The 144,179-nt window shown below is 38.9% G+C and overlaps 1 protein-coding gene across 2 annotated transcripts; it reads left to right on the top strand.

Moving 5' to 3' along the window:
* The first annotated feature begins 43,171 nt into the window (after nt 1-43,171).
* On the top strand, nt 43,172-101,263 carry NECTIN3 (nectin cell adhesion molecule 3). Of its 2 annotated transcripts, XM_058800134.1 has the most exons (10): nt 43,172-43,387; nt 66,635-66,973; nt 73,752-74,048; nt 75,734-75,851; nt 77,937-78,088; nt 86,198-86,335; nt 91,922-92,060; nt 93,397-93,478; nt 97,767-97,829; nt 98,327-101,263. In XM_058800134.1, exons 1-10 carry the CDS (start codon nt 43,186-43,188, stop codon nt 98,501-98,503), a joined length of 1,707 nt encoding a protein of 568 aa, XP_058656117.1. In that variant the 5' UTR covers nt 43,172-43,185; the 3' UTR covers nt 98,504-101,263. The 2 variants fall into 2 exon arrangements, with proteins under 2 accessions (XP_058656117.1, XP_058656118.1); XM_058800135.1 differs by lacking the exon at nt 86,198-86,335.
* The last annotated feature ends 42,916 nt before the right edge of the window (nt 101,264-144,179 follow it).

Consider the following 144,179-nt stretch of genomic DNA (forward strand, 5'->3'; position numbering starts at 1 on the left):
ACAGGTTTCTTGCCAGGCTGTGCTGCTGTCCAAGCCAGAGGGGAGAGGCTGGGAGGAGCCTGGATCCATGCCACAGCACAGGGATTCTGCCCTAACAGCTCAAAAGTGACATGCAACTACAGTTGGGATACTGGAGCTGCACAAAGGTTTTCCCACTATGCTCAAAGCATGAAGATAAGCAATGTGGAGAGCTCTCTGAGCTCCTTTGCCTCTGGATCCTGGCAGTCCTGTTTTTCCAGAAGCCTGGGCTAGTGCTTAAATGGGAGAATCCACAATTTAAATACTGTCATCTCTTCCATTTCAGTGCTTCTAGATATTGATGTTCCCAAAGATTATCAGCTATCTACTCCCATTAGCAGTCAGTCTTCATTATTTTTCCTTATAGATTTCTTACCACCCTCTGAGCCATGTTAAAGAAGTCGCTATTAATATGCAACAATGTTTATATACTGAAGGATTTTGTTTTAGTTTTGCTAATGGCATAAAATCTAGGACGACTTTTTTTCCCCTGTACAGCTTTTAGTGCTGTTAGCAGCTTTCAAGTGCTCCAGGTACACCATTTTCAAGAGTTAAAATTTGGCAATTTAACTTTGACAAAAATTCCTCTTTTGTATCTTGAAGTTTAAAGTGTTTGCCCACTCCTCAATCCTGCTCTTTAGTACATGGTCAATTTGTTTTGCTTTTATGTTACTTACATGCACAAAGCTCAATTCTTATCCTTTCCCAGAATTTGCCTGCACAAACAGTCACATTTAAATTTCATAGCTCCATGGTATGGGAGGGCAATGAATGCTAAACTTCCAGTTTAACCTTTTTTACAGCATTATGTCATATTTTTTGTGACATTTTGTTGGGCATTAAAGTGTACAATTTTCTCCTCTCACTGCAGCAGCAGCAGTCATATTTTAACTCTCATTTAGTAACAGAAAAGCCAAACCATATGGTTCTTCTATTACTTTTAGAGATGCAACAAGACAGGAAAAAGAATTTGGTTTTTCATGCCCTTCAGGGAAGGGAAATACTAATTGTTTCTGATATTTATTTTGTGGTGAAACTGTGGCATATTGGAATATTCTCTCAAAGTATACTGGGAATATTAAGTTGCAAAAGTCTTCAAGTCAAAAAAATCCATAATGAACATGGTAAATCCAAGTTTCAGTTAGTTCAGGTTTGACAATTTGAATACTGCTCATTCATTAGCAGTATTGCTGCTCATTCATGCACAGCCCCAGAATTTTCAACAAAATTTGAATATTGGCTGACACTTTCAGTTAATCTTTAATACAGTGCTGTGCAAACTAGATCAAAATATGTCTAACATGTCTTGATCATTTCATAGGCTCTATCTCTGAAAAGAATTTTTTTGGTCATGCGCATGCCCATTCTGCTGATACTTTTGCACCATTTCTAAGTCCTACAATAATGACATCTCTTTGTCTAATAGCCAAAGGCATCAATACCTCCTCCTCCACCCCCTACCATTGTTTCTCCATTTCTTTAAAGATCAAAATCACTCAAAACCAGCAAACCATACATTTAGTATCTTGGCATTCAGTATTGCTCCATCTTTGGTAGCCTCATAATGACACACTGTATTCATCACTACAACAATGCAAGCTCAGGGTGTTTCTTTCAGAAATCTACTTTTTGCATGTGAAATAGAGCTAATTAGCTGTAGTATTTGGGGGCTTTAAACTCATTATTGCACAAGTTTTCCCCAAGATCTTCCTCTCTGTTCTAGCAAACTTCTGGAAACCTTCTGGAGTTCAGGAAATAGCTCTACCATGATCCATCTAAGTCACTACGATAGGCACACCAGAGCATTCTTAGTTACAGGCTTGCCGCTTGCCATGCTTACACACTAAGAATACTTGCATGACCTTTCTGCAACATTTCAGGTCAGAGTTACTTAGAGAGTGTTTCCACATTTTAGCTTTGCTAGAGGCAAGTCAGGTTCAATGGCTGCAATGACACCGTCATTTTGTTGCCTTTTTTGCTGCTATGCTGGGAATTCAGAAGTTATCTTCTGTGCCCTGTCACCATTTGTCCTGGTTTAGGACAAATCTGGGAGAAAGCCGCACCAGGACAAAATCCCCATCCCATAAACTGCTTTGCTTTTCTGTAGTGATTTTTCACATGTGGAGACTGAGTGTCGCACAATACTTGAAGATAGTATATGCAGACCACTAACTTCTGGCTCTTCGCTCGTGTCCCAAGGTTGCTTCCTAGACATCTTGGATGTTGGGTCCAAACTTTTCTAATGAGTGTTTTTCAGGCTTACAGTGCAAAGTGAATGCAGAGCTTGGCATCCTCCTTGGCTCTAAGGGTGGAACCAAACCCTCACAGGAAACAGACATCACATACTGTGTGAATGCAATGACTTCACAAAGTCACCACCTAGATGCCATGCCCCCAAAACTGGAGACAACCCCTTCCAAATACGGGATTAAAAGCCCAATAAGAATACCACACATGATGCAGACAAGTAGAAAGCATCAAGGGGAAGAGCACAATAAAAGGCAGGTTTAAAACCACTATCCTGATAGTCTTAGTGTGCAAACTAGACTTTGACACCTATTGGACAGAAAAATATTCTCAAAAGGAAGACCATATAATGATCTATTTTCTCAATAAAAAGCAATAGTTACACTGGAAAAAACAAACATAAAAACCCCTCAAATTACCAAATTTTATGTTTGGCTTCTCAAAGAATAAAAGTTGTAACAAATGTTGCTGAGCTGACTTATGAAGATGAACTAATGGACTTATTAACATTAGCTTTTCCTCACAGAGGTAATATTTGTTTGTAGTTGGATATTTTTCATTTGTCAAAGTTGCTGGTATGACAGTTATCAAAATGAAAAGATATACTTATCTCTTGCAGCCACCCATTCTGATTTTCACTGGCTTAGGTACTTGCCCACACAATGCATTCCTTGTTTTTAACTGGCTTAACTACCAGTAAATGATAGTGCTCTATTTCTGAGTTTTCAGCTCTCAAGGACAAGCTGCTGTTTGAGGGCTGGTGACTCCTTTTTATGCTGCTTTGTGCCAGTCCTAAAAAGGCCTGTGAGCAAAGGAAAGCCAAGCTGCTCCCTAACCAATGATCCTTTAACTTATAGCAAAAGTGACTTTCACTACATGCAAGAAGAGAGTTGTAACTTGTCAAAATTTAGCAGGGCTTGCATTTTAATCTGCATGTATGAAAATAATTTGAATCTCTGTTTTATGTTAAGATGCAGTGCCACATATGATTTTCTACTCTTGTTTTATTGTGTGGATTTGAACAGATCTTAGGCAGACTCTATCCCTGTTCCCTTTGTGCCTCAGGGCTTTATTAATTGTGAACAATAGGTCACTGTCCCTGAGAATGAAGAGAGGCTAATGCTTCCTAAGTACATTATTGCCTATTCATTTGCCCTTAAAATCATTTGGCTGAATTTCATCTGTTCTTCCATCTGTGAAATCATCATTTAGCTGAATGGTGATTATGCAGAGTTCCTTTCCAGTTCTTCATTACTGTTTAATAGCTGTGCTGTCTTTAAAAGATTGTCTTATTTTTACTATAGCTCAAATGCTTCAAACAACTGTGTCTTCACATATGATGAACCCTCTCCTTTTCCCATCACTGAGTTCACTGGTGGGAATGCTAGGGTAGCTCAAATACTAGGAAGGACTGCGGGGTTTTTTTGTCTTCTCTATTCACAGTGGAAGTTTAAGGTTGTTTCTCTACATTGAAGCCACCACTGTAGACATTGAACTATTAGTGAATGAGCAGGGTTGTAAGTAACAACAATTTTACATAATTTTAATGTATTTTACCCATCATTCTATTTCTTCTTTAATCACAGAGACCTTCTCTGGCCCTAGAAAGCCTTAGATTAGAGAAAATCAACCTCTATCTAGCATGATATTTTAATGCTTGCAGGGAGTACTATGACCAAGCTATGAAGTTTATTTTTTCACTGCCTGTTTTAAAACCTTGTCTGTAGAGAATATTTTATTATATATGTATTTGCAATGTATCCTCACATTACCATGCTTTTGTCATCCATTGAAGCTTGTTTAAATTTGGGGGTTTTTTTCCTAGTTAGCAAAGATTTACATTCCTCTATTAATACAACTAATCTATCTTACAGGTGATTTCCTAGGAAGGGAAAAATGTAAAAAGCAAGTGAAGGCTGTATTGCCCTGTTTGTCCTAGAGCAGGCAGTTTCAGGTTATTAAGCTGTTAGCCACAAGCAGCCTGTGACAGGTACATTGCACTCCAAAGACACAGCTCAACCCGAGCCAACAGTCCCTCCTCCCATGTCTGACTATCACTTGACTCATGGCTCAGTTCCATCAGCATCTTCAGGGTATCTTTTCTACACAGACAAACACGAATACTGTCTTCTAAAGCTCTTTTGCCACTGGCAAGCAGATTTCTATTTTCTAGATGTATTTATTAATAATTAAAAAACAGGTCAGAAAACTTCTATTTCAAGGTGTATAGATTCTACATTCTACCTTGTTACAACTTTCTCTCATATTTGAGAAGAATGATAAGAAGCCAAGTGCTTTCAATGTCTTTCAAACAAATAAGCCACAGTCCTCAGACCAAGAAAAAAGTCTCCATTTGGGGAGGAAGAAAGAGCCACTTTGTTCCCTGCCTCAGTCTTTCCTACCCAAATGGAATTTATGTCTACACAGCAAAATCAAATGCGATTGCAGGAAAATAAGGCACATCTTATGCAGCATCAGTATATGTCTCATGTCAGGATTAAAACTCACTGATAATCCTGGGGACTTGCTCTGGGAGCAGGCTCTGGTACCTGCATTTCACAGTGAAATTACATAGGGCAGGTAAAGGCAATTATCAATAACCACAGTCCCTCTTTCTGCTCTTTAGGGGGATCATTTGGGGTTTTTCAAGGAGGAATAAATACAGGCATTAACTTAACTGGGGTTTTGTTCAGTGATTATAATATTAGAATATATGTGTATTTGCATAAATTATTCCAAACTTCATAAATTGAAGATTATTTAGCTTTTTTGGTCGAGAAAAATGAAATCTACTTTAGGTCACTAGTAAAGTATCTCAAAATAATTTTGTTACGTTAGTGTAGATATTCATAAACCAACTTAGAGTTAAGCTATATTTTGAAATTTGTCTTGAATTTCAGACAGTCACGTCATTGGTCAATTACATTCAAAATTATGTGCATATATCTCACATGACAAACTAGAAAAGGGAAATAAGCTTTGTCTTTTTCCATAATACATTGCACAGGTGGGCCTGAGCAAATTTTTTTCTTTTTTAAAGGCAAACATCCATATTGGTGGGCCGGATCCCTGACTGTTTATATACAAAACAATTAAATTTAGGAAGATTATTATGGCATAATAATGGAAGTTCATTTGTATTGCTTGCTGATCACACCCCTAGGATGCACAGAGATAAATGCAATATGCCCTGTACTTACATCAGTATGAGCTTATACTTTCATATGCACAGACATTCTGAGGCTGACCCCCATTTGGCTCTGACCAAATCAGGTCTCTCAGCAATCTGTCTTGACAACTCAACAGCAAGAGGCTAAACAGGTTAAGTATACATTTTATCTTTATTGGCTGCTAGGAAAATTAACATCAAGTTTTCCTTTATGGGAACAAAAACTTCTGCCCATAAAGAGTGTAAGGAAAAACTGAAAGTGGTAAAGGTGCATATCTACTAATCAGTCAGCAAACTTCTTTGAGATCACAGGAGTCCTCTTTGTATTTCCAGTGCTAAATGGATGATGTAATCAGAGTCTAATCCTAACTGGTTTACTCCATAACACATCCTTCCCTTCCCCTACCTCCAACAAGTGTAATGATAAGGCTTCTCTTGATGATATAACTTTGTATTTACAGAGGTAAACTTATACATTGAAGTTAAAAGTGCCACTATGAGCAATTCTATTGGCTCAGTATTGTATTTTCATTCATTTTGACTTCATCTTCATAACTTAACCATTCAGCTGTTTCTGCTAACTATATTTTATTCAAACCTAGCTATCAACATTATGTATGTCCTAGCTGAACAGTGTGAACTGAAATGCCCATTAAAAGCATCCATGTCAATGTAATTATTTTTGCATCAAATATCATTGATAGTTATGCTTACTGCATGTCTGCAATCTTGTGAAAAAATGTAAGTATTGATAGTTCAGCTCTCACCACTGACAAACAAGTCTCTCACTCTACTTCAAAAGAAGAAATGGAGACTTTAAGTAGCCTAACAGCAAGGGGTGTTTATTAAGAGTGAAATATCTTTTGTAGTGGGCTACAAGATTGTTATATAGTGTATCAATTATTCCATTTGTGCCAGAGTACAACTCAGCAGAAATTCAGTGGTTGGTAAACTAATTATTTAGCAAGCTCTTTCTTCCAGCCACCAACAATCAGCCTCTCTCCACTCAAACAAGTTTATCCTTTTTAAATAGACATAAATTTTTATTTTGTCCTTGGGACATCTTCCTTAAGACTAAATCAGGCTGGAAACATCTGGAACCCTTGTTGAAGGGGTGTGGCAGGCTGTAGCTAAATGCTCTCTGCAGGTGTTTTTTTATCAGTTGTTTTCAGTTTACCTGCAATGCTGCGGTCTGCTATCCATGGAGGAACCAGCAGGATGCACCCCCTAACACAGACATGGCTTCAACAATCTTCCAGGTAAGCAGTGCAAATTGGTATATCCTACCTGACAGCTGTACCTCTTGATTTTGACTCTTTTGGGGCTTACCTATTATCTGGTCTCGTATCACATGTTAGGAAGAACTCCAAAGTGTTCAATTCTCAGTCTTCAGACAAAAGCACTCTTAAAGAAGAGCACTATGTTATTTACAGCTACCAAGATAACCAATGACTGAAAAATACCTGAGTTTGTAAAAGTCATGACTGTAATGTGTGTGACACTGTGGAGTATCGTGGAACAGACTAGAGAATTTAAAAGAATTGGTGTTAGGAAAAAACACAGTAGGGAATCTATGACTAAGAACTTTTTTCTCTAGGATTTTTTAACCTGATCATTTGAAGAAGTTTGCTCATTGCTCACACTTCTCATCAATAACCAAGTAACAACGTCTCCTATTGGATATTTATATATTATCATGAATCTCTAGTGTATTTTACTTATAGGAGGCACTTGAAACTTGGGAAACTTTCAAGCAAAAATCTGTAATTAAAATCTTCAGTTAACAGTCAGCCATTATACCATGCATGATACTAAATTTTCAAATAAGAGTAGCATTTTATCAAGAACACTCTTGCGATATTTATTTCCAGTCATTTCATGAAAAGTCTTGAAGTTTAAGGTATTATGTCAGCACTTTTAAAAAATGACTGTCAATTAAATGGCAATAAATAATTCTCTGTTAAAGACAGAAAAACCCCATACACTGAATCCCTCACCCCCAAAAGAACTACTGAATGGGTTTATATTTTATTAGCATTTGCTTACATGAAGCAGCAAAAATTAACAGATAACAATTTCTTCTTTTTCTAATAGAAATATTTCACTTCGTTCTTTGCATTACAATGTTGGTATGCAACTCTTTGGCTTGCACATCACCCCAGAAAAAGAGAAAATGAAAGAGAAACCTTTGGCAGGAGAGGAAAAGAATCTGCCAAGAAAGGCCAGTCAAACCCTCCCAGAAATAAAGTAATCCCATCACAAGTCTGTGCACTGGAGCTTTAATTTTAACATTGAGGCTTTGAAAATTCTAGCAATGGGAAATGAAGAAATTTATTATTTTTAAGGAAAAGAACAAGAATTCATCAGTGTTTTTCTCCTTGCTACATCCAAACATAATTTTTGCACCTGTTCTCTCTGAAAAGGAGTTGTTCTTTTTGTGTCTTATTTTCAGTGATACAGGCACAGTTTTGCAGAAGGCATGCTGGTATAAACATTTTCATTCTAATGTCAGCTGACTTCTAATGAGAATTAGGCAATATTTTTCAGAATGAAGTATGCACACATGTTTTTCCTTTCTAACTCTAGAGGAAGAAAATTCTTTTTTCTTTTTTTTAAATAAACTTTTTTGTTTGAGCAAGCAGCTATCTCACTAAAATCTTTGTTCTTATAGTAAAATTTACAGTGCACAATAAAATACTTTAAGCATATTAGAAGGAAATTAATTATAATGTCCTTGTGACAGTCTTTGAAATATACACACACACATGCCCAAACACATGCTTAAGTTGAGACTAAAATCAGCACATGTTTCTGATTCTGGTAACATTTCTGTCTATTTGAAGGACGTATTTCCCTCAAATTAGAGCATACCTTCTGACAGAGAGCATAGATTCTCATCACAAAATTTCAAAATGTTTACATCTGAGAACCCAGACTATGGAGCCAACTGATTCACCTCAAGTTTATATTACATGACTGTACAATTACTAAGTCAGAAAACTACATTGAATTCCTGATTAATGCAGCAATTAGAAATTATTCTGCAAATATAGCATCACTGAATTTTCTCACAGTCAGTTACATTTTAGCTGATCTGGTTTTCTAGAGAAAACAGTGATTTCATGCTGTCTCCATCAGCTACCTCAAATGTGTCACTCATCTGTGAATGTCAGCTATCTACCACAGCCCCAAGTTCCAGGGATGTCAATGGTACGAGAAGTACCTCATTATTCTGTTAGCCTAATTTTTTTCTTTGCTTAGAAATGTTGACTTTAATTAATTGAAATAAACTTTAAAGGCATTTTTAATAAAGAAAATAGAAATTTATCTAACATTTTTATAAGCAAATATTTTTGTTATGTAATTTGGTTTGGTTTGGTTCATTTTTTTATACAAATGTCTCAGTGATTCCCAGGAGAAAACAGAGCTTCTTTATCCACTGTTATATCCACAGCATCTGTATATGCATGTGTATATATATATACACGCGCGTGTGTGTGTATATATATATTTAAGTGAGAGAACTGTATAACAAACAAACATTGGATTCTGTTTTTCACAAAGTAAGCCAGTAGCACTATACCAGTGATTTTCAAGTGTGGAAGAAAACATCATACACAGCTACCTCTCAAAAGCCAGTATACCAAATATCTATCCATAAGTAAAACACTTCACCTGTTGAATGTTCTGTCCCTCTAATTTTGCTAGAGTTAAACAAGTGTAACTGGAGGAGAATGTCACCTGAGCACAAGTATAATTGGCAGCATGCTCTTTCCTAGGAGAGAAGTACTATCAGCCAGTGCACACTACATTAATTGACAGGACTGAAGAAAAATATGAAGAAATTAAAAGAAGACTCTTTCACCACAAAATAATTCAGAATGGGAAGAGAATACCTCATTCAAACAAAACTAGAAGATTCTTGAAGAATACATTCTTTTTAAGGTAGTTTTCTGGCTCCCTTTGTAATAAGAGGAGCACAGCAATGTTGTATTTTGCTTGTAGAAAGGACCTTGCCCAGACCTTATGCAAAGCACACATAAGTTTGTTTTCTCATGCAGTGTGATGTGGAAAGTCCATATTTCACTACTGAGCCCTGTCATATTGTTTTAATGTCCTGGATTAGCAATGTGATAAACAAATATCATACAAATGTCCTTCCCAAAGTAGCAGGAGCAGAGCTCCCCAAATGTGCAAGACTTACACAGACTAAGTAACTCAAATCAGAAAAGAAGTTTTAATGTCATTTATGCTGCCAGCAATGTCCAAGTCCATTTTAAAAGGATTTTGACATAATAAATGGGTCTATCAGAATACACTGACAAGTGAAAATCTCACATAATTGACTATCTCCATTTGGACTTGAACTGTTAGCTCTTATCCGGGCTGATTTATCAGTTCACATCAGAGAAGTCTCCAGGATCCTGGAATAATGTGTTGTCTCAAATTATCTGTGTGAGCACATATGGTATCTCATGAAACACAAGATGAGAAAAATATTTTGCTACTGTACATCACAAGCAATCCATCTGTTTTCAGCATGGCTGCAGCAGAGACACTGCTACTCAAAGCCCCCAGCTCTTCTAAGAAGACTTCATTTGAAATATTGTTTAGTGTAAACCATAACCAAGCAACTGGAAGAGACCAGGAAAATGCCTAATACAGTGGTCAGCACCATCTGCCACTCAGTGATGAAGTGTATGACAGAGCATGATATTTTTCACTAAAAGGGATAAAATAAGAACTGCTTGCAGGATTACTCACAAGGTCTAGGAAGACAGTTTTGTTCTGGGAGAACATGGAAAGAAAATGTTAATGGCTGACAGAACCTCCATTATTCTTTGCTTCCTTCCTTAGGTCTTCCCAGAGACAGGGTGAAAATTTGTGATCTTTCAGACTTTTCCTATCTTCCTGCTTTTTACTATTTAGAGTAATTTTTTTACTAGTGACTATGAGAACTTTGGAAAACTTAGCATCACCAGCCTGAGAATTCTTCAGGTAGGCACAGGTTGAAACTTCAAACCCATGACTAAAACTCCTATATAAGACTATAGATTGACTTGTGAGTCAATTGTAATAGTACAGTTATACATGCATGGATTTTAACTTCATTTGTTATTACAGTGAAAAAAAAAAAAAACATGGTTGATTATATGCAGTCTTGTAATTCATCTTCAGTAGAACTACAGCTTCATTTTTGCACATGAAAGAGTGCCAGGTACTGGCATTTTAACATAATCATTTCTATTTAGCTGTGATTCTAGAAAGACTGGTAAATGTGTACACATTTTACCCATAAGCAAAGAAACACTGTTGAGAGCTTATGAACACAGGGATGAATTTGTAATCTAAAGCCAAGCCATGGTGTGCTAGTGCAACAAGAGTTCATAATTCTTTATGCAGGCTGAGGAACATCAATAAGCTGCTTCATAAAATAATGAATGTTTGTAGTAATAATTTCATGGATTGACTTCAATTTAATAGCCTTTATTTCAATATAAGTTCATGAAGGATATAATTGGAAAATAGGTTCTTATGAAATACATTCAGTGAGAATTACCATTAAGCTCATTTTGGTGTATTTGGTGAAGATTTACGTGCTGTCACTGTTTATGTGATGATTCTGTTTCATAAAATTTTATGTGTCAATTAAAAGCTGGACATTTGCAATGGCTTTACTGAATATTCTTATTGATTAGCTAGGAGCTGGTGTGACTCTGTGTTGCATCAGTTTTATCTTTGTCCAATACAAATTACTCCTGAGTGTCTTTTGATTTACACAGCACGAATCCATAGACACTTTGCTTCCTTTCCCTCCATCTGCCTGAATTTGTGGTGTCAGACAGTGTCACATTCACTACCCAAGGGATTAATTTTCTCATTATTCAAGAGGGACAAAGCAAGAAGCAGACCTGCCAATGTGCTCAGCCTTGACCTGCCTCTAGGGCAGAGCAGGTAATGCATTCTCTCTGCTCTTGCCTCTTTAATAAGAGAACTAAGAGCAAAAATCAGTGCTATTAGCAGTCCTCTGCGAAGAAATGGGCCTCAGATCTTTTACTTGTGATTTGAACTAGTGACCTGAAGATAAAGACTTTGCATCTTTTTCATTGAACCTTTGCAATATCTGGGTTACACGTTTAAAATATATACTTGATTTATATTCAGCATGTCCAGGACACAGCTAATTCATTGAAATATTCATGTATTTTTTATGACTAGCAAAGCTGGATAGCGCAGTTCTCACTATCCATTCCCATTCCCTCCCAACATACCACCCTCTCTGTTGTGAATCAACAACTGTTTGTGCAGTGAATCAGATTTTAAAATGGAGACCCATGAAAAAGTTATACAAGAGAACAAAGTGAGCACTATGTAAGCCAGTTCTGATGTCAAAACAAAATATGTGCTACCAAGTTCTTTGTTCATCCTTTACTAATTATTTGTAAATTACAAAGAATAGCGCAGAAATTATTTTTACATTTCAAAGCTTGCAGAAAAAAATCTATATAATGAAATAGCAAATCATTCTACAACTGCTGTAAACTAATCTTTTGTATGCAAACAGCAAAGAAACCCAAACAATAAACTATTAAATTGGTAGTGAAGAGAATACAGCAACATATGACAATGAGAGCAAGAGACTGACCAGAGTTATGACTCAACTCTGTGCAAGTCATTTCCAAGTGCTTAATTTTTTCCTTTAAAATGTAAGTAAATAAAAACTCACCTTTCAGTGTTAAGAAGCTCTGAGCTCTGGAGTACATGAAAAGAGTTATATAAGTGCAAATTGCTGTGCTTATTCATATATATTAGGAAAACATCAGTTTTTCATTAAATGCTTTTCTTTGTTCAGAAGTCCATGTCTTGATCTAGCAAACCTTACTCAGCCCACTCAAATGACCAGAATCTGTGATTCATTCACTCTGTACAGCAACACTAAAGCTTTGCAACAGCTTTGTATATGCCCCATGATGAGATAGGCTGTGATGTCAAAGTCTGGCAGCCTAGGGCATGATGTGAATTTAGATGGGAGATCTTCGAGAATCCAAATGATACTTTTTAACATTTACTATGTCCTTTGACAGGTGTAATTTTTCCTTGAGTCCATACTGAATTAAGAACTCACTTTGCAGTGTGCTTTTGGAGGTGGTGTTAACTCAATAATAAAACAATGACAGAAACCCAGCTGGACAGGCGGGGTTCATTTTTTGTGGTGCTGTAATGACAGGGACACTAGAACCCTTATTAGCTGCTAAGAGACATCACATACTTGTTTTCTTTTAGAGAAACACCGACTATTATGACACCTTATCTTAACTGCTTTATCTTATCTTAATCCCCGTGTGAAAAACAGGGTTTCTACACCTCTGGCTAATTCTTACACAGTGTGCACACCCGACCTGTTGCTCAGCAGTTCAGAGGTTGATATTCATTCTTTTCTGATCTAATCCATTTTTATTACTGTTTCTCATCTCTATTCTATCAGCAACCTTGGATTTGTTCCTCTTTAATCCACTTTGATGTAAGACCAGCCACTAACTGACTCACCAGTTAACAACCACCATCAGATAAGGTCCTGTTTTCAGGGCAGCTGTTTCCAGCTCTCTGCAGTAGGATTATCCATAGTGCTAGTCCAGAACCATTTATGAACTGCGCCTTCCAAATATTCACACATTACCTACACGTGCATGTTTTATTTTTTAAATCACATTTTATTTTGGCTACTACATGTCTTAATAATCAGCATCCTCTAATGTAATGTATAGTAATATTGCCAACAGTAAAAATGAGCTGTGCTTACTAGAATGGGCTCAAAAGGTTGAAATACTGAGCTAAGAACTCCTTCAAAGCAGTTACAAAGAACAGCAGGAAGGGGAGAATAGTCTCAGCTTGCTTGAAGTGAGTTTGAGCCTACCCTGTGACCTGACCCATCACGGGTTTATCTCAACCCTTCTGCATCAGAATAGCCTCAGAGGGCCATGCCAACATGGGCTGCTCATAGCTGAGCAGAGTGAATCTAGACTAAATGGAGATATCCTGCTATTTTATGATGTGTCCACTGGGCTGGCAACAGAAAAACAACCTAGAAGGAGGGTGGTAGCTCTGGATAACCTGGGAATTCAGCAGAGGAGGGAGAGGTTCTAAGGGGACAGACACATCACACAGCAGAGTTTAGAAGCAGAAGGTTGTAAAGCAGCTTTTTATGTATTTCACTTACAAATCTCTAACACAATAGTATTCCAGAAAAAAAGTTGCAAAAATGCAATGTATTGTCAGGTTTCATTTAGTGTTACTTAATCTCTCATTTTTCTGATGTTTATGATGTAAAATGAAGTAGATATGCTAAGACTAATTAATGCCTACTTATCATTACCAGAGACTTGCTCTTGGTATCCAAAAGCATATCCTGTTCCATGAGTTCTAGCAAGTGTATGGAGTACTAAAGACTTCCATATAGAAAGCTTGTTTATCCAAGCAAATAACGCTTAGCTGCTTAACACTTGCTGTGTAAATTGTTGAGCTTGGTAGTTCTTTCATCAGGCTCAAGAGAGACCTAAAATCCAGCCTAACAAAGGTCAAACACATGCAAAATGATCAGTGTCTCTTAAACCAGTGGAATTGATGCCGTTTCCTATGGATCTATTGGTGAGACTTCTGCAAAGATATCAGAAAGATGGCACTCCACACTTTTCCTTCCTTAGGACTGCAAAGTATGTATATGCTTACAGCTGATGGCTTCCTTGAGATGCTTAGATAAAAATTAACAAAACCAACCATGAGAGGATTTTCTACACATTGTGTAGAAAATCCGTACTCCCACATGCAAGACACGTCTCATTTCTGAAGGTGAAGACGGGGTTTATACTTGAGCTTTGAACCCAAGTATGAGTGTGTCAGTGATGGTGTGTGTCATCACAAAGAATTTTGAACATAATTACATTGGTGGCAAATGTAACCAAATCTTTCAAAATGGTGAATGGAGATTATTATACAAAGAAATATTTCCATGCAACTTAGATGAATAGAAATCCAAGTCTAGAGTTATAAATAAAGTTCTGTATCAGTGGCAATCTGAAGCAGATTTTGAACTGAATCCGAATCCGAAAGTTTCATCTTGCCCTTCCCCACAACTGCTTTTGTATCTGAAATTCTGAAAGTTGACAACAGCATTGTTGAATCCAAGACTATTTCCTCTACAGGCTTCAGAGTTGGCCTCCATGCCCCAGAACATTAGAAGTATAAATGCTGACTCTGTGTGCAGAAAAACCAGCAAGGATGGGAATAAATGGCATTGCTTCTATCAGCCAGAGGGCTCATTTAAATCGAACATGACATTACAGAAATTTCCCAAATTTAGTCTTTAGAGGCTGTAAAGTGAAGTAATCATATGGCATGAATCAGGCAAATGGTTTGGTAATGATTTAAAAGCTGAGCTTTAGGCCTATACAATAAGTTTTTGTTAAGAAGTTAACAAGTTTCAGCTCAGCAAAGCAAAATGGGTATGAGTGAAAACACACTAATTAGACCCTTAAACAACCTTGTGATGGGGCAGGACCTGTAAGTCTTCACAGGCCAAGCTGATGCCTTGAGAGGCTACCTAAAACAGAGGATAGAGAGTGTTAAAAGAATTAAGTAGGTATTTATTAAAAGGCCTTCGAAGAATACACCTTGGGCAGTAAAAGAGCCTGGCTAAGGCCACACCCAAAATGGACAACAGGTCACACATTTTCACACTTTTGTAAGTTTTGATCGATTTGCATATTAGGGTTAATTGTCTGCTTACAGCTTCAAGTTATGAAGTCCCATCCTCCCAGATTGCTCTCCTCAATTTGCTGTTTATACTTTTTGGGCCTGAAGCTGCAATGGTGTCCTTGGTTCTTGGGGTGGAAAAGGATTTTTTTGTCTACCTAAACTCTGAGGAGAACTTGCTAACACTTTATATGAAGTTCAGAGTTATACACTAATGTAGAACAGAATCTGGATAATATGAAAGCTAAAACTTAAAGCATCAAAGTGACCCAGCAAGCAAATGTCAGAGGATCTCCTATCTATGCCAGATATTGCTAAAGATGTTGTCAGTTCTTAAGTTGCAAGTTGTGAAGTTAAGCTGATCCCCTCTGCCAAACATTTTGGGCACATTTTGAATTAAAAAAAAATCATCCTTAAAAGACTAGCCTAAGGCCATCTGATACAGTTAAGAAATTATTTGTAAGCATATGCACGACCCTTTGTTGACTTCTCCTTCATTCTTACTGCCGGCAGGAACTTGTCAAACCAATGTGATCCAAATGTATCAGGCCATATACTTGTGGTGTTTATATTTTTATTAGGAATACACATGTACGCTATTTTGTCCTCTCCTTCATTCATTTTTTCCACAGCAGGGCATCTCAGCATATTTGGCATGCAGGCACATCAGCACACTACCATCTCCAGTGAGCACCAAGAGGCTTTCCAACAGGAAGCTGATGAATCCACAAGACTGGAAAAAAGAAAGTAAGAGGGAAAGTTTGGTTCAGTTTCATCCCACTGCTCACTTGGAAGATCATCCCCAGGCTCTTTCCCTGTCTCCCTGATGCTGGAGCTCCTGTGCCAAACTGGCTCTGTAGCTCCCACTGCACCAGTCCCCGGTCAGGGCATCACAGGGATGTTACAGCAGGCAGGGACAGTCAAGGGGGACAGGGATAATTACACACTAGCAGTAAGGGAAATGCCCACAGACAGCGCATTTTGTAGCAGTTCTTTGCCTTGCAGATGTTCTGTAGCTGTCACTGCACTGGAGGCCTAATTTATTGCAGCCCTTAGGATAAGAACATCTACTTTATTATTAAAGTATTTCTACTTGTTCTAGTGGTGTTTGCTCTCCTCAGGTCCCAAGAGAAAACAGAAAAGTGAGACACTGGCTTCATCTTTTTAGTGCCTTCATGTGTCACCATGTTCAATATTTCTGTGCTGGAAGAGTCCTTGGGCACTTCTGACCATTTCAGTCAGTCACTTCCCGGTGTTTGCTGGGTGTCTCTGTTTGCACTCAGGTATTGCTGCCTCATTCTTTGCATTGTTTTCTGCAGCGAGTGGAAAAGGCACATTACCCTGCAAGCTAAAGGTGGTGCAGACTCTTCTCAACAACATCACTTACAGAAACCTGTACAGGTAGAGATTTTGGTATTTTGTTTAGACCTGCACAGAAATTTCCCTTTTTGCTGCTGCTGTTACAAAGTGTACAGCTCTCTGAAATTGCTGTTTGCCTGCTAAAGGCTTGCTTTCAGGAGGCAGGAACTAGTATTTACCATTCATTTCAGCACAAGGCTGTAAAGGAAAAGGTGCTTTTTGACTCATTTTGACATGTAGCTTTTGATATTTTTCTTCCAGACTGAAGAAAATGTTAAAATAAGACAATTGCAAAACAAACATGACACTTCACTTTCACAAATGTTGTACTTAAACCCGATCTTTTTCTGCTAACCGTGTCACATTAAGACCTACTACAAAATAAATTATTTGATGAAAATGTTTGAGGGTTTTTTCTTCATTGAGGTTTTTTTCTTCATTGTTCATGCTTTTATCTTATTAGAGAAAGGAAGATATAAAGAAGGAAATAAAATTGAGTCAGAAAATTATTAATGACTTCTAAATGAGTTGCATGGGAAAGTGAGAAAGTTCCAAAAACAAGGCACTGGATAAGGATCACATGTATTAAGAAGAAAATGTAATAGAATTACAGCCAGATGTAGAAGTTCACATTTCTGGGATATAACACAAAGGAAATGATAAGTGAAACAAATGTTTGAGGAGGCATCAGTGCATGTTAAAGTTAATATGGTTTGAAGAGAGAGAAAATTAACAGCTAGGATGAAGTTTTTTTGATGGGGTAAAGAAAGAAAGAAAGTGGTTTCTGATTGTGGTATGCCTTCCACAGAAATGAGAAAATTAAAGATCTGAAAAAACTGCAACATTGATGACAAGACAGGAGGATTAAAAAGAAAATTACTGCATTCTATTTGCCTGTCTTTGCCACTTAGTGCATAAGATCTGGCTGATTCCTTGATGGCACAGCTTCAATGCGGCTGTGTAAGGGGCAGAAGGAGAATGAGCCTGGGCTCTGAAAACACATGAACTGTTCAGGGGGCGCATGCCAAACAAGGAATCAGATCTTTTTAAATGAGATCTTAAGAGAAAAAGCAACTTTCGTCAGGGCAGGGAATGGATATAATTTATTTTATTGAAGCTGACAGTTCTAGGTAATTTATGGCTAATGTAAACTATTAAGACAATATTTTCAGTTTTAGGTGGTTAAATGAAGGCATTTAAGTTGATTTTCAGCACAGACAGTAAGGAAGCTTGGTTTTCAAAAGCCACAACTTCAGATGGGCTTATTGGTGCTCTGTCAGTTCCTAGCTAGCTGTCAAAATATGGACTTAGGAGCCTGGTCATAGTCAGCCAAGACAAAAAGTCTAGTCACAAAATATACTGCTGAGCTCTCTGTGAGAGCCTTAAAAGCTCAGAGCAAAGCTTTGGAGATAAACACTATATATACAACAAATTTTATTTCTTGTTCAAATATCTGGGCTGATTTACGTGATCATTTTACTTGTTAGACTACTTCATCAGTATGTGGATGTTGTCCTTTCAAACAGGTGGATTTTCTCTTACCCTCACTGAGTCACCTTGAAACTTTGGCTTGTTAAAATGACAGTGCATCTTTAGCAAGCACTACCATGGCCTGGTCTGACCCCATCAGCTGGACTTGGGCAGGGGGACCATTGTGGGTTCCTGAGCAATGCCAGGTGGAGATGGCAAGCCTTGGACCATTGTTTCCTAGTGCAGGGCTCCATCCCCAGCCCAATCTGCCCCTCACACAGATTCTCTCATTTCCCTCTCCTCATGTGAAGCCTGTTGAGTTGTGTCAGCAGCACAGGGAGAGACTTGCCCATAGAATGCACAGCATCTTCTCCCCTGAGAGGGTCACAGTGACTCCCTCAGGGCCCCTGCTCTGTGTGCCCAGCACAAACAGACCAGAGGTGGGGATGGGGAGTGGATAGGAGAAGGAAAAGGGGCAAAACAAAGCCATAGGTGAAGTTGTTACCTGTTTGGAGTCTGTGTTCCTGGGAACAAAATACGTGACAAATCCTAGAATTGCTTGTCTCACATTTTTCCTAATGTATTCCCTTAAATATTCTTATGTTTCTCTGTACACAGGCAAGGAACAAACAGCTCAGGAAAGACATTCATTGGCTATTATTTTAACCTGAATTTCATTTACACTGTTCTGTGGAGAATTAAAGTTCCTGTATGCTTCTCCTCTAATCAAAAGGCAAAAGTCTTTTACAATATGGAATGATTAACAAATTAAGTTAAAGTATTAAAAAGATGGAAATAGTATCATTTAGTTTACCTGAAACAACCATAATTGATTTATTCTACCCCATTAAATTTTGAGTAGTTAAAAACCTAGGCTTCAGCTATTTGTGAGAAACATTAGATTAGAAACATTAGATCACTCCTTGCTGACTCATGAGTTTTCCCCATCATTAGAACAAGCCCCCAGTTTAAAAAACAAAAATGAAGCTTTTGTTTAAAGGAATCTCTAAGGTTTATTCTGAAAGTAGTGTCCAGCTCAACACTTTTTAATATTGATCTATCTGAAAATCACTGAGGAACACTCAGATACCTAAAGTCAATAATAGGTAAACTGAGGGACCAAAAAAAATACTGGTCCATGCTAGACAAGGAGCACTGAACACATTTGTTTTGTCAAATTAGGAGAAGATACACAACTTACAGGCTTCTAGCAATGCTGTAAAGGAGCTCAGGGAAGTTATGAAGCTGCAGGAGTGCCTTGCTGAGCATGATAGTTTTCATCAATGAAAAGCTGGCAGCATTCACACGGCAGATTATACTGGTGGTTCTGCATCTGGACATATTTTCTGCCATGCTTTAAAGGTCCAGGTTAACATGTTTCTTCTACATATCAGCATTTGAACATCTCTTTGTGAAAGTGGCTGGAGAAAATGAAGGGCACCAGAAGTGAACAAAGCAGTCTGAAGTGCATATATAACTGCCCTGTAAATAGCTGATAGAGGTTTTTGATAGAGACACTATCTGCACAAGTGCATTAAAAGCCACACTGAATATCCTTCAGTGTAACTAGCTGCAAGATGAATTTAAGCAACAGTTGAATAGACAGTCAGGACATGATACCCACATTCAAATCCCTGGATTAGCCCCACAGTTTACATAATGCAGTCCCCGAGGTCCACTTTGTAACTGTTTCTCATCATCCAAGATTTTCCTTTGGATTCATGAAAAGATTAATGTCTGGAAATCCTTTTAATTTCCTTTCAGCAGCATGAGGAAGCAGTGAAGTTATTTACCCAATTAAACATCTCTGACTTCCCACCCTTATTTTAAAAGTGGTGATTTGGCAACATAGATAAATGAATATTAATGACAATTGTCTGCCCTTCCTTGGCTTATCTGTGCTTCATCGTCAGCTGTTGCTAAAACAATTTGCAATTGTATTTGTATTTAAATGTATGTAAATAGCGGTGCAAATTGGAGTTGCAGTTTCTGACAGAGGTCTAGAAAAACATCATTCCAGAGATGCTTATTCTTAAATGCAGAAATGTGAACAACTTTCTTTTCACAAAGTCCTCCCTAGACTGTGAAATGCTGCTCTCCCTCACAGATTTCTATCAGAGGATCTTTCAAACAGCTGACCACTTTCAAATCGGGCTATTGTCCCTACCTGCTACAAATAGCTTAGCCAACTTTGAACCAAAACCAGTCTTTTCACTGGATTATGCATTGCAAAAGGCTTTGGATTATTTTGTGTGACTGGAGCCCTTATTTACAACAAGAAGATTATGGTTTTAAACAATAAAGAAATTTTGGACTCATGAAGATTCAGATATTTTAATTAATTTGCTAAACATTTCAGGATTGAAGGCTCTTGGTAATCTTCTAGTGCAATTGATACCATAGCAATTCCTATGTTTATGAACACTTTAAAAAATAGTATGTGCAGCCCCTCTGGTACCCTGGGTGACAAAACAAGTCCCGCTCGCTTATGCTATGCAGATACTGACTGAAGCACCCAGGCTTGTTAACTTGGCTACTAGTTTTTAAAAAAAACAACACTGGAGACCTCATAAATTCTGGCATTAGTTATTACTCTGTTGCTATAACATTCAGCTGTCTCACAATCTTTCCATTTATTCATGGTTATTTACCCATGGGATTTGTAAATGAGATGAAACTCCCAGTGGTAGAAGGTCCCCAGCAAAAAGTCCATTGCACAGGAGGTTCCACAAGCACCAGACTGATGAGGCTTCATTTCCTGTGAAGTGTTATCTCATGGTTCACTGTCTTTGATGTTTTCATTCTGAGACCAAAATGAAACTTCTGCCATGGTCAGACATTTATTACACCCTTTATGTGTGCATTTTCATGTCTGTATTAAGACTGGATCTTAAATGGCAGCATTTACCATAAAAAAATGCAAAAAGGGTCTTGTTCACCCCTGTGACCCCTTATTTTCATTACATTTGTTGAAATTGAACTACCTTTTCAGCTGGTATCTCTATTCAAGATTATTGGAGTTGGCCAGCTTGCTCCCAGTGGCAGGAAAGGTGGAACAAGAGTAAATGCCCACTAAGAATGCCAACTACTTTATTTACACCACAATTGAAATCAGCCCATGACCCTCTGCCCTGTAGGAGTTTTGGTCCAGCCTTTGCTTTAATGAATGTAGCCCCACAGGGCAGTAACCCAGAGAAATGTTTTGCTGCTGCACCATGCAAACTGCACTGCCTCACAATCTCTTCTCTTACTATAATAAGCAGTAACTTTGAAATTATTCAAACTGTAAATAACTTCTGGGGCTTATCAGAAAAGGAACAGTGTGGAGACTGATAAAATTATTACTGCAAATAATAGTCGGAGAACTCCAGGTCATCCTCACCTACAGTGAGGCAACTACCTACCTTCTCATGGAAAACAACAGCAGCTCCCTTCCCTGAGACAAGGATCCATGCTTTGAGAACAGATGGCGTTACTTCTGATGCCAAGCACTCTGCACTTCACTGTTTATTAAATTGGCCAGAGAAGACTAGAAGATCAACTCTCAAAAAACACACGTTAGCCATGATGTTTGCACAGTGCACACTGAACCAGTGCTCACTGAGGACCTTTTACACTGTAAAGACATGCAATATGCACAGGTGGAAATCAGGCCCTCTGGGACTTTTACTCCAGATGATTTTTTTTAACTCTGTTTCTATTTTGTTCATAGAATTTTCTTTTCATTTAAATAATTTCTGGAAGATCACAGCAACTGCCTTATAATGCCCCCAGTACAGATGGTGTCTGTGTCTAAAGCTGGTGGAGAAGAAACACTATTGCTTTGACTTCACATCTTTCTGGCTCTCCTTTGAATCCCTCCTGTGACTTAGGTACAGAGTTCTTCATGACTGCTCTACTTCTCCCTAAAACAAGTGCCAGAACTCCCAAGTGCCAGAATTCCCAGTCTTCAGCATTAGCATGCCCATAGTTTTCAGCAGAGCAGAAAGCAAACCTCCTAGCTTTCCCTCTGCTCATCTCCTCAGCAGTGACCCAGTGTCTGGGTCACTGGCTGAAGTCTGGAACACTCAACAGGTTACAGGTATTTGCTGTTGTAGAGGTAGTACTTGAGACATTTACACAACTGGCATTTCTCAGGATTCAGCTTGGTTATCATATTTATCTTCTCAATTTCAATTGTCTTTACAGCACTGTAGTATACCACAGTTTTATGATCTAAAAAACAAAAAAAGAGACATGAAACAGTTAATTTCTGTGAAGGAGCAGTTTCTGGAAAGAATAATTCCTGTTATTAATTTTGACTATTTGGTATTTATGGGATTTTAGAGATTGCTCTGAAAAGAAAGTATGACCCTGATGTAGAAGTTTGTAGCACTTCACCACAGCCTCAAGTACTTGACAAATGCAGTTATACATTACCTGTAATCATCATCTACAGGGGTGTCTACATTGCTCTCAGCAGTGAAAAATCACACATTGCTCTGTTAGGAATGCCTGGCAGTGGTAAAGCTCCTGGGAGAAGCTCTGGACTTTCAGCTTGCGTGGGTTGACTGCTGAAAGATGAAAGTTGTTTAACAGGGCCTATGCCCTCTGACCACTCCTGCATTCACTGCTTTGGCTTCCCTTCCTTTTCCTTTTTTTTTTAAATTTAATTTAAAAGAAACCCCCAAGTCTGCCTTGTGATGCATTAAATACCATGTTTTTGTTCTCAGTTTGAGGATTGAAAATTGATCTCATTACAAATAGACATACATTGGACAACCTATCTCTTCAGGTAAAGGTTTTCCAAGTCTATGGAAATCAAAGTGGCTCTGAAAATATTAAGTTGGAGAAGCTTCTTAGTGGTCAAACTTCAGGTTTACAAGCCAGTGGATCCTGCATAATCAAATCAGGTCTCAGAGTTGGTTCCAAAGTCACATCAGTGGGCAAGGTGGAGAAGCTGCAGGATGGGTCTATTGAAACCCAGAAGCCTCTGGAAACAGCAAGCAGCAATGAGAGGGCAGGGAGAAGGGAGCCAGACGAGTCAGCAGGGAAGCAGCAGAGGAACTCTGACCTAAGACCACACACTTTGTTCCATGTGGCTGGAAGCCATTCTTATTTCAGGTTCATTATTCTTCACCAGCCAGAGGACTTCAGGAAATCAGCTTTTTTCTTCTTTAGTCGATTCCTGGCTAATGCACAAGCAGAGCTTTGCTTGCTAAAAAGAAACATTATTTACCGGGATTTTGACATAAAGTTGGGTTTGCACGGGAAATCAAATCTACCGAGCATTACAATCAGCCACTGGCCAGCAGCAGTGGGGGTACCTGTTGTAAGAGCCCTTGCAGTGTCAGCTTTCCCTGGATAAGGATAGACCCCTAAAGCCGCAGTTTTGCTCAGTTTTTAACTTCCAGCAGGCCAGGGCCCTACATGACCAGCACAATATGTACATAAATTGTTGTAAATCCCACACCTCACATAGAAAAAATTTCTTAAATATCATAGCTACAGACATAAGATGTTCCACAGTGGCCATTTCTGGAGGAATGGTTTCTATTGTCTATTTACAAATGTTTTATGTATGTACAATCCAATCACTTCAGCAACAGGGACGTGTTGGTACACTCCAGCCAAGATGTCAACAAACACATTTAGGCATAGAAATTACTTTTATCAGGGGCAATTTCTAGATCAGTCTACAGTTCCCACTGGGTGGGCTCTGATAACAATCAGTCAACTACTGCATTATGAAGGTCCAGTTAATCACTTAGTTTCAGTTTAGTCCATTGTCTCAAGCTTGTCCATTATCTCATCCATGAGGAGACAGCTGGGATATTCCTGAACCCCTCAAGAAATTAATGATTTGGTGTGCACATAGGCACCGTGTTACCAAGCAGCACCAAAATTATAACTAAAGAACAAGCTTGCTTTCACTATTTATAACTCACAAATTAAGTCCCACAGTTCTTGTCACACCTAGCTGTCCTGGATGGAAGGGAAAAGATGTGGAATAGTTTTCCTGCTCTTGATGATAAACAATTGTCCGCATTAGAATGTCTCACTTGCAAATAATTTAATCAGCCAAAGCAGAGGATGACCACTCAGATATTTGCCTGCCCTCCTTCAGGGTAGCTGTGGGGAACTGAACTTTCAGCTGTAAGTTGGAATGTCTGACTTGTGTAGTTCAAAGGGAAGATAGCAGTTCTAGCATACCTGTTATTTCCTCTGCTCTGAGAAAAGAAAGAATTGAGAGCATGATCTGGACTTTGATTAGGCTGCTTTAATTAAAATATACTGAATTTTTCAACTCTCAGCCAGGCTGAAAGAAAACTCAGATTCAGTCTTCATTCTTCTACTGGATATACAATTTATTAGTATGAAGTTAGCTTCTTCATATTTGAGAGTTACAATATCCTATAAAGTCTACTACTCTTGATGCTCATATTTCATAAATAATACATTTCTAAAGTCATACAGAAAGGAAGGGAAGGGAAAAGGAACAGAAGCTTAAGGGAGGGAAGAGGAACCAAGGGATGGAGGGAGAAGAGATGGCAGATGAGAGGAAGGGAGGGGAGAAGGCATTTTCTATATATTTCAATGTAGTATCACTTATTCTAGCAAAATTGCCATGCTTTATACTAAATGAGAATCTAAATTGAAGTAACTAAATTGGTATATATGCCTGACTCAACTAAAAACAAATTAAAAAAAACCAAACAACCTGAGCATCTACTGAACCTGACACTTTCCCTTTTGATATGCATTTATGTAAAACAATTATTAAAGGCTTTTATGGGAGTTCATTTACTTCTGTCTCTCCAAATAATGACATTCCCATGGTAATCTTTCTTATCTTCAAAGCTTTTATCCTAGCTTTACAGGATTTTTGTTTGCAACAGCAATGCTGACTGAAAGGTATCAGCAATGATATAATTCATCAGTAGATATTCCAGTAAATATTCTTTGGGACAGTCATCTTCTAATATGAAAGGAAAGATGTAGTCAAAGGGAAAATAATATGAAACTCTCTCCTTAGATCCACATTCTGCAAACACTTGAATATTCTCAATATTAACTGATCGACACATGAATGTACAATAGTCCCTCAGTGGAAATAATCTGGAGCTCACAGAATCAAATATCTTGTTTTAATGTTAAAGCAGCTCATGTAAATCACATGTAGCCAAAAACACTCCCTATTCAAAATTGTATGATTGATTTGTATCCAAACAACCAAGTTTTAACCATAGGTATTCAGACAGCTGTCTGAATGTCATACATGTCTTTTTACATGTATGTAAATGGTCATTAGAATGTCCAATAGCTTCCCTGGAAGATTAGTGAGATTTTACTCTGGGGTTAGCAGCTAATAAAATTAAATTGTTGAAAACAAACAAACCAAAAAAAAAAAAGAGCAAGAATAATTGTCACAGGAATTAGATAAAATAATCCTGATACAGTTCTTGGGGAACAACTCCATTCCTTCCTTCGGCAGCAATCACTTCCTGAATAGTACATTAAGCTGTGTACAATGTTATGTGTGATTTCACAGAGCCTGACATCAGCATCTTGTTTCTAATTGCCTTATGATGGGATGCATTAACTTAAAATACAAACCTATTGGAAGTGATTCTTATCTCAACCTCACTATCAACAACATAGTACCAAAAGAGTCACTTGAATTGTCAATATTTTACTTTCTACATCTGCATTTGTCCAGCTATAAAGAAATTATATTCATCACTTATTAAATCACCTCAAATAAATAGATGAAATTTGCTGGAATTAACAAATATAATATCAGGAAAACACAGACTAATTCAATATGTATCTGAAAATATGCTTTTATTATTTTAGTGGTATTCTATGAACAAATGTGTTTTCTTATTATATGTTTTATATTCAAAATTGCTATAAGTTAAGGTGATCAGAGTTCTAGCTAGCTAGCTAGTTGTTTGAACTAAAATTCTTTCACTAAGCTTTTGGTTTCTGCTTTTCTGTCCTCGTTACAACAAAGATCTTCAGATTTGAAGTAATAAAATGCCGTGCATTCCCATGGATAAAACCAGAGCTTAAAAAAAGCTCAGCAAAGATTTTGCACAGTTCACATGTCAGACAAACTTGTGCGGGCTCACATTGCAGCAGAATACAAAGAACAGAAATTCCTAGCAGTCTGTACGTATGCATTCACTGAAGTTGTCTGTAATTTTCAGGTGATATTGGCACAATATTGCACAGCAGAAACACAAGCATTTACAAAAATCTCCTCTACTAAGAGTCTGAGAAGACAAAAGCAAGCAAAGACAATAAGAAGCCTGGGTGCAGATTCTAAAGCTATTTTAGTCATGGGAATGCAAACATGGGCCAGTCGTGTTTTTCAGTAAGACGAAATGAAGCGAGTCAGAGATCAGCATGGTATTACAATGGCATGGATACTGAAAATGTAAGAATTACATACAAATATTACAAGGTGAAAGAGAAATCTCAAGTTACATCATTATTTGCAAAAATAAATGTGAGTGTGTACACCATATGCAGACTCCCTCCCCCTGACTTCTAGTACAGAAAAACGTAAAGAGAAGATTTTCTTATACTCTTTTACTTATATTTTTTCTAATGTTGGACGACTTTGTCCTCCTTTCAGTCCTGTTTCCCACAGAAAGGTGTGGGAAGGAAAGGAGGTTCCATTAAGAAAATCCAGTCACTGTAGGCTGAATGGTGAATCTAAGGAACTTTCGTCTAGCAGATAATTTACCTAAGAGGTTTTCTTTCTTTGGGTACCAGTCCTGCAACAAAGATCATTCAGATGATAATCAGAAGGGGTGGGGGACACTGGCTTTTCTATGACTATGTGGCTTCAGAATTGTATCAGTATGGTTTCAGAGGTCTGATAAATATCAAGAGTAACTTTAACACTGAAAGTCTAATGGCTGCTTTTTTGCACAAGAATTACAGAAAGGAACATAAATTGCATTCTTGAAGTGCACTTCTTTCTCTAATACATATGAGCATTAAGCAGGACTAGATACTGCATTTCATTTTTCGAACCGGTCATTTTTTAACTTTGCCACACATTTCTTCATCCTGAGAAACACAAATTAGACTCACAGTTTTTACAGGGGTATTCACCATAACATTTATGATTAGAGCACTTTCCTATTTTCACTTAGCATCCCTGTGTGGAAGATTGTAGTTCTGTACCATCATTACCCTGAACAGTAAGAAACATTTAAAAAAATATTTTTAATTTAAGTGACTACCACTTAGACAATAAAGAGTTTTACCTACTATACATGAGAAGTAATGACCCAAGTGAAAAAATTGAAAATAAACATCTTAGGTGATGAACATAACATTTTAATGCACCTTGTCAAGATACTGATTTGGCTTGAACTCTGGAGTGACTCCGGCATCTTTTTATATATCAGTATTCTCTATATATTTTATTGGCCTACCTTTTAGGTTTCTGAGTAAGCAGTGACCATAAATAGTAACAGGATAGAATATGTTAGAGCATATTTAAGTAAGGATAAGATGGTCAACCAAGACATCATTCTGAGACAGTATTTAATTAATTCTATCATGACAACAGGAGATATCTCTGCTTAACTTGCCCTATTTTCCAGACAAGCTTATCCAAAGGACTCAGGCTTCTGGTCATTAATGATTGTAAAAGTGCCTAATGAATTAGTTACACTCACAAATTTCAATATTCTGGTCAAACTATATTTTAGAAGTGTATGTTTCCATTAAGTCCTCTCAAATTTTCCATTGAGGTTTTAATTTTTACTTCTTTAAAATATCTCAGCAATGGTATCCCTTCCAAACACCCATGCCTTCACTTGGTTGTGTTGATGTCATAAATTTGAAGTCTTGTGAGCACCTGTGAAACATCACCATGTCTGATCGTAGTTTGTTAAGATTTTTTAATTTCGCTTCCTGTTACTGTTTTTGGTAGGTAGTTTTTTCTTCAACAGAAAGTGTCTGCACTCTATCAAAATATCAAGAAACATCACTGGCTGTCTCAATATTAATCTTATTTGTGGTAAAATGATAAAAATGTTCCCTCTGAAAAGTGCAGAAGAGATGTTACAACAGCCATAGGAGTTAGTTGATATTGAATCTATTTGATACGGGTAAGAAATTTTCATAATAACTTGACAAATGTTACATGCCTCAGGTTCAGAAGCTACTCAGTGTCATGACTGAAGTTTTAGTGTACGGCACTAAGCTGGAAAAGCAATCAGTAGGAGGTCCATAAAAAATTACTTTGATTGCATGTCACTGTGCGTAGGTCTCCAAAATGTTAAGCTCTCCCAAACTATATCCTTCAGTGGAACTAAAGGCTTTGTCATGTGAATTAAAAATGTAAGGGTATGTTCTGCAAATTACTTCTCTTATGGGATGCCAGAAAACAGAGAAAACACCATCCAGATTTCACATTTGAGATGGATGCCTCTGAAAGGAGAAGATTTAGAGTGGAAAATGGGTTTTTATAATTATAAAAAATTATAATTTTTTATAATTAGTCAAGGGTAAATCTCAGAAAAGAGTGCTTTTACACATGAACTCACACATACGTGTACACTTATGTCCTCATACATATGGAGAGAAGAGTAACAGCACAAAACCTTTTACCAACATCCAAACAGGCCTCTGTGCCCTTCAGAGCCTGACACCCCTGTACGTGTGTCTCATTAAAAGGTGCATATACAAGAGCAGCATATGCACAGTTATGCTTGTGATTCAAGTCAGACAAAACCTCCATTTGGAAAGAAGACTGACGGTATTAGTGCCTCCAAGGTTTCAACAGAGGCTGTTCCTTACTTGTGTATTCCATGAAATTGTTGCTCTCAGTATCTTCCCTGTATGCTGATAGTGTTTATGTTCTTATGGGACAGTAGAAATTTTTAAAAAAAAACCTGACAGGAATATAAAACTTCAGATAAGTAGAAATAAGTAAGGAAATTCAGAACTTCCAAAAGTTAGAGCTACTGTATTTCTTGTGCATGTGAGAAAACAAGAGTCACTTCTGGCAATTAGTGGAGCTCCACTACAGAGCTGCTCAAAGATTCAGCGCTGGGACACAAATGGAAAGAAATGCTGCACCTTCCCTTCTGCAGCAGCTCTGAGTCTGGGTTAGTTACAGCGTGGTGCCAACAACTGGCATTACAGCACAGCAGACAATGCACACAGCCAGCAGTGACCACAGAGGGCTGTAGTCAGAAAGGGTGCAGCATCTTTTCCCTTTGCTTTGTAAACTATAGCCCATTTTCACTTTCACACACTTCTCAATTTCCTTTTCATGACTATACAGAGGACACTGAGGTTGTCTCCAGTCACATAAAGTCTGTTCAGGTGCAATGTTCATACATAAAAGACTCGCAAAAATTGTGATGAATCTCGGCCCACAATATATTCCTAAAACTTCCCTTTCCCTAATTTACATGTCTATAATGCCAATGCCTGCACCTGAGCTAGTTAGTTCAGCTTTTCGAATTGCCCAAAGTTAGAAGCAAGCACTTTCAAAGGTATGTTCATCTACTTTATTTTGATTGTCCATTTAGAATGAGATGCACTGCACCACAAAGATGCTTTTTCCTCTACACTGTCTTTGAAGAAAATCCAGAATGGAAATAATAAATACATTTTTCATCAGATTAATCTCTCTATATTTTTCAAATCAAAGAACACCTTATAAAAGACACTTCCTCTAGCTGTCCATAGGTTCATCCTGAGCCTCAGTCTTTATGTACAATCCATGTGATAGTTTAATAACCTTAGCTAAGTTTTTCCTATCCTGCTGTGAAATTTTTATTCTGGTTGGTTATGATGGGAGAAGGGGGGCACTCCTTGTTAAATTACTAAACTTTTTAAGAAGCTATCAACTGTTACAAAGCTTCCACAAAGCCATGTAATATACCTTCAAGGGAGGTTGCCATAACCATCTGAACAGGCAATTAGCCATAAACTGTGGCTGCACCGCCAAACACCTTTACAAGGTTTCCTAGTGGCAACTGGATGTGCTACAGAGATGCAGTCCATGGATGGGTAAGTGCAGTTTCCCTAGCTCTGTGCTGTGTTTCTCTCCAGGAAGTAAAATCTGTCTCAGCCATTCAGACGCTGAAACTGGATCTGTTGTGTTGCTGGGGTTCCATCCATTAATTACCCTGAGGATTAAGTTTAAGGCCTTCGACTGACTTTGGGAATAGTCTGGAACCAAAAGAAGGAGAGTGGTAAGAACCTCTCTTTTGCAAATGTCTGAAGCTAGACAGCAGAAGGTGCTACACTTTGCAACACATGAATTTGTCATCTTCGCCTACACCTGCAAATTCTGTGAATTATAGTTACTTTGCATGGAGGCAAACAATGTAGGAACCGTTCTATTTTGTTAATTAGTCCCATGAATTTTTACTCATATAAAATATCAGAAAGTTGCACATTTGCACCTACATGGATATATTAATGTCATTAGTTGTCTATTCTGAATGAATTGAATGAACTTTAAGCTGAATTTTGCATAGAGAGCAACAAAGTTCTTTTTGTTAGAGAAAAGAGCTGGTTTTGAATGTTCATATTCCTGTTTGGAGGGATCTATGGGTAGTCTGGAATCCTAACACAGGGAGTATTTTGTAAAAAATAGCTGGCTGCCTGATTGAGTCAAAAAGTAACTGCTGCTGCACTAAATCTCTGCCAGAGTTTAGCATGAAGGTATATCTGAATGGGGAAAGAGAGCCTTGCATTTTAGAAGCATATATGAGAAATGAAAGTGTCACAGGTGACAAAAATGGCTATTTCACCTGGGAAGGAATATATATAAAATCAAAACACACCATGAAATTGGAATCTGTGATACATTTCAAAATGAGGGTAAACCCAGCAGATTAATGTTGTTTGTACATTTTCAGCAATCCTGCAGTCACCTTGTACTTAGCATTAGCCATGAAATGACAGCAGAATCAAACCCAGTAAATATTTATTTAGCCCTAAGGTATTAAGACTAATCCCTTCTGTTGTCCCCTCTGTTGTTCTTTCACACAAATGTGAAAGAAAAAGTTGGCACATGCAAACTTTAATTCATTAATGATAACCAATGGGGATATAGAGCTATTTTAACTTACAGAGGTACTTACATAAGCAGTTACAAAATCATTATACTGTTCCTGCAATGTAGGAGAAAAGGTTAAACTTTGTAGTGTGGTGGCTCTTAACTGACTGGTGGATCAGAGGTTTTCTGTACAAAGGCCTGAACCCCATCATCTCATGAGGAGAATTTTATGCTGAGTATTTTTGTGCTGCAACCAGGAGCTGACAAATGCTTGGTGGGGTTTTACTGGATCAGCTTTACATTAGTTCAGAAAAAAATAAGTGAAAGAACATGGTCCAAATCCTTTTTGTCTTTTGCATCAGCACAGCTTTTTTAATAGTTAACACTTGTGCACCCTGGAATTGTGCCACATATCCTAACTCTTCTCTGCCCATTTTATGGGCTCTGTGTGTTCCACTTCCATGCCAATTCTCTGAAGCTGGGGCCTGGTGTGCTCCAAACACATCTTCTAGATACTCACTTCTGAGTGCCATGAGCTTTCTGCTTGTGTAGCTATTTCATTCTGCTTCTTCAGCAGATCTCCACAAATTCAGGAAATACAGCAAGCTTACACCTCCCCCAGTATCTGTCTATGCAGAATGGCCTTAAGACAGTTTTTCAATGAACTCTGTGGGCTCCAGATGAGCTTCTTATCATGGCAGGTTTTTTCTGCAAAGCTGCCTGGTCATACCCTGTACATCTTTCAAAGGACAGTTTGAATTAAGCCAGGCCTATTTGAAATCCTGACCTCATTCCTTGCTCTAACATACTTCAGCTCTGAGGAATTTTGCTGGTCATCCATTCACACATGGTCTAGATACCTTTAGCCCATTGTGTTACCTGTGAATATTGAAAAAACAAATTAATTTCATTGTCACACACTTATGAGATGGGCTTTTTTCATTCAAAATGTAATTGGGTCTAAACTAATAGCCATTATTGATGCCTACAATTATTATTAATACAGCAGAGCAAATTATGATTCTATTTAGTTCAATAATTGCAATAAAAATATAGAAAAATCTTCTACATTGAATTAGAAATTGATTTGTTCTGTGTTTTTTCATTGTAATGCTGCATTTTGTTCCCAGATTATGTGCCTCTAATTATTTTGTCTTTGAAAAATATAGACCACTTGCCAATGAAAAAATGTTGTTTGAAAGAAGAAACCCAAAATGATTCATTAAAATATGTCAAAATAAGCAGTTGGTGATTTTAAAATGAAACATTTCTGATCTTTTTACACTGCTTCCATATTTTTTCAGCTGCAATTATTTGCCAAATTACATTCATTGATGTGAACAATTTTGGTCACTTTAAAACTGTACTTTCGGTGACTTTCACAGTAACTGAAAAAAAAAATACCTCTCCCTGCTGTTATAACAATAAAGGATGTAAAAATATTCTCTGCAAAATGGAGCAGGAACAGTCATAACAGCTGAATAAGAAAGAATATTTCTGTTTCGTGAAAGTATTCCAGTAGGCATTTTCCATCCTGTGTGCATTTAACAGTTGTGAGTGCTCTACAGCTGTGATCTAAAAGCTTTCTAGCACCTCACGTAAAACATTTTTTCATCTCCCAGGCTGAGGTTCCTCTCTTGCCTGAGTTAGAGTCTGCATTTGAGTCTCAGATACATACCCCTGAATCAGTAATTTAGTGTCTTCTTTCTTTATCAGGGCCCACACTGTCTTCTCTGTCTACTGAATATGTTTAATGTAATAAACATAATTTAGTAAATAGGGGTTTACATATTTCAGATAACTTTTAGTCTTGGAGATTCTCACTCACCAGAAATTCCAGCTTTTTTGAAAATGGTGTATACTCCCTTGTGAGAAAATCTGGTTTGAATTCACCTACATTTTCTTATTATAACAGAAGATTTTGGTGTAATTTCCCAACTCACTGTAATCAAGTCAGATCAGCGCTTCTGTACTGCTAAGATTAACACATAGGCTGAATTCTACATGCACCAGAGACACTATTTTTGTCATACCAAGCATATAAAATAAATCATGTGCATAAGTCTTTGCAGGATCAGGTTACTTTTAAGAAAAGTTGCATCTAACACACCTATTTATATAAATACATTCATACACAGGTAGAAAGATGAGAGATAGAGAAGATATGAGAATGATGACTGGGTTGCCGCTAGAATTCTATTTTGTGTAGAACACAAGAATTGTTCCTCTGGTAGTGTATAACTAGGAAGCCATAAATTTCTCTCTGTCTTCTACCTCTGAGACCTTAAATTTTAAAAGATGTACTTATGTATTACTGGTCAGGGACATATAAATATTTAATGGCATAGAGCTCTGCTTATAATACACCAAGATTAAGGACTATAGTATTTTTCCTTCTGGAAAGGAGTTGTGCAGTACATAATTTATCCTATTCTCCACACATATAGTGGAGGGCACAATGTCTTCTGTTTATTGACTGAACAGAGCACCAAAATCACATTTTGGCCAAAGTTCTAACACCCCAGCTCTCATGCAGGGTTCACATCCTTACAAATGAAGTTATTTACTAGTGCCTCACTTGAGTTATTTGCTTCCCTCATGGGTTCCTTATGGGTACAAATTACTCCTGTGGACATTCTAATTAGACACAAGATGAAAATTTTTCAGAAAGAGAATAATCAGCCTCTGGAATCCTGCCAGGGACTCCCCAACACTGGACACTTTTAAGATTCAGCTGGGCCATCTTTTCCACACCATGCTTTTGCCAGAAAAGATTGGACCATATGATCCTTGATGTCCCTTCCAAGCCAGAGTTCTATGATTCTATGACTGTCATTTCTGAGATTATTAATAATATTATTAATAAGAATATATCAATCAAGTCAGTCTGACTTTGGAGAAGCTTTTTTATTAATTCACCTTTGTGAGAACTTAAGACCTTGATGAAGGTGCTTCATGGAAAATGGAAGTGATACAACCAACAAATGGTGCAGTTAAAAATGGCTGTCAGGGTTTAGAATGAGTATTTTAGATCAGTCACCCACAAATCCTTGGAAGTTTGATAACAATTGGCTACACATTTTGCGTTATCACAATGTGAAATTTTTCTGTCCTGGCAAAAATGTGCTTGGTTTCTCATTGAATATATGGTTTTGGGGGCTGTTGGCATTTATGCCTGAACACCGCCTCTCCCCAACAAGATCTGTTAGAATCACTCCGTTACTGATATAACCACAAGTATTTATGCAGTTTATTTAAACCTCATGCTAAAAAGGCATTGCACCATTATACATCTCATGACAAACCATTCATTTCTGATATGTTTAAAAGAGTCAGATTTGGGGTGCCAGGGATTCAGGATGACCAGGACTATCTGCTACTTCTCTGTATTTCCCATTTTACTTACTGTGAGTTTCATTTAATTGATTGCCAACAGAGAAGAACACAACTGATTAAAAATAAAGAATAGAAATAACATAAAACAATATTTGCAGTTTAAAATGTGTAAGTTAAATATCCAGCCTACTCAAGGCAGTGGTCTATAGTGGAACATGTAATCTTCTCTCGAGATGCAGTTCATTAACTGGATGATGCTCTTCCTGAACCACATGAAATCATTTACACAACAGAACTGCAAATATTAACAAGTTTTTTGTGATCATATTATCATAAACAGGTAAGAAATAAAGAAACTATGAGAAAAAAAACTCCATGAAGTTCCATGCCCTGCAAAGTCATGAGGTAATGACTTTTCTAAGATTTGTCATTCTGGGTGTCTCTGCCCATGGCAGAGGGATTGGAACTAGATGATCTGTAAGATTTTTTACAGCCCCAACCTTTCTATGATCCTATGATTCTACGATTCTATGATTCTACGATTCTATGATTCTATTGCAAAAAAGACCCCAACTTATTTTTGCCATTCTGCCCATTATACCTAGGATTACAGCAGAAAACAAAGAAAAAATGGCGTTGTTCCTTTCAAGTGCAAAGTGTGACTGCATTTCATTCTGCTCCACCCCTTCTGCAGATTAAAGCCCAAGAGTGACTACTATGTTTTTACACCAAAATATAGATACATAAATAAATCACTAAACAAAACTGATCATCTGCTGCAGGACAGATGTTAACAAAGCACTTGTGGCACAGAAGTGAAATTGATATTAAAAACATTTGCAAACAACCCTATGACTGGGAAGCATCAAAAACCAAGAGATTCATATTTAATGTTGTTACTTTTCTCTAATTCAGATGTATTAAAAAAAGAGACACCATATGCTCAGGGGTGGGAACAGGGTGGATATACTAAAGTGACATTATATAGAAACTATAATAAAATCACTGTTGAAAAATTATTCCCATATGACATGCCGTTGAATGTGCTTGAATGTAAAGGAACTGACAAAACATAAATAATTACATATATAATTAGATCTTAAAACTTCCTGTTGAAGGATAGTATTGAGGATGCAGCTAATTTTATGAGGCATTAGCAGGTATGAGTTTGTGGCTAGGAGAAATATGTTTTACAGCCTGTGTTTCTCAAGGTATTTCCATCTACATGTCACTTAGAGTGAGTTTTCTTTTAAGTGGGTTCCTCTCATTCTTAAAGTCACACAGGAGCGTGTTCTACCAACCAAGCCTCCATTCCTCCTGGACTGTGTCTGATAAAGGATGACATCAGAAGAATGTCAGGTGTTTCAGTTACTGCACACCTCATGTAGCATATTCCTTTATACTGATATATTTCATGTCAGTTGAAAAGAGGACTTTTGTATTTCTGTTACAGGATAGGCTGATTTGGATTACTTAATCCTTTCTGAGTGGATTGCTATAAATTAGGGACAAAAACCTCAGGCCTCATGAACACTTAAATAAGGTGGTGTAGGTGTACCCTTATTCCAGCCCCACTAGTTAAATATAACAAATCCAAACCTCATTTTTGCGGAATCTGAAAACATTTGTGAATTTGGGACAGCTTCCAGAAACTTGCAGAATGTCTCATTCTGGAGGACTGCAACAAGGAAACAGTAAATATTTCTGAAATGAAACATTGAGACTTCGCATTTAAATTATGCTTTTGTTGAAAAACTGACCTAATTTGAAGGGGTCAGAAATGCGTATAAAAGCCAAAAAGCCAAAAAATTGAGCTTTTTTTTTTTTTTTTTGGCACAACTGAAATTACATTTTTCCCTGGATGACCAAATAAAAAAATCCACTGTTATGTGCTCTTAATCTACTCAGATTTTGAGCTTGTTACATAACGATTTTGATCAGGAGGTGATTTCTTCATAAAACAGTTATATAATTGCAATTTAGGTGCAGTTATTATTAATAAAGGAATTTTTTTCCTTGCAGGTATAAGGCTTTTTGCTTCCTCATAAATGCAGCTTTCTCTTGTATATGGGAATAATAAAAGGGGTGCAAGATATTTGCATAGATGAAGACTCCAGCCTCAGCAATGCCCTTGCGTGTACCAGTGTCTCTTTTCTTGGTGTGAAGACACACCTTGGGATGGATCTGAGGTTAAAAGAGCATTTTTGAGGCTTTTCACCTGCCTGTAACAGTGTCTATTAAAAAAGACATGTCGAAATGAAGCACTTTTGTGCACAGAGATCTGTTTTTAAAGCTTCATAAGGTTCCTTCAGGTTTTTTGGGAGTTTTTTCTGAAAGGATCAAAAAGCGTGTAGGTGCATTCTGGGCTACCCTTTTCAGGCTGAAAGTAGAAGGGGAAATTCAGAATTCAATTACATATGTAAAATCATAAAAGTAAAGTGTAAAAGCCATCTAAAATTATTATGCACTCCTCTTTGCCACTCAAAGTTTTAAAATACTTGATCCATGAGATAAAATGTGCTCAAAATCATTCAAAGACTGAAACCTTCACTTAGTTTCAGGCCAAATCAATTTTTGTTGATACTCAAAAAAGGCAGAACAGAAGATGCAATGTACGCAGGCTTCATAAAGTAGAAACCTACAGGTATAACAATGTGACCTTTTATTACTGAACCATGCTATGCTTCAATCCTATGCTGGTTTTTGAATTCACAGAAGTTAAGATGGTTTCAAGAATCAAACATGGATGTAAGCAGCAGGAATACAGCATGTTACTGCAGTCATCTTGTGACTTTACCTTGATGCATCTTTCATACACTACATCTCCAAGCTGTATCCCTAAGGCATAGGCAGGCATAACCTTTTGGTTCATGCACTTCACTCATCACACAGTGGAAAACCTGCTGCATTTAACTATCAATCCACAGAGGAAAAGATAAGGAAAAAGAAAAGAACCCAAAGTTTACACCATTTTTAGTACTTAAATCCTTGCCAGGATGTGCTCATTTCTAAGGGTAAGAAAAAGCATTCTCAAGGAAAATGAAAAGATAAGGGAGGAGCAGTTGAGAAGATGAAGAGAGTAAGTCTAAAAAGAAAAAAGAGCAAGCTCCTCCAGGGAATTCTAAACCTGCTTCTACTTTCATAATTAAGTGAAGCTAGTGTAACAGCGCAGATACTAAAAATGAATAAATGTTCACATTAAAATGGATGTTAAAAATCTCTTTTCCTTTTCCTTGAATCGGGAACCAACTTCCTGTTGGGGCTGAGATCATGTCAGTGAATTGGCATAATGAACATATCACTGCAAAATGTAGGTATGCACTATAAAATTGTGACCTCATTGAGATATATATTTCTTTTTTGGGAGTCATCTTTCTTCTTTTTGGCACTGTAGACAAGAGGGCTGATGGTTATCTCCAGTTGTGGGAGAGCTCGGTGAAGATACCAATAATCCTCCTACAGAGCTGGACTATCCCTCCATAATCATCCCTCCTCCACCACTATATGAGGTCAGGGTCTCTCTCTGGTGCAAGGAAGTCAGCCAGAGGTGTGAGGTGTGCCTGGAGGCGTGTTTGACCACTGGAGAGACCAGTGCCAAGGGCAGGGAACTGCCCTATAGGGATGTCCACCTGGCACCAAGCACACTGGCAACATCCTCAGCTTCTGGCTAATAGTTTTAGCCAGGGAACAGCCCCAGGGTGAGTGAATCACTTAGCATTCTCCCTCTGCTGCACCAGCTAATCCCCAGCTACAGAGCAGGGCATGGTCCTTTGGTTTTCTTCCCCTCTTTCTACCTTCTAACCACATACCTGCTTTTAAAATGTCATAGTACCATAACAAGCCCTCACTCACTTATTCTCTTTTTCCTCTCTTCTCTACCTATTCCCTTCACTTTTCTCCTTCTTGCCTTCCTGTGGTCCTTCTACTCATCTTAGGTATATAATGCTTGTGCCTAGAATAGTTGTAATTTTAGAAGAAAAGTATGGAAATTGTGCATCTGTCCAAACAGACATGTATGAATCAAGTAAGTTTTGTATTTATTAGTATAAAATATCATACTTCAATAAAAATGCAAATAAATGAAGAAGAAAAAAAGGCAAGAAAACAAGCATGCAGAAGGAGAGCAAGAGACTACAGTAAAGGGAAGCAGAGCAGAAAGAAAACAGGGAAGCATTGCCTTGCAAATATGCTTCTGAGAGGAACCCTGAAGTTTTCTGTTCTCTTTGTCAATGAGGTAAGTGGAGACAGATCTAACTGGGATGTCTACCATTTCCTCACCTATTATTTTTTGTCTGCTAGAAATGTATGAGGAATTTACTTAGATGGCTGTGGGTTTTAAATCTCTTGGCTGAGACAACAGGAATCACAGTTGCACTGCAGATTGGATGATATGTACTCCTGATCACGATGTGAAACGCAATGCTGGAGAGTGATTATTGTCAGTAACTGCATTACTCTTTTGTGATAAAAAGCCTGAGGTCTGGAACTTTTCTGAGATACATCGAGAACTTGACCACTCTGTGAGCAAGAGAACCAATTTCCTAGTGGTACTTTGCAATGCAGAAGGAGTCAGACACTCATATTTATCCTTGAATGGATAGTCCTTGATTGAAACAAGATTTAACTACGTCACCTTTAATAGGATTGGCAAATAGATTTTAAAAATATCATATACCATGCAACTATATGTATATTATTCTTGGCTGAGCTTGTTCATTATTTAAATCAAAATATTATGATAGATATTTTATGAGGTGACAACACAGATTGGTTTTCATTATACTGTATGCAAAGAGTGGGAAACATAAGAATAATCCATCTTTATAATATATTCCTAATTTTAATCATTTATGCATAACAGACATGATTATTGAGCATCCTTCCCTCAAAAATTTCTCAGTGTATCCAACAGTATTAAAAACACACTCTACTAGTGGTAAGGCAAACTGTGTGCTGTGGGGTGTTGTCTGAGCCCTTCCCAAACACATCCATGGATGATCAGAGCAAGGAGTCCATCACTGGGTCAGGAAATGCATACACATAAATATGCAGACCATGTCCTTTGGTCTGGCTGGCACTGCTGTCAGTCACGCCTGCTGCACAGCCTACAGAGATGTTTTTCCATCGCTTTCTAGACATGGAATTGGACAGGCACCTTTCTCCATACAGCACAGAAAACAGCCCCTCAGGCAGCAGTTTTGCTGAGGCACACCCAGAGACAATTAGTCTGACTTCAGCTGGAGGGACGATGCAGAAGCACAACCACCTGTTAGCAAATCACAGAAACTCCCTGCAATAACAGGCTAAATGCCTCACCCAGCTGGAAGCACATGAAAAAAAGAGGCAGGTTTTGTTTGGTGTTGGTTTGGTGCGGTTTTATTTTAAAGGGTCATAATGGGTGGTGGTGTGCAAGCATACATTGCCAGGGAGGCGCTGGTCCCATCCATTGGAATGGAGGCAAGAGTGTTGAGAAAAGCACATTGTTCTGCAACAAATCTATTTGCCCATTCTCACTGAAATGAATAGCCCTTCATTCCAGTGGGAATTTGTGCCGTCACTTCAAATGTTATGCATATAAATTAATTTCACACTGCTTCAGGACTCTGTTTTCAAACTACCAAAAGGGTTAAGAACTGAGAAGGAAACACTTGCCAAACTCCCCGGTCTAAACTAAGCGTAAGAGATTTTTTTTTTTTTTTTTTCTTGGGGGGAAGGGCTGGTGGGTGAACAATGGCCAGAAAGAGAGGAAAATGGGGACTGGAAATAAAGTACAGTCTTTTGTATTTCTACAGCTCAAAGATGCTTTTGAACAGGACAGCTGCCAACTGTGGAAAAGCATCTTTTATGGAAAAAATATGCCAGTGACAATGGATTTACAAGAACTGAGCCAGTGTGTCCTATATGCATTTATTCCATATTATGCAAGATTAATTGTTTGGAGCATCATGCCTTCAGGAGTGTTCTAAGCATCGAGAAGCCAAATTTAGACTTGGTATCATGGAGTCAAATTTCCTTTTGTATCACAAACTCCCCAGGATGCCTGATTACAACAGTGCTGAATCTGGCACTGGAAGATGTTACCTACAGACTGGGCACAGTTCTGCTTAAATATGACAAATTGCATTTGCTTCCTTAGCCTGCATGAATTGATGTACATAATTTGGTGCTAGACCTTCAAAACATTTTATTTTAAACAGACTTAATGCTTTTTGTTGTTTTGGAATGAGAAGGAATAAAAATATAGCAGATGGCAATTTGAATATACTTGTCACAAACAGGATTTTAAGGTTGCACTCTCAATTACACTGTGGCCTCATTATATTCCCTACCCATCCTAGGAATGCCTTAAACTTGGTATAAATGTAATTATGAAATGTAATTTGTTTTGACTGCTAACTATAAAATGGGATTAATCTGTATAGGACTCATCTATACAGGGAAATGGAATAATTACACCCAATTAAAACATCTACCTGGGATGTTACATCAGCAAAGCCACAGCAGTATAAATTATTCTGCTACAATTATGCTCATTAGTTTTCCCAGGTAAAAAGGCTCTTATCATAAATAAAAATGGGTCTCTAATGATTAATTCAATATTATATTTATCCAGGTTTATTGGCATGGGGGAATACATTGGTTACCATGGAATCAAAAGGCAGAGTCTAACAGCAGAATAAAGGACCAGGCATCAAAAGTATCAGCAGAGTGAGAAATGGTCTTTTAAACAAAAAGGTTTGCCATACGAACATATCTGTGAACCTTTGGACAGCATTCTGTGTACCACCTGAGCGACTCCATGTCCCTACTGCAAACTGGGACAAGTACAGTTCTGCACTAGCTGAGGATTAGACTGGCAAAATTACACTGATTTCATAAAACTTTAAGTCCTTTCAGTTATGTTGGTTTTCACAGCAAAATGTTGAGGAATGTCCAACATCCATCATAGCCAGCAATTTGCTTGTAGTAACTCTTCGCCTGAATTGTGTTTTGTTTCACAGTTACAAATAAATGAGGCCAGTTAATTGGCAAGCAGTGCGGCTGAAGAATGAATGAACATGCTATTGTGAGCATCTGATAAACTTAGTCAAACATATCTTTGAGAGAAACCACTCTTTATGTCCACTATTGAAAGAAATCAGCAAATATTTTGGGGAATATGTGGTACTTATGTGAAACCCACTCGCCACAGATGTTTCAACAGCAAGTATGGTATTTATAGCAATTCAGTTTTTTCCTTGACATTTTGCAAGGACAGTGCATCTGAAATGAAAAAGAACACCTAGACTGTAAAGAGGCAAGACTCTCAAGCCACTTCTTTTAAGGTTCAGTATTTTGCTGTTGAAAAATCTCAGCTGGGGATACATCCGTTGACACCATACCCACAAAACGATCAGCGCCGAGATGCAGTAAAGAAACTGCATTTCTCATAAAAGTCACCTTTAATTTTGTGACCTGGTTACAGAATGCTCTAATTCTCAGACAGCCCTTAGCTGGACTCCAGGGACCTCGGGCAGAGGCACAAATTTCCTCTTCACCTCGAGCAGTCACTTAGCCCTAACAATGCTCGGAGCATTGGTCTCCGCCCGTGGCTGGGGCACCATCGCTCCCTGCGGGGCAGCTCTGCCCAAGTCGGTGGCAGCGTTTCTCAGAGCAAAGCTATGTGCTGTGCTACAGCCAAGAATCCCTAAAGGCATTAGCGTGACAGAAACGCTGCCTGCTGCCCCCGGACCCCTGCCCGCCCCTCTGCGCGGGCTTCACAGGGCTGTATTTGGTATTCCTCGGTGAACTCTGCACAGGGCTCGCTCTGGTCCCAGATGGTTTCAAACCTTCGGATCCTGCCGTCTCTGACGGGCTCGGTACCGCCTCGGAGCCGTGCGCTCCACGCTCCCCGAGTGCCGCCCAGACGTCGGCCCAAGCCCCGTCGGGAAGAGCTGCGGCAACGGAGCCCCTGCCCGGCCCCTCGCTGACCCGCACGGGGCTCTGCCAAGGGCAGCGTAAGCGACGCGAGGACAACGCCGGGAAAGTTTATTGTTGGCAAAACCAGTGGGCACGTGCTGCACGCCAGCGGCCCCAGTGCGGGGTTCCAGCCCAGCGGCCAGCCGCCTCCGCCAAGGAGGAACCGGCCCTCCACGACCATCCGGGAGCGGCCCCGGCCGGATGTCCCGGCTCTCGGGAATGCCCTCGCCCGGCATCTGGCAGAGAGAGTGCTGCGGCCGGTCCCCCGCCGCTCCCCGCCCAGGGCGAGCGCTACTAGCCGATCCCCAGCTCGTGGGGCAGTGGCCGCCCAGGCCACCCCGGCCCGGCGACGGGGACGGCAGGAGCCTAAGGGGCGGCGCGAGAGCTGGTCGCGAGCGCAGAGTCCGGCCGGCCGGGCGCCCCCGACCGCGCTCGGGCGGTGGCGGAATGTACCAAAAGCCCCCCGGGGGAGGACGCCGTTACGCCCCCTCCCACCAGCCTCTCGCGGCACTCATGATACCGACGTGAAACCCCCTCCCCGATGCGCGGGGCGCCTCTGCGAGTCCCACAGTGCGGGGCGGGAAAGGTGGGGGCGAGGCGACTCGCCCCGGGGCGGGGGAGGGGTCGTGGGGGTCGCGGTAGAAGCGCCTGGCACACGCGTCCTGCTTTCCCCTTCTCCCCCCTCCCTGCGGTGGGTGGTGCGGTCCGCTCGGAGAGGGCGGGAGCGCCGCGCCCCGCCTCGCTCAGTGACACAGGCTCCGTGTGGGGAGGCGCCGGTGGCTCGGGCAGCGGGACCGGGTGGGACTGGCCGTGCGTCGTAGCGGCGGCGACTGCGAGCCGAGCCCGGAGAATGGCAGGGGCTGGAGTCGCTGCGGAGGCTGCTGCTGGTTTCTCTCCTTCGCCGCCTCCTCGCGCCCGCCCGGAACTTTTCCTAGCGGCTGGTGGCGGTGCCTCCCCCCGGTGGTGGCGGCGGCGGCGGCTGCTGCGTTTGGCGGTGCCTCCCGGGCCGGGGCTGGGGCTCCTGGGGCTGGTTTTCTCTCGTTTCTGCTGCAGTAAGTGGAACTTTTCCCCTTGGCGGACGGGCGAGGGGGCGGGTGGAGGAAGAGGAGGAGAGAAACCCGAGCCCCGGCAGCGCCGGGGGACGCGGCCGAGTTGAGGGAAACTTTGTCTGGCGCCCGACGGCGGGGGCCGCCGGCCGCCCTGCGCCGGGGGAACCGGGCAGGACGTGGCTGGGATGGTGAAGGAGGGAGGTATGCGAGGCAGGTCCGAACCGGAGCCCGCACCGCCGAGACCTATGGACTCTTTCCTCCGGGAACATCCGCTGCGACCGCAGTCGAGAGAGCGGGTGTCCCGGGAGGCCAAGTATCCCTGGCGGTTGGGCTGAGGTGGCAGCGGCCCGGGTGGGGCAATAGGGGAAGTTTATTCTCCTGCTGGGGCTTCCCCCGGCGGACGGCAGGTTATCCGCTGTAATTCCCGTCCTGAGCGGCGGGATTTCGCTCATTTGCGGGAATTCACGGGTGCCCACCCCCCCACCCCCCCTTATTTCCCATCCTGTAGGAAGGACAGAAGGGTCTTGGTGTTTTATCCGGGTGTGCCTGCGGGGAGGAATAGAAGGCGCTTTGCCTCAGGAGGCGTGGGCCGGTGTCGTTGTTCCCTCTCAATGAGGGTGAAAACCGTGCTGGTTTCGGTGTGGGGTCGCCCGCCGCTGCCGCTGAGGTGGGACCGTGTGCTTGCTCTACATCACCCGCATCCTGAGCAGCTGCTGCCGGGGACACTGCGGTGCGGGCCCCGCCGGGCTTGGCGTGACCGCCCGCAGGAAAATGCCATCACCTACCCCCCCCTCCAGTTCATCTTCCTGTGGGGAACAAACAAGCAACGTAGCAGTTGGAAACTGAACAGGAATTTATTTATTTATTTCTAATGTACTGCATGTGGTGTAGTGTTATTTTTTTTACAGCAGTGGAAGATGAGAGGGGATAAAAGTAGACTTGGACAAGAGCAAATCGAAAACCCTCATCCTGCCGTTGTATTTATTCCCAATGCAAGGGAATAGTTGGCAAGGATATTTTATTATAGGAAACGCTGTGTCCCTTCTCTCTTTAATGAAGGAGGAAGAAGTTAGAGTCTCTGGAGATTCATGTGATAAAAATACCCAGGAACGAGCAAGCCACGCCGCCGTAAAACACTTGTGTAGTATCTGAGAAATGCTTTCTCAGGGAGGGAGTTGAGGCGCTGTAGGATTGTGCTGGTGCATGTAGTAGTCTCCCCCCTCTGGCAATGATGTAGCTTTCAAAAAAGGTGATTGTTACTAAGTTTGTAAATATCGAGAAGGCAAACTTTTTGCACTAGCGCTTTTCTCCCCTCCCTTTGTTCAGTGTTATTTCTGCTTTTTTGCAATTAAAAAAGTGAAGTTACAGACTTGACATGACCTTGACAAGCTATTTTTACATCTAAATGTGAAGTTAATAGTAACAATGAAGCTAATAGCATCCGTGCCTAGTGTCATACAGCGACTCAACCATTTTAGTCTTGATAAGTGTAATTCGGGTTGTCAGTCTTCCCAGATTCTTTTTTTTTGCATAAGTGATAACTTTTCAGAACTTCAGCCAGAAGTGGCAATGTTGTGTTGAAATAATTCTGTTCTTTGAGCACAAAGTTTTGAAGGTAAAAGGGAAAACTTGAAAAACTGTTACAGACTTTTAGACTTGGAGGTAAGCAGCAGGGAAAGAGGGTTTTTTTGTCAATATCTTAGGTTTTAGTTTTCTTTTCACCTTTAAATTTCCCACAGTTGTTTTCATTGTATTTGTAACTGTAACGTGACTATGAAGGAAAAATATTAATACTGTGCTCTTAAAAGTGCTCTTAAATATGTTTTGAGCATGTTTACATGTTGATGGCACCCCAAACTACTTATTGCTTTTGGTTGCCTTTTGTCCTGCTACTCAGCTAATTCTGATAATGGTAGCAAAAGAAAGATTTGAAAACGCTGCCATAAATTATCCCAATCCTAGTAGAATAAAGTCGCTACAAAACCAAATAAATTTTTATCCAGTCATTTTGATTGACAGTTAGAAATTATTTATTTGAGCTATAATTCCTCAGAGAAATATTGCCAAAAACATCTCAACACTGACACCACAAAACTGAAGGGGGAAAGAGAAAATATATCAGGAATCTGAAATAGCAGCTTTTCTGTTTTTGAGTAAATATAGACCTGCTTTAATAAATGCTGTTTTTTTTACAAAAGTAAGACTACTGGCTTCAGGTTGTGCATACAAGTACTCCTTCCACTTCCCTGTCAAACAGGGCTCGATGCCACAAAGTGCATACTGAACTTACGTGGTCAAAGTAGTGTAACCTTGAACTAGGGGACTTGTGTGGCATCTATAGGAGCATCATCACAGCCTTTAATCTATAAAGTAACTTATTTTGCATTGCAGCAAATGCTTTTCAGCTGTGCTTATTGGAGTTATGTCCTGCAACATATACTGTAAATGAGGACTTGTGTGCTACTAAATAACAAATTCCTCATAATTCCTATGTCTCATTTGTTTGCACACAGTGAAAACTTTTTTGCAAAATTTTTTTTTAAATGTAAGCTTGAATTAAAAATAAGCAGAACTGTAAAGTGAGGTGAATAGAAGGATGTTCAAGATGCATTTTTCAGATATTTTGTTGAAGAAATAATTTTTTTTTTCAATTTAAATTGCTGGTTATGTTAAGCTTCTCAGTAAGGTTAGACAAAGAAGTATACATATGTCATCTAAGATCCCAATGAATTTTTTTTCTTACAGGAGCGTGGAATGCAGATCTCCAGACTGGCAGTAGAGCTGGAAGGATTGGGTTGTAAAGGTGTAGATAATATAAGAGTGCAGTGTACCATATACAAAAATAATTTAAGAAAAATAAAATCCCGAAGTAATTATTGATGAAAACAATCTGGCTAGAAACATTTTTACTATTTTTTCAGGTGAAGTCATGGCAAATTTGAATGTCAAGCAAAGCAGGTTGCCAACTTGGAAATGGGAAGGTGTAGTAGAGTTATCATCAAGACAACAGAATGTGTTTTTTCCTCATTTTATGTTAATAGTTAAGAAATCTGCGTATAAATATGCATTTATGTTTTGAAAATGGTATGGAAGTGAATGCTTGTTTGAACAGGTGTTTGGTGAAGGAGTACAACAGCAGTGAAAGAAGGAATAGGAATGCTGTGGAAGGTATTTGACAAGTTGGAATGAAATAGTGGTGAACCATGTAGTAGGTTGGGCAGTGTATGAAGCTGCTGTGTGAAGAAACAGAGCAGCTGCACTGGTAAGAACAACAGATAGGAGAGTTTAAATCTGGATTGTTTGATAATTAACAAAAATTTTTTTTAATGTTGCCAGAAGTTTGTCCAGACTGTACTTGAGGATAACTCATTGGAATATGAGGTGTGTTTTTTTTGAAAGAATTCTTTGCTGTTTCATTGTGGTACGTCTGCAATTTTTCCATATTACTGTTACACTGTGATGCTTTTGGTGTGCAAGAACTCCCATTTACATATAGAAATGAAGTACAATGTTATTTGAGTTAGGATCTGAACACCTGGAGTACTATAAAAGAATTGTGATGGTTATTTAGCCACTTATGCTACATAACTGTTGACCAGTTACTTGATTTAAACAGTGTTTCTCTCTTGCCTTCTTAAGCAACTTAATTTTATGTCATGGGATATGCATTCTCTTTGATAGTGGAAACAAAAGAAGCTCTAGCAGGATTTACTTTTTGTGAGATAGAGTGTCAAGTATCCTGTTTAAAAATGTGGTCAAATCTAGCTTGTTTTCTTTGTGATCTCTTATGTAGTATTGCTGACAGGGTGATATTGAGAAACAAAGGACTGTTCTGTAGGAGGAAAAGCAAAAATATGTAAACTTTATAGACTACTTGTACCAGCTGATTACCCTTCAGGTCCTGGTAGTAGAGCTTTTAAGGTAGGCACAATGTGATGTAGATTGCATCTGATGTGAGAAGGGAGTTGAGAGTGTGTTGCTTCAGAAAGCAGTGTCTGGGGCTAGTGAGTGGAGCATTTGTGAAGCTCAAAGAAAAAATAAGTTAGAAACTCTAGAATCAAAAGTCTGAATTTTAATTTGTAGAAAACAAATCCAGAGTGGATGAAATTAAGATAAGAGATGAGTAAAACTTGGTACACAGAAGATAATCTTGCTAAGTGCCAGCTGCCTGCAATGCTATTGGTAAAAGTCATTTTTTAGTGTTGGTTATCTGTTAAAGAGCAATAAACTTTGCATCTGCTGTTACACCAACCTGTGTAGGTGGCTGCTGTGTGGCTGAATTCAGCTTTGTCCAAGCAGCTTTTATCAGAAGGTATGGTTGCAGACTGCTTGGGTGTGTGTGCCAGCAAGGGAGAGTGCTGAGATTGTGGGTGTTCTCTGCTTGCTCTGGAGCCCCTGTGCACTGCCACTTAAAGGTGGCTCTGTGATGACGGATTACTTTGCTGTTTTGTTTGCACCTTAAGCTTGTTTCCAGCTTGGAATGAATGTGATGTATTGGATGAGAATTATTGGAACTTTGCTTGGTTGGTTTTTTACCCTGATGACTTCTGTTTTGATTGGTATGTGGATTGTTATGCAGAAGTTTCTGACAGGAATTTTCTAAGGCAGCTGATAGCTGGAAGTAAGTGACCAGATTTGCTACGTGAAAAATAGGTATAGGTGCAATTATTTAATTATTATTACTTGGTTATGCCACATGTTCTTGGATTTAGTGGTTGCTAGAGGTGGAGGTATATATGGTCTTTAAAGGTGCCTTTAACCAAAACACTTTTGTGTTTCTATGGTTTGTTTTTGGTAGGGTTAGCCTGTCTAAAACAAGAGTTTTTGAGCAGTACTTATTTGGAGGGTAGTTGTATTCCATGCCTCAGAGTTCATAGGTGTCTGAAATGCAGTAATGTATTTTTATTGAGAGGTTGGAGATGATGAATTTTTGATTAGGCATGAAATAGGTTGATCAAGCTTTCTTGTTAAAGGGATCATTAGTACTATTCTTTATTTCTGTTTAGAAAGCAGAAGGATTGCCTAGAAAATAGTATCATCTGAGTATGGGGAGAAATCACAAGAAAAGCTAAGAAAGAAAAGATGGGAATAGCTGAATGTGGAAAAATGCAAGGAAATATATGAGAAGCAAATAAAGAGTGACTTGTGCAGTAAAGGATGTGTCAGGGGAAATAATTACTGTGTTTCTGTCTCTGTCATGGGGACAGATGGTAAAGCTGTTGGGTGAAAGCTTGTTTTACTCCGCTGGATGTTCTGGATGGCGAAGGTGTAAAACACTGTGTTAAAAGGAGGTGGAGGTGTGTATGAGTGAGGCTCCTGAGGGGCTTCATGGACAATATTTGCATTCATTTGATTCTAAAAAAGGTGGCCCGTGGTTGCTTAGTATGTAAGCTCGTGATAAAGAGCTTTGAGGTGTAGCACAACTTCCGAGTCACGGTGAAAACACCAAACCCACGTTTTTGGTGTTATCGAATACATGAATGCTTCAGGAGTTACTTTTCAGGTAATTAACTTTCAGACTTTGGACTGCTTCAACTGTGAACCCAAAAATTCATCTTTCTGTCCATGAGTTAGCAATAGAAGAAAATTAGCAGCAGTAATGAAAAAAACCCTTTAATGTCTTAAAGCTTCTGTTGATGTCCTCTATCCTTTTACCTTGGTTTTTCCAAGTGTATGAGAAGGTAAAGCTAGGTAAAGTTTAGCCTGTTACCAAGAAGGTTACTTTTAGTTCAGGTATTGAAAAGCAGAAACAAGCTTCCAGACAATCCACTTTTATCATAGCTGCATACTTTTATTAAGTATTTCTGCTTCTTTTCAGTTGTTTTTCAAGTAGTGTGCAGGAGTAAGAGCAATTTTAATTCTTTAATAGTGTAAAATATCATCCATCTTATTTTCAGTGAGAAGACTAGTTGAGTGTAACTCTTGAATTGACAGGAATACTGAGATTATCTGCAAGCAGTAGACAGCTCTTGCCCATTTCCCTTCCCCAACCCCCTTCCCACATCAGATTTTCATTATGTGGCATTTAAGATAACGTTATATGTCTACAGGGATTCATTGTTTTCTCCTTTTCTGTTAGTCAAGGTTCGTATAACATGATAGCTCTTAAACTAGTTCTGGGATTAGTTTGTACAGAGCTGAGTGTTTTTTTGAAAGTGACTGTTGTTTTGAATACTTCAGTGTAATGCAGTGGCATGTGCAAAATTGAAATTGAGTCATTCAAATGGCAGTCTCCTGCTAAAGGTGAATAAAGACTAGTCAAGCAGGTCTCCATAGCTGATATGTGTACCAATGAGTGGAAAAAAACCAGCTGAGCTAGCTTGATGAATTTATTGGTTACATTTGGATTTGTTATTTTTATTAGCCCCTCAGTTAGAAGACTCAGATTAGTGTTGGATTTAACATTTTCATACTTTGTGTGGGCATTCTTTGTCCACTTCTGTTGCTTTTTTAACTTGAAATACCACCCAGCCATGCTACACGTGATGTATTTGTATAAGCTGAAAACTAATTATTGCTGGGACAAGCATAACCAAAACCAGCCTATTGGATGAAGAGATGCTGGAGAAAGGATATGAAGTTGACATGTTCAAGATGGGTAACTTAATTTCTTTCCAGTGTATATAATTTGGTAGAAAAATAGTAACTTTAATGTTGTAAAAGTTAAATTACATCAAATACCAAGTAACTTCCTCATAGCAACAGATTAACTTAGGGAGTAAGACTTCTGACTCATATATAACTTGGGGGTAATTTTTTCCCCAAATTCCTTTAATTTCTCCAACATCGACTATTGACCATTGCCACAATGAATCACTAACTCTGCTAAGGTTGGTTGCTAACAACTGGAGAAGTCAAGAGCTGTTAAGCTTAATATGATTTTTTAATATAAAGATTGCATTATAAAAATCCACTTGTCAACCCTTCACCAATGCTGCTGTTCCTGTGTTTTAACCGCTTCAATGCACTTTTGATTTCAACAGATAAACTTTCTTGAAACAGAAGTAATGTTATTATGACTTCATTAAGGCACTGTACCATTTAAAAAGACACTACTAAAGTAATCAACTATGAGAAATTGATGGTTGTGACCATACTGTGAATCACTTTTTGGGAAATTTAAATGCATCCTGTTGAAAGTTTCAGTGTGTTACTGGTAGCTGAGGTAGCATAAAGTAATCTGCCTCTGGTAACTAGCAAGTGTAATATAGCCATTTATCCAGGATAGGATCTATAGGAAGAAGCATACTAAGTTCTCTGTAGCTGTCTGAGGTATCCCAGGTGGTTTAGGCTTCTGCATGTGGCTTGTATGTTCTACTTCCAATCTTTAACATCCCTTCCAACCCAAACCATAGTATATCTATAGTGTGTGTACATATATATAATATAACACAACTGTTAAGTTCAACAGTTGTAAGTAATTAGGTTTTTTACTATAACCAGATTATCACAATTGATGTATCAGTGTTTCCACCTGAATATTTAATAACTTAAACTACCTCCTCATAAATCAGAATGTAATCTTTTGTGGAGAAACAGATTTGTGTAGGCTTTATGGAAAATCTTAAAATGATTCAGCAGTGTTCTACCTTACAGAAAGAGGTGAGGACTGTGTGAGTCTACAGAATTGTTAGTGAAAATTCTTTTTGTGATGAATCTCCAGAGCTACTCTACAGCTGCATATTCTGAGTCTCAAGAGACATGGCTTAAGTATAATAAGATGGTGTGGCTACAAATAAGTGAAAACTGAAGTGAAGTGAGGAAAGCAGTTTTAATGGTGTCTCCACAATCTGAGACTGCTGTGAAAAGAGGTCCTGAATTGGTTGCTGTAAGTACATGGGAGAAGATACTGGGCAAAAGAATAGTGAGTGTTATTAACCTTAAGGGGCTTTTAATAGGATTTCCTAATATTTCCTTGTAGCTAAACTGGTGAGATATGTTTTGGGAAGTGGATTATTAGATGGGGGAAAATTTTTGTGTCCTGCTGAACTCAGAAGATTCTGAGTCCATCTAGAGGCTGGTCACTGGTGGCACCAGTGCAGGGGCAGTTCAGCTACATTCTGACCTCTCTTCCAGGTTGTAAGGCACTTCAAGCAAATTTATGGATACTATGGATGACTATAGGGGTCAGTTATCTGCTGAAAACTGGGATTAATTGAGTGGGATGTCCACAGGTCAGAAATAACTGTTGGAAACCTTGTGAAATTCAAAAGCAGATGTGTCTGGGGGGGATGACCCCATGCAGCAGCAGAGATGTGGTGCAGACTGGTGTCAGGTGCCTTTACAAGAAAGATCATAAAGGTCCTTGTGGGACAGTATGTGCTTTGTCGTGCAAAACATAAAGAGCACACTGGGCGTGCTCAGCCAGTTCAATGAAGCAATTTGGACTTCTACTATTTAGAGCTTGTGAGACTACATCAAAAGTACGGTGCACAGTTTTGTGCTCCCAAATGTGCGGCAGGTGCAGAGGTGAAAGGCCACTAGGGTAGGGAGTCACCACATGATGTATGAAGAGGGCTGGAGAAGTGGGTTTGTTCAGCTTTGAGAAATGTCTGAAGTGGGGCACCCTAATTGCTACTGGTGTTGTTTAACAAGCAGTAGAGGGAAAACAATGACAGACTCTCCTTAGTTATGCAAAAGGAAAGGATAAGAGGCAGCAGACACAAGCTACAACAAGGGAAGTCACTATAATGTGTTAGCAGTATGTTTTCCCACACAGACAATGAAGCGCTGAAGTAGGTTGTGGAATCTCTGTCCCTGAAAATATTCAGAACCTGACTATGGTATGACCCCTGAGTAATTTGATCTGACTTCAAAGTTGGCCCTTTCAGTTGGGGATGGGATTGGATAACTTCCAGAAGTCCCTTTCAGTCTAAATGAAGCACATAGTGTGCATGGGCAGGCATGAGCTAGTATACTATAGTTGCTAGCCTTGGAAGGAAAGTAGAAGAAGTTGGAAGTCTTCTATTTAGATTAAAATGTCAAAGTAAAGTCTGAAATAAGTTTTTCCTATAAATCGATTTGACTGCTAAAAACTTAAGTCAAAATTGAATCCCTTTGTTACTTCCTAATGTAAGTTACTTATGTTAGAGAATTTGTTAAATAAAGATCTGACTACATCTTTTCTGTTACTTCAATAAGTAGCCAGTAAGAACAATCCTGTACAGCACAGAGCTGGGTGATAGTGTGAGACATACTGGAAATGTAGCTTAGCAGTAAATTGAGCAGCTATTAAACAGCATTCCCTAGGCTTACTGTTGTGATTCAGTTCCTGGACAAAAAGGGGTTAACTTTCTGGAACTGCCTGCATTGAGCTGGCCTTAAGAGCTAAAAAAAGCCAGCAGTGTCAGCAATGCAGGGGGCAGCAGCCATCCCATAACTTTGTAATGTAACTGGTAACTCATCAGATTTTTTATGGACAGCTGAGATTTGCTGCTCCTGACAAAATAAGTTTGTTCTATATTTCATTGTATTACCACAGTTGTTCAATACTGACAGATAACACTAAAGCTTTACAGGTAATTGAAAATGTGAAGTTAATATTTAGCTGTCCTTCTGAAGTTGTTCGGGGCTTTGCAACATTACATAGAGCAAAGTACATCCTCCCTTTTTACATAGTGCAAAGTACAACCTCCCTTTTCTTCCTGCAGACCTCAGTTCTCCCCAGAGTAGGTGATGTGTGGAAAGACAACATACAAAAAGTCAAGGAGTGGTCTACTTGAGGCAGGTGAGGGCTGTCCTAGGGATTGAAGGTCTTGTTCCTTCTGCTAGGATGTCACACACATCAGTGTATGTGTGACACACAGTGCACCAGTGTTCCTGACCAGTTTCTAATGGCTTTCTGGTTTCAGTGTAGGAAGTACAGTGCAGGGGACAGGAAATGCTGCATGTTTACAACTGTTATTGAATGCTTAGAATGTTACTGAATGCTTAGAATTTCATGTACTACTTACTCATGTCACAGAAAAGCCAAAACAGAAACTCCCCAGTACCTAAAATCCTGATAACAGAGTGTTTATTTAAAGCAGTTCAGAAACATTGCTTGTACAGAAGTGTTTGGTAGTTATGTGGTCCATGTACTCTCATACCACTAAATGTAGTGGGAAGTCTTTGATTCTGCCATGTCCCTTTCTCCAGTTAAAGTTGAAGAAATATTCAGTTCTGAGTGACTTGAACTTTTACTTTATTGTTCCTACATAAAAGTAATATTCTACTGAAGACAAAGATATTAATACAACAATATTTCCAGTATTGAACAACTATGGTTATACAATGAAATATAGAACGAACTTATTTTGCCTTGTTCTCCCCAAAATGGCTGAAATGCTCTAGATGGTTGGTTTTGTGATGATTTGTTTGTTTAAGTTTTCCCAAGTCAGGAGGTTTGTGCCTAAAACTTCTTGGGTTAGGTTAGGAGTTTCATAGACCTTGTGTTTTAGTATGGCACACCTCTAAATGTCGATAGTTTTGCCTCGTCAAAACCAGCCAGCGTTTCTGGTGGTATCTGTCAGAGTTAATTGGGATTTTTTGTTGATTTTGTTAAACTGCATTGTGTTTACACTGGACGAACTAAGGCAAAGGAAAACAACCTGTGTACTCGGACTTCATTGGCTTCATTCATCTGAACTGAGCAGTTCAGAAATCCTCCTTTCCACCCTTACCTTTGAGTAGGTAAAATATGGCATAGTTCTAAGATGTGTAGCTTGAATTTGATCATGTTTTTGTTAGACCTTATGTCTGAACATTAAGTTGAACAGTAATTGTGAATTTCAGAAATTGGCAGTTAATTGGTTCTCTGAGTTGACTTAAGTTTGCCTTGATAATGAATGCAGAGGTGTAGTGTGAGAAGTGCAGTGTAGTATCGGAAGAACAGAAAGTATATACGTATGAAAAATTAAGTTACTAAGTAACAAAATAATTAAGTACTGATATAGCACTGCACAAGTCAGTAAATACAGACACAGAAATATGGTAAACTTGATTTGTATCTTCATTGCTTCTCCTAGCCTGCTGGGTTGACCATCATTTCAGCATGTGTGCTGTGCAGTCTTACAATTAATATGTGAATTCTGGCTGACCATTGCAGCTCTCCTGTGCTACCTGGTGTAAATACTGTGAAATGCATGAAAGATCAGGTATTAATTATTTGGACTTCTCTAGTCGCTGAAATTTCCCTGAGGAACAAGGACTACTGAACCAGAGGCAGGGTCTGTCTGATGAAGTAAGGTGGAGGGTTCTTATCCAAAAGCATTGCTAGCTTGTGAGGAGGGTTTTAAACTATGCATGTTGAGATGACCTTTGATTTTTCACTAATCTGAAAAGAAGTAAAGCAAGGAGCATTCAACAAGTGTCCAAGGGGGATATGATGGAAATTGGTTTTTTTCCCTTCCCTTGTGAAGGCAGCACAAATGAGCACAATTGCAGACTTAGGATCTCATTGGAATTGCAGTAATGTTGTGGAATAGCTTGCATGACTGGAGTCATGCAATTAGCTAGCTCCATTTGTACCTTCAGGAAAGGCAGGCTGGCAAGGTGAAGAGGAGTGTCTAGAATGCTTGGAGCTAGACTGGCATGGCTAAACAGAGAGCTGGAATTCAGGAAAAGGAGAATTCCTGAGCTTTGGAAGAATGGGCAGGCGACTCAGGAGGATATGATGTTTGCAGATGGAAAATTAAAAGCACCAAAGCCCAACTGTGATTTAATCTGGCTACTACTGTAAATGAAAGTAAAAAAATATTTTTACAAATACACAAGCAACAAAAGAAGGGCTAAGGAAAATCTCCATCCTTTTTTGAATGTGGAGTGAAACAGTGACAAAGGGTGAGGTACATAATTAATTTTTTGCCTCAGTATTTAAAGTTAAAACTAGTTGTTCTCTGGGTACCCAGACCTCTGAGCTTGGAAGACAGGGATGGGGAGCAGGATGAAGCCCCCCATAATCCAAGGATAAATGATCAGTAACCTGCTGTGCCACTTAGACACACAAAAATCTGTGGGGCCTGATGGCATCCACCCAAGACTACTGACAAAGCTGTCAGAATGCTCTCCCAGCCACTTGGAATGATTTACCAGCAGTTCTAGTTCACTGGAAGTTAGCAAATGTGATGTCCAGCTACAAAAAGGACTGGAAGGAGGATCAAGGAGACTACAAGCCTGTCAGCCTGACCTCAGTGCCAGAGTTGGTTATGGAGCAGATCATACTGAGTGCCATCACTCAGCATGTGTAGATGTGGCACTTAAGGACTTAGTTTAGTGGTGGACTTGGCAATTGTAGCTTAATGGTAGGACTCAGTGATCTTAGAGGTCCTTTCCAGCCTAAACAGTTCTGTGATTTTAAAGTCTCACATCTGGACTGAGATAACTCCATTCAACTGCACAGGCTGTGTTCCAAGGGGCTAGAAGGCAGCTTGGCAGGCATAGGTCTAGAGCCCTGGTGAACAGCAAATTGAGCAGTATCAGCAGTTTGTCCTCACAGCAAGGAAGGGAGACTTTATCTTGGTCTCTAAGCATTACAGCAGATTGAGGGAAGGAATATATTTTGCCACTAGAGTACTGTATCCAGTTTATGGCTCATGGTACCAGGGAGACACTACCAGAGCAAGCCCAGAAGTGGGTCACTGTGTCAACTGGAGCACAAGGTGTGTGAGCAGAGGCTACAAGAGCTGGGCCTGATCAGCCTGGGAAAGGGAAAGCTGCAGAAAAGGAGCCTTTATTTGGTGCCTGATGAGAATGTATTAAGAATGTAGATCAACACTTTCTTCAGACACCCCACACAAGGGAATAGGAACAAGCTGGAGTGTGGAAAATCCTGAGCCAATGTAAGGAAGTAAAACTTGTCTGTGAGTGAGAAGGTGTCCAAAATATTTGAGGAATCAGTGTCAGGTGGTGATATCCCAAACCTGACTGGACCAATCTTCAAGCAGTCTGATATAACTCTGAGCAGAACTGAATGGCCTCTTGAGGTCCCTTGCCTCTTTACCTACATGAAATCATTATTCTCTATGTCAGTATTAGAGCTTGTTTAACTTTGCCAATGATAAATGCATTATAAAGAAAACTGTGCCTAGGAGTTAACTTGTGTTTGTGGTAATTGCTAGGTGACCTGGTTGGAAATGATCACTATAGCTTACATCTGACAACATGACCTGTTGAGCACCTTATCAGAGGATTTCCGTGGAAGTTTGGTTGGTTGGGTTTTTCCCTCCCCTCTACAGGCTTGTACTGATGAGTAGTAATTCCAGTGATTTGAGTCTGAATGCTTCAGTCTGACAAATGAAGTTAGAGTGATTAAGTCAAGAATATCTTAATAATGCTTATAATTTAGATTCTGGGATAGACATGAGTTTTTTGGGTAATCTAGCAAGATGCACATTATAATTACCCTCATGGTTAGGATGGCAGCTTATGTAAATACCACTGTGTAGCAGGAAAGTGACTTGCTACTTTATAATGAAAGAGAACAAACAGCAGTGACAAGAATCCTATACTGAACACTTTGTATTTTTGGGTTCTGATTGAGTTGCCTTTTTTTTTTTTTCCTGTTAGTCTGTGAAATGGCAAGTTTATTATATGGTAGTGTTGAAACAACAGCCATTTAACTTGGAAGAAAGCTGTTTTTTGGACTGGGTTGGGACCACCAACCCATGTTTTTGCAAGTTTGTGGCTAGGTGGAAGAGAATATGGTGTTATGTCATTAGTAACTTCCACATTTTGAAATTAGGCAGAAGACAATACCTCCTCAGACTTCTGCAATATTTTAGTGGTCAATCGGTCAATCCCTTACCCCCAATTTCTCTTCCCCTCAAAAAAACCCAAAAAACAAAAAACCAAAAAAAAGAGAAAAAAGTGGATATTGTAATAGCATTAAATTGCCTTTCTAACTAAGGAGTGGAGAGGCATGAAGTCTGGAAGGAAGTGGCAGGGTATTTATCTGACCAGATCAGATTTAGCAGTCATCGTGGTCTGGGAAGTTCTTTCTGGAAGGATTTGTGTGGTGGAAGGTATATTGTAGGTGGTGCTGGAGGATAGTAGGATCAGGTCAGTTGCATTTCTTGGAGTATGAGGTGCCCTAATTATATATAAGAGCTAGTTACTCATAGCAAATTGGAATAAAGATGAGTTACAGAATCTTGAAGTACCTTAAGAAACTGAGGGATTGAATAGTTAAGCAAGCTGAAGTGTAGATGGTTGTTCAGTGGTGCCCATGAGGCATCCTTTGTGAAGGAGAGTATTCAACTTTGTGTATGAATTGTTATAAATATTAAATATTTGTATAATTGCAAAGAAGACCTTGAGTATGTGGTGGTCAGTTCTCTGAGGTTTGCCAGAGGTCTGGTTTGAAGGGGCTGCCTGTACAAGGTCTGAACTAGGCAGTGCACTGTTGGGAAGGATGTCCTCTGTCATGATGTTGTATTGGCATCCTCTTTGAACTTGTCATGTAGTAATGCCAGCTTTGAAATTTCTTAGCTCTGAAGAGTGTACTAGAATTGAAACCTTTTAAAAATGAACCGATGTTCAGAAAGTGACAATTTTTGTATAATGCATGACATTGTCTGTATCATGAGAGGCAGTTCTATATATAGAAGTCAGAAAAGCTGAAGCACTAGCTGACTAAAACTATATGATTGGGTGTTCTGTAGCTCTCCAGAATGGAATTTCTTTCATTATCTTGAACTCACAGCTCTGCAAATAAATGAAGAGATTGGGCTTTAAAATAAATTTTAAGCAAGCAACATTAGTTATATCTAAGCATAAGGTTATAACTTGACTTATTATCAAACATGCTCAGAAAGAGTTACTTTTCTCAAAGCTGAAGGCTGTCATTTCTCCTAAATCTTACTTGTTGGTGAGAATAAGACTTTTTTGTAAGGAGTGATTTGTGGATGCCACAGTGACTCAGCTGAGGACAAAATAAGGCTAACAGATTTCATGGGGAGTTAAATATACAACAAACCTAAAATTTTGAAGAGTTAAAAGCTTTTAACAAAACACGTGACAAAAGATTAATATCTGCTTGTGGATCAGAATAAAAAAACATCAATCATGGAGGAGACTGGTCACCTGCTGTGAGCTGGCTGTCCCTCTGATGAAGAGGAGAACCTTTACTGAAAAAAGTAACTAAAGGATACAAATAGAAGGAAATGAGAAATACGTTCGATAAGAAAGGAGCTATTTTATCAGCTTGCAATGTTTGAGTTAAACCAAATGCAAGCTGACCTGAGCATGAGAAAAGTATCTGAAAGTGCTCTAAGTAATTATGTGTTAGCAGAAAGTACTGGCATTTTGTTTTATAATTTATTTGAAGTTCTACTTACTGAGTATTAAAAATGAAATGATTTTGCCATTCTAGATATTGTCAGTGTTAATTTCTATTCTATGTTTTCCCTATTTTGTTCATGTATATCTAGGTTGTATCTTGATTTGCAAAGCAGGTGGAGGATAGTCTTAAACACAGTTGAAGAAACAGCAGTTTTCTAGGAAGAGGACTGGGACTGAGACTTGTAAAAGGAGTGCATTTTGAAGTCTTCTCACAGTAGCTAGAGCTGGATGAACCCAACAACCATGCTAGAACAAGTGATATAAGTATATGGGATGGAATGTTCCAAGTTCCTGAAGTGAGAACTTGTCATTAAGTCCTTCAGCAAGTGTGTCATATTGGCTAACAAGAATTGTAAGAAAGACTAGTTTATTACTTCAGTAAAAATATCTATTAATCTTATTATAACAAAACAAATAAAATCCTTGATCATGTGCAGGATCAGCTTAGGTTAGTTTCTTTTTTTTTTTTTTAATTTTAATTACTAAATATTAAACCTTTCTAAAGTAAAGGGTGTAGAGGTTTGTTATTTTGGCCAGGGTGTTTATTTGAGGAATTCATATTCTGTAGCATCAAAGGATTTCTTTATTTCAATGGGCTTGGTTGCTTGGGGGATTTTTTTGCTTCTGTTTTTGTTCTTTTTTTTACTGCTTTACTAGTTCATCTTCTTCCTAATCTTCGCAGGCATTCTCTTTTTTGCAGTGTAAGTTCTTTCAGACCTTTATCGGGTTACCTTTTATGAGAATAATAATGGGTTCTTCCAGTCCTTTCCTGTAGGTCATGCTTTCTGGGCCTGTGAGTGCACTTTGCTTTCAGGCTCTCTAGATGGCTGGTATATGTTGTGTGCTGTTCAAGCTGAACAACTCCAGATGGAGCCTCACTGATGTTTGCTAGAGCATGGACTTCTATGTTAGCATATTCTAGAGTGTCATTTTCAATTCTTGATATGTAATCACTATGCACTTGCTGTAGCTTTCAGAACACACTTTGCTCTCTAACCAGTTATTTAACATTCTTAATGTGTTACTTAGACCTGTTCCTGCTGGCTGCTAGTCTAATTTGGACCCGCTGCAGCTTGAAGGTATTTTTCTGCCTGACTGGGAAAGGTTTGTTAAGTGTAGCTTCACTTGTTTCTTTGTGTATAATGCATTAGTCATCAGCCCCACCAAGATTCAGATGTACAATTCTCCTTTTGACCTCAAGTCTTCTGTTAAATATTTTGGTTATGTGTTTAAGCTGGATGCCACACAGGAGGACTTCAGCCTTTCTCACCAGATCAGTTTGTCAGAACTATTGACTCATCTTTTGTGTTTCAAAAGATTTCTAAGATCATCTGGAACTCTTCAACAAACTTTCCAGTAAGATGTTTGAGTTACATTAAGGACTGCTTGTTTCAATGTCTTCTGTGTATTTATACTTATTGCTCTGATACTTAGGGATTTGAATTTATTTAAATGGGGGTGTGAAGCATTTTGTAGTGGTTAGGCAGTAGTGGTGTGTATATGGATAACTTTTGAACTACTTGTTTACTCTTACTACTAGTTTTTTGAGGGAGTGGGACTTGAAATGAGATGTCTTCCTCCAGTCCTGCTTTTGTGCCTGGCCTATTTATGGGAAAAATAGTACTTCATTGTCCTGCTTATTCCTTTTAAAGGAGATGGGATTGGAAGACTTGGTGAAACAGAGTTGGAAATATTAATTACAGAAAAACTTCCAGCCGCCTTACTTATTAGTTCAACATATTTTAAAACATCTGAAAGTTTAGTGTCAGCATAAACATGCATGTCTTAATTTGCTGTGTGTTAATATGTATAAATGATTATAATGTTAGAACATGTAAAATGGACATTGATGTTAATATCGTCTAAGTCAAAATTCCACACAAAGTTTTAAAGTTCATGGGACTTTGTAAACATTCTTAGTGAGTAGTTTGATTTAAAGTTTTGACCTTATAAAATTGGCTTTCTAAGAGTGTCCTTCCCAACTCCATTTGAATCATGAGCCTAACATTCCTTTTTAACTTCCTCTAGTGTCTTAGCTTGTCCTGCTGCTTGATACTAAAGGTCTGTGGAGCATGGTGGTAAGCAGAGTATGCAGGGGCACAAGTGCTGTCTTACATGGAGATAAACTAGAACAGAAGCACTGGTTCACATGTGAAAATGGCATTCTGAAGTAAGAATGGTGGGTAACAGCCAAGTCTGACTCCAGGGGCAGAGTGTTTCTGATGCTCCAACTCCTGCCTCTATGAGTTGGGCTCAAGCTAATGTTAAACTCTAAGTTGTAACTACTTTTTCTTTGACTTTGTGTTGCATTGGAGTAAAGTGTCTCTTTGAAATCTCTTTCTTTGCTTTCTGTGTTGCAAATGTCAGTCTTGTAGGTAATTTTTTATTGTGGAGCTTTGCATATGTTGTCATCTTTGACTCCTTTGTTCTAGGATGACAGTTCTTTGTCCAGTATTGCATTACCTGGCCTTTTAACAGGCAGTGTGAGTTCTCTCTCTGAGCTCTGGATGCTATCTTACGAATGGTAGCTGTAGCTTTCCCAACAATTATTTCTATTCCTTGCTCCCTCTATGTAGATACACATGTTGATGCAGCAACTAGAGGGAGATAACTGAGAGTCTCTTCCATCAGCTGTGGGGAATGAAGGAGCAGAGTAAGACAAGCCTCCTGGCTGAATAGTGTGATGTCTTGTCAGCTGTACCTTTAGGAGCAGCCAGATGGTGGTTCAGAGTGTTTCAGAATTCTGCAGAACATCCTGTGATAGCACTTAACTGAGAATCCATCAGTCTGGATCTTGATGTTAGTAAAACCCTTCAGCAACAGCTAACTTTTGAGACTGCACTGAAATTGAGACTGACCTCTTCACACAGTTCTTGTTGCCAGTCTCTTTGAATTTTCAGTTGCTCGGAAAAGATAAACTTTGTGCAACTTTATTTTATAATTTTCAACTAGAAGTTATATTCCCCTTTCTATGGTTTTTGTAAGAAGTCAGGCTATAGTCACCTAGAGGAGAGCTGCTCATGCCATAAACCATAAAGTCAACACTGGAACCTCATTTTGGGCCATTTGCAGGCATAGGAAGTTAACATTCAGAAGTTAACCATTTGCAAGTGGTGGATTTGCATGCACTACATCATAATGCTTTTAGTTTCCTGTCGGTATTAGGTAAAGTTGATTTAAAAGATAGAATCCCTTGAACTTCAGTAAAATGAAAAAGCAGCCTGAGAGAGCCTGAGAATTTCAGTAGTCTTGGCTTCAGACTATCGAATTGCTATGCATCATTTCACTGAAACTTTTGACATTCAGGTAGGCTTCTCTATGCCTGTTATACTGTGTGCTAAGCATGGAACAAGGTTTTAAGTTGAAGTTTTGAGATGGAAGTAATACATTCCTGGTTTTCTTCTTTAAAAAAATAAGGCAAGTTTTGTACAAAAAAAAAAAAGGAACTTGAGCTGAGTCCTGTAAATGCAATGCTTATAGAACCTAATCTCGTGCTGTTCCTGATCTGAGCTCACTTGTCCTCAAAAAACTGATTGACACTCCACTTCAAGCAAGGATTGCGATAAAGCAGATCCTTAGGTGAGAGTAACACTAGGTTATAATACTTTCTCTTTGATTTAAGTGCAGTTTTTTCCTACGTACTTGGTTAGCACTTCTAATTGGAAGCTGATGTTGAGGCATTTTGTACTACTTAATCTTGAATCTCCTCCATTCCTTGGTTCTGATCTTTTTTTGACACAGTAATTTGATCATGCCCTGGTGCTCAAAAGACACACTGACTTCTTCCCAGTCATTTAGGCATATATTTTTATAAAGCCTTAAGTTGAGGTTTCAGCTTGTTTTCTGCAGTGTCTTTGAGTGATTTGTTTTTCCAGTTAAACAAATCTGAAAATGCCACTGGATTTGTGGAGCTGTGTTCATTGCCTGTGTTGCATTGCCTCTTGTGATTGGCTGGGCTAATTCAGAAGGTTAAATTGGGAAGAGAACAAGTGAGTTTTTGAAGGTAGGGGTCTCTTAGGCACCTGATGAGTGCTGACACAGGAGGAGGAGGAGGACTGCAAGAATAAGCTTTCTGATGTCAGCTGAAATTCAACTGGCCAAACAATAATGCTTAGCCTGACTTTTAGAGTGTTCTGCTGACATAGCAACTTGCTGTCTGCAAAATGGAATGTTCTTGTTGTTTTGCTCCATTTGTGATTGGGCCTCTTCCGAGTTCCCTGCCACTAGTTTGTGCTAAGGCCGTGTATACCCATGAGCTGAATAACTTGCTGATAGAGGGGGAAAAATTCATTTTTATGCTCTTCTGTAGTTTGGCTTTGTCTTGTGGAAATAGTTGGCAGGTTATGGAAAATCAGTGGCTAGAAAGGGTCAGTATGGTCACCCTGTCTTGCCAGAAGGGTGCTGTTAAGTGGGTTGCAAAATGCATTGCTTTTATAGTTAGACTTGTGCATGGCTGCTTCATATAGAAAATCTAAATCTGCTGTTATTTATTGCAACAAATAACAAGCCTTAAATGTGGAAAGTATTCTGTCATTCCAAATCATGAATACTTTGTGTTATGAAGGTTGTTATAATTCCTCAGTATCTTTTTTTCAATTAGTAGTAGAAGCTTAATTCAGAATTGATGTTGAAAATATTATCATGGTCAGTATTTGATAGCACCTAGTTCTGTGACTTTTAATGCTGCAAGTGAGCCTTAGGGATCTTTTTGCTTTGTTTACTCTTTAAACATTCTGTCAAGTTGCATGAGTAGAGTCATTGCCTTGCTGTTTCAGGTAGTATTCTTGACTTTATTGCCAAGCATGGCATTGGATCACTGTGATGAAAAATCAGGTAGTGCATAGGGATTTAGCTGAAATTGAATCATGTTAAAGTGCTTGAGATGGCAATCTCATCAGGCTCTGTGTGAAACAGTACAATTTTATGTATTCCAAGGAAGCAAAAAGGAAAGGGAAGGCACATCTGTAAAAGCTTGGGCAAATATAAAGAAAAAAGAAAGAAAGAAAACCTCATGATGCTGTGTTTACCTTGAGAATTTACAAAACATCTTGATTACTAAGAAAGTACAAAGTGTATGCAGAAGTTTTGTTGAGAATGAAAGACTTCAATATTGTGAACCTGAGGCAGAAAAGGTCAGATTTCAAGAGGAGGAGGGCCAGGCCTCTTTAAAACAATAAATGCATGTTCTGTGCGCCTGTGTGTCCTAAATTTGGATCAGTTAAGGACCTGAATAGTGTGGTCTTGAAGTGGCTTGTTCTTCAGAACCTTGTGCATTATGAGCCTCTAAATGTGTTATTTTGGGGGAGACATGTAGCTCGTTATTCAATTACAATCTGTGAGCAGAATACTGACTCTTGAGTGGAAGTCTTTATGTCAAAGGAAATACTTATCTTAAGCATCCTGAGCCTTGGAGAGCCCTGAATATCTGCATGTTAATTAGCTTGCTAGTTTGAACTATTAGCTTGATTGCTCTGCAACTACAGCTAGTTAAATAATAACTGGATGGAGATACTGTTCCAAATCAAATATGTGGCATTGGCATGTCAGATTTGAACTATTTCTAGCACTTTAAACATTTTGGAGTCTATATACTGTTTTATGAGCTGTATGTAAGCTCAAGTTAAATAATTTGTAAAGATAAGTTTGTTTGTTTGTTGGTTTGGGTTTTTTTGCTCTTTGGAGTCTGACCATGTGTCAGAAGATAAGATGAATGTAAAAATGTAAAATTTGGAGTAGTGATATGTTAGCTTTCTACTTCCCTTGCTGGAGAAGGGGAAGAAAAAAGATCTAACTGATCAACATTCTATACCTGCAAGTGTGTTTATGTCTATAAATATATATGAGTCCTGCTCAGTTCAGTCTGTAAATCTTGAAAATAGCAGCAATGAAAAAGTTTGACTTCTGAAAATACTCATGTAATTCATGTGAGAACACAATGTTCTCATAGCACAAATGAGCTGTTAGAAGTATTCCTTGGTGGGAAAATTGAGTATTGACTTTTTAAATGTACAATGGTCATCTTTATGTAGCTAAAGCCTCCAATTAGTGGAAGCAGAGTTGTCAAAAAAAAAAAAAAAAAAAAGTAAAAGGAAGCAAAAGAGCTCATGTGTTCAGTTAACCGGGATATTTTTTCAGTTTAGTTTGTTACCTTCTGCAGAAGTGTGAACGGTTTTTGTAAGTTCACTTTTGTGTGGTTTTTCTGTACTAAGCTGTTTGGGGTTATATACAACGAATCACTATGATAAATTATAGGTTAAGATTCAGTAGATTTAGTGTTGCAGAAAGCAGATTCCTGAATGAAAGTGTTTTTCTTTGCTTAAATTACATTACAGAATATTTATATCCTATGCATTCTGAAATTCATTTCACAAATGTAACTTGTGAATTTATTTATAAGGTAGAAAGCAATAATCAAATATTTATTAAGACACATTCCACCTTATGTTTAAATGTAGCAATGGCAAGTGGAGCTGAATTTTGGACAGAACTCTGCATTCCAGTTTGCAAATAGCTGCCCTCTTTCCAGTGTCTGTCACAATAATGTGTTAGATAAAAGGCATGAGGAAAATAGACAGAATGTTCTTGCACTACTTGTCATGGCAGATAGTCTCTATTTGAAACATGTTATGGGTTTTTTTTACTTTTCTTATTATTTTTGTCCCTTCACCAGCCCCACTTACCTACTGATGTATCAACAATATTGGTCTGAATTTCTGGCTTAGTTTGACTCATTTGTGTAGCTTAAGGTGTTCATACTATTGATGTTAGTCACTGGTTTTATACTGAAGAAATCCATAGCTAAATCACTTTTTTGGGTGACTTCATTGACTGAGAAATAGTTTGAACGATGAAAAAATCAACCAATGGGAAGGAGAAAGCTTTTAACAATGGATTTGTAGATAAAGGCTTTTAAGGACTGATTTCCTGAATGCATGGCTTGCTTTTTGTATGAGTTTGGTGAGTGAAAAGGCAGCTAGCTCATGTCTCAAGATGGATGACTTCTTCATGCTTATGAGCATGGGGCTAATAAAATTTATACTTGACTTTTGCTTCATCAGTGAACTTCTTCAGTTACAGCTTGAGTACTGACTTGGTATCTGAAGAGAGAATCAGAGCATTTGAAATAGCTCTGTTAGAATCTGAGCTCAGAAAAAGGAAATACATTGTGGACTAAGACTTAGAATCCTAAGCAAGCGCTTGCCTATGCCTACTCTTGCATATTTACTGTCTGAGACAAGATCTTGTGTGAAGACACACCACTGCACTGAAGCAGAAGGATTGCATATGTATGATGGTAAATGTCTTCATTAGGAGGTAGGGTAGGAGAGCTCAAGTTGAGGTCTTTGAGTGACTGTCACTGTAAACATGGAGTGGTTTGTGGGATTTTGATAGGGGCTTTTTTGTTTGTTTTTTTAATTGTTGCTTTGCTGTTTAAGTATTTACTGGTATGGTAAGTGCTAGAAGTTTCACTTATTTCTACTTATAAAAGATATGACTTCATAAAGATTATTTAAGGAGAAACACGTAAGTGCAGTAGTTAACATAAGTTTTTGCTTGATGCTCTAGATCAGTAATCAGACTGCTAAAAAGTACCATGTCTTGTGGTTTTGGTAAATCTGAATTCACAGAATGTTCATATCCAGTTAAATTCCCAAAAGACAGTTACCCAGTTACACAATTGTCAGGTTGTTTTTATATGAAGTTGTGTATTAGTGGTAGTATCCTCTGAAAAATGATTGATCTGTGCCTAGGTTTGATGTTTTTGCTTGAAATGTGTTTCTGTAGTATTCCAACACTGTTGTGAATCAGTTAATCAGAAAAAAAGCAGGAATTCCCTTCTAAAAAGGTAAGCTAATTATGGAAGAAGGCTTACTGTGAAAACCAAGCAACATGTCTTTCTTGTGTAGCAACTAACACTTGTTTTGTTTTTAGGTGCCTTAGCTGGACCGGTTGTTGATCCACAAGTGACAGCAGTTTGGGGGAAGAACGTTACACTGAAATGCATAATTGATGTAAATGAAACAATAACACAAGTTTCTTGGGAGAAGATAGATGGTAAAAGTTCACAGACTATTGCTGTTCATCACCCTGAATATGGAATATCTGTTCAAGGAGAATACCAAGGAAGAGTGGCATTTAAAAACTACTCACTTACTGATGCAACAATCATCTTAAAAAATGTAAGCTTTTCTGATGCAGGAGAATATGTTTGCAAGGCAGTTACATTCCCACTTGGAAATACACAGTCATCAACAACTGTAACAGTATTAGGTAAGTCAGCTTTTTTTTGAAAGCAAAATTCTGCAAATAACTTAAAAATAAGTTGAATTTTACCATTTAACCTAAAGAAAATGCAAAATATGTGTTTGCTGGGCTTTCGTTACAGTTGTACAATTTTTACTACTGTCGTAGAGGAGACTTCTTTTGGTTCTTGCTTCTTTAGAACTTGTTATTTGACTGTCTAGTTATTAAAAATAAATAATGAGTTCCTATTTAGGCATTATGCTGAAAACAAACATTCAGTTTGTATTAGCAGTGTTTTAGAGCTTTGACAGACAATGCTGATACCAGGGACTTTTGTGTATGTGCTGGGAAGCTGCTGAACTTGGGTTTAGCTACCGCCTTGGCTAAATTCCCTCAGTTAGTAGTGGGTAATCACCGGTCTTCAGAACAAGCAGGTATTTCTAAACCTTGTTGATAACTGTTTATCTCAGTGAAATAGTCCATCATCTGTAATGAGGTTAGAGAGCTCCCAGTGAGGGTCGATGTCCCGTGCCTGGAAACATTTGGATGGGACTTTGCAGCAGCCTGGTGTGGTTGAAGATTCCCCTGCTTATTGCAAGGGGATTGGACAGGATGACCTTCAAAAAGTCCCTTCCAATGCAATTCTATGATTTTATAAATATGCTGCTAACACGATAATTTTGTATAGCTGCTTAGGTCTGGTGATGCAAACTGTTCTTTGCACAATGTAAATGTAAAGCAAAACTGTCTATGACTGCTGGGAGCTGTGGAAAGAAAGAGTCAATTTAAGCTCTTGACTGTTTGTGGATAGTCATAATGTGAAACTTTGATAGACTTGAGGGTTTGTTTACACTAATTTTCTCCATCTTGTTGAGGGCTGAGTATTGCTGTCATAAGGAATTAGTGCTGAAGTGCAAGTAACTCAGGTGTTACTGCAGTGTAAAGGTAAAATTAAGGTAAAATTATTACCCTGAAACTTGAAAGCCTGTTATTAAGTTGCCCTCTCCTTACAAGAGTGTTCTTCTTGTACTGGTGTAAGGTACTTCTGTATCTCTTAGCCCAGGAGTAAAATGATATTTTCTGTAGCTGAGATGGTTGTGAATGACTATTTCTGTAAGCAGGTGTGCTTTTTAGGATCATCTCTTGCTCTTTGATACCAGCTTTTCATAGTAGTAGAATATTCAATGGGATTAATCAGAGGGCTGTAGCACCATATGTAAACTGGTTTTCACCACAAGGTGGGGCAAAATAAGTGCATTAAAGCAACTGGCTTAATCCAATTTGAAACCAGTAACTTCACCAAAATTCTGTGTGATGCACAAAGCATGTGGTCTTATGGTTCTCTTTTTCACCTGACTTCCATCAGTAGTGCAAGTGGCTATGTGTGTGGTTATTGAAGCAGTCTCTTCATTTCAGGTTTCAGCTATCATGCTTTACCAGTAAGCTGTGGGAATTTGTTACTACCTCCCCTCACCTTTTCTAGTCAGTTCCTCTTTCTAAGATTGGGGTTTTTTTCAGGTAACATTAGTTATTGTGTCCATTTTGCACTCATAATATCAGGTTTCTGGAGGAACTTGGAAAGCACATGTATGTTTCATGTGCTTATTATTCTACATTTGGAAGAGTAGAAGGACCACAACTTGTTTCATTGAATATACGTTATGAAAAATTGCATTTGAAATAAGCAAAGAAGCATTAGTCAGGCATGCAGTGGTTCTGATCATAGCTTTTTTCATTTTTGATGTAGATGATTGCCAATTGCTCTAAGTCTCTCAGGACTCTCTAAATGGCAAAACCCAGCTGTTATTTGCAAAGATGCTTTTCCATCCTAGTTACCAGCAGCTTTGCTTGCATGTACCACTAGGTAGCTAACCCTCTGTTGGACTTAAATTCTATGGCCTCAGCTGTGTATTTTCTGTCCTTTTAGAAACTCTCTGCTACACTGACTTGTAGGCTTAAACTGTCAAAATACTGGGGAAGTAATGATGTTCAGAATATGTTTGTAAATTAATAAATTGTGAACTTTGCTGGCCTGAACTCAGCAATTCCAAGCTCATCAGAATCTTAAGGCATGCAATTGCTGTAATTTAAATCTTGATGTAACTTAAAATAATCTTCAATGATACATTGGCTGCATTCTCCCACTGGTACAAAAAACTCTTCCTTAAGTAAGGGAAAAAGTTCCTGTCCTAAGACTGAGGCTGTTTCCAGTTGAAGTAGGACTGCCTTTTTTCCTAGTCCCTGTCTGTTCTTATACAGCGAAGAATTTGTTTCCTTCCCCTGTGTAGTGGACATACTTAGTCATGTACTAGATGCTTTTACACTATAAAGTGGACACACTGAAGACAAATGGAAGAAAGAAGTAACTGCAAGATAAAATGCCCTATGTTTTGCCACAGCGCACTGATCACTTAAGACCATATTTAAAACTTCTTGTTGTGTGCCCCAAGTTTAACAGATGAGCCATGTTTGGTGACTTTGCCCACTCCCAGTTTGCTTTGTTTAGTGCTTCATGTCATCTTAAGGAAATGCACTGTAAAAGAAGAGGTTAAGACAGTAGAAATACGAAAATGCTTTTAGAATCAAACAGATATATTGAACTTTTCTGAAACTTTGATTTGCCAAACTTACCTTGTTAAACTTTGCAAAAAATGGCAAATAATTTTTGTGTCAAGCTGTTGGTTTCCCCAAGATCCCATGATGCTGACCAAATGAGGCAAACTGGTGTCTCAGGGCAGAAGAAAGGGCTTGTTGCTGGGTAGCTTGCAGAGCTGATATAATTTTTATGTGATTAACTTGAGTGCTGCCCATGACTACTTAAAATACTTGGTTTGGTTTAACTCTGTCTTGCTAAGTTGGATTTCTTATCATGGGTATTGATCAAGTAGGTCTTGTTCCTCTGCAGCCTAGCTCTTACCAATGCTACAAGTGAGGAATGTATTGTACAAAGGAGTGTCAAAGGCATAGGTCATGAATTAGATCCTAGACACTCTAATGCAGAAAGTCTTCCAATTAGGAATTAAAAGATTATGCATGTCAGGCAGTATAGATATTGGGTACTGCAGAATACTCAGAAGAAAGAAGTATCAAGTAGATGGCAAATTAGCGAACTTACTGGCCTTAAAACAAAGAGGCAAACTGCTTCCCCCCCCAAACTATTAAAACAAGAAAACCTTAATAAGTTAATTATTAAGTATTAATTAGCATACAGGATAAAGTACACAGAAAGATAAAGCTCCTGGTTTTGAGGTGAGAGAAAATAGAAACTTGAAATACTGTTTTGGAAAGAAGTTAATGAAGTGCATGTCAGATGCGATGAAGAAAACGACAGTTTCCAGTGTCATGCTATTGCCAAGGAATCAATGAATTTAATGTTGGGACGAAATAATCCTGTGTGTGTTGTAATCATGCCAACATCATCCAGACCTGTGCCCAGTGTGCACAGAAAAATAGTTTTAAAACCAACAGAAGCAATTGAAAAAGGCTTATGAAGTACAGGAAAACCAAGAAGCAGCTTTTTGGCCTCGAAACTTGATGCAGTAAGATTTAATGCTCATGTCTGGATGCTATATTCTGTTCATTTTCTATAAAAAAGTATAAGGACCAGAGCAGCAAGAGATTTCTGGTATGCCTATGTTGAATGTAAGGTGAAGGTTGAATAAGCTGGGTTAAATTAGATGGTGGTCATGAGTCTGTAAAAGGGCAAGCAGAGATGGGCAAATTAGTTGAGACCTTTTGAACAACTGCCCATCTTCCATGCTTCAGCCATCCCGTCTTTAATACTCAAGTATAGTTCACGCCATAATGTTGCTCTCACACTGTGGAAGTAGGTCTTGCTTTTGCATCTTAGGGGATTGATGGCTCCTTTTTCCACACAAAGCATTGTCCTCACTATCTTTTTAATTTGGCCTAAATAGAGCATAAGGTTTCTACTGAGTGAGTGTAGCAGCTTCTCTAATGTTCTCCCAGCTGCCTCTTGTGGCCTCCACCACCACTGTGGGCAGAGAAAGTCATTAAAAATCACACTCATGTGGTACAACGAATGGTCCTGGGATAAGAGGACTGCATATAGAAATTACACTTCCACAAAACAAAAAATTAAACCAAAAAGAATGCCAAAACCCTGCTTTGGATAATCAGTTTTCCAAATTGAAAATGGTAAAACTGTTTTGCACTGTGAGAGATGAGATGTCAATACCCCCTTGTAATTATGGATTCATTAACCAGATACTTCTTAATCCATGACTGAAACATCTAGAAAGGCCATAGAATAAGTATCTGGGCTTCTGCTGGTTTTGTTTCAGTTGTTGGGACAGAGTAGTCCTGAATGATAAACTATAGAAATAAGTATCCTAACAGCTGCTTTCAATTTTTCAGTATGTGGTTATTTAGTTACCTTGCAGTTGATGTGTCGTACAAGAATCACAATTTATGAGAAGATATGACAATAGAAGCCTAAACATTTCTGATGTATAAAAAAAACTAAACATGGAAACAGGTAGGACTGGGAATAAGTGTGTTTTATGACACTGAGTAGTTTTGAATTGTTTACCTTTGGTGTCTAGTTGACAAATGTAAAACCAAATATTGCACAATGAACTCAAACTGACAAATCTCTGGTATCATTTGAGAAAGCAGGTGTTTAAAATTAGTCTGTCATGCTGCTTGAAGGCTTCTTTTTCTAAAAGTACAGTATTGAGTAGTCTTCTTTGGGTCTGGACATCTGGACAGCAACTTAGTTAAGAGTTCTTGTTTACTTACATATCCCTTCACAAAGAGGTGGAGAAAAAATTACACAGTTGCATATTTTGTTTTGAAGAAAAATCAAAGGAATAGAACATATCAAGCTTTTATTTCCAGCTGAAATTATTTGAGTCTAAAGTTTTGGCATGAAATGCTAATGATAGCTGCTAATTTAATTTATTTTACTATTATGGAAATCTTGGAAAGGGAGGAATACAGCAAAAATTAGAACTTTCATGTATGTAAAATTCTAAATTTAAATTTGGTTTATACTTCTGCATTTTAGTAATGCTACAGAAGCTACTGAATAAATCTCTACCACTGATTTTGGGAGGACAAGGTAGTAGAGTTCATGTTAAATCAGGAAAACCAAATTGTGGGTCAAATAACAAAGCTATGTTATGTCAAGTTCTCCATACTAGGTTTTAAAGGCTTGTTTGGTGGATGAGACAATGCTTCAAGTGTACATCAGCTCAGATATGCAAGCTTACTGCACAAAGCTCTAGCTGTTGCTGGTGTTGCAGAGCAGGGAATCAGATTTTGAAAGAAGCTGTATTAAAAATACTTCAGATCTAGAAGAGTGAGTGTGCAACTTGGTAGAAAATAACCTGCTATTGGCTTATTTTCAGTAGTGTTACTAACAAATCTCACAGGGTGGTCATTCAGAGAAGCAAAGTAGAATAATTTGCTCTTGGTATCTGCTCAAACAATCCTTCAGTTTCATAACAACTTGTTTTCTTCAAGCATTTCTATGCATAGAACAGAAGATACGTTTTTGTAAGGTTATCCATTTAATAGTTGCCTTTTCTTTTAGTATAATTGAGCAAATGATAAACCAACTTGTTCAGACATGAACAGTGTTAGACTGAGCAGAAAACAGTCAAAAACTGTTCCTGGCACTAAATGGGCTGAAGCTGAAAAAATTTGTTATCTTTGGAAGGCATAGGTAGTTGGAGAACTTGCCAGGTACGGTACTTTGCTCCGTTCTCTTACAAGATGTGTCTGTGGGTCAGCTTCAATTTATTGGAAAGAAATTCCATGAACTAACTTTTTTCCTTCTGATACTGAAAGGCACAGAACTTGCAAGACTTATCTCTGCTTTGTGATTAGTGAGGGCTGATCCACTGAGGTGGATTCTGAAGCATTATGGTGAGTAGCAATGACCTTCCTTCAGAAGACTTCAGTAGCCAGATTAGAGCAAGAGACCAGGATTGTGGAACAGGCCAGTACACTACTGCAAACCTGTCCCTTACAGAACTGGTGACACAAATGGGCCATTCTAAAACAGCCCAGCCATGGTTTGTATCTGAAGCACCAGGTAGTTTTTCTGACTTGGGCTGCAGCTGGTGGGTGGCTTGTACAGGGCCAAAACAGATTTGCTAAAGCAAAAGGAAATTTTTTGGAAGCTTTTTAGTCTATAGTCCTCAGCAGTAGACTTGTCCATGAAGAGCTCAACTTCCTTTTAGAAAGAATTGTGTTCCCCAAGTTTTTAAAATTTTGGGGTGAGCAGTGGCTTTATGAGGAGGTCACTTCCTTCCACATGCAAATTACTTTAGTCTTAGTATTGAGTTCCATGTAGGCAAAATATATATATATAGGCAAAAAATTTATTTTTATATAAAACAATGAATTTTATTTTTATGGTATTTTGTTACTGGAATTTTATTTCCATATAGCTTACTTTGTATATTAAAAACTTAAATAAATTTCATGTACAATTGCATATTTCTGTGTACTTATTAGATCCTTTATTCAGTGTGTAGTTTGTATATATAATAAAGATGCAGCTTGGAAGTAATTTCTATAACAGTGATCAAGAAAAGCTTAAACTCTTAATGTTAGAACACTGAAGTAGATTTCAAGAGACACAAACTGACAGTACAGGTAGTGTCAGCAGGCCAAAGCCTTGTGGAACTGTCATCTCTTGAGATACGCGTAGTCTTCTAGGATGTCTGATTAACATGAGCATTTGCAAGCGGATTAGATCTTGTTTAACTTAAGTAGTGACACTTTCAAAGATGTGGAATTCTTGTTTGAATCTCCTTTTTTTCCCCCTCCTTAGTTGAACCTGTTGTGAGCTTAAAGAAAGGACCAAACCCTCTAATAGATGGTGCAAATTGGACAGTAGCAGCCACTTGTACAGCAGCCACTGGAAAACCTGCTGCGCACATTGACTGGGAAGGAGGCCTTGGTGAAATGGAACCCACCTCTACTTTGTTTCCAAATGAAACAGTGACAGTTGTAAGCCACTATGTGATTCTCCCGACACGATTTGCTAGAGGAAGACACATAACTTGTGTTGTGAGGCACCCCACCTTTGAAAAGGAGATGCGATACCCTTACGTGTTGGACATACAGTGTAAGTATGCTGTGAGGTAATTACTCCTGGTTTGTATCTTGCAACTTCCCCCTTAATCAGTGTTCCACGGGAAGGAGATGAGCACTTTCTGCTTCAGGAAAATGGAAACTGTATAGAAAAGCTGCGGTAAGAGGCAGGTCAGGCAGGAGTAAAAACCTAGGGTCTCTGTATGGAAAATAAAGTCATGAAGTTAGAATACTGTTACATTTCTACTGTTTTGGATATTGAATCATAGATATACATGAGTGTTGACACAAAAGCTGTTTATAGCGTCTTACAATTTCAGCAGTATTCAAAATGCTAATGGAAATTCATGTATGAGATGCTAAGTTGAAAATAGGTCTTAAGTTACGTTCAGATTATTTACCAAGCTTTGTCCACTCTAACTAGCACAAGGAAACAAGAACATAATAATATAATTCAAACCTGCACAGGGCTTCTTTAAAAAATTTATGGCTTTTAAAAGACGTGAATACAAAACAAGGTGGTTTACAGTGTTGCTTAGTTAAAACCAGTTAAGACAAGTAAGCTTTAGGCATGTGGTCCCTTTTTGTTAGACAGTACATATGTGAACAAAACCAGCTATTTTCGTGTTGGTCCTTTGGTGGCCTGTCTTGGCTGTGTGCTGCTTTAAAGTTCCTAAATCACAGAAGTCTGTCAGTTCAAGTAGAACAAATGTAGCGGCTGGGAAAAGTAGACTTGGCTGTTTTGATTTGACTGGAGTTTGATTTTGGCTTGGTTTTGTTCTGTTTGGTAAAGAATCACTTATTTTGGCATAAAATAGTGATTAACACTGCTTTATTTTATTGGTCTTGAAATAAAGTTCTAGATTGGAGGGTCATTGATACAGAAATAAAACTGAAGAGGATTTGTATTGTCTCAAACAGTGAATAAAATAATTGTTTCCTGTTGAAAATGAAGTGAGGGTGCAAGTTGGTCTTCAATATTTTCATCTGAGATTAGTGTTAATGCATGTTTCAGAATTTCTAACAAGGTTGTATAGTAAGGTATGCAGCAACAAGCAAGAAGCAGCGTGTGCTCTTCAGTCTTCCCTAACACTTATTAGCTTTTGCAACTGCTTCTCCATTTTGGCTCCAGAGTTTATCCCAAATCATACTAGCTTGTCTGTTCCTTGGCTTTTAAATATTTTTCCAACACCTCTCTGAAATCACCTCCTGGCTTTTTAAAGCCATAACATAATTCTATATTTTGATATCAATGATAATTTAATCTTTACAGTTGGCATCTGTGAACTTTTTGTTGATTTCTTAATTACCCGGTTTCTCCTAAGGTTGTTTCTGGTCCTTTGCTGTATCTTGTTGGTGAGGAGTAGTTCTAAGTTACCATTCCTCCTTCCCAAAAACATGAAACTGATTCTTTTTTTCTGAAGTCCTCTTACTTCTCCGGGTGCTGTGTGGTTGCTGAAAACACACTGGGAAAGTTGCACTGATTAAAACTTTTTGTTCACTACTGCATATTAATGTTGTAGCTTGGAACTGTATCATGCTCTCTGTGTATTTTGGTGGTGGTCTTCAAATTAAAAACAAAAAGGCAACCAGCAACTAAAGCACACAACAAAAAAAAACCACAGGAGAAAAGTACCTGTCTGTTCTAATAATCTTACACATGATTCACTTTTAATGTAAAAATTGTGATTGTTCATAGATGATTTTTTTTTTTGTCAGATACCCCAGAAGTTTCAGTAACTGGGTATGATGGAAACTGGTTCATTGGAAGAGGAAATGTTCAGCTCAAATGTAATGCCGATGCAAATCCATTACCTATGGAATTCATGTGGACCAGGTAAATATTTATGAAAAGGGACTTGGCACATGATTCAAGTGGTGTAATCACTTTGCTTACAGTAAATGCATGTTTTGAAAACAAAGAGTATGTGACTTATATTGGTCATATTGGTTTTATCCAGCTTTTTAAAAGGGGAGTACAAGATGTGTGTTTGTATGAATACAGGTGATATCTTGTAAATTTATGTGCCTAAACAGTTTGTCATTACTCTCAGGGTAAAGTGTCTTTAGTTACTCAAGGCATACTGAGCTTTCTGTGTTACAGCATGTAGAGCAAAGACCAATAACTCTAATAAGCATCCAACTATTATTTACATATGCCTCTAACGAAAAAATTTAAAAGCTTATGTATCATCCACATTTCATGAATCTGTGGACTACCATCCTAGGCTTAGCTCAAAATCACTGTGATGAGAAATTTCAGCGCATAAAAACTCCTGTGTTTGAAAAAAGCCCCCAACAGCTATTCCATTTGCTTCTTCAGATGCACTAGGTTCTTAGTTCTCTCATTTGAATTTGAAACATACGTAAGAACTAATCAATACTACAAATGTTCACAATTCTAGAAGAAATGAACCTATTTAAATACATTTAAAGCCACTTGAGCTTCAGAGATCACTGCTAGACTTCCTAAACTTAAAATGGAAGAAACTTTTACAGGAAATCTAAATTTTCTGGAGTAAACCTGGTATGCCTTTCTGAGCACCAACAAAACCCATCCAAAAATCTAGTACTAGTGAATAAGAAAGTTCATGTGTAGGGGGGAAATCCATGTAAAAGAAGGGTAGCTTGAGCTTGGAGAAGTGCTGTGTTGGAGAAGTGTTGAACTGTGTACTGTTTGACTGGTATCAGATTACAATAGGTTGTAGAACTACCTTACCAATGAGATTTGTCCCTTGGAATCCAAGATGGCATTGTATTTACTGGGATAGTGAGATTTTCATGGTTAGTAATATTTTTAAATGTTGCATGTATGAGAACTTTATTTGGATAGAGCTTTCAAACCACTTGACTGTTTTTATAACATTTCTTGAAATAAGTACTTCTGGTACTGTGAATTATGAAGTATGTGACTGATGACTTTTATCATCAATTCTGGGCAATAATCATAGCAAAGGACTAGGGATCTTGTCTTGAACTACATTTTCTGAAGATTGTATTTAGTGTTAACTGTCAAGTGTTTTTCTTTTCCTTTGAGTACCTGTTTTAAAGTGATGGTTGCCTTTTTGTTCAATACTACTTTAAAGAAAATCACACTTTCTAAATGCTTTCAAGATATTGTCATCTAGTGATCTAGTTTGAATATTGATTTAGGCCTGCTTGGCCATTAATAGGTACTTAGATAAATCAAAATGGATTTCAATAGCATGGAATTACAGATGTTTAATGGACAGTTGGCAACTCTCTAAGAATAGTTCCAGGGCCTTTGTCCTTCCCTTTTTCTCTTGTGTTTGCACAGTTGTTACTGCAATCTCAGACAGAATTGTACAGGGAAATGATAGATTTAGAAAAGTCAATTGATAAAAAATAATTATTCAACCAGTTGTTTCCCCAGGTGTATTGCCAAGTACCACATTCCATTTCAGTGCTGTAATTTAGACAGAAGAGTGATGGGAGGTAAGAAAATACAGTTCAGGAGAGGAGAAAGTGCTGGAATTCTTGCTCAGAAGTTCTAGTCAAAATGTCCTCCAAATTAAGAATGTATGGACAGAAATATCTACTGGATGCAAATGAACAGGCAGCTAATCCTGACAGCAGAAGTGCTTCTTAGACTGTTAGTTTTCAGAGCTTGGGTTGTCTTGTTCCTCCAAGTCCTTTTGAGATGTTGTTTGCTTAGCTGTAGAAGTGTTGATTTTAGACAGCTTGCTAGTTCCAGCAGATCTGACATTGAAAGGATTTTGCCCAGAAATTAAATACTGAGTAAACCTTCAGGTGTACACTGAGAATATTGAAGGGAAGCCCACTGGAAGTGTCAGAGCACAGTGAAAAATTCATTCTAGAGATTATTGGCAATACTATTTTAAACTCCTTCTGTTTAAACTAGTTGTAAATATACACATTTGAAATAGAACTGTTCTTTTAGGTTGGATGGACAGTGGCCTGAAGGATTGTTGGCTGTTAATAACACTCTGCAATTCAGCAGCCCTTTGACTTATAACTACACTGGGACTTACATCTGTAAGGTGACTAATGCTCTTGGTCAGAAAAGTGATCAGAAGACTATCTACATATTAGGTAAGTTTTACTTCTTAGCAAAGACAGTATGTTAACTTGGAATATTTTTTTGTCAGTGATCAAATGAGCAAACTGAAGAGCCAGTTGTTGCATGAAATATAGGAAAAATATATGCTTTTTGTGTGAAAAACCATTGAAAGTGTGGATTTAAAAGCTACAGCACAATTTGGGATTAAACTGACTCTTGAATAGGAGCATATAGTGGAAATTCTTATGGCTAAGGTGCTTCTGAGATGATTATTTTCTCTTGGTAATTTTACTTTTTGTGCGGTGTTAACCTGTGTTTGACAAGACACATTGACTGCAATAAGTAATACCTTGTCTTTAATAAATTGAGAAAACAGATGTTAGTGGAAGGAAAACAATTATGTTTAGAAAAGCTAAACATGCTCTTTTAAGGAAGTTAGAGTTATGTTCTGAATTGTGTCCATTTTATACCAGTTACTTGTGTAATTTTCTCAGGGTGCAGATACCCAGTAATCCTCAAGTTAAATACCTCATGCAGAACTCTTGCTGATCTACTTAGTACCATGTAGAGAATTTGTGTGTCTGTGTAGCACTACTGCTGCTGGAACACACATTCTTGCAGCATTAACACAATGTAATTAATGTTTTACTGTGACACCTTTTATGTGAAAGAGCACTATGACTTACAGTAAGCATGAATACTTCTATACACATGTGGAAAAGCTGTTCAGATTTCCATAAGGGATTAAGTAAATTAGCTTGATGAATAAATGCTAATATTATCGGGGTTTTGAAGGAAGATAATAGACGTGAAAATTAGAACTTCATTATCTTGTATTGTGTTGCTGCTTTCCAGTAAGTTCTTGACATTAGTTATTTCATTAAGTAAATTAAGTCAAAGCACATGTTGGCCCATTAGAGAATGCAGAGATGGTGGATACATAGATGACTTCTTTGTTAAAACTCCATTTGAACACTTAAGAGTTAAAATGAGAATATAGGACTAAAACTGTAAGTACAAAATATTTGAAACCGTATCAGTCAGAATTCACTTTTGACAGTTCTCTGTATCTTTAGAATGAATGATAATGTTGAAGTCAGTCACTGTAGGCCACTGTGGAAAGCTAGTAAGTTCTAATTAACTGTCTAGTCAATGAGCTAGTTAACTGGAAACTTCTAAATAGTTTGAGACAGTTGAATTACTTGTAAACTACTTAATACCTAGAATTTTATATAATTGAAAAGATTTCAAGTGCTGCCAATTGTTATGAAAGTTATTTCTGTGAGAGTTACTTTTGGATGTTTTGTTTCTAAGGCTGCTTCTACGGAGAAGACTTCATGGCTGCATAGCAGTCTCAAAACAAGTACAAAAACTGGCACATTGTAAGAAATATCAATTCAAAAATTAGAAAATCATCATTAAATGGGGTAAAAGGTTTGACTCAAATATAACTTTCAAATACACTTGCTCAAAAAATAACAGTGCAGTTTATAGCTCTGTTCTCAGCCTTATTCTAAGGAATGGGGAAAAGTTTTTTTCAAGTCCACTCTTCAAGTTGTCAGTTCTGTAAGTGTTATGTGATCTAAATAGACCTCATGCTTTTTACCGTGACTGTCATGCATGAAAATTAAAGGTTGTCATTCCAATTATGTTTTCAACTAACAGGCTAAAACAGGTCAACCAGGAAATCCTAGATAATATTTTCTAAAATGAATCAAGTTTTTAAAATGCAGGGTAGGCATACAGGCTAGTTGGGCTGTGGTGATGGTTTGTGTTCTAGCCTAATGCAAATCTTACAGAGTTTAAAACAGCTCAGTGCAGAGATAGTTAAGCTGCAGCAGTTGGCGTTTGCTGTGAATTGATGGACGCTGTTTATGTGTGTGCTGCTTTTCAGCTGTGCTCAGCAACTTGGTTTTACTGTAGCAATTTAACTGCAATTAGCAAACCTTAGCTGTTTTCAGGGAGCAACAAAACTGAGCCTCACTTATTGTGCAGTCTATACAGTGTCATGGTTCTGCCAGGTAGGTCCACCTATAATAATAAAGGTTTTAGCTCTCAGTAAATTTCAGTCTTTAAAAGTGTTATGTTGATCATGCTGACAAAATTATTAAAAGCACTGTGTATAAACTTTTTGTATATAGGAGATTTGATAAAAAAGGAGAGGTGAAGCAATTATAAGTGTAACACCTGTATTGTTCTCAGAAACAAATACTAAGTACGTTCTATTGTAACTCTTGAAAATAACTTTACAAAGTGATTGGTTCTTTAATTGAAAAGCCCTTAAATGATGCAGGATGGGCAAGTGACCAATAATCAATTCACTTACCACCTGTAATATTTGACTTAACTCACCAGGTATCTATTAATAGTAAACATGGCAGTGATGTACTGTAGAGCAATAAGCTGAAATAATCAATTACCTTATTTTTCTGTCTTTGCTCTTAGCCACTGCATAAAACTTGGTATAAAATGTGAACCAAAACTTGGAAGTTAACAGACAAAGCTGTATGATCACACCATCTTTCAAATTTTAATTATGAAGCTGTCAAAAAGGATTTATGAAGTTAATGTTTTTGAACAGTCACCATGCTCGTAGTTGTTAAGCTTTTTAACTGCTAGAAAAAAATACCTATTAAGTTGAAATGTGTTGTAGGTTTGGAATATAGCTGAGCAAAAGATTGGTTTTGGTCCTGATATTCATTGTTAAAGTCAAAGCTACATTTTTAATAAGTTCTGTTGTGATCCTAAATCTTGTTAATATTCTTGAAGTGAAATACAGAAATGAAAGAGAAGTAGTTGACAGGAACTAAATAGTATCTTCAGCTTCCGGCTTCAGGAGATTCTACATCATTATAGGAATAGAGAAATACTCAAATAGTTTTTGAAGTGTGGTACTTATTTTTATATGGCATTTAAGGCCTAGTCATTTTTGCAATTTTTATTAATTCAATGAGGTAAAGCTAAACTTTTTCCATAGTTGTCCAGCAAAAGCAAGTCATGCTCCTAGTGGAGTTCAAGCATTGAAGTAAGTTTTCTAAAACATGCTGTCAATTTGATATATAAAGCTCTTCCTTGTGCAATATTGATTTACTCAGTTTTCTTACACAAGGAATTGAATTTTGTTTTCTTGACTCTTTCACCTTCATACTGTATACTGAGGCTTTCCCTTTCTCCCCTTGCAAGGAAGAGGTGACCTGTGAGGCTTGCATTAAGGTTGGAACATACTTCTTCTGTCATGACAGCCTTTGGAAGAGATTACTTTTGTTAAAAGTAAAACCAGCCTTTGTTAGGCAGCAATCCTAGAAAGGTGTATTTTGTAAGCACAAGGGGTCACCTTCTTGTAGAGTGGACACTGTGAGGATTAACATAGCAGAGACTGATAGTTGGTTTTAGGTTTTGCTGCTTCATATATAAACCTCTGTTCTGAGAGCACCTTGTGAATACGGGCACTCTCTTATTTTCTAAATTACATATTGGTGGGATGTTGACAAACTGCTCTTTAGCAAAGGGCTTTTGCTCCCTGGTCTAGTAGGCTTTGAATTTTCAGTGGTCTTCCTGAATAGTCTTCCATGCTGGAGGTTACAATAATAATAAGTTTCTCTTGAGTCCCAAAAAAATACCAAAGTCTTTTATCTGATGCATGAAAATCCCAGCTAGAAACCACAAAAGCACACTGAACTTTGAAAGTGGCTGATTGATGAGAGAAACTGTTGACAGCAATATTAGTATTATGCTGCCAAAATAGAGGTGGGGGAGCACACACTGAAAAGAATCCTAAGGAAAATGTTGAGCTGCAGTGTGAAACCTTTGTAGGCAAGACACTGTGGGGAGACTGTTATGCAGTATCCTCACTGACTACTTGACATTAGAGTAGCAGTGGCTGGAGAAAGAAAGAAAGAAAGAAAGAATCATAAATTTCCAAATCATTTGCTCTCAGACTTTGAGTCTTCCTCCATGGAAAGCTGACTTTCCTGCTGTCATAAAGGAGTTGCTACATAAGCTTTTCAGCAGTTGAAAGAGCTGATTTCTAAGACCTAACTGCACAGAATTATTATTCAATTTTTAAGTACTTAACATCTAAGGATGATTTAGCAAGAACAGCAAATCAAGACACAGTAGTATGTATGTATCTGTGCAAACATACAAGTAATACATATACAGGCAGGTCCTTGCCACTCAGTAAAATGGTGTATGCAAAGAGAGATCTTGTAATTTGTTCAAAGCCAACTCACTTGTGGATTAGATGTAATTGATAGCAGATCCTTGTCTTGTAGGAGGCAAAAAAAGGGGACATTTGCATCTTGAATGGTGTGGGATTGGTTTTTGCAAATAGAGAGAACTATTTCTGGCCACTCTGTTGTGGCTTTTGGAACCAGACAGACTTTGACTGTCTATGTTAACACACAGCAAGTCTCCAAGGAACCTTTTTCTCCAAAACTTTTTCTGTAATATGACAAATTCTAACCCAAATAAATTATGACAGTATTGAATTATCTTACCTGTTGTAGAACTGGTCACTTTACCTCTCAAATACTTCATAGTAGGCTAAATCCAAAATGGTTTTTGGTTTAAGAGTGTTGTGTTCTGTTGTTGACTTTTTTTTTTTAAACAATGATAAGCTGATAATACCAAGACAGGATTTAAACCTAAAACTTTGAAGATAGTGATCTGATTTTTAGTGATGATTTATCCATCTCTTTCTACTTTCTTCTCTCTGACATTTGGCTTATTGTTGGCTTTGGATTGGCAACAGAAGCAGAAGTGAGTCCCAGAAATTTGAAGGATGTGGTGTAGCAGGAGGATTGAAGCAGGGAGATGTAGTGTTTGGGATGCGAAACATGTTATGTTAGTTGGATGCCTCTACTAAACTTAATGGTAGAAACTCCCCTGCCCAAGATAAGTTGTTGGTATTGTAAGACCTGAGAAAACTATATCAAGAATAGTCATTTAAGGGAAAAATAAAAATATCTAGCTGACACTGTTGAAAGTTGGTACTGACTTTGATGGGAAACATCTGGAAAACAATTAAGAGTGTGAAAACTAAGCACTGCACTGGGACCATGGTCCTTTAATTTGAGGTAGTATCAGAACTTCATTTGAAATCAAGAGCAAGTCTTGCTTTTATTGGCAGAAAACGGTGTCAAAGGCTTTGAAACCAACTAGGAAATGGAAGGAGACAATTTCCTTGCTATATTCATACCAGAAAATTGGGTTTTGCTTTGTTCAATTATGTCTCTTATTTTAATGGGGGTGGTAGCTATGTAAGAGTAGAAAAATTTTGTTGGTATCTTTGCTTGTCTTCATCATTACTGCAGGGTACATGTAATAAGGATTTGAACAGGCCCCAGAACATAGTAAGAAACAAAAACTGTAAACAAGATGTATTTAAACTAAACCCAGGTATTTTCCAGAATTTGATACTTTCAGCTCCCTGACCCACATGGATATTTTAATATGTTGTGCTTTGTGCAAACAACAGAAGCCTACATCAGTGAAAGAGATAAGAGCTGTTAAGCATTGGGTACGAAATAAAGTGTTAAAGGAAGTCATCAGTAGGAAATTGTTGCTTTTGAATAAAGTGCCATATGAAACAAAATTTAAATTATGCCCTTAATGTTTTGTCGAAAGCATTAAGAAGTCAAACATTTATCAGTGATTATGTGAAATATTAAAGAACTTGCTGAAATGAAATAGTGTCATCTTTCATAGCTACAGATATGAGTGGCATTTTCTTCATTTGGAGATGACATCCGAGATGTTATTTGCAAGCAAAATATTATGAGGTGGACATAAAACTTTGGCATTCCTCATCTTAAAGTGGCTCTCCATTTGGGAAACTTGCTTGGTACAGGAAGAAAAAAAAATTAGCTTACATTTAGAAAGTTCTGGGTGATGTCAGAAGTGAACTCACATATTCTTAGTAGCAATTGACCTTGTAAACAAGAAGGTACAGTTTTAATTTTGTCATTCTTCAACAATAAAAAGTACCAAAATAAATAAATCTTAGAGCTATCATGGTTATGTATTGCAGGAATACATATGAACAAATGCTTAATTGATCCTGTGTTTGCAATTGATTTAATATGTTAATTAGTGCTTGTTGGTAATGCAGCTGGACAGCCTGACAACTGGTGAATGAATGGGAAGTTTTGAAGGAAAAACTCTTGGTAAAACACTGAATTTCGAATGTATTAATAAGGTTGTAATTGCCACTGTGCTTATTTCATATATGCAATGGTAAAATTTGCCAGGATACAAATACTACACCCTTGTGATTGTAGAGAGATAAGACTTAGGACCTCAGTGTCAGAGGCAAAACAATTACAAAGCCAAATAATTAGAGCCAAAGAACTATATATAGCCTGGAAGCATTTTACTGGTACTGTTTGAAATTGTGTTTTAAGGTCATAAATCTTGTGTCTTAAGCAAATACCTTTTCAAGGAGGAGAGATTTGAACTTCATGACCTAGGGATGTGTGGGACATAGAACCCTGGTAAACTTGGATTCTTTAATCTCTACTTCTTTGTTAAATTACCAAACTCACTTTAAGTCAATTTCTACTAAAATCATAATCTGAATTCCTCTTATTCATTTTGGTAGTGCATCTTTCTTGTTCAGTTTCCTCTCTTCTGTCAAATTAATTCCATTTATGCATAGTTCCCTAACGAACCATCAGTTCTCACGTAGTTAAGGAATAAAATTTTGCCCTTTGAAAAACTGTGTAAACCTTTACTTATGCTTAAAATGTTGCATTCAGCAGCAAGGTATGTAGTAATCATGACAAATGTGAGAATTCTGTCTAGTATGAGAAAATTGCATGTCTGTCTCTGAGTGGTGAGATTAAAAATCATACTTAAGGCTATTTAATTGTGATTTGTCAAATAACAGAGCTTGACAAAGATCTAGTTCTATCTGGTTTACTTTATGGTGGTAAATTTTGGGTACTTCTAATGTGGTGGTAGTACTGCTTTCATGGATCTTGCTTATGGGCATTTAACTAAATTACATGATATATTAGGCTGTCCATGCAATATTCTCTCTGAAAGGTTCAAGTTATAATTACATGCTTAGAATTCCTTTTTTGATTTTTAAAATAGTTAACTTGTAATGGGCAAGGCTAAAAGTAACTTCTTTTCAGTGTGGCATAGAAATAAGAAGTGGAGTTGTATATAATATTGTGGTTGATTGGTATGGTCTCCGTGTCATCAGCCCATCACTTGGAACCTTGCCTGCAATAGAGATGCATACATCTCCAATAGACCTAAAGAACAAAGGAAAAAGCTGCATGCTGGAGAAGCTTGGTATCTGGCCGTCTCTTGTTTACATGCATAACCTGACATGAAATCAGTTTATATTTTATAATGAGGAATTAATATGGAAATTTCTTTGTGCATGAAGAATCAAATGGCTTATAGAAGGAATGCATAGATATAATTTTTGGTTCAAATGTTTCAATTTTTTAATGTTTTAAAAACCTGAAGGCTCCTTGCTCAACATAAATGTTACTTTGAGATTAATACATGCCATTTTTAACTATGCTTTCACTAATCCCAAGGTGAGGCTGAGTAAGTTTTATTAATGAAACAAATGTTTTTTGAGAGAATAGCTTAAAATCAGTAGTTCATGTGACTGAGCACGCAACTCATGGTTTTTCATTCTTATATTCAGTGCCCTGAATTATTTCTAAAGGGGGAATTTAATGTGGAATAGTTGACACTGTGGCATAGTGAATTAATTTGCTCCAGAATTCCCTATGGCTGGATGGAAGGTTAGAAGACTGCTTGAGTTTTTCCTCCTTGGAGGAAGTAAATAATGATGTTTAGTCAACATCTGAGTAGAAAAACTCCATCTCCTTATTTTGAGGAGGGCAAATTTTGTACCTGAAGGTTATTTTTATTTTGTTCAATCCTCATACTCGCTGTACTGCTGCAGCTTAACTCCAAACCATGTGTAAGGAAGCTAGTTCAAAGCTTGTGAGTAATTTAAGACTTCTGTAGTGCCATGAACTTGAGAATGAAAAACTATTCTTGTAGAACATACCCATCAACTTTGCTTTCTTATAAACCCTTAACTGATTTAGCTCGCATTGACATTCTGTGCCTTTTCTGTGTCTTGTCTACTTCTTTGCTCTTTCCATTAGATCCTCCTACTACTACCACTCGACTGCCCACGGTTCCCTGGCATCCTTCGACTGATGGCACCACAGGTTTAGCAACAGAACCTAGAATAATAAATTTCCCAACATCAACCTTGCCAACAAAGCAGGACGACACTTGGGGTATCGTTGTCGGTTGTGTGGTGGGTGGGGTTCTTTTGCTGTTACTTCTTGGTACTCTGGTTGGAGCCGTCTGCTATAAGAGAAGAAAGACGTTCCGCGGTGACTACTTTGCTAAGAGCTACATTCCACCATCAGATATGCAAAAAGAGTCCCAAATAGATGTTCTTCAGTCAGATGATATGGGTTCTTACCCTGGCAGTATAAAAAAAGAAACAAAGCACCCAATGAACTTAATATCTAAAGATTATTTAGAAGACCCTGGAAAACCTGAGTTGAACAATGTTGACAATACTAACAGGTACCAGGACCATTATGAAAGACCAGTGGATTACCATGAAGGTGGAACATTTGGAATGGGGTTTATGCATGGTGAATTTTATGAGGAAGATGACTTTGTTTCTCACTTAGATGGCGCGGTAATATCTCGGAGGGAGTGGTATGTGTAGTAACCACTGAAAACTAACATGTACCTGTAGTTCACTTCATTGGCTGGTCACTTTCAGATTGTTTATACTTACACAAGAGGAGGAATAAACTTTTTGAAACTTTTTTGGAAGGTTTTTATATTGTGACTTGACACAATGGAAATACTGAATCTGGGGAAAATGTATTTGAGCTGCTTTTTTTTTCCCAATGCTGTACTACTGTTTAAGATTTGAGTTTTAACACAGAGTGCTTATATTGGTCTATGTCAGAGTTAAAAAAAAAGACTAAATTGAAGTTGCCATTCAGTATCGTTTAAGAATAAAAAATGGCTGTCTTGCCTCTCAGATTTAAAAATAAGTTTACCCAAGGCAATGATCAAATATAATCTTTGGGGGCTTTGAATTACTCCGATCTAGGTACCATCCACAGTAAAAATGCTTCTGTATAGCAAATATTTTACCAATTAAAATGAGTTACAGCAGAATTAAAGCTTTATTTTCTAGGGTTTTTTCTGCATAAAAATGAATACCTCTTAGCATTTTAATGAGCCTTCTTGTAACTATATACTTAAAAGTTAAGTCATTGCACTGAAACTAACTTATAAGCAACATTTTGAGGAGTAACTGTAAACAGGTCAAAGGCTTGTATTTGAATAAGATGAAAGGTTATTTTTTTAGTCATTGATTTCTAAAGCTTACTTTAGTGTCTGTATATATACATACAGTGAGATGTTTTGTTAGGCCTGTAATTGGCAGGGTGTCAAAACTCATTAATGCATACAAGATGCTCTTTGCAACTTCACAGTGTGCAATTTTTGAGACCTGTTTTGGAGGCTTTGTTGGAATCTTACCATTGAATTTAAAAGCTGGTTAATTGGACACAGCTAAGGAGAAAACACCCCTATAGATTCCAAAGCTGGAGGCTGATGTGAATATGCTTATTTTCCCAGGTGCCAAAAAGCATTAGAGTTTCTATGACCAGAAGTTAAAACAGCGGTTTTACGCTGCTTCCGACTAAGTAACAATACCTGCTTTGAAGAGGGTAGCCAGAGTTTCAGATTATTAGTAGGGAAGTAGACACTTGCACTGCTACTTTAGGTATTGAAAGCGCACTCTTTAGTGGTGCAACTAGAGTCTATGAAACAGGAATTCAGTCTCTGTGCAGTCTCTGTACCGCAGTGGATTTGTTTTCCCTGCATATAATCCATACTGATTTTACATGTTCTTTAAAATGACATTGTGTCTGTTATACATAGGAAATCTTGTCTGACATGTGAAATAGTTCTCCTTTATCTTGAGCAGATTCACCAAACTAAATCTGCTGATTATGTGAGGAGGAATGAAACAACTTTAGATGAATTCCAGAACAACAATGAATTCATAAATAGAATATTAAATCTTTTAAAGTGCCATTTTTAAATGTTTAGCTTGAGGAAATTGAAGCTGATATGGCTCTATTAGTATTTGAAAACTGAAAAGGGAGAAGTCTGCTACTGTTGATGTGAAATAGGCTGCATAATTACAGCTGCTCCATGAGCATTGATGCTGGAAGTTCTTTTCTGTCCTCATGATGTTTGGTAGCTTACAGCATTTAGAGCTTCCCAAAAATAGTTATATTGAGTGTTGTAGACAATACACTGTGATTGCATATGACTGCATGTCTTTAAAAAAGATTAAGACAACAGCTTTATTTGAAATTCAAATGGAAAAGCATCCCTAAACAACTGAAGTTTAGGTTTGGATTAATGGAGTACTGATACATGATTGACCAGTCTCAAAAACAATAGCAAGTGATATTGTGGTTATCTGTAGTTTGAGTGCAAACACAAGAAAAGGAGTGAAATTTCTAGCAGAGGGTTCTGATCCAAATTATCTCTGGAATAAAGAGATTATACCTCTCTTCAAAAAAAACTTGATATATCATCTTTAAAAGATGGTTTTACTTGGAAATAAACATAACCATAAACCAGTTTTCCACATGGGATATCTTGCTTTTGTCTCTGTGGATTTTTTGCTTTGATTTTTTAAAAATATATATATTTAATTCCTATGGGTTGAGAAGTTGAAATGTTCTGGAGTTGAAGTTATTAATAGGGATAGGGCTTACGTGCGTTGCAATGTTTTGTACATTATGTCTACTGTAAAAAGAATTGATTGTACGTACAAATGGTTGTTGTGTGAATAAACTTTTTCTTACATTCTGGAACATAGGTAGTGTTCAAAAGTGTTGCACAGGTCTGTTCTTAAAAATTGGAGATGGAAAAGCACAATAAACCCAGAGGCTGGATAGAATGAACTAAAGTGTTTAAGCTGTTTGAGATGGGCTGTTTAGTATTCACCAAAGAGAGCATAAACTTATAAAACAAGTGTCTTCAGAAACTCTTTTAAGATTAAGAGAATGATTGATAAATGGGGGTGTTTGCCATCGAAAACATTTGTTTTTAAGCACAGCTGATAAACTAACTAGGCATTGCATACATCAAAATAGTCTTGTTTTTTCATTCTATTGTCTTTGTTTGCTTTAACCATATTTCTTGGAATTAATCAATTCTCATCTATTTCTGACCATCTGGTGGTTAAATTGCTTTGGTGCTAGCACCATACATGTTAGGTGCTCTCTGGCTTGTTCAGCTTGTCATGGTGGTCCGGGTTTATGATCATTTTGCTGGTTAGACCAATGTTTTGCCAAAGCAATTCAGAAAACCAAATGAAGTGTACCCTGTGATAATTGCATTTAAGTTCTTGTGTGACACTGTGCTGGGATGTTACTATTTTTCCTGATGTTCAGAAGTAAATGGGTGTTTGTCATCTCACCCAAAATCAGACTCAGTGGGTGGGCTTTGATTGAAATTATAGCACTTTATGATATCTTGACATGATAGCAGAATTTACTAGAAGAAAAGGCACCATGAAGTTAGGATGAAGCAGTCAAGGAACTCTTCTGATATAATCACAAGTCCAAAGCATCTTCAAGAATTCTACACCTAAGAATGTATATTAGTTAGTTGAGATTTTCACACTTCAAGAAGAGGGCACCCAATGTAAACTAAACTGAAGCCAGTTAAAATGCAGTAGTTAGGTGACCCTTCCACTGATTCACGTGCACTTTCTTCAGGAAAAATTATGTATTCTTGTGTCATAGTTTAAGCCCAGCTTGCAGCTAAGCACAACACAACTGCTTGCTTTCCCCACCCCCATTTCTTCCCACCCTGCTGGAATGGGGAGGAGAATCAAAAGCAAAACTTGTAGGTTGAGATAGGAACAGTTTAATTGAAAACAAAGTAAAATATAATAATAGTAACGGATAATGAAGTGGGGGAAACAAACAAGTGATGCACAATACTTCTTTCTGGGTAATTTCCCCAGTTTATATACTTGGTATGTTCTGTGGTGTGGAATATCCCTTTGTCCTCTTCAGGTGATCTGTCCCAACTATGCTCCCTCCTAGTTTTCTTTTGTGCAGCTCCTCACTGGCAGAGCATGAGAGAGGCACACACACAAAAAACAAAAGTCCTTGATGTAGGATAAACACAACTTAGCAAAAATCAAAACATGGTGGGTTATCAGCACTATTCTCATGCTGAATCCAAACCACTGTACAATCTCCTGAGAAGAAATTAACTCTATCCCAGCCAAAGCCAGGACAGTTTATAGTGTCCAGGCTGGTATCTGATGGACACATGGAGCTTATGCCAGGAAAATCGATATATAAACTAAGGGTGGTATGTTGCGTTCATCTTTGAGGAGCAAAGTAACTTCTGCAAGTTGTTACTCTAGGACTTTATTTCTTAACATTAAGGAAGTCACAAAAAAGAGCTTATTTCAGTTTTTTTCAAGTTACTTAAATATACTTTGTGAGTGCAATCCCAGGGGAATGTTCATGTCAGATCTTTGATAAGCAGTGAGGGGACCAGAATTGTTTATTAGAGTGCAAATCAAGTGTTGTATTTTAGTTTGTTTTTTTTTTTTTTTTAATTGAGGGGTTTTGCTCAGCTTTCCAGCATGCAGGCAGAACAACGTAAGAAATCTGAGGAACTGATAAATCATATTTTATAGTCTCAGGGTTTTTATCTGTGAATAGAACATACAGCTGAAGAGGTTCTCAAAATTTCTGTCAGTAAGAGATTAAATAGAGAATGGTTGTGTTGCATTTGAATAATAATAGACTGCTTTAGAAATACATTGAAGGTAACTGTGTTAATTTTCAATTTCTTCGCTGTTGAATTTTGTGATTCAGTACTCAATGTAAATGAGAGCATTATTTAATGTATGCTGCCTAAATTTTGTAGGTAAGTGTTTAGTGCAGCTGACATGAATTATTCCAATTGTGAAACTTTTTGTTGAGCCTGTTGGCACTAGTTTAAAGCACTGATGATTTTAAGTTAAAGTATGTTAGCAGCTTTTCCAGTTTTGAGACTTAAAATTTGATTTCTAAGCATAGTGAAAGGAGTGGCCTTTAAAGACTGACAAGTATGCTAATTCAGTATGGGAGTTGTTCAGCATTGGATTTCACAATGCTAAGTTCAAAAGAAAAATGCTGTAAAAGGAAAAAAACACAGCTTTTTCTCTCCCTTTATTAAAATTTGTTTATAAAAATTACTTTCTTGTAGCTTGAAGTGTGAAGTCCTTAAGATGATAGGTGGTCTTAGGGTTTGCTTTAATAAGTGTAAGCCAAGTATTTAGTGTTTGTTTGCATATTCATTGCTTCTAGTAGTTAGTATATGGGGTTTTTTACCCTGATTTTAAGTTTTTTCTTTTTTGCTTTCTGCAAACTTAAGTGCCTTTAAAGGAAGATTGTCAATAAACCATAGTTGCCTAGGTTTTTGAATTAACACCTTGTTAGCTTATTTAAGTGCAAATCATATGTTTTGTAATGTCATCTTACCTTGAAACTGAGAATGAAAGCATGCTGCTCATACTTAATAAAAGTAGTCCATAAAATTTTTAAAACAAAAATTTTGATTTCATGAACTCTCTTAATTTCCCCAGTTGTTTAGTTGGGTAAGTTGAAGCAATACTGCAAAAGTGCTAGTGCAGGGCAAGGTTTTCTGTTTGGCAGTGGAAGGAAGAAGCATTTCTCAGAACAACGCTGAAGTAGCTTATCTGAGTTTTAAAAGTATATGAACTTCTTATAGTTGTAACCTATGCTATCACATTGCAGATGTGCCCTTTAAGCAGACATCTTCTGTTGCTGTAGCAGGGGCTGTGATTGGAGCAGTCCTTGCTCTTTTTATCATTACCATCTTTGTGACAGTGCTGCTGACCCCAAGGAAGAAAAGGCCAGCCTATCTTGACAAAATGTGAGTATGTGCTGGACTTTTTTTCTTACTCAGTTGAAAGCGATATGCAGAAAGAGTTTGTTCTGTACAGTAATTTAAGTGTCTGACTTAATTTAGCAGCTATTCAGCTTTTTTAATTTCAGGGCTCTATTTTCAGAGTACACAAATGTGAAATCACACATTTCTGAAAAAGAAATAAGGAAGGTAAGAATTACTTTGGAAGTAATAAAGAGCTTTATCTCATGAGAAGTTTGGGGTTTTTTGAAAGAAAACTATTCATAGATTTAACTGGAGGGCAAAAAAGGGTTCCCTCTTGACTGGTGCCAGTGACTGCTAGTTTGTTGTAACTGCAGATCTAACTTGCAAGGTAAATTGGCCATGCTTTGCAAATGTGAATGCCCCCTAAAATAATTCCTGAAATGTTTGTAAAATTAAGCAAGCTTCCACAGATCCATGCTTACTGATTTCTTGTGCTTTCTGGAATTTTGGTTATTTCTTTAAGTCTCTGGCACAGACTTGCAGTTTACTTTGTTCAATATGATCAAACAAAAAAGAAGGAAACAAAAACGTCTGAGAAGATGTCAGTTAAAGGGGATGATGTCTAGATTCTGTTTGGAACATGCATAAAAAAGTAACAAAGGCATACAATATTTGTAAATATATGTCTTTTTACATCCCATATACAGTTTCTTAAATCCCATATACAGTTAACACTAAAACTGAATTAGAAATGTTGTTCATATAGTTAAAGAGAACTAAAGTAAAATAACTAAGAACCTTTAGCATAAAATAAGTTTCCTCATTTGGATTGAGCTAGCAAGATGAATCAAGAGTCTTCTTTTAACATGGTTTCTCTTAAATTCTGGATCTGAAGCTTATTTCTATGAATGATCTTAAACATTTAAATTATTTTATAACCACTTGCTTTCACTGAGAAAGTTAAAATTGAAAAGGTCTTGCATGTAAGAATTGCTAGTAAGGCTTTGTCAAAGGATTTCTAAGGGAAGTCTGTAATTTAAAAAGTTGTTCAAACTGTATCTCGTAACTTAGAAACTGTTAGATACCAGTAGTTTCTAATCCTCCTTAGTTGAAGTGTTTGGGGGGAAGTTCGGTCTGCTAAACACAGGATGCAATAAATAACAAATTCTGGATAGTGCTTTTCTACAAAAAGTGTCTTCCTGAATAATAGCCAGTGGTAGACATATTCCATTACAATATATCACATCTGAGTCATTGCTGACTGAAAGGTGTTTGTCCCTGAGTACTGAATGCTGGATGATTTGGCAGTTATTTTCTGACCATTCAATTGGACTTGACAAACATGATGTGTTATATTTCATTCCCCCTTTTACTACAGGATTGATCTTCCACCCACTCACAAACCAGCCTCATTTGGAGAGAGAACGTTGTCAGTGCCACAGAAAGAAGCTATGCTTCAGGTGAGTAAGTGTTTATATGCATCTTAAATTGACTTAAGGAAAGTGTAAACTTTGCTTTATTATGTTAACTTGGTCTGATTTTGTCTTCCCGGTAATATATGGAAACCTTTCAATGGTTTCACAACCAAGCTGTTTCCTGGATCTTCTAAAAAGAACTGTAGGGGAAATGTCACTGCTTTGTCAACCACAACAGATGATCAGTTCAGCCTGAGTGGAAATGATAGGCTGCACAAAGGTGCAAAGTAAAGGAGTGAATTTAAATGGTGTCTTCTGCATACTCATAATAACTTAGAATTGAAAGTGGACTTATTCAATTTAGGCTGATTCTGGTAAGTTTTTATAAATAATGTGCTAGTTTTTCAATCATCTCTGCTGTTATTCAAATCATGGACAAGTAGCTTTTTTTTATCTTGTTAAGTATTTAAGATTCAGTACATGATGCTGAAATTCTCCTTTTTGTACTCCAGCAATCAGTATTTAACTGATTTTATGCATATCTGAGTCAGCAGGTGATGGCATTAAAATGAAGAGAAATTAACTGGACCTGTGAATAGTACTGGACAGCCGGTATTATTCATGGATACTTCTTGAGACTTGGAAACTTTCAGTTTACTTTAAATATACATTCTCATTTACCTGCTTGTGTTAATAATGAGCTACCAGTATGTACAAGTACTATGTAACTGAGTACTCATAATTTCTCTGTACTGGTATTTGAAGATACCAATTCATGTGTTCTTGTGAGTCACTTCAGAACTGAGAAAAACTGGTTCACTTATGGCCCTAAAAGAGGAAGGCAAAAGTCCAAAGTGTAAAAATACAATGGAAAAAAAATACATTATAGCTTTATTTACTATGAAGACTTGTCAACTCTTTTGTCAACAGCACTGTTACTTTTGTCCAGGTATTCTTTTAATAATCATTGCCATGGAAACGCTATTCTGTTGCTCAGAACTATCTGTTACAGGTAATGTGAAAGAGTGGTGAGCAGCCTGAAGGTTATGTCCTTGCTGAGAGAGGAATCTCTGCTTAACAATGTGGGTTTTGAGGCGAATAAGGAAGAAGTTGAGCAATGGAATATTTCCAATGGCTTAAACAGGAATTTTTCTATTGCATAATATTTTAAAAAGGAGTGTAAGAGGGTCCACTAATTCTGGGAGTCCTTGGCATCATTAGAGTAAGCTTCACTGTTTCAAACAATATATTGCTAAGAAGCAAAAATTTATTTACTTTCCTCTAAACATGCTCAAGATGGGCAGTCTTTGACAATGTTAAAGAACTGAAGTTATTATTAATTTGACAGGTACTTCTGAAGGAAAGAAAAAAACATGTTTTGCACAATGCAGTGCAGCATTCAGAGTTGTTGAAGGATTTAGAATTTAACAAGGCTCTTCTATAACTATAGAAATAGGAGTGGATAAGGGAAATGCAGCCCAGTAGGTATGTCTGGCCATGAGAAGACTGACTTGAGACTTGCAGGTTGGAAGAATGCCTCACTATTTAGACAAGCAGAGTTCTTTAACTGTAATATTTGTATTACTGATCAAAACAGGAAAGAAAAATATGAAGTTGTCTTAGCACCATTAAAAGTATCAAATACCATTTATCAAATGATGATGTTTCTGAATCAAATTTGAAAACATCAGCCACTGAGCCCTTAAACCTAGTATAATACTGATTCATTTATGGATTATGGTTCTCTTGCACTCTTCTATTTCTTTTCCTAATGCTTTTTATACAGGTGGGAATATCTCTTCCTTGATGAAAAAGGAAGCAGTATTGTTATTATTTGCCTTAAACCAAAGAACTGTTTAGACAAACAAGATTGAATGGAAGGGAGCACAAAATGTGCATCAATAAAATAATCTTGCAATAGGAAAAACAAAATTACCAGATTGGGGTTAGAATGAGGCACATGCTATTCTGGTTTCCAGTGAGTCTCTAAATCATGTCCACATCCACTGTTGGTAGAATTCCTCAAGCAAGCAGATTTTTTTGTTGTTGTTTTGTTTTGATTTTTGTTTAAAGAACATTAGCTTTTGGTGGAGATGGGACTTTTTTTGTTCCCCACGTGTGTTTTGTCTCCTTGTGTGGTGAACTCATGCTCTCATCTCAGGTTTGAAGGAGCAACACTGCCTGCTAAGTAGTAAGTCACATATTCTCAGAAATGCAGACTGCATTTTAGGACTTGAGAAGCAAAAGCACGTTGACTTTAAGGGCAGGAGGGGATACTTTGAAATAGAATTATAAGACAAAAAGCTTGACAAACTAAAGTTGAAAAATAAACCTGTGAAGATGGTGAAAAATAACTGTTGGACGAGTGGAAAAGGTTAGGAAATATTAAATTATTTTTGAAGAAATTTTACATATTAAAACTTAACTCAAAATTACTTCAAAACTTTATTAAACAAATGTGGAAAGGTAAAAAGTTAAGAGGAAGGAGGAGAAAGTAAGAACAAAATATTACTGAGATTGGGTTCTCTTCAAAATAGTTCTTAAAAGTAAGAATATGGATATATGACCACTGGAAATGTTACCTACCTGTATGAATACTTGTGGAGGGGCTTCTGCACAAAGATCAGCAACCTAGCCTACTTTGTGTTGCTGCTACCACTGTGATACTGTTGGGAAAAGATGGAATTTCAAAACAAAAAATACATACAATTGTGCGAAGGTGTTGCTTTAGCCTATTGTGGTCCTGTACTAAGTGTAGCATAAAGGAAGAACTTTACTAGGAGTGATGATACCAGAGTACAAACTGTACCCTAAATCGTAATTCTTAGATGGCATTACTTGGTGTGATTTAATCAGCCATTAACTCAGGTAGTTGGTGATTAACTGGATGTTTGAAAACAGTCCATTTCACAAATTAAGTTTTTCTATCATAATGGTGAAGAAAAAAATAAATGTGAAAGAAGGGAGATTTCAATGCTTCTGCATGAAGTAACTTCTCATCCACCAACATTCCCAAGTCCTGCTCCTCAGAACTGCTCTCAATTACTTCTCTGCCCAGCTTGTGTTTGTGTTTATGATTGCTCTTACCTGTGTTTATGATTGCACCTGAAAGGTGCAGGACTTTTCTCTTGGCCTTGTTGAACTTCACAAGGTTCACACAGAGCCACTTCTCAAGCCTGCCAAGGTCCCTCTGGAGGGCATCCCTTTGCCTTCAGCATGTTACCACACCACACAGCTTGGTGTTATTTGCAAACTTGCTGAGGGTACCTTGATCCCACTGTCATGTTGCCAAAGAGATGTTAAACAGTGCTCGTCCTGATACGGACCCCTGAGGAATGTCACTTGCTTGGATTTTGAGCCAGCAATGAGCCATCTCTGAGTGTGACCATCCAGTCAGTTTTTTATCCACTGAGTCGTCCACCCATCAGATCCATGTCTCCTCAGTTTAGAGATGTCATGTGAGACAGCATCAAATGCTTTGCATAAGTCCAGTAGGTGACATCAGTTGCTCTTCCTTTTTCCACCAACACTATGATCCTGTCATAGACAGCCACTAAATTTGTCAGGCTCAATTTGCCCTTAGTGAAACCATGATGATGGTTACCAACCATCTGCTTATTTTCTATATGCCTTAGCATAGTTTCTGCTCCTTCATCTTGCTGGGCACTGAAGTGTGGCTGACCTGTAGTTTCTCAGGTCATCTGTTTTTAGACCTGGGGGTCTTATTTCCCCTTTCTCAGACAGTGTGCACCACAGTCTTTCCACTACTTCTAAAACAAGATGGATAGTGGGTTAGTCACTTCCTGTGAAAGTGTCTTCAGAACTTGCAAATGTATCTTATCAGGTCCCCTGAACTTGTTCACCTCCAGATTCCTTAGCTGATCTTGAACCTCATCTCTTATTGTTGGCAGTTTGGCTGGGGTGGAACTAATTTTCTTTGCAGTAGCTGAGTAGCTGGTATGGGGCTGTGTTTGGGATTTGTGCTGAAAATAGTGTTGATAACTCAGGGAAGTTTTTTATTGCTGGACAGCCTTGGGACCTATTCTGCTGCTTGTACTGCCCTGCCAGCAGATGGACTTGGGGTGTACACAGAATATTGGGAGGGAGACAAGATATTGGGAGAGGGAACACTGCTGGGACAGGTGACCCTGACTGATCCTCATCTTTTTTCCAGTCACCATTGGATTGTAAGAAGGATTCTAAATGATAATCAGTTAAGACACTACCTAAGGCAGAGTGTATTTTGGGATGACTGGTGGTTTTTTGTATTAACCAAAGCTGTTCTGCAGTTTTGAATCTTGACTTGTTTCCCCTGTAACTTTTCTTCTTTCAGAAAGAACATTTTACTTTGCAGAGCCAGTACAGAGAGAGAGATGCTGGAAACTTGCAGCACATGGTAAATAATAAGATGGCTTGAATTCCTGATTGAAGCTTTGATTTCATCTTATTCCATAAAATAAACTTATAATGTTGGTTTTCATGAACAAAAAAAATATTTGTCCATCCTGGTCAATAACTGTTTGATTGTGTGAGTTAAGTGAAAAGTGGCAGTATCATTTTAATATCCTATAGTAGTTTGATGACTAATTCAAATACTTAAACACTCCAGCTTTCATTTCTTGGTGAGTAATATAAAGCAGAGGAGTGTTGACAGACATTTTTGTAGTTGCTGGTTTGCTCTTTAGATTTATTGATATTTAGAGTTCAACTTCATTTGAAACAAGCATTTGAAGTCAACTGTCTCTTAGGGAAATTTATAAGTTCCTGTTTCTTTATTCATAGGGCTGTCTTGGAGATAATATATCTTTGATTTTGCTTAAAGCTTTACCAAGAATAGGAATTTCAGGTTCTATACATGAACTATGAAACTTATTACTTCTTATGTGTGTTTAGAAAACTGTGAATGGAAGGCAACTTACTTGTGGGGCTGAAGAGCCACAGGAGCAAGAGGGTCTTCAGCCTATGTATCCTGTTTATCAGCAAACTCACTACAAAAATTGGAGCAACAGATACCCACAAAGCTCGGGACCTGTAAGAGCCTACATCAATACAAGGGAGCATTATGTATGATTCTGTACTCAGATGTTTTTAACAAGGAATTTATTACCTGTTGACTCTATGATCCTCATGTCTTTTTGGCTTTCATCTCTAAAATAATTGGGTTTTTTATGTGTGGAAAAAAATGGATGGAGAATTTTATACAGGTAAACCATATGGAATTTAAAACTTGCCTCTAGTACTTGGTATGTCTGTGTTTTTGTAGTAATATTGATCTGCCAAATGAGGAGAGCAACTTAGCTTTTTTAACCTTCACAGTCATAATCTGTATAACCTGTATTAATTGTTTGGCACGTGCCAAAATGTAGTTAAGCTTTTTTTGCTGGCTATCTATGGGAGCATTCTCTCTGGATATTTTAAAAGAACCTTTCCCATATAAAAGTGAATAAATATGAGCAAGACAGCTGAATCCCTTGTGACATTAGCAGTCTCAGGCTGAGCCATCTTAGCAACTTGAGATATGAATTTGACTGGCCTTAGCTATTGATTTCTCAACCAGCTCTACCTCTCTGTCAAATGAAAAACTAGACTACCTCTCAAATACTGACTGGCTGGTCCATAAACTACACTGTTTTTCTTCTCACCTTGTTAAAAGTGAAGCAATTGCCTTACATCAAAAGCTTTTTGTTGTCTATTGATTCTGCTTGTTGCTGGCTTTGTTTTTACAGTTAGTCTACATGAAACCTAGTTGAAAGAGTTAGATGACTAGGCAGACAGAACTTTCTGTAAGTGTCTTTTGTGAAGCTACATCTGTGTTCCCAAATATGACTCCTATTTTAGGTGCTGCAGAGTTTATTTTCCTTGGTAATAGATACATTCCTTGGTTTTTTCTTAGTTTACAACAAAACTGCCTGTGATGTGTTCTTATGTCTTAGCAAGAAAAGAAAAGCTTCATCAACTTCAAATGCTTGCTAGCACTATCCTTTAACCTTAACCAGTAGTGTGAAGTAACTGGAGAATGTCCTGACATTACCAGTGCTAAAAGTATCCCACATGAATCTTTTGTGTCTGTGGTAATGCTTAAAAAATGTGCTCATGATCTTGCTAGAAAAATAAGTCTTCCTGTGAACTAAAAAGTAAATATTTATCAAGTAAAAATATGTATATAATGTGTTAGTGCTGAAATGAACTCATAGGACAATCTTAAAATATTTTAAGACAGTAGAAAAATGGGTTGTATCTAAAATTTGCCAGAGAAACTTAAGACTTGAGTATTCTCTAAGTACATTATGCACATAAGTACAGAATGATGATTTTCAGTCAGATGACATGAAGAACAAGATGTTAGAATGCTTGGTGTCATGCTGAACTACCTGTTGTACAGAACTGAACATTACTTCTGGGGTATTAGTGTGTTTTTCTGCAGATGTTTGAATTTTTTTAGAGGCCAGAGTCAAGCTGTAGAAGCAGCAGAATTGAAAGCTAGCATAGGTGAGTGTGCTGCAGGCAGGGGGCTGTTGTTAAACCTGTATTCAACCTGCATTCATCTCCATCACTGTACAAGTTCATGAGACCTCTGTCCACAATTGGGCCGGGTAAATAAAATTCTTCTAGTTTGTTACAGGTAGCATCTAGAAAATTATGGCTTGGGTGCCTGTATACTGGACTCTGTAGAAGTAGGTATTTCCTGTTCTCTTGCTAAGCAGCTTTCTGTTAAATGATGTCGTTGAACTTGACAGCTGAAGGAATGGCAAAAAGAAAGGTTGGACAGAACCTGCTTCTTAGGAGCTATCTTTGAAGCACTGGCACCTTGCTTTTCTCTTGGGAACTGGGCACATTCATGTAAATTGAGCAGCTGTTATCAATTTTAAAGTTTCCTGCTGTATTTGAGACCTAAAAAAGGGCTTGTGTCCCTCAAAATTGTTTTTCCATAATGTTAGTTTAAGTAGCTATCTCTTTACGTGAGCATTGCCTCGCCTATCCTTACATTACTGCAGCTCCAAAAAGCATCAGCTGTCAGAACATTGAAAGAAAACAGTGTCGTGGACAAATGAATGACAGAATGCAGAGAGGAACTATACTGCTTAAGATAATTTGATCAATATTACTGAGCAAAACTTGATACCAAAAATATTTGAATAGACATTATGGAATGGCTCAAAACTTTTGCTGTGGCAGTGCTTCCTCTGCATTCATTAGTACAATGTGGTATTGAGCAGGTGATCACTTCAATCCCTTTTGCAAAAAAACATTTATTTTAGATTCAGAAAAAATTCTTCTACTGCTTTTTATAATTATTTGCAGATACTTTCCTTTCTGTTTTGTTTTTGTTTTTTTTTTTTTTTAAGAGATAAAACTTTAGCGGAAGGAAGAATGCTATCAACAAAGCTATCATTTTTTTTTAATGTGTAAAAATAGCTTAAAAAATAAAAATGTAATCCAACTGTGTTGTCCAAGTTACATATCAACAAACTACAGAAAGCTTGATTTGCAAACTACCCATCAGAATGTAGTTTGCCCTAAAGTCATTAAGGAAATACATTACCACCGATTACAGGTTTGTTATCTGTGAGAAATGGTTTCTTTGTAATCTATTCAGGGACATTTAGTATATTAAGTTTTTGAAATGTTACTTTTAGATTTAAGTGTGGCTGAATTTGGGGGAAGAAATTGGGCAAAGAATGCTCAGAAGAGAACAGAAAAAATGTCTGCTAATTAGGCTTTCTCACTAAAAGGATTGTACATATAGAAGTAAGTTTGATCTGCTTTTGTAAGATGTAGAAAATGTCCTTTTATATTTTTGTACATTTTTAAATGCTTGTATTTGTAATTTGACTGGAATAAAAACATTCAAAATATAACATTTTCTTCTGTTGTTTAGATTTAAGATTACTTAAAATGCAAAGTCTGGTAAAATGCATCCACTTTTTTGGTGTTATGTTTCTTCTGTGATTGTACATGCAGAACATGTTCTTTTTACTAACTCTACCACTTTGAGATATTGTGGTGTTGCTTGCTGAAATCCTTCTAACTTTCATCTTACATAACAGGAAGCATATAGTACTGTGTGAAAATGCAGTACTGAGGTGAACTGAGCACCCAGAATCTCTGGTGAGGGAGGAGGGGAAGATTAGTAATTTGCATCTCTAGCATTGGTAAATGTAAATTGTCCTCTGCCCCAGTATCTCTAAATTCTATAAGGTAGTCTAATTGTAAAAAATCTAAGATTTTAATGTTTGGAGTATGTCCAGAATGACTGTGGATACAATACAAATTTTCATTTGTATCCACAGTCTAAGAAATTGTACTACTAAAAGTAAGGAAATACCTAACAAAATATTATTAAAGGACTCCCACTGTTCAGTCACAAATGATCTAATGTATTTTGTGTTGAGCTCAAGTAAAGCACAATAAAGATGTGTGATAATTCACGAAGAGCGAAGGGAGACTTTTCACCTTCTGACTTGTGTACTTTGCCTTCTTTCTGGCAATGTTACTGCTCTTTTGTCCTCTGAGGGATGCAAGTTCGGGTGCTATGTTGTCACATAGGTGATTAAAATTTATTATAGTAATTTTTAATGCCACAAACCTGAAAGCACTCTATCTGAAACATTGTTTTATGTGAAGGCTGAGTGCGTGCTCTACCAAAAAGCATCTGCAGAGCAGATGAAGTTGTTTTGACAACTTGGGCCACTTCAGAGGTTCCTGACAAGGACAGGTAAAGCTCCAGGTGAAAAAAGAAATGTCTGTGTAGTTTCCTTCCTGATTGCCCTGTGGGAGGTGGCCTGGGGTTTTCTGTCCACCTGTGGTACATTTCCAGAGTATTGGGAGACTGGGTTTAACTTTCTGACAGAAGGTAAATATGTGATATTTCTGCATTTATTAAAAGGTATGACATGGTTCTTGGTGAAAAACTTGATACCTTTAGTTGAATTATGTTGCCAATGCACAAAAATAACCTGTGAATCTTAGTAGTAATTATTCAAACAATGTGAAAAACCCACGTAGGATGTGTTAGGTATTTTAATCTGCACTTACAACCCCACAGTGAATTTTTTTCTGTATTTGTTTCTACTTGATTTTATGCTATATCTAAATCTAGATCCTTCAATTGCCACTAGAAAATAAATTGTATTTAAAAGCCTACAAGTCAAACTGTGACTCTTCTATCCCTTTGTGGGACTAGTATTCAAGACTTTAAATCAGAATTGATTTCCAACTTGGTCTCAAAATAAAGCAGACTTCAGCTTCCTCATCAACTGAGATGAATTTGCATATCTGCAAGGCTACACACAGAATGCATAGAGTATGCTAAATATATTAAAACATCATTTCAATTTGACTGAGTTTAGCCATAGATTTATTATATTCCAATTTGAAGTGTACTAGGTTAAATTAGACTTATTATCTAACAGAGATTTAAGGGAAATAACTTCTCTAATACTGATTGTCAGAGGAAGAAGTTTAAGATATGCTATAAAAGATTCCACTGACTTTTCTGGTTGTTGTTTTTTGTTGTTGGTTTTTTGGGGTTTTCTTTGTCCTTTTCCCAATGTTAGATTTTATTTGTTTATTACTGTTTTGGATCTCTGAATAGTGAGATCTCTAATAGTGTTGCCACATTAGATCCTGTTCTTAAGGTGTGCCTGCAGCTTCAGTTTCCCTGACACTTCATCTTGCCTCTCCTATTAAGAAGTCCTTTGTATGACTTCAGATATTCTGTGCTTGAACAGCAAAGTATTTTGGGCCAGTATTGTTTACCCAGTTCAGCTTATAACAAATTCCAGAAAATTACTCTTTCCCTGCTGATGTGGACTATGTGCAGTAGGAGGTTGTGTGCAGTGCAGCAGCATACCCACAGAAGATGCTTCAGCCCTGCCAGTTGTCTCCTGGCTGGTCAGCAGAGAGGCAGACCTTTGTCCAGATGGGGTCTTTGCTGTCACCATAGTGTTTTGTACTCACCAGAAAAAGAATTCAGAGATATACATAATTTTTCTGAACTGCTGTCATAATTTGGGAATAATTGCTTTCGGGCACTATTTGTGGCAAAAGCTTAATTCATTGTCAAGTAGAGCAGTTGAATTTCTGTCTTATGTTTGACTAACCTGGCTCTTTGAGGACCAGACTTCAGCTACTGACATGACTGGTCTTATTAAGCATAAAAACTGAAGGAGCCTGACTTTAATCCCACAATTAAAAAAGTTCTTTGCTTCTTTGACATGAATTGAGAGGTAAGAGAGAAATGGCCGTGGGTAAATAAAATGTCTTTGTATTAGCTTTAAAATTCAGATTGATGAGTAGCATCAAATGTAGATTGGTCTATCCAGCTAGGCTAAGCAAATGGACAAAAGGCTTAAGGGGTGGCCAGAGGAAGGAACACACTTTAAATGCAATGCTTTAGTAATGCTTGTGACATCTCATTGTGTTGCTTACTTTTATTTTGGCCAACAATACTGCTAATGACACTGCATTTGTGGCAAAAAACCCAAATATTGGGCAAGGCAACACGTCTCACCTGTTTGGATGTGTTTTTAAGAAATTTTAAATCTGACTATTAGAAGATTGCTTCTTAAAAGTCCAATCTTCTAATAGAAGATTTAGCTTTAACAAAAAGTCAAGCCGTCTGCTTTACAATTCCCCCTACTCTGAATTTTTCCTGGGTGGACTTCACCTTAAGTCATGTAGCACAGGTGTATCTACTGCGTGTAAAAAAATTGACTGGTCTCTCATTTTCTAGGATTGGTGTGGCCATTACCAAGGTTTGTGTGGACAGAAATATGATTTTCCAGAATTCCTCACTGTGGGATTGTTACTTGATCAGCCAGCAAAGCCCCTGGTGGCCTCTGACTTTGTACACTCAATGGTATAAGCCAGAAAGTTCTCTTTCTTGCCTCTGTTCTTTCACAATGTGTTTCATTCAGTCCCATGGAGGATTAGTAATGAAAGTGTTTCACATTAAAAAGTTGTCAGGCATCTTAAAAGTGCCTGCTTGTTTCTGTTAATTTGGTAGGTTGTCTGTCTCCTGTCCCTTCCCTCTACCTTTGCTCCTTCTATGTCCTTATGGTTTTTCTTTGTTCAGTCATCTCATATCTCTCTCTTTTCCAGCTGGGAGAGATAACAGTGTCTTCCTTAACCTCTTCCATTCTTTTTTATATTATTGGCCAAATTATTTCTCACTAATACACCTAGTTAGGGCTTTATTAACAAAAAAAAAAAAAAAACCAAAAAACTAATGCTGTTCAAAAATGGAGAATAAGTTCTATTTTGTCCCATATTTTTCTCTTACCTTTCTGCTCTGGCTTTTTGGGCCAGTGTTAGTTAATTTTCAACTCGATATGGAAATGGTTGAGATTCAGTGTTGCTGAATTCTTTTTCTCCTCTTTCATATTCTGTAACAGCTTGAGGAATGTGGAGTGTCTGTGTTTAACTCCAAGAAATTTTCAAAGTGGAAAATGGGTAACTTGTTAACATCAGGTATTCTCATTACAGCTGGACAAATTAGGATGATGTGACATTGCAGATGGTTTAATCACCTGACTTTCAGGTGATACGTGATTTATAGTAAGCAAGACAAATGGCAAACATGGAATGGAGCTTGGAGGAAACACTTCCTGCTTATACAGGAAGGTGACATTTAGACTGCTTGCCTATTCCTTTCTTGAGACAGAATAGCTGGTGATAATAAAGTGTGGTATAATGATAAGATAATAGTATGGCTAGGAATCAGCAAACAAACATAAAAATATTGTTCTCTATCAAAGCAGTGACTCTGTTTTCTGAAACAATTTTAAATGAACCAAAGGTAACCATTGTCTACAAAGCTCCTCAGTTTCGGATGTGTCCTAGTAGCAGGAAGAATCTGGTTAATCTGGATGTTGATGCTACTTAGCTGATTGTTGCAGGTTATAGTAGGTTATCCCAAAGCCAGTTTGTAGACAAAGTGAGAAATTTAGAATTGTCACTTTCAAATGTGTTACTATGAAATCACATTCAAGTTTCACCATCTGCTTAATGTGGGATTTCTATACAGCTTAATTAGCCACATAGCTCTGCCCTAGTCTGTTCAAAGATTCATGTAGAAAGCCAAAGATAATTGGATTTCTAGTGTCACTGATCACACTCAAGTGCGTGATTTGCACAGCAAGTGTAATTGACCCCATGTGTATGTGAAATAAAATGCCCAGTGGATACCTGTATCTAAAAGCATTGATTATACAGTAAGTAGTTTGAGTTACTGTATTGGGAAATAATTCAGTCTTTTCAACTGAAGAAAATCTAATTAACCAAGAAAATCTATCCTTTAAAGACTGCTGAGGGAGGAGGGTGGAAGAAGCTGCTGTCAACACCCCAGAATACAAAGTCTCAGGTGAAAGTCGAAAATAATTTCAACTGCAACTGAATAGCCAAGCAAGTAGTGACATTGGCTTCTCTTGTAATGGAAGCTTCAGCTTTCAGGTAAGTCTTCCTCTTGGAAGACAGAAGATGAATCAGAGCTTTGCAAGCCTTTGCTTGGAAAAGACATCAGCCTTTGGTGTCTAAAGACAAAGCTGGGGATGCACGATGGATATGCCTGGATGCTGCACGTGCTCACTGCACTTTTGACTTCCCCTTCCACTTGCCCTGTCTGTGAGGGTGGCTGGGAACCTGGGCAGAAGGGCTTCCACTGCAATTCAGCTTCTCTTGACATCAGCAGTTGGATTTAACTCTTTCTGCTTTCTGCCTCCCCTTGCCCTGTCCCCTCTGCTGACACCTTTACCAATATTTTGGGTTTTGTTTTTTTTTTTTTTAATTCCTAATGTTCTAGAGTTAAAGGAGCTGATGTTGGTGAGCTTTTGAGATGGTGACTTATACAAACTATTGCAGACCATGGTATATGATTGTGCAGTAGTAGGCTAAAAAATGCCCTGAGATGTTTGGAGCTGCTTTGGACCTACTCCAGCACCAATTGACAAGTACTGTGAAACAGTTCTAATGTGCTTTAAAAGGAAGAGCTTCCTTAGGAAATCCCATGGAGTCATAGAGGTGGTAGTGCTTTTTTTCTGCTGTTAATTTTCTTCTTGTTTGATTACAGCTCACAATATAATGTTCATAGGCAGATGGCACTTAATTTGATCACATACAATTCATGTCTTCCAGTTCCTGAGTAGACATTTGGTAAAGGGGAAAAAAACCCACTGAGGTGATATGCAAGTAAACTTTAATCTGAAATGAGCATGTTAAAGGCTATGCTTAAGCAGTTTCTATGGGAGCTCACTGATAGTTTAGAAAAAAGTCAGACAAGCTAGGCACTTACCTTAAAATGCCAAGCTATAGAGAAGCCAAACTTTGCAAAAAAACTGGGAAGAAAGTTTTTTAAATTACATTGAACTTCCCCTAACTCCAGCTGGCCAAGTTGCTGCTTCTGTAAATAAAAATATTTCAGTCATGTCACACAGTAATACTTTTTTTTTTTTTTTTTAAAGATTCAGGGAAATAAGCAGAAGACAATTCTTGTAAGGTTCCTACACACAATATGTATATGATGAGATACATGCTGATTGATGCAGTTCAGGAAACTGGTCGCTGTCACAAACTCCATCTTGGCATTTCTTACAAGTTTAATTGTATCAATAATAGCACACTGCCACAGCAAATGTTTGCTGGCTTTTATAAATGAAATTTTGGAATTCTCTAGGAAATCTAAGTATTTTTCATATTTCTTCTGAAGCCTATTTACTACTTTCTCTTACAAAGATAGGTTTTCTGCTCCTCTGCATTTAACTAAGTATTGCTTTATTTACTTGGAGACAGAAATATAATTTTGAAATACAAGGTCACTGTTGCCCATGCTTGACAGACATAACTAACAAGTTCTAAACGAGACCCCTGTATGTGGGGCTTTTGATTAACCTGCCCCCTTCCCATTGTGACTTGGAATCTGAAATCTTTTTACTGAGCTTTGTATTTTCTGTAAGTCTGTGCATTTAGCACATGTATTTGCTTTGATTTACAGTTAATTTAGACTTTCATCTTCAAAAATGTCAGGCATGTAACTGAAAAGAAGGAAAAAAAAACCTCATTAAAAAAATTACCGAACTGGATGCTGGTATATTCTACCCCCAAGTGCTAAAAGACCATTTTAAGAGCTGCCGCTGAAGTCCCACTTGTTTACTAGAGCACTAAACAAATAAAGCTGAAGGGAATAGTGATTGTTGAGGACTACTGTGCATCTGGATAGCACTCACCCTATCTCAAGATAGCTTCCGTTATATTAAGAGCTTGTATCTCACCCTGATTAGCAACAGGAAATAATTAAAATATAATCAGGCTCTCTTCATTAGAAATGTTCTTGAATACTTTGAAAACTGTCAAATAACTGTCTTCAAAACTGAATGTTCCTATAAATAAAGAAAAAAATGTTGTGTCTCTGATTTTTTTTTTTTAATACATGTTTGGCTCCAATACCAGGATAAGCATACATTGGTTTTGTAAATGCAGAAGACTAACGCATTTTGGATATTTACACAGACTCAGACTAGCAAGGACAGCTCTTCCATAAGGCTGAGATTCCAGAAAGTCACCATTTCAAGTCAGCTGGTGAAGGGATAAAGATGGAGTTCAGCCTAGGTGTAAAATGTATTTAACTCTGAGCCATTGGTAGATTGATACTGGTAAGCTGCTTGTCCTGCTGTTTGGATCTCCCCCTGGCTTGGGCACTTGCCCAAGCTGAAGTCCTTTCTTAGATAAAAAAGTATCAAAGGTATCTTTTTGTATGTTTCTCTCTGAATTGCTCTGCTGTTATTGAAATACTTCTTGTTCAAAAAATATGTTCAGTGAACACATGGGACTGCCTGTAATAGCTTTTATGTATCTTCAATTAAAGCAATAAATGTCAGGACAAAGTGATTTTGCTTCCCCTTAGGCCTGTACAGTTGGTTACCAAAGAAAGCTGGTGGTTACTGCCAGGTAGGTGGTCAGTGCTGTTGCCCTCATTAGGTCTGTGATTGCCTGGAGTAATTATTCTGCAGCTTAACATTTGTGCAATCAGCTGGAAAATACAGAGAAATATAAAATGGTATGACCCTCATGATACAATGCTGCTGTGCCCCTTCAAGTGAATTTTCTCTTTTGAAAGACAGATTTTTCCTGTTTTCTCCTATTTGAGAGAGCATTGTATGTACAGTGACATTGCTTAGTGGAAACTGAAATGCTTCTTTATTTCCCAAATTGCAAACCTTGGAAAAAACATAGGTGAAGTTCAAATTTGAGCTGATACTGAAATTTTTCAAAAGAATCTACACTTCAGCCTTTGTGAAACCTGAAGATATGTGGTTTTATAGTGAATTGAAACCTAGTTGTATTCCACAGTCTTCTGCAAACTCTGTGCATCAGATTACAAGGAAAAAAATGTCTGCAACACAAGTAAATTTTAGGTTTATTTCTCTGCTGTATCAAGTTTGTGTTCTTCATCAGTATCCTCCATCACATGTCTTTGCCCTTAATAGCTGTCTCTCAGAAATTCAGCTATAATACTTCTTAATAATTACAGATTTTTTTCTGAAATTTTCCTTGGTTTTTTTTTTTTTTTTTTTTTTTTTTCCTGGTAAATGAAAGTTACAGTGTAGCCAAAGCATAGATCTCCCTTTACTTACATATTTGTTGATAATTCCACTTCTCCCTGTTTCCATGAATGCACCTTGGCATGCAAGAGTGAACTGAGGAAAGAAAATCCTATTCCATCAGGATGAGACACCTTCAGCAGCTGTAAAAGGTACTGCAAGGGACTCTCTGTGCCCAGAAATGTGCTCCTTGGTGTGCTGTGGTCTGTAACAGGTAGAAGAGAGTGAGACAGCAGATAGAAACTGTGAGACAGTACAGGGGGTCTGTCTGAAGCTCATGGCTTAGCAGGTGATTTCGGTTAGTGTGTCACCAGTGCGAGCCACACTGAATGTGCTCTGTGCACCCCACACATCCCTGCTGAATGCCAGGATGAGCTGTCCTGTCCCTGGCAGGCTGCTCCTGTGCCTTTGAAGGGAAACCATATGGAGTGTGAGTGCAATTAAGGCACTACTGCTTTTGCACTTGCTTGCAGTTCCAAATGACTAAAAATGCCCTGAGTACCTAAGGAATTGCTTAAAATATAATGATGATCATCTTAAAGAACACAGGAGAAAGTGGTGGGATGCTTCTTTCAGATAGAATCATGTATGATGCCAGAATAGCCTCCTGATACTGAACTGATGGTATGAATTTACAAATGAGAAGGTTTGCTGAAAAGGAAGTGTCCTACTTTAGCTTCAACTGCACACTTCCTTCATTTTGGAAGTCTGGGATTTTTTTGTCAGCCATAGTCATTATAAGAGACTTGCCAATTTCTGTCTTGTATTGGAAGGACCGAGATAGACAGAGTGCTCCCCAGGTGACTTCACAGAGAGTGGAACTGGCCTTTTCCCTTGGCCTGCTGACCAGGGCACACTGCTGCAAGGTGGAGTTCACCAGTGCACCCAGATGTCTTCCTGCAGAAGCCAACACTTGCTCTGTTCTTTCCCAGTTTCTGCATTTCTTATTGTATGGATCAACCTGAACTTCTATAACTGAGGAACTGAACCCTGTCATACACCTGGTTTGATACAAATGTGCTGCGCATAATAGTGTTGACGGGTAGTGTCACTGAACTTTAACATTGATAAAAATGTTGACTCTCTTAAAAAGGGAAAATTTTCTTTGTGTGTTTGGTCTCACTGTGGGTTTGTGGTTTACTTGTCACACTGCAAGGGGAATGCTTCATTCCTTGCTGCCATGGTAATGAATCAAAGTTATCAGCAACACAGCAGTTGTGGTAGGTGTAGGTCAACTACAAGCTCAATCTCTTATAGTGCCTTTAATATCAGTTAAATATCTCCAGAGACCTGCTCTGGAGATTGTCTTTCAATACAATAAAAATATTGTATTTCAAAACAATAAAAATAAATCATTATTTGTAGACAGAAAAAGGAGCAATGGTGTCATTTGCTGCCCCTTTTTCTTCACCATTTTGTTGTAAGGACAGAACCACTTTAGCAAATGATCACATAGCCTGGCTTATTGCAATATGTAGCTTCATAACCAGGATAGCTTCTAATAAATATATGTATTGACAAGTATATGGTCTTTTACCTTTCTCACACATCTTGGGTCATTAATTTGCAACTTAGACATTGTACCCAACTTTTCCTGGTGTTCAGGAAGCAGTCTCTAACTTGCAGGCTTATAAAACTCCTTGTACAATAAAATCATCTTTCACATGTTTACTATCCCTGAATCTGCCTGATTATTGTGATCAGATCTAGAAGGTGGAGGTACCTGAAAGGCTCAGCAGCCTGATCCATTGAATTCTGCTGTCCTCTGTGTTTCCTTCCCTATTGGCAGAATCTGGATATTATCTGGTTTAGGTTAAGTCATTGGTGGATTTTGCTCTCAGACTCACTGCAACACTCAGATTCAGGATTTATGGAAAAGGAAGTACAGTGGTTACGAGTGGAAAAGGACGTGGCTCACTCTTTCTCAGAATAAAAAATAATGTACCTCTTGGAAAATCTGATTAAAAAAACAAAAACCAAATAGCAATGTGGTATACACACACCCCAAGTCCCAGGAAACAACTCCTGAAAGCAGCATGATGGAGTTGGGGAGCAAAATGTATATTATTGGGCTTCATTAATAATTATGTCATGGGGGAGGAATGGTCCACTACAAAACTGTAGAATTTTAAACTATGCTTTTTATTCTTTTAACTGTTGATCCATTCTGCAGTTTCTGAAAACATGAGTTTTGGCCAGCAAGGAAAGAGTAAAAGGTGCAGTTTGTTACTTTGGGTGAGTGGCTCATAGGGTTTGTGGGTTTTCATCTCAATTGTAATGCTAGCTGTGGAAGATAGCTGTTCCCAGACTTTACTGACTGCCTGAAAGTGACAGTGCAAACAAGCTTCTGAATGATGTGATGAACAGGGAAAGAGGGACAAGGATTCGTTTTAAATTGCTATTTAAACATCCAAGCAGACTTATATTGGAAACTCACTTAGGTAACATTTATGAACCTGGGGACAAAAGCTGTCTGAACTGACAGCAGCAAATGAAAGCATGGCTGCTGAATTGTCCAAGCTATAAAAGAAATCAGAGAGAACATGGGGTACTTGTTGCTTTGGGTGTAACAGATGTTGCACTATGTACCCCTCCAGCCTTACAAAGTGCTTACTGTGACTTTGAAATTTTTTGTGTAGTTCCAGATATTTTATCTGTGGAAATCCTAAGTAAGTAGTAGCTGTGCTTCCCAGAGAGCAGAAATGCTTTCATCTCTCTGGTTTAGATGGTGGGTACATCAAAGCCTAGAGAGTGAACTGCTTCCCTGTTGTTAAATGCTTGAGCTCTGAGACATTGGTGTCAGGGGTAGTTATGCGAGAAATGTCCCAGTAAATCTGCTGGGACATTTGGAGTACTTATAAACTTAAAACTAAGACTAGGGAGATATCTCAGGTTGTGAAAGTAAACTTGCTACTGTCACTTCTAGTTGCTCATATATTCACTTTCACTGACTGGCACTGCTTCGTGTGTAAATCTGCTGGTTTGTGGAAGGCTGTTAAAACATGTGATGGTTCTGCTGGCTGGGACATCCTGATTTCAAGCTTATAGGTGCATTTGGTAAATTCATACTATTTCCTCTTACAATGAATTTTCTTCAGTTTGAATTCTTCCTTCCTGGTGTTATGGCCTCTGTAGCCAGCAGCTGTATTTCTCTCTTGCCCTTCATGGGCCTGGGTTAATGAAGTTCAGCTCTCTCTTGGCAACGCCAGACTATTGCATGTAACCCCTTAAAAGACAAATAGTTCCTGAACCTTTGGCTGGCCTGCTTTGTTGTGAGCACTTGTAACTTTGGTTTTTAAATCTCATACCAGATATCAAATCTCACACGTAGCATCCATGCTTTAGTTAGTGTTATTTATTAAAATGCAGAAAAGGGTGGGAGTTTTTTTCCCCATCCAGACACATGGGAAACAGTTTGAGGTTCTTTAGCTGCATGGGCTTCTTTTGCCACATATGGTGGCATTGTAAGTGTTCCCAGTGGCTGACAGAGTAATTAACCTGGCTTTAATTATTTGAAATGCTATATTTGGAGGAGGAGGATACATAATATGAACAATGAGGCATTAGGATGAAATTAATTCCATCAGAGTGGCCAGGAAGCCCTGCAGAGCAGAGTCGTAGTGCACTTGAAATCCTACCAACCCTGAACTCTCTGGGCTTTGCTTGTGTCACTGCCTGCTAATATGTTGGCTCAGTAGAGCACCTTAAATCAGGCATAGCTGGAACTGTAATTGCCTATTTTCCCCCACCCAACATTCTTCTGTGGCCTGCAGGGCAACTGCTGCCAGGGCCTTACTCAGTGATTTGTGCTGCTTTTAAAGCCTGGATAGTTTTGTATTTGGAATAGATCACAGTTCTATATAGATACTTTATTCACCAACAATGGGAATGGGAAGCTGGTGGTTCTAACAGCAATGGTGTCTTTGGAGGAGACTCCAGGAGCATGCAGCAGGATCTCAAACAGTGTTGTTCAACTCACTTAGAAAGCCCTGCTGTTAACAATGCACTGGGGGTCTAAATATAACCCTCCCACCCCCAGCATTTTTCACAGTAGAGGTACATCCAGTGAAGATCCAGGGGTTAGGCAGTGCTTCCAGGCACTGTGAAGTTCCTGTGTGTCCCCTTGGCAGGGGCAAGAGACAAGCCGCAAGGAGCACCCTTGAAATGTGAAGGTTTCTTCTGGTGTGGATCTGTGATTTTGTACAAATAATGGTGTGTTTGCTATACAGAAAAGAGAATTTAACCACCTCCATTAAGCTACTTGGTGGGCACAAACAAAGCTTTTGTTCCTGCCCCAGTTAATTTTCAAAAGAAGAAAATCTTCAGTAAGGGGTGTTCAGAGCGACTAGAACAGAGAAGCGATTATTAATCCTGAAGTTTAGCAACCACAAACAATGGAGTTGCATGGAAAATTAAAATTTGGGATTGGCTTTTTTGACTCCATAGTACATAATCTCATATTACTTATTAATTCTCTTGAGGTTTTTCTGTCTTCTTATAAAATAGCAGTAGGTCCCCAATTTATTGAAGTAATGAGGAAGTATTTGCAACTTTTGACTTTTTCAACATCAATAACTTTACAACCCAGAGAGAGTAATAGTAATTTTGGTTTTGCTATGTGAGTTTAATGCTTTGTGGCAGCTTTTGATGTCTGCTAAGCCTCTATTGTTATGCAACTCAGAGGAATTAAGTGCTGGACAAGTTATTAGATGTCTTGAGTGTGTTTCACCAAATGTACAGATTGTCTTAGGATCTTTGAACATAGAAAACAGTTTAAAGCCTAGGTGCTATTTCTTATTATTACTGCAAAGTGTTAAATGCCAGGAGCATGGTTAAGCCAAACAATGGGAACGTTTTAAAGCAAGGCCTCCTGTAGAGGGGCAAGAAATAAATGGCCCTTCCCCAGTGGCTCAGCTGCTTAGATGAGGATGGAACCCAATATGTTCTGTCCCTTGCTGTTGGCTGGCTTTCTCACATGTCTGAAATAATGAGTCAACACTAATGAGCTGCCAGCCCCTAGCACAGGGCCAGTGAGTCACTGAGCAGTGCTCAGGCTGCCAAGCACTGAAGCACAGCACAAGCTGGATAAGCAACTCCTGTCTCATAGAATTTGCAGCCTGAGAGCTCTTGCTGCTGGTGTAGCTGAATTCATAGGGTTTGTGGGTTTCTTCTCTTTCTGAAACTAAACTTCACAAATCAATGTTGCCATGGAGAAGTGCCTCCTCACCATCAAGGGCAGACAATGAACTAATTAATTGCAGAAATCTGACTGCAATAGTGATAATACCCCTGGGATATAAACCAGTTACCATTAAATTCAAATAGCCATTTTCAGGGAAGCAGTACTTCCTTCAGCATAATGTAGTGTTGGCTAATCAACTATGATATTAAAATATAGGCACTGATGGCTTTGTAACCAAGAATGTGGATGTTCAGCTAGTTAAGAGTGAATAGATACATCTGATTTATGCCTTCATTTCTACAGATGTGGAAACAGGAAAATGAAGAAAAGGTTCTCTTATGCACATTTGGAGCACACACTGAAGATACATAATTTTTTTCCTTCCTTTGACATTTTATTATTGGTAAAAACATGATACTCTGATGCAAGGAACTTTCTGATTGCTGTGGGATTTCTACATAACTGTTCTCCCTCTCTTTTTTTCTTGCTTACCAGTTTGGCTTTCGTCTAGGAAAGTCCTTTGCCTTGTCTCTGCTGTCCTAAGTTGCTTGCTGAAGAGCATTATTAAGGAGAAGAATGTTACAGGTTTAAATAGTAGTGCTATTTTAAATCTTGCTAGCATGAAAACATTGATCAGTTTTTTATCAAAGACACATTAAGAATGTCAAACAACTGGAGAAAGAGGTAAAATATCAAGTTGCTTGCAATTTGAAAAGGAATTTTTAGTTGCTATGGAAAGCAGGTTAAGCATGGGAGGGAACCTGCCTTTGCAATGGCTATGGGAAGAGGAAAATGAAAGATGCCACAAGCACCATACGGGCTGGTGTGTCAGATGGAGCTGGGATGCCCTTTCAGTATACTCTGCAGCTCAGAACATGCAGGCTCCTCAGTCACTGCAGAAAAGGGCAGAGAGCATTTCTTTACCTCAGAAATGCCTCTGAAGTGAAGACCGAGGCTTTTTTAGAAGAAAGTAGGGATGCGTCCTTTCTGGAGATAAATCTGAAGGGGTACATGTCATCTTTGTCGTGGTGTGGTTATATCCCTTGCACGTCTCCTTCTGCACCTCAGTAAGCAGAGTCAATCTGTAATTACAGTGGCAAATCTGGAAGACCAACATCGGGATCTTTTACTGAATGATAAAGTTTCAACTAATCAAGCGGTCCACAAGTGCCATGGCATGTTGAGTAGGATGCTTGTAAGGCTCTTTAAAATTTTAGGTAAGTTGAGAATTTGCCCAGAGAGTCGGAAGATGCATTTCTGCAGTTGCTTTAATGTTTGAGCTTCACTTTCGGCTCTAAAGGTGGATCTGTCAATGCCTAATGAGCTCTGTCTGAGCTCCAGCTGCATGTGACATTGTAAACAGTGCTGGCCTGTCCCAGTTCTCTGGTGGCTCTAAGTAGGAAAGCAGTGCACTAATGAGGGGGCTTGGCTGTGTTTCCTGCCCCCCTTCTGCAATTAGGGGCTGCCTGGCTGGGCAAGGAGGGAAGCTGAGTGCTATGGGTTGGTGTTGGCTAAAGGCACATGGAGAAGGGTGACCTTGGAATGCAGGGAGGAGGGTGACCTCCTGACTAACACCTCTGCGCCTTGCTTAAACTATTGATTTTGGGGGAGTTTGTTCAGCAGGGAGGGTAGTGCTGCTCTGTGGACACTGTGAGGCTGTAGCTGTGAGCCCTGGAGGGAATGCACGAGGACTGGCTGACATCAGGTGTCAAACCTGTTCTGTTCTGCATGTGTCTGCAGCAGGAAGAGCTGGCTGTTGTTGCAGTGAAGCTACTGGGCTGGATTAACCAATGGTTTGAATGCTGAGGTAAATGGTCCTTTCTCAGGACCAACTGTCATATCAGTGTTTGGAAGACTAATCCCTTTGTAGTGAAGGAAGGCTAAGAGAGCAGGCATTTGCAGCAGACCTCCCTACCTGGAGATCATCTTAATTGTAAAAAAATGTTTTTACATTAAAAAAAAAAGATCAGTAGGTGCCTTTCTCATAGGTGTCTGCTCATTTTGCCTAGTTATTGCAGTAGGGCTGAATGGAAGTGCATTTGCACAGGATTCCTCTTCCTTATCCTCTGTAGCAATGAGCTCATACTTTAATGTATCCCTTCCTGGAATAACTCTGAGAAGGGTAGTGCTTGTAAACGAATGGAGAAACTAGAAATCATTGAAACACTTTGAGGGTATTCTGGTCACAAGACAACATTTGAATGCAGATGAGTAAATAACAGAACAAGAAATTTATGAGAAGCTGCTGCTTGTGGTTAAGAACAGTGAAAAGTCAAATTAGCATAGAAATGGATATGCATAGATTAGAGGAATGAGGAAACTAAAGTTGCACCTGTAGTAAAGTGAATTGGTAGGATAGAGTGTTTCTATTGACTGTGAAATAAATAAATAAATAGGAGTTCCAACCAAGGTCATGTCTTACCTAGAGGCTAATACAGCCTTTGTGCTGCCAGAACAACTCTGTTGGATTCAAAGCTGGGAATTAGATGCCCTAGATGAGCTGCTTATAGAGAACAGTGATAGAAATGCTGAATTCAGGAGTCATACAATGCCACATGATAAAACAGTAACGAAGGCAGGTAACAGTCACTGCAGTTGTCTTGCCAAATTAGACTGAGGGGTTTGCATCACACTGAGTTCCAGAGGCTAAAACGACTTCATCACTGTCTTGCTGGACACCAGAGTGATCTCTTGAAGACCTATCCTCTCCTGTCCTGTATCACACCATGCCTCAAAGCAGTCCAAGCAGCTAGAAGGCTCAAAAAACCTTCTTCAGGAACTGGAAGTCCTCCAGAATGCTAAGATCTCTCCTTCCATCATATATGTTTTCCAAAGACTGTTCTCTGCACAGGATACATTTGTACCAGCAGGTAAGGAAAGCTGAAGAGAGTCCTGGGCTACTTTGTATAAGCAGAAATAAATTCTTAGAGGGACAGGTGAAGTCATTAAAATGTTAAGGTACAGATGTAGTGGCGTTTTTTTCCCTATTAACAGATGATTTCTTTTGGTTCTTGACTTAATTTTCATTGACAAGTATCATTTTTAATTCACTTATAATCGACCTCTCTTCATGTCTTTTCATGAAAAGCAAAAAAGGCTTTTTTGATGGAGAAGATAAAGTTACTTAGGTGGAGTGTGAATAAGCTTGAATCTGAAGCACTGGGGTATTTGTCTCTGTGATCAGGTGATGGCTTTTCAGTTCTGATGTTCACCTAGGAGAATATCTGTCCTGTTTCAAAATTCTGCATAAGACCCCCAATTTCACTTGATTGTGTGATACAGAAGTGTGCTGGATTGCCAAGCAAATTGTATTCTATTTGCCATCTGTATGGCAGTTGTCTTTTGTTAAGTGGGCAGTTTTTCTTATCTCTTCCACACCCACTCCTCCCTCCAGGGAAACATCTGCTTACAATAAGCTATTGAATATCACTGCATGACTGATAGGAGCTATAGTAGCCCATTGTGAGATGCTCCGCCCAGAGGAGCATCCTACACAGTTATAATCTTGAGTTTCTGGAACACCAGCATGGCTTTCTCCACTGGATTTCCCAGAGGAACAGCTGCCTCTTCCACTGAATCTTCAGAGGAAGACTACACCCTTTCTACAGGATCCCTGCTCCAACAGAACCATACCTCACACTCCAGGAGGACTGCAGCCACAATTCCAATTGGACTGCTACCAACACCCTGACCAACAGGGTGTCAGGTTGTGCTCTGACTCTGTCAGCATTGTTTTAGTTTACTGCATTGCTTATTTTTATCTTCTAATTTTCTTCCCTAATAAAGAACTGTTATACCTGGTCCCATATTTTTTACCTGAGAGCCCCCCTTAATTTCAAATTTATAACAATTCAGAGGGAGGGGGCTTACATTTTTCCATTTCAGGAGAAGCTACTTCCTTCCTTGGTAGACACCTGTTTTTCCAAATGAAGACAAGGAGCTGCTTCCTTGCACTGGGCATCAAATCCAACATTCATCTTGTCTGCCTGTCAGGAAGCTGACAGCTGAGTTCACTTCAATCTAATCAGTAGTTTAGGGAGGTGTTATTTTTCTGGCTGGATCAAAGGTTTGCACCGCAGCCACCTTACTGTTCAATCCAGTCAATGGGAAACAGGGTGAATATTTAGGCAGCAAGAGGCACATTTGGGTAGCCAGACCTCCCCTTTGGCTGTAGCCTCCTGTTTGGATGGATTAGGCATGTTCAGTGTGAAAGCTCTAACCACTAAAATTTAACACCTTGTATTCACCTAAAACTGAAAAGATATAATGAGTAAAATTTCAGCGTAATTTTCAGCGTAATTACAAATTTCAGTGTAAATCCAGAGACTTTGTTGCTGCTTCTTGATAAAGACCAGACACAAATTAATTAACCTCGTTGCAATTACTGGCCCTCAAAATCTTTCTTCCAGGGTGACCAGTAATTACTGAAAGAAAGAAATAGAGGAGGATCTTGAGCACATTAATCTATGTAAACTGCTAGAAATTGAAAATATCTCCATACTTTTGTAATTCTTTAGAGGGCTAAAAGTGGACCTGCTTCTCAAAGTAAACCAACTTCATTGATATAATAGTTCAGATTCATGTTGCTGTTCCCAAGGTGAGAATCTGGACAGGATGTGCCATGCCTTGTATCAAGTGCAGTTAGAAGAGACTGCACAATGCACAGACAGGTGGAAATGGGAAGAAAATTAATTTTCCATGTGCAGTTCTGAACCCTTTCAGATGTTCTGTTGCATTTTCTCATGGAGTCACTAGCAGAAAAGTGCAGCATGTGTCAGTGGCTGAGATTTATTCCCCATGAAAATTTTAAAGCTCACTGGAAATTACAGAAAACTTCTTTAGAGGCCAATAGTGTAATGAGGTGATGTTCTCTGATGCATAGATGTTAGATTTGAACATAAGGTTGCTACCTGTAAACGTTTGATTTAAAATCTCCTTCTTTACCAAGGGAAAAAATCTCTTCACTTGATTTGTTTAGGCTTGAATCTGTAACAGCTATTATCTCTCCTAACGCTTAGCAGAATGATCTCTGAGCTCAAGGCAGTCTCGTGTGTGGCTCATGTTGTACAGGAAATGAGTGGTGTTCATGGCAGCAGTGCAGCATTTTAGAAATGTGAACATGCAACCAGGCACATCAAAGAGCCACTTTTGTCAAGAGCTCTAAAATGCAAGTTAACCAATGCAGTCCTTGCACAAATCACTGTCTGATAGAAAATCTATCCTCCAAGAAGTTTTCTCCTGTGAACTTTTTCTTTCATAATAAATTAATCTTAGTGAACGGCACACTTGGCATCTCTCCTACTGAATTATTTGTTCACTTCCAGCACTTAGCTGCTCATTTGAAATCCCGTCCTGTCATCTATGCATCAAGGAAACCGTTCAGTCTGAGGAATTGCTCAGGCTGCCCACATCCAGTTTAGCTTTCCTTGGAAAGAGGATGCTTTTGGAAGTGGAGGTCTTCCTTCCTTCCATCTCCTTTGGAACTCAGGAGAAAAGCAAGAAGAAAATATGGTGTGGAGAACTGACGGGTTTGGGCTTGGAATGGAAATAACAACTGTACAAATGTTGGATCCTGCAAAAGGCTGAGGAACTGATAAACTTGTATGTGTTACTGTTCTCATGATGTGGTTGTGATGGCTGCATAGAAAAGCCAAGGAAGAAGCATCTGTGAAAGATGAAATCTAACATATGAAAACTCAATTTGAAATTATAGCTTGGGATCTGTCTGATTGTTCTCGTAAATGAGTAGCAGGAAAGCCTTTCAGGATAAAATTGATGGTGCTGCTGCAAATCCTGCTGTCCAGTGTTCTGTCACTGTGAGCTTGTCCCAGCAATTTTTGGACTGAAGTCTGAACCTGGTTGCTAGTTTTCTGCTTTTTTAGGACTTGAAGTAAGTCCATTCAGTTTAATCCTGGGTGATTTTTTAATTAGTTCTTTTAAACCCTATATTAACAGCCCAAGCATGTGTTCTAGAATCTGCCACTTGTGCAGACTAACATGAAGTATTTCCTCTGCACACGAAGCATGTCCATTTTGTTTCCTTTCCCTCACTCAACATGTGGGAAGGAGGGACAAATTTTCCATAGTGCATAGATGTGTCCCAGAGGCTGCTGAATGTCTCAATTAAGATTTTCAGACTCTCACAGGAGTGATGCTGGAATGTGAGGCCCTCAAGAAGATGATCTACTGAGAAATGTGTCATAATCTGTCCTCCTGTGTTTTGCAGCAGGGTTGATCTGCACCTCTTTTCATCACCCTCCTGCTGAGTTTTGTACCACCAGCAAGGATTGGAGCAAAAACAGAGCTTAAATGACATCGTTTGAAGGATGGGGAGGGTAAGAAAAAAAGCACCAAGCTCTGTGTTCTTACTGGTTTTGTGCTATCATTTGAGCAGGAGTGATGACTGACAGCATTTAAAATTCATGTGCTCAGGACAGTGGTCTGGGGAGGCTGATCTGCAGATGTTGTGAATTGTGCAGGTAGCCCTGGCTTGTCATGGTATCACAGGGTGCCAGGAATGCTTGTAGATGAAGTTGATACCATGTGAGCTGGCAAACAGCAAATTCTGTATGACCATGAGCTAAAATAATTAATAATCACTACAGTTGAAAAAATTAGATTTCACAGAATTTCTACAGGGTTTTTTGAAGGTTTCCCGCCTTGTTGGGGAGGGCGATGCCATCAATTAAACTTCATTAGCACTCTGAAGATACTGCTGGTATGCTGGGCTTGCAAACAAAGATTTGTTTGTGAAGATGCTGGCTTAATCCCCATGTGAATTCTTCTGGAAAGATAGCAGGGCAATATATTTTTCCTTGCAATAAATTATTCCCTGGATAATGGAAATGAGGAAAAAGTATTCTGCCATAAAAGCATTCTAAAATAGCTTCTACCTGGAGTCAGCAACCTTTTTGGTGTGCCAGATAATGATTTGCCTTGCCAAATTATAGGTGAAACATGCCCACAAACAGGGCTAGAAGCTAGAATATTGCCTCTTGGATGCCACTCAGCAGCCAACAAAAAGTGTGTTCTCCCTAAAAGAAGGCAGGGCTCCTGGCTAATCTGGCTCAAGCATGTGCCCAAAGCTGGAGGCTGCTGTCTCTCCCCAAACACCATGGCTTCCACCAGTTTTGAATGTCACTCCAATCTCCTCACAGGCTCTGTTGGGCAGATATTCATTCCACTGGCAATGAAATCCAGAGATTGCATGGACTGATCTCCATTGTGAAGCTGGATCAAGAGAAATTTGCAGCACAGGGAACTTGCCAAAATCGCCCATATGGAACACATACACATAGTTGCCTGTGTGGTTGCAAAGTCTATTAGACCTGGACGCTTAAAGGAGCTGCTTGGAAAACTGTTGCTCAGTCTGGAATAGATTTTCCTGTAAAAACTTAAAATTAATATTTTGGGAGAAAGGTAAGTTTTTCTATTAGTGTAAATAATGACAAGGAAATCACAAAAGGTAATTGCAAAGACCAGGCTTGTGTTACGAGGGATGAATCATTATGTCTAGCTTCTTAAAAGTTATTGTATTAATACTTAGTGTGTATTGACATAATCTCCAGGAAGTTTTCCAGCAGTGTTTTATCTCTAACATTTTTGGATCAATAACACAAAATTAGAAATGGTAAAGCTTTTTCTCTAATGGCCACTGCTAACAGGCTCAAAAAAGGATTCCAGTCAACAATTTTATTCAGAAGCCATTGTCTCTAATTGTAAGTTGCTGATTGGTTATAATAATATGCTACCAACAATTGATGAGTCATACCAATAGTCAGATCAAGAGGTTTGAACAACAAACCTAAATATAGCAGACACAAACAAACTGGGGAGTCTGAAGTCTATAACCAAGGGCATTGCTACCACAGCTGTTGGAATACATGGGGGAATATAATAAAAATTGTTTGCATTACAAAAATGCCAGTAAAAACCTGTTTCTTACAGGGATTGATCTGACAAATAACTTAGAAACTTCTAATTCAAACACTGGTCCCAGGGTGCTTACTGCACATGAAGTTTAATTTTTGCTGCAGATGCTCAGATTGGATTCTTCAAAATCTGTTGTCATATGCCCTTTTCCCTTTTCTATTTAATTTTTTCCATTTGTAGAAGTGGGCATTGAAGGCCTCTTCCTGAGACTTTTCAACCTCAGAGCACATATTGTGAAATGTGGTGTCGAGTCCTGAGCAGGTTGTAGGAGGACTCGTTGCTTTGGCTGTGTTTAGGTGTTCAGGAGGGGGAGTGCATGTGGACAGCAGCTCTCTAAAGGAGCAGAGGACGTGGCCAAGGGATACAGATGACTCAGTCAGCCCTTGTGGGACACGGGGAGGTGATGGAGTCTGTGGATGGGTCTGCTACACACCACCCAAAAGTCTCTAGGGATAGGAGACTAAAGGAGTAGCTGCTGCAAAAATTCAAGCAAGAAGCCTGGAAGAAACAAAACCCAAATGTAATTTGGTTAAAAGAAGAGAAGCAGGTGAAGCGCTGGTCCATCTGCTAAATATAGAGGAAAGGGGGAGCCTTGACAGGCTCTGGTGATAATGGCTTATTTGTGGGTGTAAGGGGCTGGAACATGGAAATGCATGGCTTCCTCTAAGAAAACAAGTATTTACCAACCTGTCCACACATTAGGGGGACCTACATATGTAAAAGTGCTGCATCTCTTCACTTTGCTTTATCTACTGATAAATTAAATGAAGGTCTTGTGTGGATCCAGGTGATGCTTTTGATGCCAGTGCAGGGGAGAAAATATTGAAACACTTGGTAAAATATGATAATATTTTTTTTAGAGTTTGTATCTGAAGCTGTCTTGGGAAGTAAAAATGTTTCCAAACAGTGGCCTCACATTTTTCTTATAGGGGTGTAAGGGAAATAAATATGTGGCTGCAGAAAAGGCTTTGTTATGAGTATGTGTTAACTCAGATAATCTAGCAGGGGCCCAGGGTGTGTGCAGCTTGTCTCAGAGGGCTCAAAGAAGCCTCTCTGCCTTAAGAAAATAAGCCTAAATAAGTGTTTGATAGAGCAGCTATTCTTTTAGAAGAAAGGATTGCATCCCTCTCTGCTTCATTTAGAGAATGGGACTTGCCTGAATGCCAGCCTCCATTTCTACTGCTGGAGAGTGGCGTTCCTGTGCTTTTCTTCCCCCAGCTGTAGCAGAATTTGGGAAAGATCCCAGATGAATGAGAAGGCTGAAGCGAGGCTGTCTCTAGAAAGAGTGTGCCTGTGCACTGGCTGCTGCACGGGAGCCTGAGCTGTGTGGCTGCAGAGCTCCAGAGGTTTGGAGAGCCACAAGCTGGCTGGTGCTCAGAGGCTGCTGCTCCTGAAAGGCAGAGCTAATTCCTCAAGGGGCTGTGGCCCCAGGACAGGTCATGGCTGATGTATTGAAAAATTGCTACATGTTACTGTAACCAGCAGGTGAAGCAGGTCACTTGGCACTAAGGCAGTACGAGGTTTCCTTGCTTAGCCCACTGGCTACATACCAAGTGGGTTGATGATTTACTGTAGCTGTTTCATGGCATGTTGATCAAACAACAACTGCATTACATGAGAGGGAAAAGGAATGATGGCAAATTTTACAAATTCAGTTTAGATCATGCAGGAGTTGCTTTGGACATCATATGAAGTTAGAGGTTCGAAGGGCTTGGGTGTGGAAAGTGTGATCATTTCAACACTAGAGCTATACTGGCGGGAAAGAAAACATGCTCATTGCATATCCACATGCCTCAGTAGGTCCGGAACATGTTTGATGTAGATGATATTTAGCTTTGTAGATTGAAGAAATATGAATACTAAAGTATTTTCTTTGAAGGCTACCTTGAACACACCTGTTGCCTCATATAACAAAAAAAAGGAAAGATGTTAAGGCAATAAGACAAATATTAATCATAATTTTCTTTCTTGGATTACTCTTAAGCAGCTGTCTTATTCATTGCTTCATTTCTACTAGAAGCCAATGAATTGGAATTACAGTACTTTTATAGCTGCATCTGCCTGAGTCCACTTCGGAAATGTTAGCTCATTAGCAGGAAGCCACTCTAAAATGCTCCACCTTATTTGTCTCCAGCTCAGCACAACCAGAGCAGAGAAAGCACAGATTTTTCTCTTGGATAAAATGAAAAAAAGGGTTGCTGTTGAGTTTCGCTCACATGGATCATGCAGCATGGACTCAGGCCCTCACGGCATGTGGTGGAATGCAAATTAGTTCTAAACAGTCCTGGAGGGTGTGCTGCGAGTGTGTGGGAGGATCCACATAGCTCCACTGGAAAATTAAGATCAAACTGTTTCATAACGTTTCTGTTGTTTGCATTTTCCAGCTGGGCTGTTTACACTAATAATGTCTTTTTTAGTATTGCAACATGTGTGCTTCCCTCGTTATTCTCCTCTGCCACCTCTGTGAATCAGCTATGACTTGTATAAAAATGAAAGGAGAAACAACTCGGCAAGTACTCAAAGGCTCTCACGGTTTAAGAAGGGATGGAAGCAGATGCTCTAATGTGACTAATCCTGCTTTTTGTCCTTTGTCAGCAATGGATGTTTTCAGCCTGGTGCTGCTTCTGAGCCTGAAGCACAGGAAATAAACACAGGGTAGGCATAATGCCATACCAACCAAGGAAGTTTTTTGCTTAAATTAAGCCCTTTGAGGGTTCCAGGTTCAGATTGTAGGTGGTTTCGATTGCTTGAAATTTGCAATTGGCAATTTCAAGGCATTTTCTCAGCTTCTGGATCAAGAACTTGCATTAGTGCATGTAAACCAAGCTCCCTGGAAAGAGTAGTTTATACAGAAGACCATGGGAACAGTGTTTTAAGAGAGCATCAGCCAGTTTTAATTGAGTTGAAAAGATTTCCAACTGCTCCCTGCCATTCCTTGGTGGGAAGTAAATTGTACTAATATCTCAAGGACAATGAATGAATGCCAGTACTTACTAGTCCAGCCTTCTTGTGCCATTATCCCAATGTGACATAGGCATATCTTGTGGACATGGGTGGTCTCTGCAAGAAATGAGGACTCTCTATCCTGCACTTGTATGAGTTCGTGGGCTCAAATCACAGATCATGCTGGAAGACAGTTCTGCAGACAAGGACCTGTGAGTCCACATGGACAGCAGGGCGCTCCTCTGCTCAGCACTGGCAAAGCTGCATCTGGAGAGAGCTGTCCAGTGATGGGCCAATAGAAGAGAGGCAGGGACATACTGGAGTCCAGATAAAGGCCACAGAGCTTTTTTCACATGAGAAAAGGCTGTGAAAGAGCTTTGGTTTATCAGCCAGAAGAGAAAGCTTGGGAAGATCTCATCAATGTGTATCTGATAGGGAGTGAAGAAGTCAGTGGCAGACTATCCTCAATAATCATTTGTGGCAGGATAAGAAGAATTGGACACAAATGAAACAGAAAATTCCATCAGAAACCACTGCTTTATAGTGTGCATGGTCCAGAGACATTATGGATTCTTGGGGATATTCAAAGCCTGACTGGATGCAGTCCTTTGCAACCCAATCCAGCTGACCCTGCCCAAGCAGGGGTTGAACTAAAGGATCTCAAGAGTCTCATTCCCACCTCAACAATTCTATGAAAATACAGTTGGATTCTGTGACACGAGAGCTTGAATGAGGACAGCTTTATTTAAGTATAAATAGGAATAAGGTGAGTAGGTTTAGCTGAAAGCAGAGCAACCATTCTGGTTTTGTGAATATATGTAACAGTAGATCTCCTCACAGGCTTCAGTCTTCTACAAGCTGCTCTCTGTGTGGTGCCTGGCATAATGAGGATGTAGCACTGCAGACACTGCTGAGCATAGAAGGGTATGTTTTTCAGTAGCTTTCTTCTTTTCTTCTTTGTTTTAGAGGAGAGCTGTAGACAATTACTTGCTTTCACAAGTTGGACTTTTCTGGATTCCAACAAGTATTCCACTGTGCAGGCTCTTCAATATGTATTAAGACACTGTTTTGCCTGAAAATGTGGGGTTTTTTCTCTGCCAGAAGGTGGTAACATCTGCTTCTCTAAACTACATTATACTTGAAAAAAAAATCTATTTCATTTGGTTTATGCTGCCAGGACCTGACTGACTTTTTCACAGCCCTTTAGATTAGGATCCACTATATTTAGTTTAGTGAAAGCTGCTTAGTCTTGGCAAATGAGAAGAAAATCTGCAAGTACTTTGCAGACTTTAGATATTGCCCAGGTACTCATGAAGGGAAAGTAGACCAGCAGCTTCCCCTCCCACCTACTTGGAGATGACACTGAGGGGATGCGTGACAAGTGACATGGGCTTGTTTTGAGCCCTCCTAAAGCTGCAGTTTGTTTTTGCATGGTATATTTCAGCAGAATTGACTACAAGTTTGACTAAAATTTGGTGCCAAACTTGTGTAAAGTGAGGCTGCAACAAGATGACAATTTATGTGTACTCACAATGAGTACAGATTATAAACACATCAACAAACATTAAAGATCTTGTACCCAGCAGAAAAGAAAAAGCATAACTGGCTGACTAACAAGTGTAACAGGTGCACAGGCAGGAGAAGCTTACATGTGACTGACCTGTTCTTGGTGCTTGTAGTCCACCTACTGTGGAGATGTTTGATTTCCACCTTTCCAGCTGCTCACGTCATGATCTCCACCCCTGTCAGCCTGATCCATACTCATAACAGCCAAAGCAAACCCAATAACCATCTGGAGCAAAGGCTGCAAATTAAAGAACCTGGTGCATTTGAATCAATTTATAGCCGGATCTGCGTGGTTGGATTTGAGGTGTTTCTTCCTAAATCATTTTAGTTACATCCGAAACATTTTCTTTGCCTATGGAGGGATGTAATTGGCTGCATGGGAGTGGACACAACACAGGCAAGTTCACTCTGCCTTTCAGTGGCTGCAGCTGTGCACAAAGCTCCAGAACACCTAGACATGGGTCATGATGCTTTGGGAAGAGTGAGATATCTTGGTTGTTATAGCCCTGTAACCTGTTTACTTTGTAAGGACTGATTCTTGTTAGGCTCTTCCTGATTTTATCTTAACCATCCTAATGCTTTAGGTCTTTTTTGTTTAGCAGCAATATTTCTTTATTATTTTTTAATGACAAGGAAGCTGTTAACTTATTTGTTTTGCTCTTGCTTAATTTTGTATAAGCATGTGGAATTAGCTTAATTTTGTATAGGGAATTATAAGAAGCAGTTATTTGAATTTAACACTTATTATCATACCATAAATTAACATGGGATAATGTAGGTGTGGTAAGACAGGAGAGGCCACCGGTGGATCAGAGGATGTGGTACAAAGGAGTAGAGACATGGGGCAATGGAGGGGGCAAAGGATAATACTGGAAGCCCTAAGACTATTGATGGCCTGACTGTTCTCAGTTTAAAAACTGCCAAACACACTCAGTTAAAAAATTGTAGAGCTTGACAAAGCCAGTTTTAGTCATACTAAAGAGAAAAGGAAGAAGTGTTCAATTTATGGAGAGAATTTCTTACCTATAGCAAATCTGAATGTTGCACATCAGTGCAGGAAAGATTTAGGTATAGAACTGTCCTAGAAAATGTATTAAATTACTCAAATGGGCACCCTGGAGGGAGAAGAAAGAAGCCATTGGTGGCATAATCCTCAGCAAAGGAGAGGAAGAAACCCCATCATGAACATCCTTCTAACAAAGGACTGGGAATGCTAACAAAATGTTTCAACCTTTGTCCCCCGTCCTTCCCCGCGAGCTGATCTTTGAGGCTGATTTATGTCACACTTGAAAGCCTGAGGGACACGGTAAGGGAGAGCAGAGCAGAACATCAGGGAACATTCCTGTACAGTGATCTTTGCACTATTGAGCTATGCACTGTGTTGTTTAGACAATTGGGACTCCGAAGGTTAGTGTCATTGCAACTGCACTGTAATAACAGTTTATTGAATTTTAGTTAGGCTGTTAAGATTTTAATTAGTCTAATATAGAATTCCTTGCTTCCCAAAGGAGGCATTTTCCCTTTTGCCCATAATAAGACTTTGAGTGTAATAATTTGTCACATGGGTACTACAAGGACTGAAGAATGATGAGTGTGTTCACAGAGAACAAAGGACTGTACTGACGCAGTGAAAGAAATCACAGAGAGAAGCAGACAAAGCCAGAATGATCCCCTTCCCAACGACTAACGATAGAATACTTGTGCTGTATTACTTATGTTATTTTAGCAATCTCCTAAGAGAAACCCAGTGGGAGGTGTTCCTGGTGATGAATAAAAGAAGCCAGAAAAAATAACAGCTGTCTGAAAGAATTTTCCTGCATTAGGTAAAGCAGGGATATGATGATGGGAAAAAAATGTTCAGCTGAGATAGCTTGGTTGTTCATGCCAATTTCTTAGTTTAGCTCACAGTTGATTGGCTTCATTTGCAGGGAGTGGAAGCACTGGATGTTCCTAGGATAAGTCTTAATGTTTGTCTGGTTTTTTTTCCAGATGGGCAATTTCAGCCATGTGATAGAACTGGGAATTGACATGAAGCTGACATCAACTAGAACCAGACACAAATTTAGGCAAAGCCAGCTGACTGATTAGGTGCAGAACTGTAATAAGTCAGTAAGAAGATAGTAAGAAGATGTGAAGGAGACTCAATCCAGCACTGTCCATGCAGATTCTGACCTCCTTGAGAAATATTCCAGCTCCAGAGCAGACATTTTTCACATGAAAGCAATGTTTGTAAACAGCTTCCAGTAGCCATGGTATTTTAGGGTGATTTAGGTCATACACATGTGCCTTTACCTGATGCTGGTACCTGAAATTACTGAGTGAAAGATTATGTCAAACAATTTTTAGCTACATATTGTGACTATTCCTAATCAGCAAACAAAGCTTGATGTGTTTTTTGGATATAATAGAAGGCCTTGAAAGAAGACTTCTTGAAAAAGATACTTTTATGCTTTAGAGCTTTACTGGCTTTTACTGTGACACCTAAGAGAAACTGAGTATTGTTACTTAAGGCTACAGATGGTGAAATGTTGCTTGTTTACCCTTTATCTGGAAACTAATTATTCCTTTTATTCTCAATATATCATCATGAATATGGAGAGTGTTTTATCCATAGGGTAGAAACCTTAAAAATAAAACACACTGCCCCCAAACAAAAACCCCAAAAATAACAACCCCCAATCCACAACCATGGCAAAAGTAAACAACTGCAGACTAATGACAATATGTTTGAAGCAAGTGGAAAAGGTAAATCTGTAATGTAACTTGCATGCTTGGATACTTTCTTGCTGCTTGTAGTGAAAAAAAATGTTTCATAGTATCTCTAAAAATCTTAAGATTTTAAAAAAATATTAAACTGAAATTAAGATCCCCCCCCCCCCCCCCGCCGCCCCTTGGTAACAAGAAGGAAGAAAGCTTTTTTCCATATGTTTAATAATTTAAGTTTCTTTTGAAACAAATGTAAGGGAAAATTTGCTAAATTATCCAATTTGTCCTAATTTGCATTTTCTGCATTAACCTCCAGGAAAATATTGTCCATGTTTCCAGCAAGCGGAGGCATGCCAGCAGTGCAGTGGCAGTCCCAGATCCAAGCAATCACTGAAGGGTGGCATAGCAGCGAGCTGGGAGCCCGCTGCCAGCTGGAGAGACAAATGAACCCAGGAGATAGCGCACAAACCTCATGTGGTGCTTCCACGGGGTGGGAGGAGGAGAAGCTGGCGTGGCCCATGAGCTGTGCTGGCCTGGCAGGCTCAGCCAGGGGTGTCAGTGGTCGCTCCTGGAACAGGGCAGTGGGCAGGGCATCAAGTGCCTGAGCTCTGCCCTTGCACATGCACCATGAGCATCCATGGTGACCCTTGGTGGCTTGTCTTCAGGACATGGGGCACACTGAGGGTCTTCAGGCACCGGCATCCTCTGCAGCCAAGGGCCCTCAGCACATGGGGAGAGGAGGTGGAGGAGATGGCACTGGTGCAGCAGCTCCAAGTTCTCGGCTGGGTGTGTCTCTGTGGGGGGCTGATGGGTTGTCCTGGTTTAGGGCAATTTTGGGAGAAAAACCACTAAAGGGGTTTCCTCTAGAAAACAAATTCAAGTGGCCCCTCTCCCAGCTGGTTCAGGAAAAATATTTCCTTGGAGAAAAGTAGAAAAAACTATTTATTTAACAAGCAAAGCGTTCACCAGCACCAAAAAAATGAACAATATTAAGCGATAAAACCTCTCACTGCTCCGAAAAGATGACAAACTCAGCAAGTTCACTTTATGGGCTGTAGCTCAGCTCAGGCTGTTATCAGTCCCTCGGGTGCTGGAAATGTCGCAGGCCAGGCCCGGCCCGGTGGGCCACAGGTGCAGCTGCCGGTGCTCTCCTGGGTGTTCAGTCCAGAGCAGGTTCAAACAGATCCAAAGAAAAAAGAAAAACCACAGTCCAGGGAACTTCTCTGCCTCAACTAGTTAGAAACTAAATAAAAGCAAACGAGAGCTCTGTCCATCCACAGACAACACAGTCCAGGATAGGATGTGAGGGAGCAAGTAGTTTCTGCTTGCAAAACTTATTATCCAGCATAAACAGAACAGACGACTGGGGATACAAGCACCATACAGCCAACCCAGGACAGGGTGCAGGGCTGAGAGCCTCTCCTGGCTGCAGTGACAACCCCTAAGCTCAGGGCAGGGCAGGGAAGGAAGACCCTAGGAGCAACACTTCTCCCAGGGTGGGAGATGCCAATGTTGCCAGGAGAGATGGAGGCAACCCAGTGTGCTGAATGTGCAAAAGGAAGCAACTCTGGATCGAATACTCCATAGGCATGGCTGGGGCAATCAACAGTGGTTGGTACAAAACCTGGCAGAGACCCTTGAGTTGTGACAGAGCTCTGCATTGTGCAGCACCCCTGCTTGAGAGACCTGAGCTCCACCATCACAACAGAGACAGCACTTCAGGCTCTATTCTTGAAGCAGGAGGGCTCCTAGAATAAAAGATTTTCCTCTTTGCTTACAAAGCAGGCACAAGGGAATTGATCTGATCTGGCAATGGGAGCTGGTACTTTCTTGTGCAGAACAGCAAAAGTCTTTGTTCAGTGTGTGTGGAAGAGGGTCAGACAGACCGGCTTCACTGACCGGTAACAAAAAAAGGAAAATATTGATTTCCTTTTGCCGTATACTGAGGTCCACAACACAGGGGTTGTGGGTTTATCTGTTTGTTTTTCCCCCTCATGCACAGATGGACTCCCAGGCTGAAGCTGCGGCATAAGGACATACTGCTCTTCCAGTATGAAATAAGGTCTTAACCTCAAAGTCTGGGGTGAGGTGATTTACAGTGTCTCTTCCTCATGAATTATCTTTAATCTAGAAGAGAACTTTTGCCTTCCAGTGATGCATCTGTTTTGCTTTCCCAAGCTGACAGTACTGCTGATCAAGTGTGTTGTTTGGTGCCACAGGAACGCAGTTTAAGAGAAAAGTGAGTTTATAAATTATTATTAATCCCTCGACATCCACAGGTACAGGTGGTTAGTAATTTGGTCTCCTTCACTGCATGAATTATTCACAGATTTGTTAGAATTTGTAGGTAGACATTAAATGATTCTTCTATACCCAGATGAAATGAATGACTGGAATAAACACAAAAAAAACACTATGCAAAGAAACATGCCTCTGCTCTGTCACGATATGACATGAAATGAATGACACATGCTGAGATGTTTAAGGTAAAAAAGAGTACGTTTATTTCTTGACTTCAATATTTATAGAATTTCAAAGGTGATCAGGGATTGGAGGATGAAATTGCTAATTTTCCAACCACACTGGTCAAACAAACAGTCCATCAATTCATTCCTCCTCTAGAAAGGAATGCAAAACAATCATTATTTAAATGAAAAGCACGTGAGAAACTCTATGACAAAAATGTACAGAATGTACAAAAATGTACAAAAATGACAAAAAACATCAGAAGGCTTAGAAAAACTTTAGAAGAATAGGGCAACACTGCTCCAAAATGCAAAGCCAATACATATTCTCAAAATTATTTGAGAGGTTGTATCTTAGAGCTTTGGGTCATGGTGATCTGTCTAATGAATTTGAGGAAAGGGGAAGGTGTTTAAAATGATGGAGAAACACTTAAAAAAATAAAGGAAAATTTAATAGGAATTAATGAATTTAGTACTACTTGGAAGCTGGTCTGACATAGATATATATTCCTCCTGCAAACAGTTTGTTGGAGAGAGTCTATTTTAGGGAGGTGGTTAAGCATAAAGTATGTCATTAAGTATCCAGCCTTGGAGGTATGATTGATTTATTTGGAAATTATGAGTGATCGTGTCCTAATGATGTTTTGAAAGCCATGAAATGAATTGTGTTCCACTTTTTGGATGACCCTTGCAATTCAATTCCAAGAGATGACAGTTACTGGGCACATCAGTGAGGGGACAGAGGGGAAAACTGGCACACTGTGGTACTGTAATCACTGTGAAACTGCGTCACCTGTTTGGTTTTAGCAGCAGACTCTCCATGAAACCCAAGGAAACTGTAACTAGGGGGTGGGTGGGAAATAGATAAACCGAAGTGCTTTGATTCTTCTTTGTGGAAATAGCTTTGATTCTTTTTTATGGAAATAGCTCTGATGTATTTATACCTTCTGGCCTTTTGCTTAGGCGCTAGATCATGTGAGGTAACTGGTTTGCTCTGAATCCATTTTTTGTGATTGATTTCTTCTGGTAGTTTGGTTAGTATTTGCAGTCCAATTCCTGTGCCTCCACTAATACTGTTGTGTTGTGAGAAAATCCACTTAGCTTAGCAGCTCTGTGACTGGTCCTCTCTTCCACCTCATTTTTTGAGGTAAAGATGCCAAGTAAGCAATAGTCATGATTCTTGCAGACCTCTGAGGATATGTTCGATCAGAAATATCCTTGAAGACAGGGATTTCCATTGAAAATAGTTGCTGAACAGAGATCAGACCTACATCTTAGAACTCCATCCCAATAAGATGACAACATGTGGGAAAAACATTTGGGAAGTCTTCACAGTTAGAAGTCGTCTCTTTCCAACAGAAAGAGATAACATTAATGAATCAGCTTGCCAAAATACTGAGAATCCTTTTCAAGTGTGAGGCTGAGATTTTAAATTTCATTTATAGTGGAAGATCTGATTTCAGGTTACGCAGACCTGCTGTGTCTTCACTTGCACTAACTGCAATGAAGATGCAATAGTCAATAGGGGAAGTATAGAAATATTATTTGTAAAGATGTTGGCTAGCAGATCATCTCTCCTCTTACTCTGCAACAAAGGTGCTATATCCAGATTTGAGCATCACACTTTCAGGAAGAGAAGGATCAATCAGAGGAAGCCTTGAGGATGAAACTGAGAGGGCAAGGTCTAAAAAACTTGTGGTCACTCAGAAACACCCCAAAGAATAGACTAACAGGGCACATAATAGCAGTCTTCAAATGCTTAAAAAGATATTGCAATATATAGGAAATTTGTTTCCTCGATGGATAGGACATTCTGCAGCACAGGAGGTTCAGTATGGACTTTGGCAAAGCTTGCTAATTATAAAGACAGCAAAGCCTCAGCAAAAGTGGCATGCAGTGGCATGGCTGTGGAGTCTATATTAATGAATGTTAAAAACAAGCCAGCAAAGAGACTGTCCGGAATAGCTACTATTAATAGGTGTTTTTACCTCTGCCTTGCTGCCTTCAGTCCCTTCTTAAAACGATATGATATTTCTCTGTTATATGTAATGTATTTTTTTTAGTGTATTGTGTGTATTAAATTACAGTCATTCATCAGTAAATTGCCCTTCCATGTTCTGTTATTAATGGTATTATGCAGCTCTAATGTGAAGACCATAATGCATACTGGGAGCTTTATCAGATCATAAAAGCCTGTAGGAAGTCCTCATGCTAACAAGCTGCAGCTTGAATAATAACCAGGTGCAAAGCATGAGATGGAATATAGTAATTTTTGCAAAAAGTCAAGTTTTCCTAAAAAAGCTGTGACCTGAAAAATGTCTTTTGAAACCAGGTATCAATGTGCTTTTTGAGGAACTTTAAGTGAGGCTGTAGATGGCAAGTTTTACCAGGTTTCTTTCTGGTTAGTGATGGATTATAGCTTAAAAGTCTTAGCAAATCTGTGTTCAGAAATTATCTGTTGAGAGAGATGAGAAAAAAAGGAGAACAATGCAACACAGCCATATAAGCTTTGTTCTTACACATGGTTTGACTTTGTGGGGGACATTATTCTCCAGCCTGTCAAAGCTCAGCAAATGGTAAAAAGTTCTGATGGAACGGATAGTCCTTTTATGAGCAGACAATGCTCAAAGGAAAATTCTCTACAGAGAACAGACCGCAGACAAACAGCACTGCAGTGCTAAGCATTTCTGATATCTCTGAAGGATTTGGGTCTCTTTTATAGTATCTTAATCATGAAAGCTTTGCTTTTAAGATTGCTCTTAATTGAATACACTCGTTTAATGTACTCCTAGTGTGGGTTTCCCAACTCCAGCCAACAGGTGTTCCCTGCAGGCTGAAAATCATTTAGGTTTTTTTCTTACATGTTTAACATTTTTTACACCAATGCATGTATCAACTGTTTGATTTGAATCCATCAAACGGAGTTATCAAATGCACTTGATGATCCTTATGAGTCCCTTCTAACTAAATATTTTATGATTTCTCTTCCATGTAGAAAGATTGCTAACAAGAGTGACCACTTAAAAGCTGGGCTCACAGCTCCTACTCTTAAATGCTCTTTCACTACTTGAGCTTCAAGCTCAGAAAGATGAAGGTGCAAACCGAGACAACATTTAACAGGAGGTATTTGCCTAATTTGCAAACCCTTGCAGTGGTGCTGAAACAGTCCTTACAGGAGAGTAAAGAAATACAGCCTGCACTGGAGACAAACACTGTAGCAAGAATCAAATGCCCACGGTGTGTTCCCTTGGCACAGCTCCCTCTGTGCTGGCACAGGTATCTGATGAACAAATGTCTCTGATCCCAGAGGGAAAATTTCCATCCCATCTGGAGGAGCTCCTCAGCCATAGCTGTCAAACAGGGCAGTAGATGTTGTTTAGCACAAATGACTTTGCCCATGGAGCTTTCTCGTTGCACAATTCACTTGTCATGCCGCACCTTCGGCAAAGACCAAACTCTGGAACCGGTTTTTACAAGGTCCTCCATGGAGGAAAGAAAAAGTATGATTTTGAACAAATGCCATAAGATGGAGAGTCATGTCTTCTTGTTTTGATCCCACTGCCCAGCCAGTTTAGAGGCTGTATGCATGCAGTTCACCAGAAGACACTGCCTTCACTCCATCTTAGCAGGGGAAATAGAATACTGCTTGTCAATACATTGCTGATAAAATAAGTGTTTTGTCTCTCATGGTTGGGCATGATACTGAAGCCTTGGCTGGAAGCCTTTTCTTTTTGCTTTAAACATGGTGAAGGGAACAGAAGATCGAAAAAGTTAAGTAGTTTTGATTGCACCAGAGTTGTCTAGTTTTATTGCTTTCATTTTTTTGCACAAATTGACCAAAATGGAAATGAAAATTGACTGCTGTTTTCTAATGGGATCAGTAAATATGCAGTAAGTTTTTTGAAGTTTAAGATTTTGGGTAATGAATGCACCTAGAAGTCTGGAGTTTGTAATGTTTGTGTGATTTATCCTCTCTCCAACTCCACAAAGAAATATAGTAAAACAAAAAATTTAAAATCTATAATTCAGTGCTGCTTCAGAGGCTTTTTCTTTAGCTCTGAACAGCGTACTAATCACAGACATTTAACAGCTCTTGGGTATTCATCACGTGTACTTGCTCTTACTTTAGATATTTAATTTAGTTGCAAAATAATTCTTCGTGAATTAGTAATTGCAATAATTGCTGTTAATAACCTGGCAAGGTAGTTGGCCTTTGATATTACACCAGGGGGAAGATATGATAGTAAGATAGCTCTTGCCTGAAGACTTAGAAAGCTGGAGAACATTAGGGATTGGAGGCGGATGGCAGGGTAATGAGGAAGAGAATACCAGATACAAGGCATCATGACAGGCATCTTGGGGTGTTTGCAGTTGGGATTTATGCAACAGGTTTATGCAATTTGGCTGTACTACTGTATAGAAGAAGAAGACAAGGTGTCAGATGGCAAAGAAATAATAGGGAGGATGAGGAATATGAAGGCAGGAGAGTGTGAAATGACAGACAATTGGGAATATTTTGTGTTGTAGTGTGTTTTGTTGGTTTAGTCCGTTTCTCCCCCATTTCTTCATGATGGTTCTGCCCTCCCAGTTTTCCCCACCTTAGTTTCTGTTTATCATTTAATCGCTATGGTTTTCCTTATGTTATATTATTTCCCCTCCCTCTATCTCCGAATATGTACAGTTCTTTCTCCTCCCTGGGCCCAGTCAATCACTCCCCACCCCTCCTAGTTTTCCAGAATGTTCCCCTCAGTGGGAGACGTGATTGGCTGTGGTCCCGGGGCCCCTCCTATACTTTGTAACTATTGGTTTTCCCGTCAAATCTGTTAAATTAGGCTCATCCCTTGACTTTCCCTGATTGGTTCATTGTAAACATCTCCCTTTATCACACCTCCCTCTATAATCCCATGCTCTCCCAATGTTCCTTGTCACTCCCTCCTGGTTGCCATAGGGGTTAAACCTGTTTAGACCCAAGGAAGTCCGACTCTCATTCCCTCGTCCGGATTCGAAGCTCTCCCCCGAGACCTCGTCCCGCAGGCACAGCCCGAGGCCTGCGCCGCCAAGGGGTGCCTGAAGCTGTCAGCCCTGGGGCCCCGCCACCAGGACTGACACCCCCCGCTGCAGTGGGCTCTTGGCCGCCTCTTCGCTAGCCGGGTCAAAGGTTTCAGGCTGCGGACCACGCTGCAATTTTGGAAGCAGAACAAAGCCATGTGCTGAGAGTGATACCAGTGGAAGCTCATATGACAGCAGAGCAGAAAGTGTTTGTCCATGGGTAGGCAGCCCATCTCAGCTGGAGTAAGTCACCTCCACTAAGGTGTAATGATCCTACAGTGGAATGGAATGTGTGGGCTTTCCAAAGCAGTCAAACAGGAAGAATTACAAGACACTGAGATTTTTAGTGGTAACTGTTACCCCACAGCGGCCTCCTATTTTGTCTTCTTTTCTTCCGGAGAGTATCTCTTCCCCTACTTCTCCCCTGATACTGCCTAAAACACCAGTGATGTTGAGAAGCCAACTCCAGGACATGGTTATGGATAAAACAGTGCAGGGAGAGGTGTGTGCCAGAGGCTGATGCTGCTGCGCCCTGCAGCTGCCGTCGCAGCCATGGCTGGGCACAACTGGCTGTGAGGACACCTGAGCCAGAGGGACTGGAGACCAGGGCTCACCGGGGCTCTCGGGAGCTGCGTGCTCACCCCTGTGGCTCTGCCTTGTCTCCAGCCTTCTCAGGCAAGAACTGACTGTCACAACCTTTGAGTCAGCAGGTGCTGTTTCTGGCTTGGGACATGTGTGTGATGTGGTTTTGTTCTAACCAAGGATCAAGGCTGTTCCCCCTTCTTGCCTGTCTTGCTTGTCTTGTGTGATGGTTAACAAAGCAGACAGAATAAAGAGAAAAGGGACATAAGGGACTGCAAGCTATGCCTTGTTTGTAGTTCAGCCCTTCTCTGCCCTCATGGGTGCTGTGTGACCAGAGGCTGGAGAGGTCACCCTGTATCTGGCAGCACCTGGCAGCAGGACACCCTGGCTCTGGCCTCAAAAATCATGTCCAGACTGGTGCAGCCAAGGGCTGCTCAGGGCACAGACATCCCTGGTCTAGCTAATGAACTGCTCTAAGTAATTTCTTTCACTTCATTTGAAAGGAGAAACATCTTTCCTCACTTGGTGTAATTGTAAAAGTGTAGTATCTAATTTTTCTTCTGCCTGAGAGCAGAATTTAAATCCTATTCTATTCTTTAAAACAAGGGTATGCATCTCATTCATAGAAGTTAAAACTTTTCCTGTTCAGTCAATGAGGAAAAAAAATTGAGCTCTCCCTATTCCAAGCTGTCAAAGCATGCAAGCGCAGCATATAGATTGTGGGTACCATTAGAAAGCATTAATGTCTAATTGCTTCAACATGGACCACAAGGGAAGATGAAAGTTGTTTATTCCTGGGGCTGCTGTTGTTTCATTTGTCAATAGGCACATCAGCCTTTGGCACTCATTTTGTCTGTGAGGAAGTATGATTGATTAATAAATGTGTGTTCCTTTGTAGACAATCACAGAATGTTGGAGTATTTCTGTAGCAAATTCTTACTGGAGAATCTCAGAAACAATTTTTTCCTTATTAATACAAGGGGAATAAAAATCTATTTCTACACTCCTCAGTTTTTAAAATTGGATTGTTTTGTTTTGTTTTGTTCTTAAACCTAGGCTGATAAAATCTTTGTATATATCTTTTCATTTTCAGTATAGTCATTTGAATACGTGACCTCCAAGATCTGTACAGAAGTTTTAGATTGAAAGGAGCCATAGCCATCCAAGGGATGGCAAGACCAGGCTATGGATAGATCAAGTGGAAATGATTCACAGGCTTGTAAATCCAAAGTGGTGGCCTTCGTGTGGCTGTCAAGGTTGTGAACAGAAAGTCAATGGCTTTGATTTTTAAAAGGATGCAATTCCTCGATAAAACACAGCAATGTGCCCTTATGTGATGTTCTGGAACACAGCGAGTGTTTAATATGACTTTCTTCCACCTGAACAAATACTGCTAATTTGTTCTTGGACTCTTATAATTTGCTGCTACATAATTTCTCTTTCTTTGCTTCTACCTCACTCTACTACATGTCAAGCATTCCTCGATGAAAAGGAGTGCTTATTGAAAACTAAATCTGATGACGAATGTAAGCCCTTAAAAATGAGACTTGACACGGTGAGAGAAAGTTTGTAGCAGATCAGAGCAATGGCCTGTGTAATTGCCAAGTCAATCAAGCCATGAAGCAGAAGGCAAAGGCTTTGATTTCTACTGCTCCCATTCACAAGTACATGCTGGGCTGTCACTGCCTTCAGCTCCTACCCTTGAAATCTCTTGAGCTGCCTTTCTGCTAATTCATACTTGTAGAAATAGATTTGCAGCGAGAGCATTAATGTATGTTTTGAAATCACACCTATTAAATTATTTTTCAGAAAAAGAAGCAAGTTTTAAAGGAGCAAAATTTTCTTCCCAGAGGTCTGGCAAGAGACACCTTGCATGACTTTGTAGGCTTTGATATTTAATTATTAGAAAAGGTACATTTTGTTTTCTTTTCATTATTTTTTCCCCACTGAGACAGTCAATCTTATCAGTTGATTTCTCTAGGTTATCAGGGACGTGTTTAGATAGAGAGCAGTTTTTAAAGAAAATCTACATACAAAATGTTCTGCTACTTACTGTCTGATCTTTAGCAGTCAAATAAACTTGGTGTATAGGATCTATCTTCACCTTTAGATTGATTCCTTTCACTTCTTTTTTTTTTTTTTTTTTTAATTTCTTGTGAAAGGAAAACATTACAAGTGAGACAATGTTCCAGAATTAGCTCAACTCAGCAGAAAAAGACTAATTGCTACTTGATTCGTGTGGTCTGTTTTATCCCCAGCTTAGTTTTTAAGGAATGATGTAAAAAACCTTTAACATTGTCACGTTTTGTGGTAATAAATCATCTCCTGAGCAACCTCACAGAGTAGACACGAAGACTTCATGCATAAACTTAACTTCACACTGATGACTTCAAAGCTTATTGCCCCAGGCAATAACCAGGGAAAGGTTAGAGTTGCAAATCTGTTTGGTTCACTCTCAGAAAAAAAATTAAGGGCTTTGGCAGTTTGTCTAGGACGTTACTGAAGAATCTGAGAGGAAAAGGATTACTTTCCTTCACTGCTGTCTCAAGGGATGGGTGTAGTTCAAATGAGCCTGGGAAGCAAGAGATGTCTCTTGTTTGGATCACACTGGACTAAGGGAAGCGGCCTGCAGGAAGTGCTGCCTCATGGACAGGGTTTTGCCCATTCGATGAAATCACACAGCAAAAGGTGTTGAAAGGCTCCTCTAGAGACCATTTAGCTTTGTTCCCCTGCTCAAGGGGGGTCAGCCAGAGCAAGTTGTCCAGGACTGGGACTCCAACAATGGTGCCTCCACAGCTTCTCTGGGCATCATGTTCCAGTGCTTGACCACCCTCACTGTAAAGAGATTTTATTTTTTCTGTTCAAGTATAATCTCCCGCACTTCAGTTTGTACTCACTGCCTCTTGTTGACAAATAATGACAAACTTCTTCCAAGTTTGGACACATCTGTTGACATTAACTTTATTTTCTTCTTAGGCCCTAGTTTTTTTCTTTTCTATTTACACTCCTAGCCTTTTATTTGACTGTTTGGTTTATTGATTCAACTTGTTCTTTGAGGCTGCAGTCATGTAACTTTAAAATTCCTTTGTTTTGCTGGGAATTTCTTCTCCTGTGAGGTAAAGGGTAACAGAAACTCTAAAACATACTTTTTTCATGTACAAGCAGCAAAACCAAAGGTCTGGGTCCTGCAATGAGTTGTTAGCATGTAAAAAACAGCAGCCTTGGTCATTCTTACCATACCTGCTTTTTGCCAGTGTATTGCTGTTTTCCCCATTTTGTTTTAATTTCCTTTAGAATGTCTCTCAGTCCCTCCTATAGTTTGATCTTTGCATATAACCATCCAATTCTTTTCTTCAGATTAGAGAAAATTTTTGTTTTTATTATTACTAACACTGCGGGGTGTACCTTTAAACATTTTATATGTGACTGTATATATTATCAAAAGATTAACAATGCATAGATTACCTTGAAGACTGTATATTTTGAGGAACTTATTCTCAGGTTATAAAGAAAATCAGTTTAATAAAATACCAGGTGAAATAAACAGGGCAGGACACTTTTTCTTCTTTTAATGCCTTTATTAAAAGTGAGCAGCTCAGGATTGGGCAGCTTGATGGGTCTGCAGTCTCCATCGTCTCTCCCAGGGCGATGAGAAGGACATGCACAGCTTTGTCCACTGGGGCAGAGCTGGGGGTCCACACCTCGTGGGAGCCTTTAAGGATGTGACCCCCGGTCTTCAATTCCGCAGCTTCGCCCCCCTTCTCGGTCCCGGCGTCAGGGCGACTCCAGCGCTCAGGGGGAGAGGTCACGAAGGTCTCCGGCATCTCTGCAGGCTCAGCACTCCGTTCCTCACGTCCAGACATCACTCCCATCTCTCAACTCTATGTTGGCTCGTTGTTTTGGGGGTCTTTTTAGCAAGCTAGAAGCAGTAGCTTCTCATGGCATGCTGGTCTTGGGGTTATTTTGCATGTCTCCCTCCCCCAAAGTCTCTTCTCCTCACTGTTTGGGGAGGTCACCACCCTTCACTGTCCCACAGAAGTGCCATTAACTCGGCCCCAGCTAGGGCTTTTACCGATACAAAAACAACTATTAACGAGAAGGACCCGTAATTACCATAACAAACAAGCAGCATCACAGCAGCAACAGTGGTAACCTTTTTCTCACAAAAAAATTGGCAGAATTTTTTTTATAACACCAAGTAAAATCCTATTTTTACTCTTAAGCACTCTTGGAAATGGAATCACTTGGAATGGAATAAAAAAAATCAGTCTTTTCTTAGATTTCATCACAGTGATTCTGCCACGATGCCAGATTTCCTCAGCCCGGCCAGCCCCTGACACCGATAGCACGGGTGGGCTGCCCCCAGAAAGCCGTGGAACCCAGGGTGCAGCTGCAGGGCACGGCGGCTCTACGGCTCGGGTGGACTGCAGACTGTGCCGAGGGTAGGGACAAGGACCAGGGAGAGGCACTCCGTATGGTTTCCAAAGGAGTTTATTCCCAGAAGTTCAGCAACAGAAAGGGCAGACTCACCCCCATACATCAGATTATAAGAGGGAGGAGGTCCCAGGGAAGAATACAATCTTTGACCAATTGGGAGAAACTGGGGGAGGAACACAAGGCAGGGAATACAGTGATTAAACCAATAAGGAACTGCAGGGGTGGAGAACAACTTAAACAAACCACTGGGGTTTTGAAGGACACAAGATTGATAGGGAAGTTTCTGGAGAAACCTGGGGGCAGGCTTGGGGAGGGATTGACATTCAATAGGAGGAGGAACAGGGAACAGAGGGGCAGATCTTTGGGGAGATGGACAGCTAGGGCAAAACCAATAACACGGGGGGAAAGGAACAATCCATCAATAATAAAATATGCTGTAACGGTACAAAATAAGAAAGATTACAAAACTGACTGCTTGAAATGTATTACAATTAAAAAACACATGATGCTACATGATTCTGCAATGTTATATATATTTCTAGAAAAGCAAGAACAGATTTTAACCCTTATTGTAGAATTTACCTCATATTTAAAAATGTAGAGGTATATATTGATTTTTTTTAAAACTATAATTACCCTTGCAGAAGCCAGAAGGATTGCCACCTTGACTTTGCATCCTTTACAATCCTAATTACCAATGTGATCCACCACTCCATTTGAATTTGAAAAAAATATTAACCACTTAGCTTGGAACTACATTTCCATTTCCTAGAAAAACTGTTTTCTTTTACAGAAAAAAATAAAAAAGCAACAACTTTTTTATTTTTTATAGTTCAACTAATATTTTCCCATCTGTGCTTTGCTTCTGTGCTCTCTTTGTGGGGAAACTGAAGTCACAATCAGAATGCCTGGCAACAGAAGCAATGGACTTGATATTTATATTAGCACTGTAACACATGGACATCTGTTCTATCTACCCTTTAGAAGATATTGCTTATGAGGTCTGATATTTGGCTTTTTCTGCTGTGGGCTTCTGCTGATAGGTGAGGTTGGTGGGAGTCTTGGAAAGGACTTCACTGCATCCCGTGGGGCAGCGCCTGTCCGGCAGATGCCCCAAGACAGACATGGAGATAGATGGACAGACAGAGGGGTCTTTTTCCATCCCAGGGGCTGAGGCAGTGCTGGGTTGGCCTCCTTGTAGTGTTGGGGCAGAGCTGCGTGACAGAGCCTTCTTCCCAGTTTGCTGCTGATTTGCAGAGATTGGGATGTAATCCCTTCCTTCTGTCTGTTTCCTTGCACTTAAAACAAGAATACTGAACCAACCGATTTTGATCAAATATTTTTGAGGAAAAGTGCTGGTGGCAGAGCTTTTCTATCAGTATGACATTCACCTATAAAACACAGAGGACCAAGGAAGTTTCAGTAGAGCAGGGAGAATGCATTAAGCCAGAGATTAGTATTCACCCTTAGTAAGTGTAAGTGCTGTTATAAATTATCAAATCAAGAGCCAAACTTATAAGAAAATTTAACAAAGATTTATTAATTTGTCTGCGAGACTGAAGTTCGGTCTTCAAAAACCACCCCAGCCAAGGGTCAGCATCGAGCCCGGGATCGGTGCCGGGTGAACACGGATCTGACCTCCGAGTGTCAGAGTCTCCCCGTTCACGAATGCTGCCTCTCACAGCGAGTTTTTATACAGTTTATTCTGCCCGAGGCAGAGGTGACCCAATGTTCTTTGTGTCTCTTCACACGCATAACCATGGCTTTACACGTGCAGAGGTAGACAAAGACCCAGTCTAGGTGTTTCCGATCTTGTCAGAAGACTTCGGGGAAGCCAGCATTCACATGTTTTAGGGTGGCGCCATCGTGGTAGATGTAATCCTGGAGGCGATAATCACTCTTGAGTGGTCCCAGCAACCCGGGAAAGCTGGCGATTATTCTTACATTAACAAACCCCGATGTTATCTCAACCAAGTCCAGGAACTAGGTGTATATGAATGAGACAGTGCTCCCAGCCAGGATGGTCAAAGGACATAGTTTGGATCTTACAATATTTAATATATTAATAGTATTAATTATCTCTACCATATATTACAGTGCCTAATCAAGTTAGTTATTTTCCTTCTGATTTAGGGTGAGATTTTCATGGCAGTCAGCTTTCTGTAAAAGAGCAGTTTGGAATGAATACGTGTGGGCTGGCATGACTGCACTTTGCCCTTTCCTTTGGGAGCTTAGAACCTGTTATCCCAAAATACCAGCTCCCTGTGTTGAAAGTCCCATAGGAGCTC

The sequence above is a fragment of the Ammospiza caudacuta genome, chromosome 2 (assembly GCF_027887145.1).
Source record: "Ammospiza caudacuta isolate bAmmCau1 chromosome 2, bAmmCau1.pri, whole genome shotgun sequence".
In the NCBI taxonomy this organism is placed as follows: domain Eukaryota; kingdom Metazoa; phylum Chordata; class Aves; order Passeriformes; family Passerellidae; genus Ammospiza; species Ammospiza caudacuta.

Excerpts from the sequence above, each read along its gene's own strand:
- NECTIN3 (XM_058800134.1), top strand. The coding sequence starts at position 43,186 with ATGGCAGGGGCTGGAGTCGCTGCGGAGGCTGCTGCTGGTTTCTCTCCT. Across the intron at positions 75,852-77,936 it reads ATGGAATTCATGTGGACCAG|GTTGGATGGACAGTGGCCTG; the intron begins GTAAATATTTAT and ends CTGTTCTTTTAG. Across the intron at positions 97,830-98,326 it reads CTGGAAACTTGCAGCACATG|AAAACTGTGAATGGAAGGCA; the intron begins GTAAATAATAAG and ends ATGTGTGTTTAG.